At 37.2% G+C, this 135496-nt stretch overlaps 14 protein-coding genes, 3 long non-coding RNA genes and 3 pseudogenes across 20 annotated transcripts; 10 read left to right on the top strand and 10 right to left on the bottom strand.

Annotated features, from left to right (window-relative positions):
• The first annotated feature begins 6490 nt into the window (after positions 1 to 6490).
• On the top strand, positions 6491 to 11533 carry LOC126599851 (probable aldehyde dehydrogenase). Its single transcript, XM_050266302.1, has 16 exons — positions 6491 to 6710; positions 7395 to 7474; positions 7756 to 7859; positions 8133 to 8200; positions 8394 to 8451; positions 8584 to 8697; positions 8908 to 8991; positions 9105 to 9209; positions 9364 to 9477; positions 9635 to 9766; positions 9864 to 9953; positions 10083 to 10172; positions 10255 to 10464; positions 10586 to 10696; positions 10803 to 10882; positions 10967 to 11533. Exons 1-16 carry the CDS (start codon positions 6625 to 6627, stop codon positions 11103 to 11105), a joined length of 1665 nt encoding a protein of 554 aa, XP_050122259.1. The 5' UTR covers positions 6491 to 6624; the 3' UTR covers positions 11106 to 11533.
• A 1869-nt stretch (positions 11534 to 13402) lies between these two features.
• LOC126599852 (uncharacterized) lies at positions 13403 to 14871 on the top strand. The gene has a single exon (XM_050266303.1). It carries the CDS (start codon positions 13586 to 13588, stop codon positions 14750 to 14752), a length of 1167 nt encoding a protein of 388 aa, XP_050122260.1. The 5' UTR covers positions 13403 to 13585; the 3' UTR covers positions 14753 to 14871.
• On the bottom strand, positions 14766 to 26253 carry LOC126599864 (nuclear ribonuclease Z-like; annotated as a pseudogene).
• A 454-nt stretch (positions 26254 to 26707) lies between these two features.
• Positions 26708 to 27439, bottom strand: LOC126599152 (probable E3 ubiquitin-protein ligase RHY1A). Its single transcript, XM_050265491.1, has one exon. The coding sequence runs from the start codon at positions 27437 to 27439 to the stop codon at positions 26708 to 26710; it is 732 nt and encodes a 243-aa protein (XP_050121448.1).
• A 4080-nt stretch (positions 27440 to 31519) lies between these two features.
• On the top strand, positions 31520 to 38303 carry LOC126599773 (uncharacterized). The gene is made up of 13 exons (XM_050266216.1): positions 31520 to 32760; positions 32891 to 33068; positions 33353 to 33465; positions 33580 to 33681; positions 34326 to 34395; positions 34944 to 34999; positions 35730 to 35780; positions 35906 to 36010; positions 36407 to 36451; positions 36932 to 37037; positions 37124 to 37329; positions 37546 to 37632; positions 37899 to 38303. Exons 1-13 carry the CDS (start codon positions 31750 to 31752, stop codon positions 38073 to 38075), a joined length of 2307 nt encoding a protein of 768 aa, XP_050122173.1. The 5' UTR covers positions 31520 to 31749; the 3' UTR covers positions 38076 to 38303.
• Positions 38304 to 38441: 138 nt separating this feature from the next.
• LOC126599777 (isochorismate synthase 2, chloroplastic-like) lies at positions 38442 to 42780 on the top strand (annotated as a pseudogene).
• Positions 42781 to 43389: 609 nt separating this feature from the next.
• LOC126599774 (pectate lyase-like) lies at positions 43390 to 54471 on the bottom strand. The gene is made up of 4 exons (XM_050266217.1): positions 53964 to 54471; positions 44028 to 44682; positions 43688 to 43930; positions 43390 to 43608 (listed from the first exon to the last, which is right to left on the bottom strand). The coding sequence occupies exons 1-4, from the start codon at positions 54164 to 54166 to the stop codon at positions 43390 to 43392; spliced, it is 1320 nt and encodes a 439-aa protein (XP_050122174.1). The 5' UTR covers positions 54167 to 54471.
• LOC126599776 (inactive protein RESTRICTED TEV MOVEMENT 2-like) lies at positions 49037 to 50516 on the top strand. Its single transcript, XM_050266218.1, has 2 exons — positions 49037 to 49415; positions 49801 to 50516. Exons 1-2 carry the CDS (start codon positions 49274 to 49276, stop codon positions 50346 to 50348), a joined length of 690 nt encoding a protein of 229 aa, XP_050122175.1. The 5' UTR covers positions 49037 to 49273; the 3' UTR covers positions 50349 to 50516.
• Positions 54472 to 57344: 2873 nt separating the features above from the next.
• Positions 57345 to 58894, top strand: LOC126599775 (inactive protein RESTRICTED TEV MOVEMENT 2-like; annotated as a pseudogene).
• A 1904-nt stretch (positions 58895 to 60798) lies between these two features.
• On the bottom strand, positions 60799 to 62051 carry LOC126600336 (uncharacterized). The gene is made up of 2 exons (XR_007615425.1): positions 61677 to 62051; positions 60799 to 60996 (listed from the first exon to the last, which is right to left on the bottom strand). It is a non-coding gene; the product is annotated as an uncharacterized LOC126600336 (long non-coding RNA).
• A 4669-nt stretch (positions 62052 to 66720) lies between these two features.
• LOC126600964 (mitochondrial outer membrane protein porin of 36 kDa-like) lies at positions 66721 to 68147 on the top strand. Of its 2 annotated transcripts, XM_050267657.1 has the most exons (5): positions 66721 to 66869; positions 66966 to 67052; positions 67143 to 67204; positions 67352 to 67581; positions 67720 to 68147. In XM_050267657.1, the coding sequence occupies exons 1-5, from the start codon at positions 66821 to 66823 to the stop codon at positions 68021 to 68023; spliced, it is 732 nt and encodes a 243-aa protein (XP_050123614.1). In that variant the 5' UTR covers positions 66721 to 66820; the 3' UTR covers positions 68024 to 68147. The 2 variants fall into 2 exon arrangements, with proteins under 2 accessions (XP_050123614.1, XP_050123613.1); XM_050267656.1 differs by having other exon boundaries at positions 66806 to 67052.
• Positions 68111 to 72713, bottom strand: LOC126600963 (hypersensitive-induced response protein 1). 2 transcript variants are annotated; one of them, XM_050267654.1, is made up of 6 exons: positions 71567 to 72713; positions 69532 to 69739; positions 69213 to 69333; positions 69001 to 69092; positions 68821 to 68917; positions 68111 to 68710 (listed from the first exon to the last, which is right to left on the bottom strand). In XM_050267654.1, the coding sequence occupies exons 1-6, from the start codon at positions 71590 to 71592 to the stop codon at positions 68355 to 68357; spliced, it is 900 nt and encodes a 299-aa protein (XP_050123611.1). In that variant the 5' UTR covers positions 71593 to 72713; the 3' UTR covers positions 68111 to 68354. The 2 variants fall into 2 exon arrangements, with proteins under 2 accessions (XP_050123611.1, XP_050123612.1); XM_050267655.1 differs by having other exon boundaries at positions 69532 to 69733.
• An 887-nt stretch (positions 72714 to 73600) lies between these two features.
• LOC126600802 (uncharacterized) lies at positions 73601 to 74636 on the top strand. Its single transcript, XM_050267458.1, has 2 exons — positions 73601 to 73925; positions 74082 to 74636. The coding sequence occupies exons 1-2, from the start codon at positions 73764 to 73766 to the stop codon at positions 74523 to 74525; spliced, it is 606 nt and encodes a 201-aa protein (XP_050123415.1). The 5' UTR covers positions 73601 to 73763; the 3' UTR covers positions 74526 to 74636.
• A 3891-nt stretch (positions 74637 to 78527) lies between these two features.
• On the bottom strand, positions 78528 to 81358 carry LOC126598664 (protein NRT1/ PTR FAMILY 4.6-like). The gene is made up of 5 exons (XM_050265024.1): positions 81285 to 81358; positions 81097 to 81202; positions 80747 to 80964; positions 79936 to 80376; positions 78528 to 79752 (listed from the first exon to the last, which is right to left on the bottom strand). Exons 1-5 carry the CDS (start codon positions 81285 to 81287, stop codon positions 78763 to 78765), a joined length of 1758 nt encoding a protein of 585 aa, XP_050120981.1. The 5' UTR covers positions 81288 to 81358; the 3' UTR covers positions 78528 to 78762.
• Positions 81359 to 89207: 7849 nt separating this feature from the next.
• On the top strand, positions 89208 to 91333 carry LOC126599787 (homeobox-leucine zipper protein HAT5-like). The gene is made up of 3 exons (XM_050266231.1): positions 89208 to 89711; positions 90152 to 90546; positions 90633 to 91333. The coding sequence occupies exons 1-3, from the start codon at positions 89576 to 89578 to the stop codon at positions 91074 to 91076; spliced, it is 975 nt and encodes a 324-aa protein (XP_050122188.1). The 5' UTR covers positions 89208 to 89575; the 3' UTR covers positions 91077 to 91333.
• A 6991-nt stretch (positions 91334 to 98324) lies between these two features.
• On the bottom strand, positions 98325 to 101542 carry LOC126598856 (uncharacterized). 2 transcript variants are annotated; one of them, XM_050265218.1, is made up of 5 exons: positions 101133 to 101542; positions 100906 to 101039; positions 99047 to 99194; positions 98841 to 98947; positions 98325 to 98714 (listed from the first exon to the last, which is right to left on the bottom strand). In XM_050265218.1, exons 1-5 carry the CDS (start codon positions 101386 to 101388, stop codon positions 98673 to 98675), a joined length of 687 nt encoding a protein of 228 aa, XP_050121175.1. In that variant the 5' UTR covers positions 101389 to 101542; the 3' UTR covers positions 98325 to 98672. The 2 variants fall into 2 exon arrangements, with proteins under 2 accessions (XP_050121175.1, XP_050121176.1); XM_050265219.1 differs by having other exon boundaries at positions 100906 to 101027.
• A 4476-nt stretch (positions 101543 to 106018) lies between these two features.
• Positions 106019 to 110459, bottom strand: LOC126598609 (LRR receptor-like serine/threonine-protein kinase FEI 2). Its single transcript, XM_050264974.1, has 13 exons — positions 110144 to 110459; positions 109659 to 109794; positions 109485 to 109556; positions 109324 to 109395; positions 109113 to 109184; positions 108873 to 108944; positions 108711 to 108782; positions 108161 to 108270; positions 107831 to 108004; positions 107414 to 107746; positions 107041 to 107295; positions 106585 to 106718; positions 106019 to 106471 (listed from the first exon to the last, which is right to left on the bottom strand). The coding sequence occupies exons 1-13, from the start codon at positions 110229 to 110231 to the stop codon at positions 106247 to 106249; spliced, it is 1815 nt and encodes a 604-aa protein (XP_050120931.1). The 5' UTR covers positions 110232 to 110459; the 3' UTR covers positions 106019 to 106246.
• A 6925-nt stretch (positions 110460 to 117384) lies between these two features.
• On the top strand, positions 117385 to 119451 carry LOC126598765 (uncharacterized). Its single transcript, XR_007614960.1, has 3 exons — positions 117385 to 118029; positions 118107 to 118201; positions 118329 to 119451. It is a non-coding gene; the product is annotated as an uncharacterized LOC126598765 (long non-coding RNA).
• Positions 119452 to 121473: 2022 nt separating this feature from the next.
• LOC126598764 (ent-kaurenoic acid oxidase-like) lies at positions 121474 to 125063 on the bottom strand. Its single transcript, XM_050265121.1, has 9 exons — positions 124703 to 125063; positions 123528 to 123852; positions 123189 to 123338; positions 122824 to 123075; positions 122627 to 122710; positions 122325 to 122403; positions 122136 to 122242; positions 121937 to 122055; positions 121474 to 121831 (listed from the first exon to the last, which is right to left on the bottom strand). Exons 1-9 carry the CDS (start codon positions 124945 to 124947, stop codon positions 121741 to 121743), a joined length of 1452 nt encoding a protein of 483 aa, XP_050121078.1. The 5' UTR covers positions 124948 to 125063; the 3' UTR covers positions 121474 to 121740.
• A 6144-nt stretch (positions 125064 to 131207) lies between these two features.
• Positions 131208 to 133276, bottom strand: LOC126598744 (uncharacterized). Its single transcript, XR_007614953.1, has 3 exons — positions 133084 to 133276; positions 132831 to 132973; positions 131208 to 131257 (listed from the first exon to the last, which is right to left on the bottom strand). It is a non-coding gene; the product is annotated as an uncharacterized LOC126598744 (long non-coding RNA).
• Between the last annotated feature and the right edge of the window lie 2220 nt (positions 133277 to 135496).

Genomic DNA, 135496 nt, shown 5'->3' with positions numbered 1-135496 from the left:
GTTTTCGATTACTGGTTCTCTTTCCAGCATATCAACTGTTTGTGTAATTGTCTCAATGAAGAATTTTGTGTTAATTCGTGTATTACGGCCGATTGCCAAGAGTGTCTTAGTTCAAGATTCTTTTCTAGTTCGGGTACAGATTCAAGGTTCGCAGAATTGTCAGGTTCGAAGAATTGTCGGGTTCGTTCATATCTTGCAGTCCATGTGTTTGATGGAGTATCGCAGTCAAAGTTTTTTGCTTCACGATTATTTGCTCTGGGTTTGTTGATTTTTTGTGCGAAAGAAAACAAGGCCGATGCCATCTTTCTGCACTCTTGATTTGGGATATAAGGCCAAAGCCATTATCTCTGTGTAAGTTGTTTGTTTCCTCCACAAGGCCGATAGCCGGAGTGAAAAGTTTTGTCTCAGATATTGTGTGTTACTCCTTAAAGGCCGATAGCCGGAGTAAAGTTGTTGAAACGTCTTGTTTGTTGTTCTTGTGTGCACCTCCATTAAGGCCGATTGCCGGAGTGCATTTCTTGTTGACATATTGTTAAGTAATTCAGGGTTGATAACATTTGAAGCAGAGAAGATACTCATTTGAAGCAGAGAACTTGCTGATGTCTGACAAAAGTACTTTGAATACTGCTTTCAGCTTTTGGACGATTGGCGTACCTAAACATGGGACATTGGGTTATTTTTACTTGGCTCCATTGATTGGTTTGCTTCAATCTCAAACTGGGAAGTCCCATTTGAGATTGAGGGGGGATGTTGAATATATCATTCTAAAATAGTTAGTTAGACAGTTGAGAATGTGGCTATATAAACTGTAGTCTCATAGTTGTAAAGAGATTAATTCAGTATCAATACAATCAATTGTTTCTCTCTCTAAACTCTCTCTCTCTCTCAAACTCTCTGTTCATCCATTTCTCTTAATCTTCCTTCTTGATTTTCCTTTCAATTCCCAAACACTACAATGTAGTTAACATTATTAACTTAATGCAAATTATCATTCAATTAATTGGTAAAGATTATAGATCGAGGAAGCCCTGATCAGTTTATTAATTACCCAGAGATCAGAGTCGACAGCCTAGGCAGAGATTATATGGTAAGATTATAGCAGTACTGTTCATGCTAATTATGTTACTAATTAATCATGTAGATTATTAATGCCTTAAAACTAAGTTAACATGCTTTATGAGTTTTTAATCAAGGTAGATTTTACTCGTTTAATTTTCGGATAAATAAAGACCCTAATTAAGTCAACGAATTATTTAGATGACTGAGATATGCCTACATGAACCAACCAACCAAATAACTAAATAACAATGCATGCTTATATATGTATATGGATCTTACATATATGTTGTTTATCAGAGTCAATTGTTCGAAAGCTTCCCACTAGATATTGTTTTAATTGAAGTGGAATCTAGCAAGAAAAAGAAATATAGAAGCAGGTGGTGTAAGCTCTCAAATGTCAATGGGTGGTATATACAACGCAAAACCCACCGATCCCAATATTTTAAGAACTATTTCTTTCTGCATGGATAAAAAATAAAGGTTTCAAGCAATAATGTTCAAAAGGTTGATCGACACTAGAGTTTTCACAATTAAAGAACTTCTCGTCAAACATCCGACTTGAAGAATAAAGATGTCTCGCTGACAAAATTTTCTCTTCAAGATAGATCATGCACGCCACATATTTTGACGGAAGTGCAACGTTCCTTAGGTACCGTTTGGTACGCAGATGAGACAGAATGGGACGGAACGGGATGAAATGAAATAGAAGTTTCATGCTATGTTTGGTGTACGCTCAGTCTAGAATGGAACAAAGGATTAAATGACAATCGTACTCACCCACTCCGACGAGTTCGACCTTACCTGAGCCACCGCCGACGAGTTCAACGTCATCCCTCACATCTTCCACCCAATCCTCGCCGTCTCATCCCTTGAGGGACGGCGTCGGCCACGTCCTGCAAGTGGGTGGTCTTGAGGTTTTTGAGGCATAGGGCGACGGTCTCGTCGTGGGACTAGCAGGGAAGAAGGAGGCGGCGGGAGGAAGGTGGGGTTTGGTTCGGATGGGTTTACCGGGATTGGGTTAGCCTGGGTTTGTGTTGGAGGAGGAGGAGGAGGGTACAGGAGAGAGGGAGGGTAGATAGTGAAATTAATGAAAAAGATGAGGGGTGTTATTGTTTAAAAAGTTATAATTTGGTGTTCCATGGGCTGGAACAAGTCGTTCCAGGGGGAGGGTGGCACAGAAAATTGACTAAAATCCATTATACAGGTCAACGCATCCCAAGCAAATTGGCACACCAAACGTGGGGGGAGTGTGTCCCGTCCCATTTCGTTCGGTCCCATTCCATGTACCAAACAGTACCTTAACTTTCAAACGTGAGATTTATGTTCTCAACACTTTTGCTTTTGTGTGAAGTTATTTAAGATTAATATGTGGATATTACACATAAGGCGACGTGAGTCGGTGAGCTCAACACGTTAGCTAGGTAACGTTATGATATTATGAAAAAAAATGTTCTATTATAAAATTATTAACAAAATACGAGAAGTGGTTTAACTCTTTAGAAGTACATACGAAGTCCCTTCATTCCCTGATATGAACAATTATTGTAAAATTAATCAGCTGATGAGCATATTCAAGTTTACATTACTATGGTATGTCTAGAAGTCATCACCAAAGAAAAGGAGAAAAAAAAAGCTAAGATCGTCAGTAGAGGTGACTGCCGACCATTGACCATGGCTTGAACCTTGATCCGATGGCTCTCAAGGAACCTTCTATGGAACATATATTTCCACTTCAAAATCAGTCCAAAATGTTAAAGCCAACATAGGTTCAAAAATACATTCCACCATCCAATCGTTTTTCTTCTTAATAGAGAAAAAATATTGTGTTATATAAGAACTACGTAATATAACTAATACACCAACTAGAGTATGAATGAACATGTATCTATCGTACATTATTAACTCATATTCTAATATAATATAGCTATATCACTTTAATCGTATTTCAATCTCACATATTTGCTACTTGCAAAGGAATATCAAATGTCCAAAAAAATTAGATAAGAATAAAAAAAAAACTAAACATAAGGAATCGTGGGCCTAATTTTTTTTTTGGTCAAAAGGTAACATTTTATTACCAACACATCATACGTACAAGACCAGATGCTCAAAAACACACGAAGCACAAAACAACATGAGAACCTCCAAAACAACAATAAAAGAAAAGCTCAACCCAAAAATTAAGCCCAACACAGCAAAACACACTAGCAAACCCTAAACACCTAGATCATCTTCCGTTGCCGAAGCACTTGCAGTACTTGCCACCGACCACGAACAAGTTCTGTTGTAAACGCCAAAGATAAGAACTAGCCAAGCCCCTGAAATAAAAAAAAAAAAGAACCAAATTTCATCGTCCTCTAACAAACAACCCACGGCTCGCAATCGCAGCCACCAAGAGAAGGAAAGAAAAGTACTCCCGTCAGGTAGATTCGTGGAATATATTGATTGTTAAAGGTCAAGCATTGACTGATGGTCTCGAAGCTACTATCGCAGGCTTTCAATATATAAAAGTTGATTGAGGATGATTCCAAATTGCTCATAGATGGTCTCCATCCCTTGGTCTCTTTGAACTTTGGCTTTGAATATTCAAAAGCAGGCGTGTTGCCTTTATTTCTAAGGAAAATTAATGAGGATAATTTGAAAATTTTGAATTTTAAGGACAAAATAAAGGAAAATTAATGAGAATAATTTGAAAATTTAGTGTAAAAATATGTTTTTTTCATTAAAGTGAACAATATCGGGAGTTTTTGTCTGATCAACATTTATAATTTGATTCTCTTCCTATCGAGGCTTGTTTAGACACACATGTAAAGTATATATATATTTTTTAATTTTTAGTCGTTAGGTCAAATAAATTGAAGAAAATTAAATGACGAAAATTAATAAAGAGTGTGCAAAAAATAAAAATGAATGTATGAATAAGACCATCTTTGTGTCCTTCACATGCTAATCCTTCCCCACGGAATTGAATCCACTTTGAACCTGATGCCCAGAGCCTAGGGATTAAAGAATCTGAGTCTTTGATTTGTGTAGTTTGTGTGAAGTAGGTCAGTAGAATGAATTAATGAGAATCGTCTAATTCAATTTGTGTGGCCCATATTCTTTTATTCCTAAGCTCTAGACTATTGAGAATATTGATATTCATTCATTGTAATAATGATGAGTTGCATGAGGGTATTTATATTTACCCTTCACTAAAGTAAAAGAGGTAAAAGTAAAATCTATACAATAGTAACTTTCCTAGTAACAACCTAACTAACATTTTTTTTAGTACATCAATATTTTTACACTAAGGGGGGAGTTTGGTTGAGCCACACAATGTGCAGCCTAATTTAGTATCGAATTCGTCATTCACAAGATTTAAACCTAAAACCTCTCACAACCTAACTAGGGGTGGGCACTTGAACCCGAAAACCGAAACCGAAACATGAACCAAATCGAACCGCACCAAACGATTTGGTTTTGCGGTTTCAAAACGATTTCCGTTTGAAATCGAACCAATTGAAGGAAAACCGGTTTGGTTTCAGTTCCGGCTATCTGAAACAGAACCGAAATCAAAACTACATAACTTTATTAAATGTTAAATTATAATTGGTTATTTCATTGAGCCATACATTTAGTATGGACTCAACCACATCATAACATGGCCACATAATCTCTATCTTTTCATTCTTCTAGTATGTACTGCTTAACTTTATTCATCTAAAATCTAACTCTCTCTCCCTCCGCTTTATTCAAGCTCCTAGCCTCTAGAGTTCAGAGTGCTAATATGGTAAAAACTATGATTTATAACTTGTTTTAGTTAAATTTACTTATATATTTGAGAATAATTTTAGGGTTAGGTTTAGGGTTGGGTTTAAATCAAAAGGGGATTTGGTTTTTTGTTGGTTAGTCTTCGATTTTTCTTAGATTATGAACTCATAATTGGGTAAGGAAGTGAGGCTATGAGGCTAACTACAATAAATAATGCTGTATTTGGGCTATCGAAAGACTTGTTTTTATTGTCAAAAGTCAAAAGGGGATTTGATTTTTTGTTGGTTAGTCTTCGATTTTTCTTAGTTCATGAACTCATAATTGGGTAAGGAAGTGAGGCTATGAGGCTGACTACAATAAATAATGCTGCATTTGGGCTATCGAAGGACTTGTTTTTATTGTCAAAAGTCAAAACTTGTTACTTGTTTATTAAATCTGTTGTAGCTTTCAATTCAAACTATTTGTTTGTTCATCTTCAAATATTTATGGTAATCTAGTCAGAAATTAGTTGTGACTCTTATAAGATGGGACACACATGCTTGTGATTAATCTAAGCTCCCGTTGAATGTTCAAATTGCCAAAAGTGTGTCTTAAAGGGGAGGAGGATTTTCTCCCCTCCTAATCTCTCTCCCATTCCCTTTCCTCCTATTTGAACGATCACGGTTAAGCCACGTCAATATCTTATATTGATTTTTTATAAAGATAATAAGACAAAAAGCAATGTGTGAGAGAAGGGGAGGGAAGGGGATGAGAATATGAGGGGAGAGAATCCTACTTCCTTGAAAAGCAAAGAAAAAGTAAAGAAAATAATAAGAAAATTTATCAGATGATAGAGTGTAGAAAAAGCTACACATAATTTATGGTACAAGGCAACACAGCCAGGATATGCAAATATTTCCTTCAACTGTTGTTAATTGTTGTTGTTGCTTACTTTTATTTTATGTTTCAGTCAAGTTTTGAAGAATCCAGCAAACATAGTTGGGTTGCTCACTCTTCTACAGGTGACTCCCCTGAGAAGCCAGAGGATGAGACGATAGAAAGTGTGCTAAAAAGGAAAAGGAAAGATAAAAGTTTGAAACTTGAATGATGCAAAGTAATAATGTATGTTGTATGCATGCCTGATTGTAATTGAAGCATGCTTGATTGAATTTTAATATTGTATGCATGTTTGAACAATGCAGTAATAGAAGACATGCAAAATGAAAAACAAACAGTAAATGTTGCTCATAGAAGATAATGGAAGTGTGTATCAAAGGAAAATGAAATGAAATACAACTAGGTAATCATAATAGTTTTTTCAAACAATGAAACCGTACCAAAACCGTTTAAAACCAAACCTAACCGAACCAAATGGTTTGGTTTCATTTCGGTTTTAGCCTTAAAATCGCATCCAACCAAACGGCAAAAACTTGCGATTTTAGTTTTTGTTTCACTCAAAATCGCACCAAACCGAGCCGCGCCTAACTAACATTTAACTTGTGGTTGTTACCACTACAACTTACTGTTGTAACTTTATCTTCATAGAGACACTAAGGTTCAACGTGGATCCAATTCCCATCCCCATAACCTAGACTTTAAAATTAGGATTTTGTGCCATTGGGATGTGAAAAACTGAAGTGGCAGCCTGGCAGGTGGCAGCAGTAGTTACAGATTACAATCATAAATATAGGAACAGAAAAACCAAAGACTGCGGCGCGAGAGTGAGTCAGTGACAGCTTCAACTCGACCTCTAACTTATCCGTTTACATTTACATTTGCTTTTATAGGGAGGACCCAAAAACTCAAATTTCGTTCACTTCTGCATCCGCCACCATGAACAGGATTCTGGTTTCAAGAGAACTCAGAGCCAGAGCCCCGCAAACTGCCTTGAGCTGGTTCAGTTCACTCAACCTCTCAAGGTGTGATTCTCTGTTTACTGGATGAATTGCTGGGTTTTGGTTCGTGGGTTTTGTTGTAAACGTCAAAAATATATCTGGGTTGGCGTTGCTTTGTAGATTTTATGTGATTTAGGATATTGGGTTTTGTTATTTTGCTGATATCGGCCGTTGGATGCAAAAAAAGTTGCAATCTTTTGCGTTAGATTATCAAATATTTTGATTTGTTTTTGGATGATGAGGAAGTTGATTTGTTTAGGCTGGTTAAACGATGCCGATTAGTTCTGTAGACTCAGATAACTGGAAAAATGATGTCTTTTCAGCATCATCATTCACCAACGGTTTCTTTTGGTCTGCAGTTATGAAATGAGACCAAATTTTAATGGTTGATTTCGTCTTGGTTTCGATTATGATTTGATCGATTTTCCCGTTGCATCTACCTTTGGAAAATGCATTTTGCTTTTAATTCAAGACATACTGTACCTGTAAATTTATGTAATTGTTGATGAAAAGAGAGGAATATCTGTATCTGATGATGTTTCTGCAGTAGCATTTGTTATCATTGAAAAGAAATGCTGGGAGATTGGTTTTAGGCCACCATTATTTCCTGCCGTATAATTGAAGAATTTGACAATTTTTTGTATGTCTTAGTGTAATGGCTTTTCTGGCGATAATCTTAACAGTTTCGGTTTCCCTGTTTTATGGCAGATCTATTCACGGTGTACCCTTTGCAACTGTTGAAGTGGAAGAGATATCGGGATCACAGCCTGCTGAAGTTCTCAACTTGGGTATGTTCTCACATTTTAGCAGTACCTGTCATTTACCAGCGGAAATTGGTTCCCATGAAAAGTGCTCTGCACTCGGAACAGTAATTGGTCTTGGAGTTATAACTGGAGACTAAAAACTTGAACGATTATGACCTGATTCGTTAAGTGTATTTCCTTACATCAACTTTTTTGATAGTATTTTCTATGTTATCTTTTTATACAATGGTGTATGGACCTCTTGTTAAAACTGACCGGGAAAAAAAAAAATCAAGTATTGAAAAAGAAATGTCGTATTTTTTCAGTGCAGGGTAAATGGAAAAACACTGATAGATGGAACACAATTTTGGATCCTTTAAATGGGGAGCCATTCATTAGAGTCTGCGAAGTTGATGAAACAGGAATTCAGGTATGCCTGCAGATTGTATAGTACAAGTATCCTCTTTTGCTTTTTTTGCAAATTTATCATTTCCTTTGTTGAGTGCATGTATGTTGAGCACCTGAGCACCCATCTCGGTTAATACTATAGGCACTTTTCGAAGTGCCTACTTTCTTTCCATCCTGTTCTATTTTGATTTCCCTTTGTAATGCAATGTAGTAATTAACTTAAACCGTTATTTGTTCCATGTCATTGATATGTACAGTAACTAATGTTTTTTGGACTGCTGGATTGCTATTGCAGCCATTTGTGGAGAGCTTGTCCAAGTGCCCGAAACATGGTCTTCACAATCCGTTCAAAGCACCAGAGAGGTTTGTGTTTATTATTATTTCTGTGCCTTCATTTATCTTTAGACATCATCGCTTTCTCTAGATTACTCGCATAGATTCATGTAATGGTAGAGGATAGCAAGATTTTCATTTACTTTTCCCTTTTGAAGAACTCGACAGCGATATTCTAAAAAAGTTGAAACAAAAATTACAACTGATATACCAGTTTTTGCAGGTATCTTATGTTGGGGGACATATCTGCAAAGGCAGGTCACATGCTTTCCTTGCCAAAGGTAACAACTGTACAGCAGAAAGACAATTTTCTTCTTTTGACCTCCTTCTGTTGGATTATGATGATGCAGTTCAACCATTTTACATGATATATTATAGTTTTATGAACAATTTTAATATTGTATGGCTGTCAGGTTTCTGATTTCTTCACAAGATTAATACAAAGGGTTGCTCCAAAGAGTTACCAGCAGGCTTCCGGTGAAGTTTATGTTACTCAAAAATTTCTGGAGAATTTCTCTGCTGATCAGGTACGCACTAGAAACAAACATCAGCACAGTTCACGTTTATGTTTTCAGCGTATACTTGAGAGAGAAAAGGGCCCACATAGTATAGTAGTAGAGTTAACATTTCATTTATTTACTCTCGGTTTAAGCACAGTACAATGCCATTTCTGTGACCAAATTCACATAAAATCCTTTTTCCAGTTTCGTTACTATCTTGTTTAACACATGTGGCAGGTCCGCTTCCTTGCAAGGTCTTTCGGGGTGCCTGGAAATCATCTTGGACAGCAAAGTCATGGTTTCCGTTGGCCTTATGGTCCTGTAAGCATTACCTCTGAACATACTCAGTTTTTGTTTGTAACTCAAAATCTTGAGCTCTCCAAACAAATTTCGTTATGTTCATAATTGGATATAATAAAAGACTCTTTTTGCAGGTTGCAATCATTACTCCCTTTAATTTTCCACTAGAAATTCCTGTACTTCAGTTGATGGGTGCACTTTATATGGGTAACAAACCAGTCCTCAAAGTCGATAGCAAGGTATGCAGGGCTAAATTTCTGGGTATAATGCAATCGTTTAATCTATTTGGAACCCTTTTCAGTTAGCTTTTGGATTCTTTTTTGGTCATGCAGCTCATTGTGATCTCGTCTCGTTGTGGATAATTTAACTGGTGAGGAAACATTTTCTTTGTAGGTATGCATTGTCATGGAGCAAATGATGAGGCTGCTTCATTACTGTGGGCTACCGACAGAGGATGTTGACTTCATAAATTCTGATGGGAAGACAATGAACAAGCTACTATTGGAGGTTCGTTCAATTTGCAGAGTTAAATTGTCTGCTACTGTACATTGATCTATAAAAGACACTGCTCATAGCTTTCATCTGCATATTTGCAGTTCCTAGAGGTTATGTTACTAACTTACATGTCGATTGAAATAACATTTTACTTATTTTGCGTCAACAGGGCAATCCACGAATGACCCTTTTCACAGGTAGCTCAAGAGTGGCAGATAAGTTGGCTGGTGACCTGAAGGGTCGTGTTAAGTTGGAAGATGCAGGATTTGACTGGAAGATCTTAGGGCCTGACGTTCAGGAGGTTTCTTACAGCAATCTTATGTTTTTAGACAATACAACTCTTTCTTTGTAGAGTCACATGCGTTATTGATTTATCTTGTTTCTTTTCTATATGGCAGGAAGACTACGTTGCATGGGTCTGTGATCAGGATGCATATGCGTGCAGTGGTCAGAAATGCTCTGCACAATCGATGCTCTTCATGCATGAGGTAAAGATTCTCCGATTTCAAACCTTCTGAAATCTGTATACATTCGTTCTTGTTGAGAAATTTTGAGTTCAACGAAATTGTCAACATTTTTGTTATCCTTTTTTGTTGATGTTTTATATTCTTATGCAGAACTGGTCTAAGACGTCAATTCTATCCAAAATGAAAGATCTGGCTGAGAGAAGGAACTTAGAAGACTTAACGATTGGCCCTGTCCTTACAGTACGTACACTGCTTGTCCTGTTCGAACTAATTTCAGTCAATTAACAAAATATCTCCTTACACGCGTATGTTGTTGATCCAGTTCACAACTGAAGCAATGCTAGAACACAAGAATAAATTGCTTCAGATACCAGGTTCAAAGCTACTCTTTGGGGGCGAACCTTTGACGGATCATTCCATTCCACCTGTATATGGTGCTATAAAACCTACAGCCGTTTATGTTCCACTTGAAGAAATACTGAAGGAAAAGAATTATGAACTCGTAACAAGAGAAATTTTTGGGCCATTTCAGGTAACAAAGAAAAGACTTGCTACCAAAGTTTTTCTTCTATCCTTTTTATTTTTATTTGTTTCATTAGGTACTTCTTCACAGCTAGAAGGTAACTGACTTATGTTAATATATTTTCACCCAGATTGTCACCGACTATAAGAACGATCAACTCCCACTGGTGTTGGATGCTCTAGAGAGGATGCATGCACATTTAACAGCTGCTGTTGTTTCAAACGATCCACTGTTTCTACAGGCAAGACTTAACCTTTGTCTCTATATCTATTCGATCACAGATTTTTCTTATCCCAAATCAACCGCGCAATTTCCATTTTCCTTATTCCGAAAGTCTATTTTTGCAGGAAGTTATTGGGAACACGGTAAATGGAACTACTTATGCTGGACTGAGAGCAAGAACAACCGGAGCTCCACAGAATCACTGGTGAGTACAAAATCTCTTGTACTTTGAGCACTTCACGAGAAGATATCCGAGCGCTTATATACGTCAAACAATGATCTGTGACAGGTTTGGACCGGCTGGAGACCCGAGAGGAGCTGGCATTGGGACCCCAGAAGCAATAAAGCTGGTGTGGTCTTGCCATAGAGAGATCATCTATGATGTTGGTCCACTGCCAAAGCAATGGCAAACGCCACCTTCTACCTGAGAGCGCCATTAGGACTCGATGAGAAGAACGCGGCGCCTTCAGTTCAGTGTGAACAAGCATGTAGTTGTAGGTTCAGTTGCATCACTGATGAAGGACATAGCAGCTACCGCTGACCCTTTCGACATCTTCTCTAGTTAGAAATAAAACGAAGGGGATTTTCTTCTTTGAGTCCTTCTAGTTAGTTAATTGTCCCCTTGCCTTCTTTCCTTTCTGTGATATATGCCTGATGGGGAAAGAGAGGGAGTGATAATCTATGGTAGTAGAGGAATGATGTGGTAATTTTATTTTGGGGCATTTAGATATGGGCACAAAAAATAAACACGGTTTTAGGTTAAGTCAAGTATTATCTTTTCTTCATTTTTATTTCTTTTGTGCTCATTTTATATATTTTTAAAATATTAGAGATAAATTAATATCTTTTAATTTCATGAATTTTCTAATTTCAATAAATCTACTTAATATCTTTTAACAAAAAACTAATATACAAACACAAATCCAGACATATATACAGCCCTAATTCAAATAAAAAATATATAAATGTATATTATAGGGGCATTTTGATACAGGCGCCTCGTTTTTTAATTTTTTAGACTAAACATACACTCCTTTTGAAAATTTGATCAAACATTTTCCTAAAATTTTGGTTATTAATTTCAGTTCCTATTATCCCTATTATCCCTATATTTATGCATTTATTATCCATCTCTTGGGCATTTCGTTTTTTTTTCTTCCTATTATCCCTATATTTATGCATTTATTATCCATCTCTATGCATTTTTTTATTGTTTTTTTTATAATATTTACTTTTTTTTTGTGTGAATATAGTAGAATATTTATAAAAAAAAATTGTCAAATTTTATTATTTAGAAGACCCAACACATAGTAAAGATTTGTTTGATTATATACCTACGTCTAGTTACCTATAATATGGACACATTTAGTTTTATAGTGGATTTGATTTTTTGTATTTCTTGGTACATTTGGAATGTAAATATACCAAAAGGGTTATCTGATAGAGGCATTTGGTTTTGTGGTACATTTGAGATTTTGTTCATTTGGTCTTTTGGTACAATAGGAATCTAAACGTACCAACAGGATTACCTAACAATTGGCACATTTGGTTTTATGGTACATTTGAAATTTTAGTACATTTGGTTTCTCTGTATATTTGAAATCTAAACGTATCAAAAAGGTTATATAACAATGGGTACATTTGGTTTTATGGTACATTTGAATTTTTGGTACATTTGGTTTCTTGGTACATTTGAAATCTAAACGTACCAAAAGTCGATATTTTTTATGTACCATAAGTTTTAAGTATATTTTTAATATATCTATGCATGAAAAAAATATGTATTGAAGATTTTTTATTGATACAATTTTAATAGAAAGAGTATTGTTTTTTAAATACTGATAATAAGGAAATGAATAATTAGTTAATTAATTTTTTATTTTATTTTATTAAAAAAATGTCATTTAATGCGCAGAAGGGGATTGAGGAAATTAAATTCCTATATAGGCAATTAGTTGCTAAGCTACCTTATGCCTATATATAAATGCATTTAAATTAATGACATGGAAATTAAATAAATAGAAAATTATTGAGGTGGCAATTAATTGAAGCACCTTAATCAAATCTTTAAAAGGGATGAATGTTTAATCTAAAAACTATAGAAAATAAGTAGGGCATTCTAATTTTCCCTATATTATATCTATAAACGAGACATAAAACCTAACTAAAAGGTGCAAAAAACGTAATATACTTATAAGTGAGATATAGTAATCTGTGATACGTTGATTATAAAAAAAATTGTCATATAAGTAGATAAATATATTTAACCTGTAATATAGGTTGATTATAAAAATTAAAAATAATCTATAAATGGGGTTTATAGCAGGAAGAAAAAGAAATAACAAGAAATAAAAAAGAAATAAATCTTATCATTAAAGAGGGAGTAATTCATAATAAATAATTCAAATTTAAGAGTTTGAATTTATTTTAATAAACTGGACAATTTTTAATATTAGCTCAAAAAATTGGACATATATCAAGGTTTATTTCACTCATATAAATGGTGGATGATGATATATAATTGTCATTAATTTAATATCTAATTTTGCCAGACGCTTTTTATGATGGCATAACTTTGTTGTGACATTGAACAATAAAATGTCTTTCCAAATATAATCATCTGTTAAACAAAAACAAAAACAAAAAAAAAACAAAAAAATTAACAAAAAGTTTTGACAAAAAAAAAAGGTAAATGGGCATAAAGGCCCAAAATTGGTATAGATCCATTTTGTTTCAGGCCCAATACCAAAAAACTGGCCCAATATTGGCTAAAACCCTAATCCCTCTTTCGTGCCCGCGAACTAAAACCCTTCCTCCCTCAGCAGTCGGCACCTGTAACTTTTTCCCAATCTCTGTACTTTCCGCCGCCGACGACGCCACACTTGGTAAGCTCTGTGATTCCTCCGCCATGTCGTTGCTCGAAGTCATTGCGAGAGCCTCGGCAAAATCCAAAACCCAATCCGCCCCATCAGACTACCCCATCGTTCTTGACCCGGAACCCATTTTTGAGAATTTGAAACCCAAATTCGACGATCCAAATGCCTCGGCAGCTGCAATCCCAATCGACGGATGGAAGATCTCACAAACGGACTCCGAGCTCATCGATTCGGGCAAGAAGTTCTTCACCAAGCTCCAAAAGAAGCTCAAAAACCAGACCAATTTCACCAAAGTTGAGTTCTTGGGAATCCTAAATCCGTTTCTAGAGAACATTTGGGAGAAAAGGAAAGCTGGGGAATCGATTGGGGTCGATTCGTCGAATGATGGGTATTCCCGGGTTTTGATTGAGAAAGTTGGGAATTTGATTGGCAAGGATGTTGCTGGTTTGGTTTTGGATTCCTGTGTTGTTTTAGAGATTTGGGATTTGGTAGGTGCTTTGATTGCAAATGGGGTTTTCCCCAATTCTTGTTATCAGCATTTGGTTCCGAAACTCGTTTCAAAGAGGAGGTCGGAACTGCTTTGTCTTTGTGTTAAGCATGCTTCTGATCTCGGGTCATCGGAGTTGCTGCTCATCTTGAAGTACTTCCTTGATCCGCCTAAAGACAGTTATACTAGCTCCATGGATGTGAGGAAGGAATGGGAGAGCCGGGCATTGGCCGCGGCTCAGAAGGCCGGAGATCAGAGTCTCACAGACAAGAAATTAAGAGTTGCGAAAGATGCTGCAGTTTTGCTCATGGTAGCGTATGATGGGTTCTCTTCTGCAGAACTCTGCCTGCATTATCCGTTGGCTTCGAAGAACCTCGATGAGGTGATGTTTTCGGCCGCGATTAGTAAGCTGAGTGGGAAGGAGATGAAGAGCTTGCTGCGGTATTTGGGTAAGTGGCTGAAGAAGTATGAGAGGTTTACTCAGGCATCATCAGCGTCGGGCTTGAAGGCTTGTGATTGGGTTCCTAAGCTTGAAGATGTTGCGAAATGTATCGGAATGGTGCTGGACGAGAATTATTCTGCATTGGTGTTGCATCCGGAGTTTCACGAAGAGCTGAGATCGATAAACGAAGCAGTTTCTTCCTTGACCTTGGAAGCAAGGCTTTGCTGTTCTGTGGCCAATGTAGCTGGTAAACTGATGGCTGAAATTTGAGTGCAAAACTAACTTCCATCACCATGTGTCATCTTCTTTCTGAATTGTTTTTGTGACATTGTAATTTTTCTTACAGAAATTGCAGCATCTATAAAGTTCTAAGTTTCGAATGTTCATAATTCTTCTGTTTTATCCTTAAAGAATCAATGAATTTGTGTATGGCTACAGAGATACATGGGATTTATACCAGACGAACACCTGATAAGCAACAAAAACCGAAATAGGGTCGCCTACGTGTTCTTGTACTCATTTCTCGACCTTGCGTGAGCATGTCATACCCACGAGGCCGAAGATCGCCCACATCGAAGATTTCTTGTGGGTCATCGAAGATTTCTTGTGGGTTGTGGCATTTGCTTCTGTCTTCGGCACACAAATTTAGGTTGCCAAAATTGATTTCATGGAAAGACCAAAGAAGCTGACTCGCTTTGCCATCAAATACCTTCTGTAAGTGCGTAAACTCGGCCTGCTAAAGGAGGCGGCGATGCTGATACAGCTTGTTCAATATCCTGGTAAAACACAAGCATGAACATCAATAGCTTAATGACAAATATACAAAGCAGCTATGAACATCAATAGCATGAAAATGATAGATTGACGAAGGCAGGCAGTAACGAATCTAATCACTCTGGAGAGAAACCTCAGATAGATGTATGTGTCCGTAGTCTCTGGCATGCTCCACTTTAACCGAGTCATCTAAGAATGTGCTCTGCATGAAAGATAGGAAACAAGTTATAAGAATAACACATTATACACTAACCATTTATAATAGCCTCACACACGCTATGAACTTTAAGCGAGTGATTCACCTCCACAACGAGAATCTTTGCCTTCAGCACATCAATATTACTACCGTCAGTTATGAAGTCCGACATGGTATCTCCTGTAAAAGCAACTTGAGGTTCTGTAAAAGTGTTTGTAATCTGCAAATAAGATAACCCCAAAAGGAGAAATGCAATCAAGAGAGGAAAAACGATAAGTAATAGTCAATGAAGTTAAAAGGCAATCACGTAGCTTAAAGGAGAAACTAAATAGAAAAAGCGATCTAGGATTTTAAAGACACACCTCAACACCTGATGATTTTAAGGTTTTAATTTCATTCCCAGAAAGGCCAATGTACTCCTGCTTAAGTTTTTGTTTTACGGAATATACTACATAGCCCTGTCATATATCATGCAAAGCGAGTTAGTACCTCGATAAATCTCAACAAAAGCTATCGCTCAAAGTCTTGATAGAATTCCGAAAGAGAGAATACTACAAATATACAAATAAATGCGATACCTGACTTGGTATTCCATGGTAAGTCCTAAAGGCTTTTACGTTGAGATCCCTTCTCATAGAGAATTCTTCTCCTGCAAACATACAGTACATAAGACAACATTGAATCTGCAAGTAGAAAGCACGAGAAGAAAAATTGTCATCTGATGGATGAATTTGATTAGCAATCAATGATTACCAACATCCAAGCCAATAAGGTTATGCTTCAGCTCCGATTGGTCCATTTTTCTGTGCACTTCAAAAAGTTGTTCCACGAGTTCTTTTATACACTTTGGAACAATGATCGTCGGGGGCTTCATACTGTATAATCCACGGGTTGCAACATACATGGGCAGTCCTCCCTATCATATGGATATAAAATCATGAGTAGAAGTGCAGCAACACTGACCATGGACAGACAGTATCATATCAATCAACAAAAATGGTCCATCCAAAAACGACCCTAAGGAAAATCAAATGATGCAAACATAAACCTTTTTTTAGTCCTTTTTCCCTCTTTTCTTGCGTTTCTGGGATGTGGGAGGTTCTAAGCGTAGTTCAAGATATTTGGAACTCCGCCTGAATTTCTATTTGTTTCCATACCCACCCCCTCAACGCAAAACCAAAATATCCCTTCTTCAACCAATTAACAACACAATGCCCTGTAACCATCAAATATCTTCGGCTTTCTGCTAACGAATTTTCCAATACATGCTACAACAACAACAACAACAAAGCCTTTTCCCACTAAGTGGGGTCGGCTATATGAATCCTAGAACGCCATTGCGCTCGGTTTTGTGTCATGTCCTCCGTTAGATCCAAGTACTCTAAGTCTTTTCTTAGAGTCTCTTCCAAAGTTGTCCTAGGTCTTCCTCTACCCCTTCGGCCCTGAACCTCTGTCCCGTAGTCACATCTTCGAACCGGAGCGTCAGTCGGCCTTCTTTGCACATGTTCAAAATCACCGGAGCCGATTTTCTCTCATCTTTCCTACAATTTCGGCTACTCCTACTTTACCTCGGATATCCTCATTCCCAATCTTATCCTTTCTTGTGTGCCCACACATCCCACGAAGCATCCTCATCTCCGCTACACCCATTTTGTGTACGTGTTGATGCTTCACCACCCAACATTCTGTGCCATACAACATCGCTAGCCTTATTGCCGTCCTATAAAATTTTCCCTTGAGCTTCAGTGGCCTACGACGGTCATACAACACGCCGGATGCATTCTTTCCATCCAGCTCGTATTCTATGGTTGAGATCTCCATCTAATTCTCCGTTCTCTTGCAAGATAGATCCTAGGTAGCGAAAACGATCGCTTTTTGTGATCTTCGCTAGATTGCTCCGGTCATTAGTGTGGATAAGTATATAAATGGATAGAGATAGGAAAGCAAACACAAGATGTACGTGGTTCACCCAGATTGGCTACGTCCACGGAATAGAAGAGTTCTCATTAATTGTGAAGGGTTTACACAAGTACATAGGTTCAAGCTCTCATTTAGTGATTACAAGTGAATGATTTAGTACAAATGACATTAGGAAATATTGTGGGAGAATGATCTCGTAATCACGAAACTTCTAAGTATCGGAGTGTGGTGTCGTCTTGACTTGCCTTATCTGTCTCATAGGTAGATGTGGCATCTTCTCTGGAAGTACTCTTCCTCCATCCAGGGGTGGTATCTTTAACTGGTGGAGATGCACAAGGTAATGTATCAATTTCACTTGAAGCTTACTTGTAGTTTCAGGCTTGGTCAAGCGCGATACAAACCATGTAGTAGGAGTCCCCCAAGTCGCCGAGCTAGGGGGTCTGCTGAAAGAGGTGACAGACAAGGTAAGCAATCAGAGCTCCGACTGATTGTTCACCTTCTCCCCATCTTGCAGCAGCATGAAGGATAAAGAGAAGAAAAATGAGAAGAGATGATATGAGATACTTTTGCTTTTGAAGAAGTAACTTTCCACAGGCTTATTCTTGAACTGAGCTGGAGGGTTTTCTGGTTTCCTCCAGAGTATAAGGCCGACTGAAGAATTTGAGGGTCAAAACAAGTCCATCAAATCTAGAGTACGTTCCACCCTGCTGATATGGGATACTTTTGCTTTTGACAGAGTAATGAATGTATCGGCACGTGTGCTGTTACGCTTGTCTCCACATGCTTCCTTGTATCCTTCGCACTTGCCCTATCTGTTCCTCAAGCAGATGCGGAATCTTCCCTGGAAACATAAGATGTTGAAGATGAGTACTCGAGAGCAATGCCAGGTAAGTAATCAGGTAAGGGGTTCCAGGCAGTCAGTTCCTGGCTGGAAGCTTGATTCCAAGTGCTGACTGATTGTTCTCTTTCTCCTTGTCTTGCAGGTAAAAACAAGGCCAAAAGAAAAGGCAGGGAAAAAGCATGATATGGGATACTCTTGCTTTTAACCCTGATGATATGAGATATTCTTGCTCTAGTATAGCTTGTTTGCAGAGGTATTATCGGGGGGAAAGAAAGCTGAATATTTCGAAAGGCTTCGTTGGGAGTGCCCTCTCAGATATGATGAAGGGTTGAGCATTTTTGCAGGTCTGCCTGTCCGTTGGGGATGGAGGTCGACATATATAGGAGTCTCCCTAACAACAAGTAGTAATGCTATTCCTTTACCCTGCTTGGTCATAGCACGGTAGTGGGAGCTGCCAGTTTCACATGTTTTAACTCTGTCAGAGCACTTTGAAAAAGTGGTCTGTGGTATCTGGCTCTCGAGATTCGGAGAACGATGCCTCTTCGATTTTTGAGAAAGCAATCATGCTGGGGGTATGACTCTCGAGATTCGGAGAGCAGTGTCTCTTCGATTTTTGAGGAAGTAATCATGTTGGGAGTCTGGCTCTCGAGATTCGGAGGGTGGTGCCTCTTCGATTTTGGAGCAAGCAATCTTGTTGGGAGTGTTGTCTCGAATGTGAGTAAAGGTTGGGCATGTTTGCTAGTCTACCTTGCCACGAAGCACAAAGGTTGACACACAGGGACTTTCCAATTATCCAGCAATGGTACTGTTCCTTTACCCTCTCTTCGATTTTGAGAAAGTAGTCATGTTGGGAGTCTGGCTCTCGAGATTCGGAGGACGGTGCCTCTTCGATTTTGGAGCAAGCAATCTTATTGGGAGTGTTTTCTCGAATGTGAGTAAAGGTTGGGCATGTTTGCTAGTCTACCTTGCCACGAAGCACAGAGGTTGACACACAGGGACTTTCCAATTATCCAGCAGTGGTACTGTTCCTTTACAGTTGTGGGTAATAATATGGTAGCTAGACCTTCAAAATTTATGTGTCTAAACTTTTGTTAGTGCTGTTTCTTTGCTATTCTTTTACCTTTCTTGGTCAGAGCGATGTAGTGGGAGCTGCAAGCTTCACGTGCTCAACTTTGGCAGAGAACTTTGGCAAAGTTATTTGTGGTACCCATGAGCTATTGTTGCGTGTGGGAAGTGGGTGATTGAACAGTAAGATTCATGTGCTTTCTACTTCACCAGAAGTCTTCGACAGAATGCCCATAATTTCTGCAAAGCTGAGTGTGCGTGTGACAGGTGTTGACAAGGCTAGAAAAGTAGGTGCCTCTTCGATTTCTGAGATCGGCCCTCGTGGTCTCTGAGCAGCCCAGCTTTTGAGAAAGCGAGCGCCTCTTCGATTGATTCGGAGAACGATGCCTCATCGATTTTTGAGAAAGCAATCATGCTGGGGGTCTGGCTCTCAAGATTCGGGGAGTAGTGTCTCTTCGATTTTTGAGAAAGTAATCATGTTGGGAGTCTGGCTCTCGAGATTCGGAGGGCGGTGCCTCTTCGATTTTGGAGCAAGCAATCTTGTTGGGAGTGTTTTCTCGAATGTGAGTAAAGGTTGGGCATGTTTGCTAGTCTACCTTGCCACGAAGCACAGAGGTTGACACACAGGGACTTTCCAATTATCCAGCAATGGTACTGTTCCTTTACCCTCTCTTCGATTTTTAAGAAAGTAGTCATGTTGGGAGTCTGGCTCTCGAGATTCGGAGGACGGTGCCTCTTCGATTTTGGAGCAAGCAATCTTATTGGGAGTGTTTTCTCGAATGTGAGTAAAGGTTGGGCATGTTTGCTAGTCTACCTTGCCACGAAGCACAGAGGTTGACACACAGGGACTTTCCAATTATCCAGCAGTGGTACTGTTCCTTTACCCTTGTGGGTAATAATATGGTAGCTAGACCTTCAAAATTTATGGGTCTAAACTTTGTTAGTGCTGTTTCTTTGCTATTCTTTTACCCTTCTTGGTCAGAGCGATGTAGTGGGAGCTGCAAGCTTCACGTGCTCAACTTTGGCAGAGAACTTTGGCAAAGTTATCTGTGGTACCCATGAGCTATTGTTGCGTGTGGGAAGTGGGTGATTGAACAGTAAGATTCATGTGTTTTCTACTTCCCCAGAAGTCTTTGACAGAATGCCCATAATTTCCGCAAAACTGAGTGTGCGTGTGACAGGTGCTGACAAGGCTGGAAAAGGCTGGAAAAGTAGGTGCCTCTTCGATTTCTGATATCGGCCCTCGTGGTCTCTGGGGAGCCCAGCTTTTGAGAAAGCGAGCGCCTCTTCGATTTTTGAGATCGGCCTTCGTGGTCTTTGAGCAGCCCAACTTTTGAGAAAGCAAACGCCTCTTCGATTTCTGAGATCAACCCTCGTGATCTCTAAGCAGCCCAGCTTTTGAGAAAGCAAACGCTTCTTCGATTTCTGAGCAGGCGCCTCTTCGATTTCTGAGCAGGCGCCTCTTCGATTTCTGAAGCTTCGTCGAGTGCAAATTTTTATAGGGGCTGGCATTAAGTTCCAAAGCACACTTGAATCTCCACCAGTAGAAGCTTCATTCTTGCACTTCTAAGATCTTGATTTGTCCGACCTCTTCTCTCTTCAACACCTTTGAAAATGTCTGGCCCCTCCGACCGTCGTTTTGACTTGAACCTTGTTGAAGAGGCAGCCCCGCCTTCTCCAGACAACATATGGCGCCCATCCTTCGTCTCCCCTACTGGTCCTCTTACCGTTGGGGATTCCGTGATGAAGAATGATATGACCGCTACGGTGGTGGCCAGGAACCTTTTCACTCCCAAAGATAACAGACTACTTTCCAAACGGTCTGATGAGTTAGCTGTTAAGGATTCGCTGGCTCTCAGTGTTCAGTGTGCAGGTTCTGTGTCTAATATGGCCCAACGCCTATTTGCTCGAACCCGCCAAGTTGAATCATTGGAGGCTGAAGTGATGAGTCTCAAACAGGAGATTAGAGGGCTCAAGCATGAGAATAAACAGTTGCACCGGCTCGCACATGACTATGCTACAAACATGAAGAGGAAGCTTGACCAGATGAAGGAAACTGATGGTCAGGTTTTACTTGATCATCAGAGATTTGTGGGTTTGTTCCAAAGGCATTTATTGCCTTCGTCTTCTGGGGCTGTACCGCGTAATGAAGCTCCAAATGATCAACCTCTGATGCCTCCTCCTTCTAGGGTTCTGTCCAGTACTGAGGCTCCAAATGATCCCCCTCCGGTGCCTTCTCTTTCTGGGGCTCTACCGACTGCTGAGACTTCTCCTAAGCAACCTTTGTGAAGGCTCCCTCTTGTGTGCTTATTTTGACTCATGTATATGTACATATTTGTAGCTTATCGGGGATATCAATAAATAAGTTTTCCTTCATTTCAACGTATTGTGTTAAATACACCAAAGCCTTCTTCGCTAAGTTCTTTGAATTTTCTTTTGTTAAAGCTTGTATGTTGAAGCTTTCTGAGTGGAGCATGTAGGTTGGGGTAGTGTTCTCTTAATTTCCCGAATGAGGAAAACTTCTCGGTTGGAGACTTGGAAAATCCAAGTCACTGAGTGGGATCGGCTATATGAATCTTAGAACGCCATTGTGCTCGATCATGTGTCATGTCCTTCGTTAGATCCAAGTACTCTAAGTCTTTTCTTAGAGTCTCTTCCAAAGTTTTCCTAGGTCTTCCTCTACCCCTTCGGCCCTGAACCTCTGTCCCATAGTCGCATCTTCTAATCGGAACGTCAGTAGGCCTTCTTTGCACATGTCCAAACCACCGTAACCGATTTTCTCTCATCTTTCCTTCAATTTCGGCTACTCCTACTTTACCCCGGATATCCTCATTCCTAATCTTATCCTTTCTCGTGTGCCCACACATCCAACGAAGCATCCTCATCTCCGCTACACCCATTTTGTGTACGTGTTGATGTTTCACCGCCCAACATTCTGTGCCATACAGCATCGCCGGCCTTATTGCCGTCCTATAAAATTTTCCCTTGAGCTTCAGTGGCATACGGCGGTCACACAACACGCCGGATGCACTCTTCCACTTCATCCATCCAGCTTGTATTCTATGGTTGAGATCTCCATCTAATTCTCCGTTCTTTTGCAAGATAGATCCTAGGTAACGAAAACGGTCGCTCTTTGGTATTTCTTGATCTCCGATCCTCACCCCTAACTCGTTTTGGCCTCCATTTGCACTGAACTTGCACTCCATATATTCTGTCTTTGATCGGCTTAGGCGAAGACCTTTAGATTCCAACACTTCTCTCCAAAGGTTAAGCTTTGCATTTACCCCTTCCTGAGTTTCATCTATCAACACTATATCGTCTGCGAAAAGCATACACCAAGGAATATCATCTTGAATATGTCGTGTTAACTCATCCATTACCAACGCAAAAAGGTAAGGACTTAAGGATGAGCCTTGATGTAATCCTACAGTTATGGGAAAGCTTTCGGTTTGTCCTTCATGAGTTCTTACGGCAGTCTTTGCTCCTTCATACATATCCTTTATAGCTTGGATATATGCTACTCGTACTCCTTTCTTCTCTAAAATCCTCCAAAGAATGTCTCTTGGGACCCTATCATACGCTTTTTCCAAATCTATAAAGACCATGTGTAAATCCTTTTTCCCATCTCTATATCTTTCCATCAATCTTCGTAAGAGATAGATTGCCTCCATGGTTGAGCGCCCTGGCATGAACCCGAATTGGTTGTCCGAAACCCGTGTCTCTTGCCTCAATCTATGCTCAATGACTCTCTCCCAGAGCTTCATTGTATGACTCATTAGCTTAATACCCCTATAGTTCATGCAATTTTGTACGTCGCCCTTATTCTTGTAGATAGGCACCAAAGTGCTCATTCGCCACTCATTTGGCATCTTCTTCGTTTTCAAAATCCTATTGAAAAGGTCAGTGAGCCATGTTATACCTGTCTCTCCCAAAAGTTTCCACACTTCGATTGGTATATCGTCTGGGCCTATTGCTTTTTTATGCTTCATCTTCTTCAAAGCTACAACCACTTCTTCCTTCCGGATTCGACGATAAAAAGAGTAGTTTCTACACTCTTCTGAGTTACTCAACTCCCCTAAAGAAGCACTCATTTCATGTCCTTCATTGAAAAGATTATGAAAATAACCTCTCCATCTGTCTTTAACCGCGTTCTCTGTAGCAAGAACCTTTCCATCCTCATCCTTGATGCACCTCACTTGGTTTAGGTCCCTTGTCTTCTTTTCCCTTGCTCTAGATAGTTTATAGATATCCAACTCTCCTTCTTTGGTATCTAGTCGTTTATACATATCGTCGTAAGCCGCTAACTTAGCTTCTCTGACAGCTTTCTTCGCCTCTTGCTTCGCTTTTCTATACCTTTCACCATTTTCATCAGTCCTCTCCTTGTATAAGGCTTTACAACATTCCTTCTTAGCCTTCACCTTTGTTTGTACCTCCTCATTCCACCACCAAGATTCCTTTTGGTGTGGGGCAAAGCCCTTGGACTCTCCTAATACCTCTTTTGCTACTTTTCGGATACAACTAGCCATGGAATCCCACATTTGGCTAGCTTCCCCCTCTCTATCCCACACACATTGGGTGATTACCTTCTCTTTGAAAATGGCTTGTTTTTCTTCTTTTAGATTCCACCATCTAGTCCTTGGGCACTTCCAAGTCTTGTTCTTTTGTCTTACTCTTTTGATATGTACATCCATCACCAACAAGCGATGTTGATTAGCCACGCTCTCTCCTGGTATAACTTTGCAATCCTTACAAGTTATACGATCCCCTTTCCTCATTAGAAGAAAATCTATTTGTGTTTTTGACGACCCACTCTTGTAGGTGATCACATGTTCTTCTCTCTTCTTAAAGAAGGTGTTGGCTAAGAAGAGATCATATGCCATTGCAAAATCCAAGATAGCTTCCCCATCCTCGTTTCTCTCCCAAAAACCATGGCCACCATGAAAACCTCCATAGTTGCCTGTCTCCCTGCCCACGTGTCCATTTAAATCTCCTCCTATAAATAACTTCTCCGTCTGAGCAATTCCTTGCACCAAGTCTCCAAGATCTTCCCAAAATTTCTCCTTCGAACTCGTATCCAACCCTACTTGAGGTGCGTACGCACTAATCACATTGATAAGTTCTTGTCCTATTACAATCTTGATTGCCATGATTCTATCTCCTACCCTCTTGACATCTACAACATCTTGTACCAAGGTCTTGTCCACGATGATGCCAACACCGTTTCTCGTTCTATTTGTGCCCGAATACCAAAGTTTAAACCCTGAGTTTTCTAGATCCTTTGCCTTACTACCAACCCACTTCGTTTCTTGTAGGCACATAATATTTATCCTTCTCCTCACCATAACTTCCACTACTTCCATAGATTTTCCCGTTAAGGTTCCTATATTCCACGTTCCTAAACGCATTTTGCTCTCTTGAACTCTACCCTTCTGTCCTAGCTTCTTCACCCTCCCCCGTCTAATAGGATCAAAGTACTTCTTTTGTGTGTCCCGGGTAAAGTTGATAGGAGCATATGCTCCCAAACAACTTTGAGTGGAGTCGTTCGAAAAGAAGTTTCTATGGCCCCCTTGCTCATTTAACACTGCATCCGGGTGCCGATGGAGATACAGCGACCCTTGCTCACTTATCACTGTGCTCAGGCCACACAGCGCGCCACTTACGGGTGACGCCCTAGCTTTAGCGCGATTTTGTTCTGGATTCATTTTCATAAGGATTCGACGTGATCATGGAGTGCCGGCTGTCGACTACCTGACGCCCTCCCCCTCCTCCTTTATCCGGGCTTGGGACCGGCCATGTAAGACATAGGCGGAGTTTTCCAATACATGCTAATTCTTTAAAAATTTCCATTATATTTTATCAAGTATTTAAGATAGTTTAAGCTTTGAAAATTCCATTAAACTCCTCAAATTCGAAAACAACCACGCTGTATATTCACTTGGCAGCATTACCAATCTCTCATTTACCAAATACTTGCTCAATACAATATATAACACCAAATCGACAAAGAAGCGCAAAATCATGTCACTTTTATCATACTTCAATGGCTAAAGGGAGTTAATTTTAGATAGAAAAGCTAAAATCTTTCACCATCACAAGTACCTATAAAAAATTCCCAACACCAGCAAGTCAATGGAAAACCAAATTCATCATCCATCAAGTAAAAAAATAAAACAAAAACAGGTAATTAGCAAAACCCAAATTGCAAATTATTAAAACAAGTGCATACAATGTGATCCATGTGGGCATGGGAGATGAAAGGAATTCCTGGGAGATAGCACGCTGCGGGCAGCGACCAATATCAAAGGAAAGGTTGAGAGTTGGGAAGATTATGCAGGTTTCATGGCCGCCAATGGACAAACCTTCAATTGGGTACCCTTCAATGGTCAATCCCCTGGCTTTTTTGGGAGCTAAGTCGGGTTCTGAATTGGGTTTCGGGTCTTTGCTTCTACTTCCGGTCATTGATAAGAAGAAGAAGGATCAGAAGATGGGGGATTTTTAGAAGGTGAGGAGAGGAACGAAGTTGTCAGAACTCCGACGGGGTCCGTGAATTTACAACTGAAAGGAGAGAACTTGATCCGTCTCTGTTTCTGCTGCTACAAAATTAGTCCACCCCTTTGATTCTTCCACCGAATTTATTGTTTCCATTGCGAAGACCCCCTCCTGACTCCCTCAACCTGGCAGCTCATGTTTGGGGTGAAAAGTTTGGGATTTCATTTTTGTTTTGTGGGTTTTCTCCACTCTAGATGGTTCAACATGAATTTGATTTTAACTTATTCCAACTCCTTCTTAATTTAATTCTTCGTGAGATTATGGATCAGTATACGAACCATCATATGACTACAAATTTTTCATGTGTTTGTGGCCATGAACATCAGCCATGATCGGTGTGTGCGGGGGTATATGTATGTTGCGTTTACCGTTTGTGACAGAGTGTACTAATGATGATTGTACGATTGTGCTTGTGATAACCATGTAGGAGTTTTACTCCAAATCAATTTCTTGTCACTAGAGTAATGTACTCAATTGACACTTTTTATAATTTATTCGTGTTAATTAATGAAATCCTAATTGTATATTGTGAAAGCAAAAACCCTCCTTAATCTGACTATTTGGTTTGTTTAATTCGATATTTGGATTGAAGAGTACCTATTCTTGTTATCCAATCTTAATTCGATATTTTAGGGTTTTAGGGTTATGCACTTGTGTCCCTTGTGCCGATCCGCTAAACTCAATAATTTCCTTCTTAATTTATTGGATACAAAATCATTTTCAAAAAGTAAATAGAAGTTAAAACGACATAAGATTCTTTAATTGCAAAAGCAAAGTGTATACTATTGGTTTTCTATATATAACGATATATTATACTAAATTAATTACGAACTTCTATTCATGATATACGAACTTCAGAGCATTCATTTACAAGTGAAGTTTAAGCATGAGGCATTGGGTATCGGCACAAGGGACACAAGTGACTAGTCTTCAACCACTGACCAATACAATCTTCATGATAAAAGTGTAAGCAAGGCAAGCGAGTAACTTGAACACCATCCTCAAAGTCCTCCATGCAGATAACACACGATGTTTGCTGCTGCTCTCTCGTACCTTCTTCACCAAATATCACTTTCTCCAAATTCTCAACGGACGATTCGTCTGCAGGAATAGGTCTGGCCTCGTACGTTTGCATCGATGACATTGCAACCCTATCGGCCAGCGACGTAATGGGATCACTACCAACAGAGGGCATCGGCAAATTCATATCAATTATGCCCACAACAATAGGCAGCATGGTGGTGTTGTTAGCATTGCCCAAGTTCGAACGCGATAATCCAGCAAGTTTGTGGAATACTTCTTCAGTAATTGCTGGATGTTCGTGTTCAGGAACGAGCATGCTGGAAAGCACGTTACCCACGAGCGCTCTAGTAGAATCAGACAATAGCGTAGTACGATCGACATTAATGGTTTCTTGCGTTACAAGGGTTAGTTGCATAACTATTACTGAAGCAAGATCAATACCATCTTCATTAATCAAAGATCCTGCGAGTGCGAGTAACTTGTAAAATTTAAAGTTGATCGGAAGCACATCTGGTGGAAGCTGGGGTTGGTTAATGTAGGGGTTTCTTCTTTGGCGGACTAGGGTTTCAAAGTGTCTGTATATCGACATGCTTCTAAGTAAGAATTAATAGTAATGTTGGACAATAAAATGGGAAAATATAGAGGGGTTGTGTGAGCTATATGGATGACAAAGTATGTATATATATATATATATATATATATATATATATATATATCCCACGTAGTCCTAAATCGACTGGGACAAGGATTATTTTTATTTTTTTCACAGTCGAAATGGTACAAGGACTAGGAATTGTTAGAAATTCGAGTAAAATGGACGCACCTTGTATAATTAGATTAAAACATCTTAACTATAACCTAATTTCCCTTTTTTTTTTTTGTTAAGATCAGGCATATCTTCTGGCTTTTTGTTTTTAAATTTGTTAATTTTATCACAAGCGTCATATGAATTATTAATTAATTAATTCAAAATCCTCAAAGTTTGCATTATTGGAATATTAATGATCCTTTCATTGTGTTTTTGTTACACATTCCTTGTGCTATGCAACATCCTATCTATATATGAGGTTTGGGATTAGGATGAGTATTATCTTGACATGCCATTTGCTTAGCTCTACAACCCAAATATGGAAAAGTAAATAAATAAAAGAGGATTAATTACATTGCATTTTTATTAACTAACGCGTACCATAATCTACAACCCAAATATGGAAAAAGTAAATAAATAGAAAAAGAAACTTTTGGAGAAAATACCTAAAAATAAAAAAGGAAACTTGCTACTCAAGTCTCAAGCATCTAAATTTCCTTCTCCAACTAGTACTAACATTACTCGCTTTAGGCTCAGTAGCACCGTCCCTTAGACCTTACAAATAATGTTGCAAGTTCCTTCATTTTTTCACTAACCTAAAACCATGTCAACCAGTATTAGACACTATCGTAGCCATGTCAGGCAGACAACTCAGCCCATCATCAACTTATCCCGGTTTCCAGACAACGCGCTTTCGATCAAGTTCAATTTTTTTAAGAGCGAAATCCATTGGAATATTGCTGCTGGTCAAGATGACGATGATGATCTTTACAACTCTCTTCAAGAACAATATATTCAACTCGAAACCGAAGAACTGCTAGTTTTGGTCCACCGGAGCGAAATATTATCTGATGATGAATGTCACAGAACAAGTTATAAAACCCTCTTGATTGTGGCTCTTTCAAGCATGGATGTCCCAGAGAGTGAGCACCCCTCGATTATTTGGAAGATTTTTAGGGTGGTTAAATCAGCGGTCTGTAGGGTTCCTATTCTTGTGGACATATGATGTGACTTGTAATGTTAGTGACGATAACAGTGACATGGTTGATGAGGCTACAAGGGAATCCATGGATGGGCGATTGAGAATTTGGAGAAAGTGAGAATCTCTAATGATTTGGATGCTATGAGACACAAGTCATGCGTGATTTGTCTGGAGGGCTTTGGTCATGACTCTGAAGCAGCTGGTGTTGATGATCATCAAGTTCTTCGCTTGCCATGCTCCCACGTTTATCATGGAGATTGTATTGTTCAGTGGCTAGAGACAAGTCACTTGTGTCCTTTGTGTCGATATGCAATGCCTCGTAAGCATTGATTAATTTGTAACTGGATTTGTATATTATTATTCACTATTTGAGTGGATTCTGGACAAAACCCTAATTAGACTGAGCAAAATTAAGCCTGCAGTCTGCATTTTTAGTTATCTACGCAGTCCCTCTTACTTTGCATCATGTAAATTGTGTTCAAAATTGGCCATATATACAATACCTCTGCCCCTTTTTAGCTGGGGTTCAAACATGTTGACCGAGAGTTACTACTATCGTACTACTACAACAATCCTCCTCCTCAAACCGCCATCGACATCTTCCAATTCCCATACGCGACGTCGCTCCAACCATACTGCGGCTCCTTACGGTAATCGAGAGCCGTTGGATTAACATTAACGCGCAAAAACAACATGAAGATCATGATGTAGCAAAGGACGTTAGTTCATGGACGGCCAAACCTAGTATCTGCGGCTTCTCCTAGCTGCAACTTGATTACCTGCAGGCCTTGTTAACTGTGTGCTATTTGCATAGAGGATTTCACTTTTCAACCCGGAGATTAAGGTTTAGGGTTTAGGAGATAGAACTAGCTAATGGTGGGATGTGTGATCGGAACATGAAGTGGTACACCACATGTCATTATACAAATTGTAGGATATGTGTGTTAAAAAGTTAATAACTTAAAAAATAAAATTTCTTACCGTTTATATAAATACACGTGGTGTACCACTCGTGTTCCGATCACACATCCCACCATTAGCTAGTTCTATCTCCTAAACCCTAAACCTTAATCTCCGGTTTGAAAAGTGAAATCCTCTATGCAAATAGCACACGGTTAACAAGGCCTGCAGGCAATCAAGTTGCAGCTAGGAGAAGCCGCATATACTAGGTTTGGCCGTCCATGAACTAACGTCCTTTGCTACATCCAAGATTCTAAAAAATGCTAGGCGCTAGTCGGGCGATAGGTTGGGGCCTAATGCTTAGACGGCTATACGGGTACCTATGCAAACTAGGCAGATTTAAGTAAATTTATTATATTTTGTGTAAGTAAGTGTCTGTTTATAATTTATATATATATATATATATATAAGCTACAAAATAGAATGACATATATATTATGAAGTATTGAAACATAATGAAAATATGGGGAACAAACATATAATGTGCACTTTTGAAGATTAGAGTTGGCTTCATACTTGCCCTCTAACCGACTTCAGGCCTACCAAAACCCGATGAATATTGATGAATACCTTGGGTGCTGCCCCTTGCATACATTAACATGTCTGTAGTATGCATTTTCAAATTACTTCAGACCTACCAAGACTCGATGTAATGACGATATGCATGCTATTTCTAGTATAAAAAAAATTTGCGCGATGCTATTCTTACTGACTCCCCTAATATTATTTCCTGGATCCGCCACTGATAATGTGTGTTCATTTAAGTATTCAACAAGTCTCTTACAATTTAGTGAAAAAAAAATAATATGCAAAATGAAATTTACCTATTTTCTGTCTATATGACTTGCAACCTAGACGGGTTTGGGTGGGCGCTTCAGTAGGTCTAGGCGCATTTTCTTAATTTTTGAACGCCTAGACATTAATCGGGATGATGGCCAACCGCCTAGCGTTTAGGTGGGAATTTTTAGAACAGTGGCTACGTCATGATCTTCATGTTGTTTTTGCGCGTTAATGTTAATCCAACGGTTCTCGATTGCCGTAAGGAGCCGCAGTATGGTTGGAGCGACGTCGCGCATGGGAATTGGAAGATGTCCTTGTGTTGATACAAACTCCGACAAAATTTGTTTACCAAAAAAAAAAAAAAACAATAAAAACTCCCACAAAATTTTGGGCCTTCGCTGATTAACCATTAGGGTCGACGTTTGTTCACAAAACTTTGGGCATATAATTAAAAGAAAACTAATGAGAATAGTTTGAAAATTTTGAGTTTTAATGATAAGGATAAAATAAATAGTAAAGTGAATAGTACCAGGATTGACTTTTTAGTGTAAAAATGTGATTTTTCGTTAAAGTGAACAGTACCGGGTGCTTTTCGTTAAAATTCCCTATAATTAACAACCCCCATTTAATTTAGAATCCATTTGGTTCGTGAATTATAATTAGAGTCGACTAACATAAACTTTGAAGATCACTAAGGACTTATTTAATTTGTCTCTTATTATACTAAATGATAAATTTTGATTATCATAAATATTTTAAGCCAAACGACAAAATTTACGGTTAAAAATTAAAAGAAGCCGGACAAATTCTCTTCAGATCTCGCAGAATTTAGATTCTCTTTAGATCTCACAATATGAAGCCTGACAAATTAGAAATCCGAATCATTTAAAAGAAGGAGAGAAATATCTAGACTCTTAAATTATGTGAGATGGGGTAATAAAATTGACTAATAAAAATAATAAAATTTGAAATAAGTGATCCGAATTTCTCGATCCAGATCCAGTTCCAAATTGTGACATGCGGATAGGATCTCTATATTCTACAAACGCGAGGGTTTCATGGGGAACGGCTTCTCAGTTCTCACGTGCTGTTTCCATTAGAAAACGTCGCACGTGTTCGAGACAAAAACGGCGGTTGTACCGGAATTCTTTTTACCGCTTTACCTCTCCCTCTAACAAGCAGCTGCAAGTCCGAACCAATTTTTCAGCTTTATGTTTCTTCTGGAATATTCAGGCGATGCTTCTTCTCCTCTCTTCTCCGTTGACTGATTCGAGCCCTGACATCCCCAAATTCGCATAATCAAAACCCTAATTTTCAATTCTTTTCAGCTGGGCCACAGTTTCCGACGATCCTCAAATCAGAGCTCGTCATGGACCCTCAGCACCAACAATGGCGGCCTAGGCCTCCAATCCCAGGTACCCTCTGCCCTATTTGCTCATTTTCTCACTTCCCCTTTTGCCCTCCGCATCCGAACTTCAATCAAAACCCGATCTTCCCTAACTGTTCGGGTCACCCTTTCCAAAGACCCGGTTTTGACTCGTATATGGGTACTCAGAGCCCGTTCGTGGGTAATCCGAATGGGTTTGAAAATCCCAGGCCTTGGCAGAGAATCCCTAATTTTGACGTAGACCGATATGGGAAATTTCCGTACAGAAACGGTTTGACGCCGCCGCCGCAAGGTCCGCCACCGTATGAATATGGTGGCAATGCGTACGTTAGTGAAGGTGATAGGAACTTCAAAAGGCAGAGGGTCGATGGTTTGGGTTTAAAGACCGAGTTTAACCCGAACAATGCGAGCTTTTCATCAGATAATGAGCGGAGATTGAAGCTGATTCATGATCACGGTGGGGCGGGTTCAGTTTCGGATTGTAATACCATCCCGAATGGCGAAACAAATAAGTATGCAGATCAAAGTAAAGATTCTAGGCCTGTGAATGAATCACAACATTCCCATGTGAATGTACCATACTATGATCATACCAATCAGCTACCACAACCCTATGGAATGCAGCGGCATGCTGTGAGACAGCCACTTGGGCAGCAACATATGCCTGGAGTTGCTCCACATGGCACTCCAATTACGAATGAAAACGGAGGCTACTTTTCGCCCCCTGCTAGTGGTAGATTTGTTTCTGAAAATGCAGGTCATATGCGGGCTTCTCGGTCATTCAGTGGGCAGCCTTCTCTTCCCACCACTTCACCACCTCCTCTTCCAATGGATCCGCCATCAAAATCGCCGCCTTCATTGTTTCCGGTTTCCTATGGTTCCTCACCAATGATGTCTTCAGCCTATCCACCATATCCTGAATCCCACTCTCCGGCGCAGCCTTATTTTCATAGTAAGCCATTTTCACATGCTTCTACTGGCTATATTATGGAGGTATAGTTGCTTCCTTGTATGCTTTTATGGTTTATCTTGCATTGTTGTTGGGTTGCAATTTTCTATTAGGCTTCTAGCCTTCTAATGAAAACTTTTTTTTTTTTTTAATTTTCCTTTTGTAATTCCGAAGCAATCTCATGCTGCTCATCAAATATCATCAAAGCAGTACATAGGAGAGGGGTATCCATTTCCACGAAAGCAGTCATATTTGGATAAGCCAAAAGTTATTGATGCTACACACTTATTTAAGCAGCCACATAGAGTCACTCGTCCAGATCATTTTGTGATAATCCTAAGAGGGCTTCCAGGTACCAAATTTTGTATTTGTAATATGTGCAGGTGGTGTTTATTCATTTTTCATAAGTGCACATTGCTTTTCTTAAGTCCCTAAAATGTTAACTTTAATCATAGTGGTCTGCCAGTCTAATAGAGAAGCAAATAATATTTAGATTAGTGCTTGATCAATTTTCAAACTTATCCCTTCAAAATTGAGCTGAAAACTACAGAACCCCACCCATCCCACTTACTTTCATAGTTTTTTTTTTTCACCTTCGACCATATTCTGGAAATCTGTTAATGTATTTGATATCAGGTAGTGGAAAGAGCTACTTAGCAAAGATGTTGCGCGACCTAGAGGTTGAAATTGGTGGTAATGCTCCACGAATCCATTCCATGGATGATTATTTTATGACAGAAGTAGAAAAGGTTTTTTTTTTTCTTGTCTCTTCTTTTGCCTCCTATTATTTTCTCAGGGTTGTCTTTAGTGTTCTTTGGGCACTTGAGAGAATTTTAACTGAAGTGTTATGTTTCATACTAAAGGTTGAGGAAAGTGATGTTTCAAAATCTTCAAGTTCAGCTAGAGGCAAGAAGCGAGTGGTGAAGAAGGTGATGGAGTATTGTTATGAACCTGAAATGGAGGAGGTAAAACAGTTCAAAATATTCAAAACTTATAGAAATTTGGTTTGATTTGAATGTCTTTCATGTTGAAATTCTTGGCCTTTTTAAGTTTTACGATTATGTTACTTGATTAAAATTTACAAGGTTTGGGAGGTGGTTGTGTAAATTCTGTTGCGTCAGGCAAAATTAGCCCTGGGACTTTGTCTTGGTCACTGCTGAATAAAAAGGCTGCTATAGAATTTGATTGCATCAACCTTTCCTGCTTTGACATCTAGAATAAAAATAGTCAGCTTGTTTTTTGTAGTTTAGGCAATACTTTTCAAGTGATCAAACAGAAAAAAAAATATTTGCAGTTTCATTTGTTAATCCAGTAAACTACCACTTCAATTTTTGATACGTTTAATCTTTCTGTGTGCAAACAGTCAATTTTAGCATTTAGTTGTCTTAAATCCTTGTGGAACTTCTTTAGTTTGGGGACCTGGGGTTGGGCATTGGGTGGTAGATGTCGGTTATTTATTTACCTCTTGTATTATTTTCTTCTTAATTTTTTTTCTTTTGGAGCCAATTATGATTTTGACATGCCTAGGGATAGAATGATTTAAGAATTCTATATTCCATTCATATAAAAATGGTATCAAACCCTTGATGCTGTCATGTCTTCTCCACAGGCTTATAGGTCGAGTATGCTGAAGGCATTTAAGAAGACCCTTGAGGAGGGTGTTTTCACCTTCATAATTGGTATGCCTTCCCTTCTTATTTTGCTGACCAAGGACAGAAAACATCAAACTTTATATCTCTACTTTGCCCCTTTTCTTCTTTGCTATGTAGCTATTTATAAAGGCTTGGAAATTTCTGAGATTTCCAGATGGAATTACTTGCGAATTTTGTGTAAAATATGGTGACAGTTTTTTGGTCAAATGATGCTTAGGCAGTGTGTACTTTGATTTCAGTAGCTCACACTGGCTGGTGGTAAGCGATCAGCTCTGAGACATGTGTCTCCTCTAAAACATGGGTGCATAAGTGACCTTCCTGAAGTGTTGTTTAGATAGGAATCAGGATTTCAAAATTGTTTTTCGTTATCTTAAAAATTTTCTAGTCCTGAGGCATTAAAATGATAAGATTACCATACTGGCTTGCCAGGACATTTAGTAAGCAAAATAATCTAGTATCATTGTAGAACAAGAGATGATGCAGTGCCAATGCACTGCCTTCATTTTAACTAACTACAGATGCAGTTTTGTACGGAAATTGACCCTTTTGTTGGTGGTATGTGTGCTTCGTCTTAGTGGATGACCGCAATCTGCGGGTAGCTGATTTTGCTCAGTTTTGGGCAATTGCAAAGGTATAAACTCATTTCTCTCTTTCTCACAACCTCTGCCATGTGTTCTGTAAGTGTCAACTATTTTTGTCACTCAGCATTTTCATGAGAAACCCAGTAGTGGCTTCATCTTTCATAGACCTTATCCAATGTAGATTAGAGAGCTAGCGAGAAGTTTGCTAGTGTGCCAATATCCTAGATTAGTAATTCTGTGATGCTGTAGTATGTGATTTTATGTTTTAGTTTTACATTTTTTTAAGTAGGTGGATGAGATGAGGTATTTTGATGCCCTGTCTAAACAAGCGCCAGTTCTCCAACCTGTATTGTTTTGGGCTTTATAACCTATTTGAATTGTGCCAACTACGGAGACTGTGTTTAGTCATGGGGCTAATTACATGTGGCTGTAGTTTGGACTTCCAGAGTTGGGTTTCTTATGGCCTTACCTACTTACTAGGTTGTAAGGTGGGGATTTAGGTATACTCACTTTGGTTTTCATTTATTTGGTCTTGTTGTCAAGGTTAGCGGTGCTTTTTTTTTTTTCAATGGCACCATGCACGAAATTTCGTGTAATTTTCCATCTGGAAGCAATTTTCCTCTTGTACTACTAATATTTGCACGATTGGTTATTTTTCTTATATTCAATGGGGGCTGAGTTATGGCCCAAAAAATCATAATAATGGTGGTTGATCATATAATAGTGACTTCTGGATTGTCTATTTTCTGGTTCACTCATTGTTCTTTGTTTTCTTTTCAGAGTTCGGGGTATGAAGTTTATATACTAGAAGCTCCATATAAGGATCCTGTGGTGAGTATCGTATGTGTGTGTTTTATGATAATTCTCTTTCTTGAAAGCACCGTTAACATTAGACATAAAGTTGGAAGGTTTTATTTTATTTTATTTTTTTTCATATATATTTTTGTTAATTTCAGGGTTGCGGAGCTAGGAATGTGCACGGCTTTACCCAAGATGACATACAGAAGATGGCTGGACAATGGGAGGAAGCTCCAACCCTATACTTGCAATTGGACACCAAGGTTTGTTGTCATTTAAATTTAGCTCTCACTTTAGGTTAGGATGGAGGAGTTCAAAGCAAACATCAGTTGTAGGTGTAAAATGTTGAACATGGAGGTCGAGTTAATGCTTTTTCATTGATCAGTTGTAGGATGACCAGTAGTTTTTGGCTAGAAAGTTAGGATGGGCATTAACTTGTGAAAGTAAAAGAAACTGTTTTCTTTTGGGCCCATGAGAGCTATACACCTTCACCTCCTTCCCTTTTGGGGTCCGAAACTGCTTGAGGATTCAAAGCCAGGAATTAATAAGGGGAGGTACCACTACAAGGGCCAGTGAAAGTAACACAAACCTGGAATTATGTTATCACTTATATTTGCTTATGGGCTTTTGTTTGACATTGTGTATTGCTGGCTTGACAGTCATTATTCCATGGAGATGGCTTGAAGGAAAGTGACATTCAAGAAGTAAGTTAAATCACATTTGACTCTTTTGATTTTCTTTTATTTTGAACAAGAAGAGTTCTCTGGCATCAGATATGCCTGTATTCCTAAGGCGAAAAGAAATGTGTATATATACGTGTACCAAACATATTACCACATAGTATTGACCATGTTGACCATTCTGTGGAGTCAACATGATCAACAGTGTTGTGGTTGTCCTGTGTTCACGTTGTGTGGTTGGAACACCCTGTGGATATATATCAACTTGATTGCTTACTCATTAGAGAACTTAGAATTGTACCACCAATCATTGATTAAACTCTAATGGCTGGTTACTAAATCCCAATAGACTTCTTTTGGTAGATAAATGTCAGTTGATTTTAATCCAATGGATAGTTAGTTGAGTTACTGTGCTCGCTGATGACTAGGAGATCATTACTGCATATTTTGGATCCAGATCTATTTTCATTTTGGTTTGATATGAAGCCATATGATATCTACCAGGTGGACATGGATACAGAAGATGCATATAATGATGGTTCACCGGGATTGGAAGAAAGAAAGCCTGAAAAGATCATAGCACCCCCTGCTGAAGATGATGCTCATATTGGTATTTTTGGCTTATAATTCTTTCGTATTAGTAATTATGTGAGGGGTGATTTGAGTTAATCAGGTTTAGTAAATCTTAATCTTTAGGCTCTTCGCACGGTGGGAAGAGCTTGGACGCTGAAGAAGACCATCCAACTGCGGAAGTGAAAGAACTAGGTAGGAGTAAATGGTCAGAAATATTATATGATGATGATAGTGAAAAAGCTGAAGGTGTGAAGGGTAAGTTTAATACTCTTTCTGGACTGATTAACGCTTATCGCAAGGAAGCAAAATCCGTGTGCTGGAGTGACCAGGTATGTATTTTCTGGTCCTATCACTCAACTGATGTATATGCTTAGTTGATATATGTGTGTGTGTGTGTATTTTAAATCATGACTTGTCGTTTTATAGTTACTTTCAGTGCAAGAATTGATTGTTAACTTACCTTTAGAAGAAAGATATTGCTGTTATAGTGGTGTTTATGTATACATATTTCTTAGTCGTTGCAACCTTGCTCTTCCTTCCTCCAGGTTGGCTATACTGGGTTTTCAATAGCAGCAGCAAAGAAGGCGAATGTCGTGTCTTTGGTCATTGGACCAGGTTCTGGATACAACTTGGTTAGTGTTACTTCGCTATCATAAAACCACTACATTATGCCTTTCATGATATAAATTATAAAGTTGGACATAGTAATTAGATGTAGCTTCGTCGTTGTTATAGTACCTTCTTTTCTGCCGGGCTAGTTGTTGAGATACAAGGTTCACCCTTCGTTTAGAGTACGGTTCTTGTGGTATTCGTGCATGCACCATCTATGTGTTGTATCTATTCCTTCATAGGGCCAGCAAAATGGTCTCATTAGCTTTTTAACTACCGACACCTGCAGAAGTCCAACCCGTTACCCGAAGAAGAGAACTCTACTACCCATGGTAGGCTTAGCAGTGGTGAATCAAAGAAGCAGAAGGCATTCCAAGAGCAACTTCGTGCAGAGCGCGACTCTTTCAAAGCAGTTTTTGACAGGAGGCGGCAGCGGATTGGTGGACTTGGTTTGGGGGAAGAGTAGGTCTTACGAGTTAGGATTCTTCCCCTCAAAGTGTTGTTGGAATATCATTTTTTGTTAATAGATGAATTTATTTGTGTTGTTTGTTGTATATTGGCACTTGAATGAGGTGGATTAAAATTCCCTATGATTGTGTAGTATTAGGGCTTGTTTAGAATCGCTTTTAAAATTGTTAAAAGCGCTTTTGCGAAAAATGTTTTTGGAACCCAAGAACATTTGCATTTTTACTAAGGATTAGTCCCAAAAATGTTTTCAGTTGTTTTAAAAGCATTTTTAAACGAGTCTTTATTAGGTTAGACAGAATGTTGTGTAATTCCGTGAAAAATTTATACAATTATTATCCACGCCCCATCGCACCCTCTATGGTGTGAATAATTGAGGTTGATTGGATATAAATGAATCAGAAGTATTATTATATATATTTCTTAATTACAAAGATCCTATTGTTTTGAGGGAATATACACAAATGAAATTGATTGCAAACTTCTAATCAAAATTGTAATATGATGAACATTAAAGCGTAAATAATTATTCAAATGTGAGTTAGGTCAGTTGGTCGGAAGCATTGTGTTTGTCTTTTGCACAAAGTTTGAATTTTCCTCCTTGTCAAAACATTGTGATTTCTAATTTGCTTATAATTTTGTAAGCCGATTCTATTGGTGTATATTTTCCGTCTTTATTTGTCGTAATATAAAAAAGAGGCGAACTTTTTCTATTCCTAAGACTGGATCAGAAACACGCTCTCACGTGTGACGTTTCCCACCATGTCTCTCTATAAAAGCGTTGGAGGAGAGCACCATCACCTATTGGCAGCTGAGACGAAACCTCCCTCTCCTCCTTCCTCTCATGGCCACTGCTGCAGCCGCTGCCGCTGCTCGGCCATGTTTAATGGATCCCGAAGCAGCTGCCAAATGCAGCATCACAGTTTCGAGCAGGCAAGCCATTCATTTCTCTCACCATGTAAACCTACTTCATCCCTTTTTTTTTTCCATCACATTCATACATGCGTCCTGATGCTGCGGGATGATATTGTGGTGTTATCTTAAGTCAATGACGCACTGCCATGCGAAAAATTTAGGCACCGTTGAAACGCGGTCGTTTCTGGCGGTTCCAACACCTTCATTGGCTCTGGACCGGCTCAGCTCCGCCATTTCAGAACTGAATTCAAACCCGCCTCCGTTTTCCTCCGGAATTATACGTCTCCAGGTAAGCCATGTTAAAAATGCTCAATGCCATTCAAACTCAATTCTTACTTGCTCCTGTTCTGTGAGATCTTCTCTCATCTGTTATTGCCTAGTAGGTCAAAAAAGGTTTGTTTTCAGAGCAATGGGCTTGTGCCACGTGGTTGGGTGGCATTGGACAGCATGGGCTTTTACATCCCTGTTTCCTTATCCTGCACTGCGTAGCACACGACGAAATTAAAAAGAAATTTTCTCATAACATCCGGTGATAACGTACATGTAACTGGAACGCTAAGATGACAGTATCTAAAGACTATCACGTGCCACCATGTGCTTTACCTTTCTTATCTGATATCGCGTAATAGGCTTGGGATACTGGCACCTTAATTAGACTCCTAGTTGCATGTAAATCTCTAATCATTAAAAGTCCATTTATGTTAATTACTACTAACTTATGTACTAGTTTGCACAAAGGCTAGGGAGTGCTAATACAAAGTAGCATTGTGCTTGAAGGTGCCAATCCAGCAGCAAATTGAAGCAATCGACTGGCTTTACGCCCAAGACCAATTCCTTCCACGCTGCTTCTTTTCCGGTAGAGGCCAAACCAGCAACTCTTGTAATCTTTACATTGATAGCACCAATGGGAATGACCAGCAAAAATCGAAGAACAATTTGGTCAGCGTTGCCGGCGTGGGGTCTGCAGTTTTCTTTCAGGATCTGCATCCCTTCTCGTACAGGCATTGGAAGTCCTTAAAGAGGTAAAACAACAAAACATATTGCAACAAGTTCAATGTCATTTCCATTTATATACATATTTATAGTTACACTTTCAACTGTAGCTGTAGCGAAATCCATACGTACAACATATTGGTAACATATCGATAACATATCAATGGTTATATCCGTATTGTTAATATATACAACATATCAATAGTTGATATCTGAAGGTATCAACTACAGTTACAGTTGACCGTGATCCCCCTTATTGAGGCTGATTTTGTAAGAACTACGCTTTTTTTCTTTCGAAATCCGTTAGATAAACTCAAGTCTAGTCTAATTGTCTCGTCTTGTGACTGAAGGTTCCTCTCTACAGAATGTCCGCTTATTCGCGCTTATGGGGCAATCCGTTTCGATGCAAGAGCCTACATATCCTCCGAATGGGAGGCATTTTGTTACTTTTATTTTATGGTTCCTCAGGTAGAATGATTATTTGCTTTCGTGCAGTTGTTTCGAGCCATAAATCGTGTTTGAATTCTCGTAAGTATTTATACCATCTGCTGCTAGATACTGAATGACAGGTTGAGTTTGATGAGCTTGAAGAAGGTTGAATGCTAGCAACAACCATTGCTTGGGACAGCGCTCTTTCGTGGACTTTGGGAGATGCAGTTGATGCACTTAAAGCTACATTGCACCAGGTTCAGATATTTGGATTGAGTTAAATCTGCTTCGTTTAGTATTTATCGAAGGTATTCATGTTTCATGTGGTATAAATTCTGGTGATTATGCAGATATCTTCGGTTGTTTTAAAGCTTCAAAGACATGTTCCTTCGACACTAATGTTAAGGAACAATAACATCCCGTGCAAGACGTATTGGGATCTTGCTGTTAATAGAACTTTGCAGAAAATAAGAAGCGACTCAGCACTTATTAAGGTACTGGACGCAGATGGTAGTATTGCATAGCTGCAGGAAAGAAGCAAAGGTGTGTCTCAATGCTGTTAATAGAGCTTTTCGGTTTGTCAAGCTTGTTTTCAGTATTGAGACGCACCTTTGCTTCACATTTCTCTCTCCCTCCCTCATTAACGAATCATCTTGTGTTGGGGAATTCAGGTGGTACTCGCGCGTAGCAGCAGAGTAATAACAGCTACCAATATCGATCCCATAGCATGGTTGGCGTGCTTACAGGTAATTTTTCATCTTCAAGCTATTATCCGGTCAATTTTTCTCCATATAATTCAGTTAACAAAGTTATTATTATTACATCTGAGCTACACTTCTTCAGGTTGAAGGTGAAAATGCTTATCTGTTTTGTCTTCAGCCGCCTAATGCACCGGCATTTATTGGAAACACGGTAATTGTCTCGAAAAGTATAAATTTCATTCACTACAACATCTATTATCTTCTATGATCATTGTGAAAGTTGTTTGAGTTTTTATTTTGATGGTCCTTGTAAATAGCCAGAGCAACTGTTTCACAGAAAATGGCTTGGCATTACCAGCGAGGCTCTGGCTGGAACCCGAGCCAGAGGTGAATCGATGCCTGAAGATCTTCAAATAGAACTTGAATTACTTTCCAGGTTTAACTCGACCCTTCGTAATCATTTTGTGATGTTATACTTCATTCCGCTGCTACAAATAGTCTTGCAAGCATCCAACCTCAGCGTCTAAGCGAGCATGGAATCCATGGGAATTTCTCTTACACCCATAATTTTAATTTCAACTAGTAAAAGCCAACAACATTCGTTTTGCAGTCCAAAAGACCACCTTGAGTTTACCATTGTACAAGAAAGCATACAAAGAAAATTAGAGGCAAGTTTACTATTGGGTATTTCTATGTCTAAAATTTTGTTGTTGATCTTGTTTAGTGGGGAATAAATCAGTGAAAATGTTGAAATCTATCAACTGAAAATAAGAATCGCGGTACTTACTTTCTTGTTTTGCAGAACGTATGTGACAGTGTCCAAGTTGAACCAAAGAAAGCAATCCGTAAATTCCCTCGAGTCCAACATTTATATGCCAAATTGGCTAGCAGGTTAAGAAGTGAAGATTATGAGGTAACTACATTGAATTGTTCTACTTATGTTCTGCAACTCACTAGCTTTATTTCTGAAGGATATGTTCAATTTCATCCTGTAGTCCTTGTCGAATTGAAGTTTCCAGGCTATCCGGCTTCTTTTCAGTTTGACATATTGTCTTCTCTTCACCCAAGTCCAGCAGTTTGTGGATTTCCAACAGAGGAGGCACGGGTTTTAATTGCGGAAACAGGTTCATCTTACTACTACTTTGTTTTTGCTGTCTATGCGCTCATAATCCTTTGGCTCTATACACTTGATTCATCTAGCTGTTTTGGTCCAAATAGAACATTTTCCTGAAGACAGATTCTTTCTATTCACAAAATGCTTTCAGAAGTATTCGACCGAGGGATGTATGCTGGGCCGGTTGGTTGGTTTGGTGGAGGAGAGAGTGAGTTTGCCGTTGGCATTAGGTCAGCATTAGTCAAAAAGGTAAACCAAGTGTATTCTTTTGCTTCTACTCTTTTACATAGGCATGTCTTCACTAGCACGTCGAGCTCGTAGCACTGACCCTTCTGGATTCTACGGTCTCGGCGCAATGATCTATGCTGGAACCGGGGTTGTGGAAGGAAGTAATGCATCGTTAGAATGGGATGAACTCGAACTCAAGATTTCTCAGGTTTGTGTGCATTCAAATTTGCATCGCTGTGTATCAATAAGCATTGAGCATGAGACTATATGCTTCAATAAACTTTTACATGTTTTGATCAATGCTGCAGTTCACCAAGTTGCTTAAACTTGAAGTGCCTCTAGAGATTAAAAGCTGATATACCGCAAGGGCTGTCAACCGAAAAGGTCAGTGCAGTTCCGAAGTTTTTAGTTGGGATTCTTTGATGGCGATATTTTTCTTATTTGATGCTTCTTTGGATGATTTCCCCAATGACAAGCGTAAAACAGATTTGATTAGTAAACATAAAGTTGAAAATCAAATAACCTTTGGAGTCGGGTCTTCTTTTCGCACTATTATGGATACAAAAGTAATGGAAAATTCGGACAATTGTCAACTGTTCCTATCGGAAATAGGATTTCACCACAAATGAGACGGTAAATTGCAGAATATATCACTGTACCTCGATTAGAAAGAACAGATTAAATCAACTGCAATCAGAAATTTATCCATTGCAAAATTTACATTTCTGTGTATACACCTCATAGTTACCTTCACAAATCTATCATATATTTTTCTCTTCCACCCCCAGCCCTCGCAAGAACACGATAAAAGGACAGTGTTTTCTCTATTTACTCTTCACTGTCTACCGCTACAAAAACATCTGGGTTTTCAACAGGGTTCAGTTTGAGATTCATACATTTATATGCATATTTGTTATGTTTGTTCAACATATACTCTAGCATGCCTTCCCTTTAATGCATTTTAGAGGACCTGCAAAGCGCGTGAGCCTAGTCACGAATGTCCCAGGCTTTGCCTTGATCATATCCGCCTTTGGGAGATTCCTGATTGGGCTTCCGGATTCAACAAAGAATGCTCCATTCATCATAAGATCGTTCTCTGATCTCCAATTCCATGATTTCCACTCATTCTCGGCTCCACTTGTCCTCTTCGTCACCTAGATAACAATAAGATTAGGATTGACAATTTGTTTTCAGGGAACAAGTAGTGCTATTTGTTCATAGTAGTATATGTACCTCTTTACTGGCATTATTGGACGGGGCAATGAACCGGTTGCCCTGGCTAATTATGGTAGGATGTTGGCTTCCACCAATAGCGTACATAATCCAATGCGTGTAGTCATTGTTTACAACATGGAAAAACCCCCATCGGCACCTTGGCATACGCTGAATTAACCCCTGACCGAAATGGTTGAAAGCCAGAGTTATCTGCATCACTTCATCCTGAGAGTTGCTATCACTTGAACCAAATAACATCACCTACATCATGAATCAAAACGACACATATTAGTTCGTAAAAAGCATTTTTTTTCACAAAGGGTTGGTCTCGATTTGTATGTAATAGATGGATTTTTACATCATTATGATTGGTGAAGTGACAGTTGGATATGGTGATGGCTGTAGACCCCTGGATGGCATCAACGAGTCCATCTGCGCAATTTGACCCGGAGACATGGTCTATCCAAACATTTGAGGCTCCATACATTGATATACCGTCACCATCACTGCGTGTGCGTTGTCCATAGTGATTCACCGAGTCCCTAATCATGCCACCATTTCCTGGCTTGGTATCATGAATGTGGAGATTATGGATGATCACATTATTCACAAACTGTAGTGTAATTTGTGCACCATCCTCAATGTGCACATTTGCACCTCGTGCGTCAATTGTCTTGTCACTCGTCACCATAAGCTCTTCTCTTAGCTTTATTCTCATGTCTCGAGCGAATATGATCCAAAGTGGCCCAGTTTGTATCACAGCGTGGCGTAGTGTCCCTGGTTTTGGGTTCACCATGTCATTGTCAGAGTTATCAGTCACCACATAGATTTTTCCAGCCTTGCCTCCTGTTGTCTTGTGCCCAAATCCTTTGGCGCAATCAGCGAGCTTCTTGCGATTTGTTTCCCAGTTTGGGTCACATCTCCAGCAACGATCAATAGGGTTTGTAGCCAGGCATGGACCCTTGTACTTCTGTTTCAAGTTCCTTCTCGTTTTATTCGCGGCATCAAACGTGCTGCTTCCATTGAATAAAAGCTTTGTAAATGAACAATTTCAAAACCGAAAAATCAAAGTTCTTTACAAATTAAAGTACACGATGAAACATTCAACATTGGTGGTGGTTAAAAATGTTGGTTGCTTGTGTGACAAGGAACTTACTCGTGGACTTCCTTGTTGAAACTTTCAGTGACTTGTGCAGGATTTTTATTGTAGGCTTCGTTGGCGGCTTGCTTCGCTTCTTTTGCTCGACCTTGCCAGTGCGCGTCGAAATCCGCAATGTTGGCCCTCACCGTTGCCGGAATTGTGATTGTAATAATAAAAATACATAAAATAAACACATTTAGCGTGTAATTAGCTTCCATTGCTCAGTTATTCACCTTTATTTCCTCACCTTATCATTTGTTCAATTTTGTTTTAGAGAATCTTTTTTTTTTCCTATATTACGGGTGTGAAACCAGACCTACCAGACTGCTAGGGTTCGAAGTAACGGCTTTAATTTTCAGGGCAGGGTAGGGCAAGTTTCCATGGCTAATTAGTTTTCTTGGAAGTGAATTAATTTAAAGTTTCAGAATTGCAGTGGGAGATGGGTTATATATGCAGAGCTAGATTAACTAAATGAAGCGAAGAAATGCGAATGAGAAGTGGGGAGGGAAGAGAGGGGAGCCCCTCTCCCCTTTCAACGGTCGAAATTCCTATCTGCCTTCTAATTTCTTATGCTTATTGGATGAGCTTCGGTTATTTTCTTTTCTTTTTCTTTCCCTTCTAATTTTATACAATTTCTCTTGACCACTCCTCGAGAGTGATACTAATAGCCAACATCCAAAAAAGAAAAATGGTAGAAAAGGATAAAACCTTCATAAACGTTGTCGATTCCATTTCTTTTAATTATCAGATTAACTTGTATATTGTCTATAATGCTATGAAAAAATGTGGAAGAAATGATTCGATTGAACACTTGAATGTGGTAGCTATATTTTTTATTTATTTATGGAAAACAATAATTTTAATGAAAACCAGAATTTGATACTTAATATACATTTGTGGAAGAAAGAAAGAGAAAGGTATGCTTAATTAATTATTTTTAGAGTAAACTTGATATAAGTCTAATAGTGAATCATTTTTGGGTTTAGTACACTTTGTTGTATTAAGTTCACCCGCTGATTATCCGCATTAGCTTATTTTTATTATCTTTTTATTAGATTGTGATATATATCCCTTTTATTTATAGATTATTTTTTATTTAATTTTGAGATTAATATAATAAATAAATTTTGTTTCTCCTTATTTCTGCTCTTTATATGTATCTCAAATTTTCTTCTACCTCATCACAAGTTAATTGTGTTAACTAATCAATATTGTAAGTACTATATATATATATATGTATCATATATGATGACATATAAATTTTGTTTAACTATTTTTAATTGAAAGTGATTAGATATTCACATTTAAATATTTGAATTAAAATTTTGAGTATTCTTAAAAAAAATTAAAATTTTGAGTAAAGATGCATAAATCAAGAAATTTAATTAAAATTGAAAATTAGAATTGGACTAAATTTAATAACAACTCAAAGTTTTGGACCTGGATCAAAGTACTATTTTTTAAGAGAATTTTCATGAAAATGCCTTGGACTAAGTTTATCTTAATAAAAAACTATGCTATAACTTTATTTAATGAAAAAGACTTAATTTTTAGTGAAAAGCTCTTAAATTATAATAAAAAGGACAAAAAACTTAAATCTTAATGAAAAAGACATAATTTTAATATTAAAAAAAAAACTGACGCACTGACCTATGCGCCCCTCTCACACAAACGGTTTATAAAACTTACTACACTGTTTATGAAATTTAATGGTACTATATTATTTATGAAAATTAACGGTACTACATTGTTTATGAAACTTAATGGTACGTCAATGTTTATGAAACTTAACGATACTATTCTATTTATGAAACTTAACGATAGATGCTTGTCCTAGATTTTCAAGTTCTTTCACCATAATGCAATAAAAAGATTTAAAAAAAAAACATAATAGAGATCAACGTCCACGCTGTTAAACTCAAGCATGGCTAATAGCTCAATACCATTACTAGAAAAATTGGTGATGAGTCCAACGATGTTGTCAATGATGTTGCCCCAACCCTACCCCCAACCATCCTAACCCACACCTGATCGACTCCCTTCTAACCATACCACCCCATATCTGGTTTTGAATTGAACGAAACCTACTTTAATTTGAAATTTTAATTTTAGAGTAATAAAATATGCTTGGATTATATCAAAGGGTTATGCAACAGTAGGATTGGTTGGGTGCTCCTTGCACACGCCCTTAGTTAGGTTTTTTTTTCTTCTTTTTTTTTTCTTTCTCTTGTCTTTATCATTAAAAAAGTTAGATGATGGTTTTTTATTAAAATTCAAAAATTTGACACCCTTTTTATTAATTTTCTTTTATTTTTTATTTTTTATATTTTATAATTCTAAGTGATACATCTAATCCTCAAACTTGTGTATCAAAGTAAAACACATATTATAACCAAGGAAGAAAATATCGATAATATCGGCAAAATATCGCCGATATTATCGTTTTTTTAGAGATCCGAAATTTTTTTAACTATCCAAATGATTTTCGTCAAAATATCGCAATATTATCGATAATATCACGATATTTTCAATATTTTTGATAATATCGCGACATAATACTAAAATATACTTAAATATGTTGAGAAAACTCAACACATACTTCACTTGATCATAGCCCAAAGGCCGAACAAGCTTGGATTTTCTCAGCAGGGGGATGTGGATTTTATAGGAAAATTTGCTTGCTCACTGCCCTCACATGGGCGATGTGGGACTCCCCAATGGGAGAGAAAATCAGAATTTTCGGTCGAAAATTTACACCCACTTTAAACAGCCATAACTTTGTCAAAACTCAACTAAATCAAGCAAGAAAAAAACGAAAGTTGTAGCCCTCGAAGAGACGAAGAGAATGGTACCTCACACGACGTCTGAATCGTCGTGGTTTGGCCGGAAAATTCCTCGAAAGTCACTGAGGTCGCCGGAAATTGGGTAAGATTCAAATGAGTATAACTTTTTCAATACTCAACGAAATTGAGTGAAACAAAAAGGAAAGTTGTAATACTCGACGAGACGAAGAGATTGATACCTTGAAAGCCGGCCAAATCGCCGTGGTTTGGCCGGAAATTGTCTCGAAAGCCACTGAGGTCGCCGGAAACTGGGTAAGATTCAAATGAGTATAACTTTTTCAATAAGCAACGAAATTGAGTGAAACAAAAAGGAAAGTTGTAGCCCTCGAAGAGACGAAGAGAATGGTACCTCAAAAAACGTCTGACTCGTTGTGGTTTGGCCGGAAATTGCCTCTAAAGCCACTGAGGTCGCCGGAAACTGGGTAAGATTCAAATGAGTATAACTTTTTCAATACTCAACGAAATTGAGTGAAACAAAAAGGAAAGTTGTACTACTCGACGAGACGAAGAGATTGATACCTTGCACGCTGGCCAAAATTCAATTCTTTTACTTTATATAAACTTGAAAAAACATAATCGGCATCCAAATTAAAGTTTAGTCTTATTCAATGTATTGATTTTCAATCGTTAATTGATATACTATAATTTGGAACTTCAACGCCTAGACGCATGCTTATGTGTAAGAAATTTAAAGTGTCAAATTCGGCACATTATTCTTCATCATTTTATTCACTTCCCTTTTTTTTTTTTTAATATCCTAAATAAAACCTCCAAATATTGTACTAATTAATTATATATAAATGATTATGGTGTGTTTAAACTTCTTTCATTAATTACTACATATTTTCTATACTCACAATGTTTGCCAGCTCGCTATATAATCAACTTAAATCAGTTAAATCCATCATGCAATGCATTTCCTTCCAATTTTTTGTGATAAACTAATAGATAATTGACTAAATAAACATCCTACAAAGTTTCATTAAAAATTTCCAAGTTTTTCTTACAATTTCCGTGGTTTCCTTGTAATTTTTATCGATATCGATATTATCCCGATATTTCCATCGATATTTCCGTGTTTTCGGACTACCGATATTTCCGATATTACCGATATTTTCTTCCTTGATTATAACCAACTTAACTAGCGAGCCTAGGACCATGCCTGAAGCCTACAGGTACGATTAACTTTGGTTTAATAAAAATGAAAATTTATTTTTCCAGATTAGATACGTGTAGACAGATCTGAAAATTCTTAGATCTATCTAATATTCAAATTATAGACCACCGCCGCAAAGACAGAAAGAGATCTGGGTGGGAGTTTGGACGCAAGGAAAGCAAGGAACAAGCTACCTCCCGAAACTTGACATGCCGTCCAACCCAAAACACGCATCATCGATCCATGCAGAAATATTAAGTTTGGAATAACCAAGATCGAATGTCTGCCTCCATCTTCATTTCCCACAAGGAAAAACTCTAACTCGTATTCTTCCTCTATATAATCATTGTGCTATTTCCATATCTATATACAAAGCATTACACTGATCATTTTAATTAAGACACAAAGCAAGCTCTTAATTAAGTTGTTGTTATAAGTGCAGTTTGTATTAGTTGATCGTTGATATGGCAAATATCAGAGGATCAATGAGCGCTTTGGAAGAGAGATTACGGCCATCGACACCCACACGCATGCGCGAAAAGATTGTTCCTTCATCAGACTGGACGGAGGACTCCAATTGTCATTACCTTCTCGTTGATCTTCCAGGTACTGCAATATTACAGCATCTAATAGTTTTCTTAATGTTGTAATCCCGATCAAATGCGCACTCTAGTAGTAGTTATTAGGTTTTAATTTGTTCGCACTTTCGACATCATCATCACTTTATGGTTTTGTCAAGTTCTAGGTGTTGGCAACACAACTCGATTCGGATGTCTAGGTGGACATTCCAGATCGAGGTGTGTCAGTAATTGGTATCAGAGCATTTCATTTCGTTAAGAACAAATGCATGTGTTCATGCTCTAATAATTGTATTCGAAGTGCATAAAATAGCCACTACTAACAAGTAGTCACGTTAGTCACATAATTATAGGAAATAACAAATATGCATTCGCATAAATTTATGGTGCTTAATTATATCACCTTGTCTTAGATTTTAAAAAGGAGGAGGTGAGGGTTGAGGTGAATATCTCAACCGGCCATATAACAATCAGCGGAAAAAGGCAAGTGAACGAAAGGATATCCCAGTATTTTGAGCAGATTATCACCCTTCCGCAACACTCAGATGTCGATAAGATCACCGGAAAATTTGACGGTGAGATTCTATATGTCACCGTACCAAAGGTGGCAGCAGCGGTTGAAGAACAGAAGAAAGAACCAGAAATAGAGAATGAAAATGTCCAAGGCAGCATCGCTGCTGCCACGGAACCTCCTCAAGTAGGGAAGAATGAAACTGTGGAAGGCTTAAGACCCAAAGATGAAGGAGTGCACTCAAAGAAAGCCGATGGCACAAAGTATGGAGAGATTAAAAAATTATTAGGAAATGAACACATATTTTTTTCTCCAGAAAATATAAAGAAATGGGAGGAGAAAGGTGGGAATATCGTAAGGAATGCAATGGAGATGTTGAGCAAAAACAAAGGGCTAGTTGTAACTGCTGTGGTTGCATTTTCATTAGGGATGCTAGTTAATCGTAGGTGAATAAGCTGGAGAATGAGATGATTAAGGCTAATTATAATTCTTAATTAAGTTGCTTATACTTTCTCTATATCTCTTGTTTATAATCATAGCGAATGGTCGCTGATATTAAATGTACAGAGTAAGAACTTCAACGATTAAGATGTAAATTGGTTTTACTATGTTCTTTTACTCTTGAGCTTTACTAACATATTTTGTTCGGAATTCAAGGGTGTGTTTGTTTGCACTCACTATCATTCATTAAACTGGACTAGACTAAGTGGGAGTCTAGTCTTGTGTTTGATACAAATTGGGACAAGTTTTAATGACACTCGCCCCGACTAAACAGGACTAAGTAGTTCGCTAGGGGGTCTTAACGAGACCCCCCGAAATCGACCGGACTGCTAAGCCCAACTCCTCCTGCTTCGTTCCTCCTCGCTTCGCCCTCCCATCAACTTGTTACTCACAAGATGTGGAACCCAGGTCCCATATACAAACTCTGCCCTGCTTCGCCCCTATCATCTACCATTTTCAAACCCAAATCCCACAAAATTGGAAACAAAAGGCAAAAATTTCTGCAATATTTCCATTTTCAAAACTAGATCCAAATCCAAAATTCAGAACAAAAAAGCGAAAAAAAAAAACAAAATCACTGTGCGTCTGAAACGCTCAGCAACTCTGCTCACACTCCACCTAGTCCAGACTCCCTGATCGCAGACCTTTGCTATTGACGCTGGAGAAGCAGACCCATGAATACCTAGATGACCCAGACTCTGAATGGGTTCTGATTTGCCAATTGGGTCCCAGAAAAATTAGGAAGAAAAGAGAGAGATGAGCATAGAGAAATAGGAAGAAAAAGATGGAGATGAAGAGAGAGAGAGGGGCGAAGAAGAAAGAGGAAGAAACAGAGGGAGAGGGACGGAGCAAACTTGGAAAGAAATGGGGAGATTAGCGGAAAAGAATCAGGAATGGGGATAGGTGGTTTCTAGAATGAAAAAAAAAGATAGTTATAGTAATAAAATATTACTAAATATGTATTAAATAATATAAAATATTAATAAAATAGGAATTAAAAATATATTTGTTATTATCCAGCTTTTTAGTCCAACACTGCACCAAACACTTCACTAATTTAGTCTAGCTTAGTCTAATCTAAGCCAGTCCAACTTAGTCCCTAAAGCTAATCCAGTCCGAGTTAGTCCGGTGCAACAAACGCACCCCAAAAGTTTTGATTTCGCACCTGTTAAATGTAACCGGGCGTTTAATATAAGGGGCAATGGTCAATGCCCTTTGTCGTGAAACTTTTATGAGCGTGACGGTCATACTTTCCATAATGTTAATCCGCTTCTTCGATCGGTTTTAAGTTGGATGCAAAATATCCTTGTGGATCTAAGTAGGCAGACAGGAAAGGAATGCAGCAGGATCCGATTCGTTGAGCAGGCAGCAAAAGTCACAAAGATGGAGTATGATTCTCTCTTCTTCTATTCTTATCCGTTTTCCTCCCCTCCTTTCACACTTTGTTTTTTGCCTTTTTGTTCGTATAAAAATATCAATATAAAATATTGACGTGATTTAATCATAACCGTTCAAGTAGAAAGTGAGGGAATGAGAAAGAGATTAGAATGGAAGATAATCCTCTTTCCACAAAGATGAGCACATCACCTTGATGCGTGATTGAGAAGCTTCTTTGAGATTCGTGCCCAAAAGTTCTTGTCACTCATATTATTCTAGGGATATATTTGTTCACCACTTTCAATTGATAATAATGTTTACCACTCTATTTATTATTGTTAGATAAGTCTAAATTCTAGTAGATAGCCACAAATCTCAATATTCAACCGCATCCAATAAAGATAAATAGTGTGGTGAGCATTACTACTACTTGAAAATGGTGAACAAAAATACAATCTATTATCACCCTAAATGCCTAAAAATCATATCTAAAACTTGGTTACAATCTTTTAACCAAGAGTAAAATTGGCTGGATATTAAAGAAACAACAAGACATATATTAATTTTAATCACAGAAGTTTTATTTTCTTTTATTAAAGAGCGTTTGTTTTTAACATTTGAGGAAATTAAATGAGCAAAGTTTTCAAGTCAATACATTCTAATGGAGCTTGTTTGGGTCCTTATCATGTTTACTTGTATGCAAATTACAATTTGACACATGTACAAAACTTATTAAATTTATACAAAAAATTCATGTCAAACTGTGATTTGTTTGCAACTAGAAATAACTATTATTGTATAAAATAGTAAAGTATTTTTCTATATTTCAATTTCAGTAAACTAAAATTTCAGGAACCATGTTCGCTGCTGAAAGAACAACATTTGTTATTGAAATGCAATCACAAATGGACAAGTGTCCAATTATATTTTTCAATTTTAATTATTTAGACACGTGACTATTTGCAATTGACCTTTTTAGTAGCACTTGTTGCTCTTCTTCGAACAACGAAGCATGGTTTTTGAAATTTTATTTGGAAGTAAGCACTTTTCAAAATGTTCCTGCTTTTCCACTAGAAGGATACTTTGGCTTTGGAATTGGAATCATGTGCCTTATCCACACTACTACTACCATGCATGGCATATATCCACCAATGACCATGAGACCACACACCCACCCAGGTTGATATGCTCAATTCGATACAACTGTTAATATTGAATTCATTACACTGTTATGTAGTATTATTAATTTATATCATTGTCGTTTATTGTTATGCTAGAAACATCGGTTTTATGTTTTCCTTTTTTCCATGTGGTGATCCCAAATTCGTTTGGACTGAATGTATTTTTAATTGGTATGCAAGGCTCGTCTTAAACAAAAGCATGCATAAAAAAAAATACATTATAAAAATAGGGGAAAAAACAAAGAAAATAAAGAGGGGGATGTAGAGTGAGAATGGAATCTAATCTCTCCCCCACCCCAACCCAACCAAAAAAACATTCGCTTCTCTCCATTACCATTTACCTCTTAACAATGGCACATTCAAGATTCGAATTTTGAGTGGTCTCAAGGTTAAAGGTCTAAAATTTTTAGATAAAAATAAAGTGCAAAGAGGGCAAAAAAAATTTCCGTTTATTTATTGAGGCATTTCATCAAATACTTGATGAGTGATATTTAAAGAATTGTCTAGTGTTTTCCACGCAACATGTCAAGATACTAGCATGTATTACATCAATCACTTGATAGGTACATAAAAATTCGTATAAAACGTTCGGAGAGTCTTTAAAAGATCTTTACATCTGTATCTTCTGAACTACGAATAGTCCTGAGACCACCTAAATCCTAGTGTGCATTTGCCTCTGCCCCTCAACCAAATCTACTAACAAGGCCTGCAACGGATATCCGGCTTTCACAAGCGAATACGGTCGACCCGGATGAGCTTGATGAGGAATTCGACACTGTACCAAGCTAGGGTTTGTAGCCAGGCATGGACCCTTGTACTTCTGTTTCAAGTTACTTCTCGTTTTATTCGCGGCATCAAACGTGCTGCTTCCATTGAATAAAAGCTTTGTAAATGAACAATTTCAAAACCGAAAAATCAAAGTTCTTTACAAATTAAAGTACACGATGAAACATTCAACATTGGTGGTGGTTAAAAATGTTGGTTGCTTGTGTGACAAGGAACTTACTCGTGGACTTCCTTGTTGAAACTTTCAGTGACTTGTGCAGGATTTTTATTGTAGGCTTCGTTGGCGGCTTGCTTCGCTTCTTTTGCTCGACCTTGCCAGTGCGCGTCGAAATCCGCAATGTTGGCCCTCACCGTTGCCGGAATTGTGATTGTAATAATAAAAATACATAAAATAAACACATTTAGCTTGTAATTAGCTTCCATTGCTCAGTTATTCACCTTTATTTCCTCACCTTATCATTTGTTCAATTTTGTTTTAGAGAATCTTTTTTTTTTCCTATATTACGGGTGTGAAACCAGACCTACCAGACTGCTAGGGTTCGAAGTAACGGCTTTAATTTTCAGGGCAGGGTAGGGCAAGTTTCCATGGCTAATTAGTTTTCTTGGAAGTGAATTAATTTAAAGTTTCAGAATTGCAGTGGGAGATGGGTTATATATGCAGAGCTAGATTAACTAAATGAAGCGAAGAAATGCGAATGAGAAGTGGGGAGGGAAGAGAGGGGAGCCCCTCTCCCCTTTCAACGGTCGAAATTCCTATCTGCCTTCTAATTTCTTATGCTTATTGGATGAGCTTCGGTTATTTTCTTTTCTTTTTCTTTCCCTTCTAATTTTATACAATTTCTCTTGACCACTCCTCGAGAGTGATACTAATAGCCAACATCCAAAAAAGAAAAATGGTAGAAAAGGATAAAACCTTCATAAACGTTGTCGATTCCATTTCTTTTAATTATCAGATTAACTTGTATATTGTCTATAATGCTACGAAAAAATGTGGAGGAAATGATTCGATTGAACACTTGAATGTGGTAGCTATATTTTTTTTTTTTATGGAAAACAATAATTTTAATGAAAACCAGAATTTGATACTTAATATACATTTGTGGAAGTAAGAAAGAGAAAGGTATGCTTAATTGATTATTTTTAGAGTAAACTTGATATAAGTCTAATAGTGAATCATTTTTGGGTTTAGTAAACTTTGTTGTATTACGTCCACCCACTGATTATCCTCATTAGCTTATTTTTATTATCTTTTTATTAGATTGTGATATATATCCCTTTATTCATAGATTATTTTTATTTAATTTTGAGATTAATATAATAAATAAATTTTGTTTCTCCTTATTCCTGCTCTTTATATGTATCTCAATTTTTCTTCTACCTCATCACAAGTTAATTGTGTTAACTAATCAATATTGTAAGTACTATATATATATATTTATATATGATGACATATAAATTTTGTTTAACTATTTTTAATTGAAAGTGATTAGATTTTCACATTTAAATATTTAAATTAAAATTTTGAGTATTCTTAAAAAAAATTAAAATTTTGAGTAAAGATGCATAAATCAAGAAATTTAATTAAAATTGAAAATTAGAATTGGACTAAATTTAATAACAACTCAAAGTTTTGGACCTGGATCAAAGTACTATTTTTTTAAGAGAATTTTCATGAAAATGGTTTGGACTAAATTTATCTTAATAAAAAAACTATGCTATAACTTTATTTAATGAAAAAGACTTACTTTTTAGTGAAAAACTCTTAAATTATAATAAAAAGGACAAAAAAAACTTAAATCTTAATGAAAAAGACATAATTTTAATATTAAAAAAAAATTGACCCGCGGACCTGCCTGCCCTCCTCACACAAACGGTTAATGAAACTTACTACATTGTTTATGAAACTTAATGGTACTACATTGTTTATGAAACTTAACAGTACTACACTGTTTATGAAACTTAACGGTACGCCACTCTTTATGAAACTTAACGATAGTACACTATTTATGAAACTTAACGGTAGATGCACATCCTAGATTTTCAAGTTCTTTCACCATAATGCAAAAAAAAGATTAAAAAAAAACATAATAGAGATCAACGTCCACACTGTTAAAGTCAGGCATGGCTAATAGCTCAATACCATTACTAGAAAAATGGATGATGAGTCCAACGATGTTGTCAATGATGTTGCCCCACCCCTACCCCCAACCATCCTAACCCACGTCTGATCAACTCCCTCCCAACCATACCACCCCAGATTTGGTTTTGAATTGAACGGGACCTACTTTAATTTGAAATTTTAATTTTAGAGTAATAAAACATGCTTGGATTATGTCAAAGGGTTATGCAATAGTAGGATTGGTTGGGTGCTCTTTGCACGCGCCTATAGTTAGGTTTTTTTTTTCCTTTCTTTCTCTTGTCCTTATGTTTAGGCCCAAAATAATAGTTTGGGCCGAGTAGAGAATCATTCTCGGCCCGGAAGGCCTTGCGGCATGGATCGTTCAGTACGTGGGCCCCCAAACCTAGGTCGGCTAGGTCAGGACGTAGGATAAGTCGTTTCCTGATGCAATAAGGAGTCTCGGCAGGATTAATAACCAGAGAGCGAATCCGGCTCAATAAAGGACTAGGTTCACAGTCATAATGAAAGTAGGATTGGTCGAGTCAGTGTTTGATTGGGAGAAGAAGTCCTAGTCCGAATGGGGTTTTAACTCGACCATGGGGGGAGCCGTTGCTATAAATAGAAGAGGTTGTGCATCATTCGAGGTCCCCTGCAATTCAATACAAAACTGCCCTGCGCAAACTCTTTCAACAACTTGAGATTTTTTCCTTCTTTTTTCGCTGACACATCTTCCTTTGGCATCAACAGCACTGTGGAAGCAACCGGTGATATCTTAAGTCAGCATAGATAGCTCTGTCATCGTAGAATCAGTCGCTCTCGCAGTATCTTCCGTTGGCATCAACAGCATACTCTGACGAATAACATCACGGTGACTGAATCCGACAACGACGACTTGTGAACTTCGTAAGAATAGCAACCTTGTCTTCAGGTTCGAGAACCCAAGAGGCCGAGACGCGTTCCTTCCTCGGTCGCAGTCGCAAGACGTAGAAGTCAGCCGCGCACTCGACGCAACATCAACAAATTTTACTCATCGGCCGAGCTCGGCCGACGAGTTGGCACGCCCCGCATTCACCAAAGGACGTAGTTAGCTTATAGATTACTCGGCCTGCGCGCCACGTAGGCTTGGTAGTTTTTAGGGTCAACACCTTATCATTAAATAAAGTTATATATAATGGTTTTTGGTTAAAACTCAGAATTTTGAAGCCCTTTTCATTAATTTTATTTTTTTAATTTTTTTTTGTTTTATAATTCTAAGTGATACATCTAATCCTCAAACTTGAATATCAAAGTAAAACGCATATTATAACCAACTTAACTAGCGAGCCTAGGACCATGCCTGAAGCCTGCAGGTACGGTTAACTTTGGTTTAATAAAAATGAAAATTTATTTTTCCAGATTAGATACGTGTAGACAGATCTAAAAATTCTTAGGTCTATCTAATATTCAAAATATAGACCACCGCCGCAAAGACAGAAAGAGATCTGGGTGGGAGTTTGGACGCAACGAAAGCAAGGAACAAGCTACCTCCCGAAACTTGACATGCCGTCCAACCCAAAACACGCATCATCGATCCATGCAGAAATATTAAGTTTGGAATAACCAAGATCGAATGTCTGCCTCCATGTTCATTTCCCACAAGGAAAAACTCTAACTCGTATTCTTCCTATATATAATCATTGTGCTATTTCCATATCTATATACAAAGCATTACACTGATCATTTTAATTAAGACACAAAGCAAGCTCTTAATTAAGTTGTTGTTATAAGTGCAGTTTGTATTAGTTGATCGTTGATATGGCAAATATCAGAGGATCAATGAGCGCTTTGGAAGAGAGATTACGGCCATCGACACCCACACGCATGCGCGAAAAGATTGTTCCTTCATCAGACTGGACGGAGGACTCCAATTGTCATTACCTTCTCGTTGATCTTCCAGGTACTGCAATATTACAGCATCTAATAGTTTTCTTAATGTTGTAAACCTGCTCAAATGCGCACTCTAGTAGTAGTTATTAGGTTTTAATTTGTTCGCACTTTCGACATCATCATTACTTTATGGTTTTGTCAAGTTCTAGGTGTCGGCAACACAACTTGATTCGGATGTCTAGGTGGACATTCCAGATCGAGGTGTGTCAGTAATTGGTATCAGAGCATTTCATTTCGCTAAGAACAAATGCATGTGTTCATGCTCTAATAATTGTATTCGAAGTGCATAAAATAGCCACTACTAACAAGTAGTCACGTTAGTCACATAATTATAGGAAATAACAGATATGCATTCACATAAATTTATGGTGCTTAATTATATCACCTTGTCTTAGATTTTAAAAAGGAGGAGGTGAGGGTTGAGGTGAATATCTCAGCCGGCCATATAACAATCGGAGGAGAAAGGCAAGTGAACGAAAGGATATCCCAGTATTTTGAGCAGATTTTCACCCTTCCGCAACACTCAGATGTCAATAAGATCATCGGAAAATTTGACGGTGAGATTCTATATGTCACCGTACCAAAGGTGGCAGCAGCGGTTGAAGAACAGAAGAAAGAACCTGAAATAGAGAATGAAAATGTCCTAGGCAGCACCGCTGCTGCCACGGAACCTCCTCAAGTAGAGAAGAATGAAACTGTGGAAGGCTTAAGAGTTAAGACCCAAAGATGAAGGAGAGCACTCACAGAAAGTCGATGGCACAAAGTATGGAGAGATTAAAAAATTATTAGGAAATGAACACATATTTTTTTCTCCAGAAAATATAAGGAAATGGGAGGACAAAGGTGGGAATATCGTAAGGAATGCAATGGAGATGTTGAGCAAAAACAAAGGGATAGTTGTAACTGCTGTGGTTGCATTTTCATTAGGGATGCTAGTTAATCGTAAGTTCTAATAAGCTGGAGAATGAGATGATTAAGGCTAATTATAATTGTTAATTAAGTTGCTTATACTTTCTCTATATCTCTTGTTTATAATCATAGCGAATGGTCGCTGATATTAAATGTACAGAGTAAGAACTTCAACGAATAAGATGTAAATTGGTTTACTATCTTCTTTTACTTTTGAGCTTTACGATCATATTTGTTCGGAATCCAAAAGTTTTGATTTCGCACCTGCTAAATGTAACCGGGCGTTTAATATAAGGGGCGGTGGTCAATGCCCTTTGTCGTGAAACTTTTATGAGCGTGACGGTCATACTTTCCGTAATGTTAATCCGCTTCTTCGATCGGTTTTATAGTTGGATGCAAAATATCCTTGTGGATCCAAGTAGGCAGACAGGCAAGGAATGCGGAGGCAGATTGTCTGCTCTCCCACTTCCCGTGCCCTCCTATTTGTGTGGTCACGGTTAAATCACGTTAACATTTTATATTATTTTTTTATAGAGATAATAAGACAAAAATGAATAGTAATATAAAAATGTTGACGTGACTTAACCGTGACTACACAAACAGAAGGGCACAGGAAGTGGGAGGGGATTAGATTCATTGAGCAGGCAGCAAAAGTCTCAAAGATGGAATATGATTCTCTCCTCTTATTCTCATCCCTTTTCCTCCCCTCCTTTCACACTTTGTTTTTTGTCTTTTTGTCCGTATAATCAATATAAGATATTGACATGACTTAATCATAACCGTTTAAGTAGAAAATGAGAGAATGAAATAGATATTAGGAGGGAAGAGAATCCTCTTTCCACAAAGATAAGCACATCACCTTGATGCGGGATTGAGAAGCTTCTTTGAGATGCGTGCCCAAAAGTTCTTGTCACTCGTATTATTCCAGGGATATTTTTGTTCACCAATTTCAATTGATAATAGGGGTGTGATATCCACACACCTCTTTTTACTTCTCACACACATTTCTAATTTTCGGCCATTGGATCAGATGAAATGAAGAAGATCAACGGACATAAATTAACAAGGGGTATGTGAGAAGTAAAAAGGGGTGTGTGGATAGCAGACCCCTTGATAATAATGCATACCACTCTATTTATTATTATTAGATAAGTTTAAATTTTAATGGACAAATCTCAATATTCAAACGCATCCAACAAAGATAAATAATATGGTGAGCATTATTACTACTTAAAAATGGTGAACAAAAATACAATCTATTATCACCCTAAATACCTAAAAATCATATCTAAAATTGGTTACAATCTTTTAACCAAGAGTAAAATTGGTTGGATATTAAAGAGACAATAAGACATATATAAATTTTAATCACGGAAGTTTTATTTTCTTTTTATTAAAGAGCGTTTTGTTTAACATTTGAGGAAATTAAATGAGCAAAGTTCTCAAGTCAATACATTCTAATGGAGCTTGTTTGGGTCCTTATCATGTTTACTTGTATGCAAATTACAATTTGACACATGTACAAAACTTATTAAATTTATACAAAAAATTCATGTCAAACTGTAATTTGTTTGCAACTAGAAATAACTAGTATTGTATAAAATAGTAAAGTAATTTTCTATATTTCAATTTCAGTAAACTAAAATTTCAGGAACCATGTTCGCTGCTGAAAGAGCAACATTTGTTATTGAAATGCAATCACAAATGGACAAGTGTCCAATTATATTTTTCAATTTTAATTATTTAGACACGTGACTATTTGCAATTAACTTTTAGTAGCACTTGCCAGGACCGGCCCAGGCCCAGTGCCACAGGGGCAACTGTCCAGGCCCCAAATTGAAGGTGGCACAAAAAAAAACCCAAATAACTAAGTGTGTGTGTATATATATATATATATATATATATATATATATATATATATAAGTCCAAAGCCCAAATAAGGGCTGGAGGGCAAGAGCCCAAGAAAGTTTTAAAAAAGGGCACAGGTTTTGTGACACGCCCCGATCCCGATGTCCTAGGGACAAATGGATGGTCATGTGCTGGCCGACACCCGAAGGGTGACGAAAGCCATTTATTGAGTGCAAATGCTGACAACAAGGGATAGATAAGACTTATAAATATAAGAGAATAAAGAATATGTATTTAAGGAACGTGTTCAGAGCACACATCTAATCTAGAACATTAAAAGAATTAATATAAAAATTGAATGAACACAGAAGTGGGTCCTACACCGAGAGGACTCGAAGATACCGATGCGGAAGTGCCTGGATGCCGGGATTGTATGCCTCGATCCTAAATCCTGAAGGGGGCGCAAAACAAACATGAGTGGACCAATTTGATATAAATATAACAAAACAGTTATCAATGTACTAACCCCCAAGTTTTATGAAAACACATATATAATGATAAACATAGGTTTTCCGAAACCTAGCATGATGTGCAGTGTCTCAAATCATAACTTGTATATATAATAATCACTAGTGAATTGTCCGATAACCCCCAGGCCCCATGCCGGCTCCCCATCTCTGAGTAGACAGTCAGAGGAAAATACACTTCAGGCCCCATGCCGGCTCCCCGTCTCTGTGCTAAATAGCCAGAGGAAACACACTCCAGGCCCTATGCCAACACCAAACCGTCGCCCAGGACGGACCGAAATTTATCCCTACGTCCCGTAGCGGAAAGGACCACTAGGTAAGTACGAAACCATTGAACATATATATATTGAAAAACAACTTCATAGTATAAAGTCATCTATCATCTATACTATAAAGAGGTGTTCGAAACATGTTCTAAATATCATATCGTCATCCATCAGATATTCTATAAGAACATGGATTATAGGAAAAATAGTAATAATTTAAAGTAGCCTCAATAAGCATGTTATCTCACAAAACGTTTCATAAAACGTAATCATCAAATCATGCTTTTCATGTATGCATTTCTACTATAAAACATGCATTTTAGAAGGGGTCCACTCACAGTACTTAGCCGCCGAAGAGCCATGCAAACTAACGAACAAGAAAACGTCACCAATATTGCCCCTAAGCACATAAAGGGTCCAATTAATAAAACTATATAATAGCGATTGAATTTGGGAAAACGGACGTTGGAAACGGATCCAGAACGTCGAATTACCCTAAGAAGGGTTTGAATTAAATAAAATAGGGAATTTGGAATTGGATGGGTTTAGGGTTTTAAAGGATTTGGGTTATAAAGGGTTTAGGGTGAAAATGGGTGGTTTGGGCCTAAGCCCAAACACACACACGCACCACACAAACACACATGCACGGCATGCACATGCATGCAAGCATGCATATACACACACGTACGCATGCACTTAAACACACACACACACACACAAACCACAAAGGCCTTAAGGCCTCACACAAGGACCGGGCTTTAAGCCCTTTCACTCAATAAATGGCTTTCGTCACCCTTCGGGTGTCGGCCAGCACGTGATCATCTCTTTGTCCCTAGGACATCGGGATCGGGGCGTGTCATTTTGGGACCACTCGGTCCGTGTGTTGGGATTTGGGGACTCGGTCCAAGTTTTGGGAATTACAGCCAAAAAAAAAAAATCAGACATTAGACTATTAGAGGGACCACTTGGTTCCCATTTTACAACCCTTTCCCAATTACAGCCAATTACAGCCAATTACAACCCTTTCCCATTTTACAACCCTTTCCAATTACAGCCAATTACAACCCTTTCCCGTTTTACAACCCATTTTACAACCCTTTCCCACTCGGTCCCCATTACAGCCAAAAGATCAACAGCAAGCTGTTGCACGCAGGCAGACAGCAATCACAGAACATTGGGCATTGGCTGCTCAAGTGCAAGAGCATTCACTCACCACCAACCCCTTTGAGTTTTGAGGTAAATTAATTTTTAAAATTTGAATTATCAATTCATAATCTAATATAAAATTTTGCAAGTGATATAGAATTATATGATAATTGATGTATAGAATTGTTGTTGATGAATTGAATTCTTGACTAATTTAATTATTTCATTTCATTTCAAACCCAATTTTTAGGTTCAATTTTTATAATATGTTAAACTTTGTGTTAATGTTTTTATAATATATAATATGTGTTGGAATGATAATTTTGATAGAATATTTTTGTTATATCATGTGTAGGTAATTTTTGCAAACAAATTATCGAAGCCATGTCTTTTAGGAAACAACTCTCTGGTAATATGAAAAGGAAAAAAAAAGGTAAAGGATAACGAAATTGCCGAAAGTTTAAGAGGATCTGTTAATAAATTTTTCTCTACAAATAATGAGTCAGTTAAAAATTTGAGAGAAAATGATGTTGGTGAAGAGTCACAAAATGTTGTTGGGGAGTCTCATGATCATGAAAATGGTAGTGATTTAGAAGAAAATGTTGGTGATGAGTCTCAAGACCATGAAAATGGTGGTGATGTGGATTTAAATGTTGATGATGATTATATTGGTTGTATATGATTGTATTTTTGATTGTCGGGGTTTAGGTACTATGTCCCCCCGTTGTATATTTTCTCAAGTAATATAATTTGGGCGTGAGGGCCTAACCCCCTAGCTTCGACTGGGTTCTAGCCCTTGTTAAATTTTTTTTTTTAACATATGTTTCCGTATTAAAAAGGGCACATTTTGAGCTTTTGCACTGGGCACCCAAAAACTCAGGACCGGCCCTGGCACTTGCTGCTCTTCTTTGAATAACGAAGCATGGTTTCTGAAATTTTATTTGGAAGTAAACACTTTTCAAAATGTTCCTGCTTTTCCACTAAAAGGATACTTTGGCTTTGGAATTGGAATCATGTGCCTTATCCACACTACTACTACCATGCATGGCATATATCCACCAATGACCATGAGACCACACACCCACTCAGGTTGATATGCTCAATTCGATACAACTGTTAATATTGAATTCGTTACACTATTACGTAGTGTTATTAATTTATATCATTGTCGTTTATTGTTATGCTAGAAACATCGGTTTTATGTTTTCCTTTTTTCCATTGTGGTGATCCCAAATTCGTTTGGACTGAATGTATTTTTAATTGGTATGCAAGGCTCGTCTTAAACAAAAGCATGCATAAAAAAAAATACATTATAAAAATAGGGGGAAAAACAGAGAAAATAAAGAGGGGGATGTAAAGTGAGAATGGAATCTAATCTCTCCCCCACCCCAAACCTACCAAAAAACATTCGCTTCTCTCCATTACCATTTACCTCTTAACAATGGCACATTCAAGATTTGAATTTTGAGTGGTCTCAGGGTTAAAGGTCTAAAATTTTTAGATAAAAACAGAGTGCAAAGAGGGCAAAAAAAATTTCTGTTTATTTATTAAGGCATTTCGTCAAATACTTGATGAGTGATATTTATAGAAATGTCGAGTGTTTTCAACGCAACATGTCAAGATACTAGCATGTATTACATCAATCACTTGATAGATACAGAAAAATTTGTATAAAACATTCGGAGAGTCCTTAAAAGACATTTACATTTGTATCTTCTGAACTACGAATAGTCGTGAGACCACCCAAATCCTAGTGTGCATTTGCCTCTGCTCCTCAACCAAATCTACTAACAAGGCCTGCAACGGATATCCGGCTTTCACAAGCGAATACGGTCGACCCGGATGAGCTTGATGAGGGATTCGACAGTGTACCAAGCTAGGGTCCGATACGACCCGGATGCTGGCAGCCCGGGTCCAGACCGTTTGGGTGATTTTGCAACCCAAGGAGAAAGGGCCCAAGCATTGGTGAGTTGGAGGGACCCAAGGCCACACAGTTGTTCATTGGAGTGTGCCTGGCAATCATTGTGGTTTTATCTGCAGTGCCACCAGAAATGGTTGCCGTGGCCTTGGGATTTTACTACTTCCGCCACCCCATGTTCCGGGAGCCTATGCAGCCGGCGAGCCTGAACTTCTTCCGGCGGTTGTCGAGCTTGTCCGACCGGTTAATGTAGTGGAAGGGAGGAAGCGAACTATATATATAAGAGCATTTTTTTAGGTGCCACATTATTGAGGGTGTGACAAATTACAAAGCCAAACAACTGTGCTAAGTTGAAAAGAGTGGTCTATTTTAAAATTAATATCTTAAAATTTGATCTACACGTGAAGATGCTCGTGTATAATTTGAAAGATGAGTATTAAAATTATTGGTCTATTTTTATTTTCATGTAAGTATTTGAGTGGCAGTAATATTTCTCGTTAAAATGATTGTTTGCTAGCCAGTGATAATTAGGAGGACGATTTTGTTGCGTTGAAATTAATAAACTGCATGAGAGGGCGAGAGTTGGAGGATAGATTCTTAGGCTTGCTCTTCCTCCTCTCAATCATCTTCAAAATTCACCACATTTTCGATTTTGATCGGAGGAAGCTCCCGGTTTGCAACATTTGTTGTGTTTAATATGGGAAAGACGACTTTGTTAGAAAAACATGACAGCTCTAAAAAGGAAAAAGGCAACGGTGAGAAGGATGAGAATGAGAAGACGGAAAAACACGAGGATGGAGAAGATGAAACATAATAGAAAAAGAATGAAGACAAGAAGACCAAGGAACGTGAAGGTTAGGAGGAGGATAGAGATGGTGATCCTGAAAAGGAGGAGAAGAAAACGAAGTCTCAAAGGTAAAACCTAGCTAGCTAGCTGGCATTGGTGGCAAAGAAACAAGGAAATTGCCTAGTGCCCGTTCTATTGAGACTTTTTTGCAATAAGACTTGGAGATGCTTCAAATTTGTAAGGAAGTTTAGTGTTTTATATAGAGCAGTGGTAGCTACAATTTTTTTTATATTCTACACATCCTTCTTAATTTCTGATCGCCGAACATAAAGAATTAAAAATAATCAATAAAACATATATTAATAGGGATGTGTGCGAAATATTATAAAGGGTGTGCGGATAGTACCACCATTTATATATGTGAAACATTGTACACCTAATTTTTGTTTTTGTAAACTTCCATGTAACTAGAAATTTATATTTAACAATTTGCACTATTTTTAAAGTTGTCACTTATTCAGTTTTAATATAGGGAACTTGATTTAGTTATGATATAAAAAATTGTTATTGACACTTCATAGCGTCATTAAACAAATTTATTTATTTGTTTATTACAGAATACTACATAATGATTCCACTTAAATGTCAATTGTTGGATGCGCACGAACCTGAACCAAACTGGTCACGAGCTAATGTGATTTAACCCAAATGGTCCGGTGGGTTAGCTAAATTTCACTGCATTTCTCAAGCTGGTTTAGAGAGCTACTCTTCTAAAGTACTCATTTTGAGGATATGCGAAGTATTTTTTTAGATAAGCCATCATATTAATACTATTAAGCTACTAGCTTAAATAATTTTTGTTACACAGAAACAAAAAATAAGTAAAAAAATAAATAAGAAAAGAAAAGAATGTTTCATGTCATGTCGAATTTCTTTCATTTGCAAAACAGTCTCCTCATCGAATATCTAAACCCTGCAAACTCAATTGCATAAAATCCTAATAACTTTACACATCTAATTTCTTCCAATCTTTTATAATAATATTCAAACCCAATTAGTTACAAAGCACGAAACAAATTGAGATTGTGTGGTTTCGAGAATTGGGATCCCATTCTTCTTGAACGTGTGAACCCTTTTTCATATGAAATTTTGAGATTTTTTTTTTAATTTAATCACCTTGCAAAATTCTTCTCTTTCAGTGTAACAAAGATTATTGAAATTAATAGCTTAATCTACCATAAAATTAATCTGATGACTTGTATGAAAAAGGTCCTCATAGGTCATCAAAATGAGAACCTTAGAAGAGCGGTTCTATATAGGTATTATCAAAGTTTATAATTGAAGTGGTCCTCGTACACACGAAGTCTTATTATCTAATTTGTAATGACCTGAGTTTCAACTATTTCCCCGCTCTTCCTTTCCGTTTTGAAGTCAACATCTTTGAAGCGTCATCATTTGGATAACGACCTTTCATAGCAAACGATCCACCACAGAGAATTTCCACTCTTGTCACAACATAGTACTTTTATGTATTACTTTCTCACCAGCAAGGAAACTTCCTCACTAAATCCCCATGCAAAGCACCCCACATTATATAATTTTACTCTGCACACCCAGTTCAGTAACAAGCAATGAGTAACACTTCGGGTGTGCGCTACAACATTGGCAAGGATGCCAGAGGTTCAATTTACTCTGCACACCCAGTTCTTCCTTCTTCTCTTTGCCTCCTCTTTCCCTTTCTATCAATCCTAAACATTTTCTTGTATTTTTTATCAGATCTTCTCTACAAGGACTATGTTCATGAACTGCCAATTCGGTTTGAATCCAAAGACTTCAACTGGATCAGTGACATCTCGTGCAAAGGTTAGTCTGACTGATCTCTGTGATTTGCTTCTTCTGTCAAAGTATGAAACTGCGTTGAAACTCATTTTTTCGCGACGGTTTGATGTGCAGTTAATTTGATTGCTCCTGGACTCAGCACCCTTTTCAGTTTTAACGTGCCGGATTATGGCCAGGTAAAAATTTCCCATCATTTTCTGTCAGGATTGTTATTAGCACTCTAAAGTAGTCATCCTGCGATTCTCCGTGCTTTTCCATTTGAACTATTTTTCACCTTGATGTTGCTCTAGAATCTAGATCAATAGTCTTTAATGTTGTGACAGATGGAACTGCAATACGAAAATGGTGTTGCCGAGATTGCTGGAGGAATCGGGTTGAAAAGAAATCCGCTGAAAATGTGTGAACCGGTTGCACTCTTTTCTGCAGTGATAGGAGGCAGTTCTGTGTGCTCCATTGGAACCGACCTTGCCTTCGACATATCTGCGGGAGCATTAGCAAAATTCAGTGCCGGTTTCAGCTTGAACAGTGACTTTGTTTCTGCTTCCTTATCCTTGTGAGCAATCCTGTGAGAGCTTGGAGAAGAGAGAATGTTTACAAATTATATACACACACACACACATATACACACACGCGCACACACAAACACACATGCACACACAAAAGCAGCATATGTAACTTTTTGAATATGCAGGGACAAGCTTGACACTGTAAAAGCTTCATGCTTCACCATGGTCAACCCCCTGAGCAACACAGCCCTTGGAGCAGAGTTGAAGCACCGGTTTTCAACCAACGATAGTGCCCTTGCTGTTGGTGCCCAGCACGCGTTTTTTCCATCTACACTGGCGAAGGCTCGAGTTAGCACACACGGGAATGTTGGCGTTCTTATACGGCAAGGGTTTTGGCAGAAATTGTTCCTGTCTATGTCCGGAGAAGTGGATTTTATGGGCGTACAGAGAAGTCCAAGATTTGGACTCTCTCTTTCTGTTAGGCTGTGAAATAATCTAATTTGTAAGCAAAGTCAAATGATCAGATTGCGAAAAAGAGTAAAATTGCGATATGTTTCTATGAAGAAATTCATGCACTAAACAAATAAAAACGCTTTTAGAGTCGTCTGTAAAAGGTGAAACTGTACATGATTCAAGTTAATACACGAAGAATACTCTTATTGTATAAGATCATTATACGCTCACCAGAAATTGTAAATGCTCACATATAATATTAAACAATTAAACCACAAAAAGAAAACTAAAAACAAATAAAGCACGCCGCAATGACCCAAAAGAAGTTCCTGCAGATGAGCAACAAAAAGCTTGTAGAAGAACCCTACTACTGGTGAGAACCCTGAAGAAGTCCATCACGAATCTGAGAAGCAACATCGCGTACAGCACCAGGTCCATGGGGAATAAACACGGCAGAGGATTTAGAGGCAGCGCCAATTTCCTTCATGGTGTCAAAATACTGCGTGACAAGGACCATGTCCATGACATCCTTTGAGGTTGTCCCTGGAACATTGACGGAAAACCCCAGCACACTATCTCTCAAACCATCTACAATTGCTTGACGCTGGCGAGCTATACCCAGCCCAGAGAGATACTTTGACTCAGCCTCACCCTCAGCTCGTTTAATTTGCAAAATCTTCTCAGCCTCTGCCTTTTCATTAGCTGCCACCCTCATTCTTGCAGCTAAAAAATAGAGAAAATACAGTAAAACAATTGAAACCGAACATATCACATATGTAGAACAATAAAATACGTTAAAGGAACTGCATAATCATCGAGAATAAGACTCATACCAGCATTGATTTCATTCATTGCCCGTTTCACATGCTCATCTGGTTCTATGTCAACAATGAGCGTTTGTACAATCTCATAACCATAAGCAGACATAGCCTGCAGCACGAAAAGCAACTTGGTTAAAATCAAGTTGTATTTAGAGACCACAGTATTCTATGACTTTTGCTTTGCCACATTACTTTTTCGAGCTCATTTTCCACCGCTTTTGCAATTTCATTCTTTTGCTCAAAAGCAGCATCCAGATTCAGCTTTGGAACACTAGCTCTAATCACTGCGGAAATGGAAAAGGAAAATTCAGTTAGCTATAAATACTTCTGATTAAAAAAACTAATATACGTGTATCCAAAAGTTGCATATATCTGATTTATTAAGAGGGATATTTAGTTTATACCATCAAAGACATAGGCCTGGATTTGAGACCTTGTGTTGCTGAGTTTGTAGAAAGCATCATCTGCTTTGTTTGCTAGAGCACGATATTGAATAGATGCAACGACGTTAACAAATACGTTGTCCTGAAAAGTATATTACAAAATATTTCAAGTTTCACATATAAAGAACTTGAAATAAAAAAACATGCAATGAGACAGCAAATTCAGTTTCTTGTCCGAAAAAACTTTGGAGAATGAAAGTGTCCAATATTCAACTAGAAGAAATGCAATGAGCACAAATGCTACGGATTAAGTCATCTCCACTAATGAAAGTTGACACACCTTTGTCTTGGTCTCACAGCGCACGTCCAATTGCTGCAAACGAAGAGAGAGATGGCCAGCAAGCTGATGCCCAAGAAACCAAGGCAGGTAATGACATCCTGGCTCAAGAACTTCCACAAACTTTCCAAATCTCTCCCTTATAGCTACTGTGGATTGATCAACTTGTACACAACAGAATAAATTACCCATGTTCTCTTCACTACTGTACCTCCAAGAAAGATATACGCAAGTCAGGAATTTGCTGGAAACAAACAATTTATAGGAAAGGAAAAAGGATTATACAGTAACAATCATGATTTCAGATTTTCAACAGCGTTAGAAATCTTCGTATAAGAAGAACAAAAATCATGAAAAATTACTAGATATTGGTAATATAGTTGCCTGGTCGAAGTTAATAAAATTTCAACACAAGAATACTGTTCAATCAAATAGCGGGTATAAAGAAGAAAAAAAAAAGTATCAAGCTTCCTGCGTAATTAATCTAAGATTCGGATAGATATAAATTAATATAAAGTTGTTGTAACGATTTCCTCAAACAAATTTACTTTCAGAAGAATCAAGCAACATTATAAAAAAGTAAAACGAGAGGAAGTCAATCAATATAAATTAAAGATATCCAATCCCACTTTACAGAAAATTCTTTCTAGCTGATTATTCAAGGCTTTTGAGTTTTTTATACTTCACAATACCTAATTAAACAAGTAGCAGAAGTATACAAGAAACTACATAGATCACAAGTTCAAGACCAATAATCCATATCAAGAACCCACTAACTTCAAAGTCATCAAAGACAATAATACTAGTGTTTCTCTCTCTACGTGATTAGGCATGAGCTAGAGAGATTTAAAACTCATAAGTCAAGCAAAAGAGACAACAGAACTGAGGCATGATTGAAACATGGACATAATTCAAGTTGATCTTTCATAACACCATCCTAGATTCCAAGTAGGTTGTATAAAAAAGATGTTTTAGATGCAAAACACATTTTAAAATACCGAGAACAAGAACACAGACACCCCCAAAACTATTTGTTCACCTTGAGAGAGAGAGAGAGAGAGAGAAAGGAGAGACTACTAACAGAGGAGAACAACAAGAGAGGAAGGGAAGAAGGAAGAAAGATAGGAATGAGATGACCCAAACAAGGTAAGAATGTAAGATATATATAGACTCTGACAGTATAGACTTCTAAATCTCAAGTTTCAGGTTATACCACTCTGGCACAAATACAATGAAAACTTACAAAATCAATGAATTAGATACCGATAATTCGCCACTAGGTATATAACGAAGAACACTTAATACTATGAGCTGTAACAACAACTTCACACAATTAAATCCCAAACAAAATAAAAATTAACATTTAAAAATTGCAAATTCCTACATAAAACAAACTAGTTTACTGCAGAACAAGCCTCAGAAACATCGTAAAAGGTGTTTAAATAGCAAACATTGGCAGCAGTACATAGTATTCATCAAGATACAACCAAGAGATAACTTAGTATACAAAATCAAAGAACAAGAACAGACGCACATGTATCAAATGAATACATTCCACTCCCCCATCATTCATTGTCAGTGTCACAGCTAAGATCTAACACTCTTTGACCTTATTAACCACGAAAACGACATATGGACTGCATTTGTTTCTCCATCTTTTTTTTTTTATAATTAATGCAATATTTTAAACTACATGAGAGATATTCAAACTCGGGTACACACTGTCACGACCAACTAGCCTAACCCACATTGCACATTTCACATTTGTTTCATAGGCTTCACATATATACAGAAAAATTGAAACTTTCACCTTATATCAATTATTACTATTCCGTTGATTACATTTCCAAAACCCATGTTGCAATTCAATAACAAAACAGTAATGTTATTCTTACCATGTTTTTATACCACATTTATATACCACCTTATGTGGACAGCTACATCATTTAAATTAATCAGCATTTAATTTAAATTAAAAACCATTTAATAAATCAATAATTAAAAAAAAAACTAGAATTAAATAGTGATTGTGGCATACAAGGAGTCTTCTCCTTCCTTCCCCATTCAGTCCTGCTTTTTCTCTTGTTTCTTCTTCTACGCCAATTCTTTCACGCCATATTTTTTCACTCCAGTTTTTTTCATGTTAGTGTGGACTACCACAATCTCAACTAATTCTCATATGCCAAAGGTTCATCGACGCTCCCCTATTTGGATTATTGGTAAGCATTTACCATTATTTTTCAATGAATTTATATTTTTTCAGTCTGTTTATTCCTCTTCTTTCTCTCAATCTCCATTGGACTATTTACCTAAACCTTTGTTCGTAGAAAAATGACACTGGGGGTTGAAGATTTAACACTCTGAGTCATTAAGGACTCTTATCTTGTTCCTACCTATAATCAAATTAAAGGAATCTCAGACCATCTCCAAATGAGATATTCAAATTTTGAACATAAATTTTAAATTTTAACAGCTTATGTGGCACTTTGACATCTTTTAAAGTTTTGTTCTCCAACCGAGATGTCAAATTAAATTATTATTTTATTATTTTATAAAATAAATTATTAAACTAATTAAAATTTAATAAATAACATTTAAAGTTTAATCAGTAATTTGTTCACCTTCCTTGATTGAAAAAAAGAAAAAAGTAGGAAAATTGCATCGGTCAACTCAACATTAATTATAATAAATGATAAAACTAATTAAAATTTAATAAAATACATTTAATAATTAATAAAAAAACATTTGAAGCTGCAGTCAAATTTGACAGCAACCTCTTTTGCTGCCAATTCATATCATCGCCACATAGGATTTGACACTTCAGTTGGAGAATATTAGTGTGGTTTTTTTTTACTGTTATAGCTGATATGTAGATTTTGGCATCTCCTTTGAAGATGCTCTCAAGTATGTGTCGTCAGGAAACCTTCATCCCTCATCACAACACCACTAAAGTCAACTCTGATCAAGACCTGAAGAAGAATTTATCTTGCTACACAATGGGGATTGAGAGAAAGAAGAAGAAATAAAGGTCGTACCCAGTGCACAAGGCTCCCGCTTTACGCAGGGTCTGGGAGAGGTGAATGTCGGCTAGCCTTACCCCCATTTATGGAGAGGCTGCTCCCAAGTCTCGAACCCGAGACCTACCGATCATGGGGGAAGGCACTTGCCATCGCACCAAGTGCGACCTCTAACTTAATCCTTTGTCAAAAAAAAAAAATTATATATATATAGCCTAAGCTTAGGGGTATATTCAATTAAAATTTTGAATGATTTTAATTCTTTTAATGAATTTAAGTGTATTCAATCAGAATTTTAAGTAATTCTCTAAAATTCAATATGTATTCAATCAATATTTTAAAATAGTTTATTAAAATCCTTTGAAATTCAGATGTATTCAATTATAATTTTAAATAAGTTTATAACATTTCAAGTGTATTCATTTAGAATTTGATTTTAAAGAATTTGAAAAAAGTTGAGGAATTGGAGAGATTTCGTAGTGTATTTTAAGCATCCACAAATCTCATATATTCCAATGAGATTTCTAAGAAATTGAATCAAAATTTTAAATAAAATCTTTATAAAGCAATTAAACTCCACAAAATTTCATGAATTTATAAATCTATAAATCTCTCAAATCCTCAATTGAATACACTTATCTATCTGAACAATCTATAAATCTCTCAAATCCTCAATTGAATACACTTATCTATCTGAACTTATGTGGCATGTAGATGTAGTAATTAGTAAAATGATTGTAGTTGTCTTATTTAATCAAATGCAAGTTACGAATTTAGAGGTTAATATTTAGTAATTTAGTTTGAAGGTTTTTTATTTGATTATTTATTAAAGTAATTTATTCTCCATAAGGGGTAAACATATTAGATCATGTAACCCGTTAATTATAACGGATCGAGTTTGAGTTTGAAGTTAAAAACTCATTAACAAATTTGATATAAAAATAACATAAATACAACAAACACGATCTATTTATCATCCTAATTTTCCCATCTTTTTTGGAAATAATTTCTTGTAATTAATTGGGACATGGAATTTGGAAAGATAAAGCTATCACATTTCGTCAATTTGATTGGCAGGTACACAGTGACGTTAGATTACCAGATACAAACCTTCCCCTTCTTACTTCCCCTCTCTCTTTCTCTGTCATCCCACGTGTCAGTCCAGCACACACAGACAATCAAACACACAGGGAGCCAGAGCTTCGATACACATCATCAATGGCGGTCACTGCTGCAGCATCTTCAGCTACCTGTAATCTCAACCACACCAGAAACTTCCTCTCCTCCAAACCCCACTTCAATTCCATCTCTGGCGCTCCCCGCACCTTCCCCGCCAAATCTCGATCATCAACAATCGTTTCCATGGCGCCCCAAAAGAAGGTAATTACGTCCACTCTTGCTCTGTAATACGAATTTCTGTTTGGCTGCCAAGAAAGTATTTTTATTTAAAATTACGAATACCATTTTGTTTTTTGGTTAATTTACAAAACCCTTTTGTTTGTTTGCTGAGAAAATGTGAATTTCGTAAATTTCCAGGTGAACAAGCTCGACAGCGGCTGGGAGAAGAAGTGGTACGGAGCGGGAATCTTCTACGAAGGGGCGGAGGAAGTGGAAGTCGACGTCTTCAAGAAGCTGGAGAAGCGGAAGGTCCTCAGCAACGTCGAGAAGGCGGGGCTTTTGTCCAAGGCGGAGGAGCTCGGGGTCACCCTGTCGTCGATTGAAAAATTGGGGCTGTTTTCCAAGGCGGAGGAGCTCGGGCTGCTCAGCCTGCTCGAGAAGGTGGCTGGATTCTCCCCCGCTGCGTTGGCCTCGGCGGCTCTGCCCATTTTGGTGGCAGCTGTGGTGGCAGTCGTGGTTATACCGGATGACTCGGCAGCGCTGGTGGCAGCGCAGGCTGTGGTGGCTGGTGTGCTTGGGGCCGGCGCTGCTGGTTTGTTAGTTGGGTCAGTTGTGTTGGATGGTTTGCAAGAAGCTGATTAAGTTTTTCACTTGTTTTTGTTTTTCAAATTTTCTCCTTTTGGTAGGATAAAATTGAGAATTATGTACGTGATATACTAAATTAGAGAAATGGATTGATAACTGTTCTGAAATTGTTCGTTTCGCGTCGAGGTAAATACAAATGAATCAGTGCTTGTGTTGTTTTTGTATGAAATGAATGTAAGTTTTGGTGAAATTCTTACTGAAAGCTTGATATTTATGGTGGATGCTTGTTGCACTGAGAATGTGGAGAATTGAACAATGCAGCAGCAGCCTAGCACTATCCTGAATTGCTGCAGCGGAGAGCATTGAGGACGCGAACAAAGGCGGTTTGTTTTGCTTATGCAGGTTCAGGCTTTGCAAATTTAAATTGTTTTGGCCTAATAGTTGCAGTTGGACTCGCGGCAGGAAAACCAGTAGCAGCTATAGTCCGATGAGTGAGACTGAAGGCATAATAGTAGTTGAAGAATGCATATGTTTGCAGTCTGCACAATTTGCCCGTCTCTGCTGCTGGTGTGGACTTGTTGCTGCTCGTTGAAATGCAGGTAACTGGTGTTTATTTCTCCAACCAATTCATTGAAAACTCAGCGTATTTTTGCGAAATACTTGCTCACCCTCAGAGTGAAGGAATCGGAGTGATCGTTCCTGACACTTCCGGATTCTATCTTATTGGTTTATGTTTTGGTGGATATAATTAATTCATTAACAACCACGTCATATGATTTATAAAATTTGGTTTAAAAATTTGGTCTGTTTAGCATTACTTGATCGAAAAATTAGGAGAGATGTAAATCTGTTGCGTCCGAGTAAGAAAATGCTTGGTGCCCAAATAAGCATCTTTTCTATGTCAATCTGTTTAGTCAGTAGTTCTCTTATTTTCTTCTCCAACTCAACCAAATTCGTTGAAAAATAAAATAAATCAGTCCACTTCTTAATTGAAATTGATGAAGAAACCAGGGCAAGTAGAACTCATCTCGGTTGTCTGGTCTCACAATCCTCTAATCACACTCGAGCTCATCTGCAACCTAAGGGCCAATGGCTTAGACAGGAATGCTGGATACGGCGGCATTTTGGCTCCACCAGAACCACCGCAAAACGCTAGCGCAGTGTCGTGACCATCGCAGGGTTCTCTATGATATTGTAGAAGGCCCTGACAACATAGACGCAAAGAAAACGAGGAAGAGGATATTGACATATGCATTTGATTATGACATTTCTACAGAAGAAAGCCGAGCAGCAGCAGGAAAGAGGAGCTGTTGAATTCATGAAAGCCAGAAGACGGCGGAAGCCCTTTGTTTTTATTGGGTTAGAGGAAACAGCTGCGTACTTTGTGTTTAGAATTTCAGTTCTCTTCAACATTTCATCACATAATTAGTGCTAATAACCCAGATTTTAAAAGACGCTAGGAGCTAGTCGGGCAGTGGGCTAGGGCCTAATGCTTAGACGGGTGCCTAGGTGGACTAAGCGGAGTTAAGTAAATTTATTATATTTCGTGTAAATAAATGTCTATTTATACTTAAAATATATATAATTTCATCATAAACTACAAAATAGAATGATATATATATATATATATATATTATGAAATATTTGAACCAGTGGCAGATCTACAGTGGGACCTGGAAGGTCCCAGGACCCCTCGGCGATTCTAAATCTTTGCTAGAAATTTTTTAGGGACCCTCGTACTCAAACATGAGGTCTATACAGTGTGTTCTGTATTTTCTGAGTTTTGCTGATTCTGTTCTTGCCAAGACCAAAAGGAGGAAGAAGATGATTAAATGAGTTTCTCTCTCATCCTTTCATTCCCACATGACCACCCTCAAACTTTCCCATTTAATTATTTTTTAATTGGTCCAATCACGTTTGGACAGCTAACATCAAGCTGATCTTTCCAAAAAAGAAAATGGGTTGTTTGTCCCTAGGTGTATTTTTGCTAATTGGTGTGGCTCCCCTCTTTATGCTTCCAGTGCCTCATTTTGCTTTCTACACCCACATATTTAACACACTTATTTGTCTTAAAATTCAATATAATCTCTAAAAATATTATGTAAATTAATATGAACTTGTAATTATTTGAACTTTTATCTTATACCTTAAATTCACCAAAATACTAAAGGTATATAATAAATTTACTTAAATCCGTCTAGTCTGTCTAAACCAAGCGCGGAGAAGAAAGAAAATAAGACCCTTTTTAACAATTGGTACATGTTTGGATTTTTTTTTTTGTTTTTGTTAAATGTGTAGCTTAGAAATAAAAAATATGAAGAGATTTTTCAAGCCAAAGCCAATAGCATCATCCATTTGTTCATTGAGAAAGATGGTTGAGTAACAGCTTAGTTGTTTACATTGAGAAAAATGTTTTTTCATGTATTGGTAATGAAGCTATCATAAAACATTTTCAGAATATGAAACCCCGTCGTGGACGCTCAAATTAGGATTTTATAGTTTGTAATGTTGTTTTGCGTATGATTTTTTTTAATGAAATGTATTATATTTAACTTTTCAATGTTAATTTTGTCTATAAATTTTTTTACCTTTATTAATGGAACCCCCCCCCCCCCCCCCGAATTTAAAATCCTGAATCCGCCATTGATTTGAACATAATGAAAGCATGGGGACCAAATATATAGTATATGTTTATTTAAGTATGCAACAAGCTTCTTACAATTTATTAAAAAAATAAAATGCAAAATTAAAGTTATATATTGTTTGTCTAATTGAGTCGCAATCTAGGCGGGTGCCTCAACAGGTCTAGGCGCCATTTCTTAATTTTCAAACACCTAGACATTAATCGGGACGATGGCCAGTCACCTAGCGTCTAGACGGCGTTAGGCGGGGATTTTTAGAACAATGCTAATAATAATATGTATCAATGTGACACTAATAATAAGTTGCTTAAATTTTACATTGTTTTGACCAAACATTTATGCCTTTTCAAACTTTAATTAATGCACTAAACCCAAACTTCTGTTGGTGTTCCGTTAAACAAACTCACTGGACTATCACATGAAAGGGTCAAATTCTTCATTTCAATCCAAATTACATCGAATGCAATGAACATCTAGTATAGCTTAGGTTTAACTGAAATTGACGTGGAAAGGAAAGGTCTTCACTTTTAGGGGAAACCCTCAGCTACTTTCAGTACAAGGCGATGATCTTAAATCCAAGTGCAGGTTTATGAGGAGGATGGACAATGAGGGCTGGCACCGTAACGCTAATTTTCAAAAGGTATTTGATGTGATTTTGGAAGTGGCAGTGAATGCGAACATGAAGCCAGAGCAAATGATCAAGAAGTTGTATGTGTTCACCAGTGACCAAGACTTCGATGATGCTTCCGGCCGTAGCTGGACCGATTAGGAGGCTATACAGAGAAATTTTAAGGAGAAAGGGTACGGGGATGTGGTTCCACAGTGTTTTGGGACCTAAGATGCGACGAGAATGTTGGGGTGACCGCTATGAGTGGGAACTCCGAGGACTTTGTCGAGTGCTTCTTGGACATTGACGGGGATGTTGACCGCGAACAGGTCATGAAAGCTGCCATCTCCGGTGAGCGGTATCAAAATCTGGCTGTTGTGGACTGATCTCTACATGATTTATTGCTCTCGTGGCTTGGTAACGGTTGTTGAGTAGTTCTGTTATGGGGTGTGATATTCACACACTTTTTTTACTTCTCACACACCCTTCTAATTTTTAACCGTCGGATCAAATGAATTGAAGAAGATCAGATGATAGAAATTAACAAAGGGTGTGTCAGAAGTAAAAATGGGTGTGTGTATAGCACACCCCTTCTGTTATTTGAGGTTTTTCGATCCACAACCCGTTTGTCTATTAGATTTCCGTTTTTCTGAAGAAAAAGAAAACTTGAATTTCATTTTACGGTATGATTACGGACCCAAAATAAGATTTTGATTTTTTAATCTGAGGATATTATCTTGTTTGATCAAATTAGTTGGTGCTCAAGTAAGCAGCTTCTGTACTATAACATGCCTTACTCGGTCTGTCACATTTGGTAATCAAATTCTCCAACAAATTAGTTGGAAATTTTATTTACTGGAAATCACTCAACAGTGGGACACAAGTTCAATTGATTTGATAAAGAAACCAGCGCAAGTTCACATCTTTTCGATTCTCAAAGCAAGCCGAAACCTTGAGAGATAGTACATTTGCAATATTGAATCATAAATATATTGATACCACTCACACATATACATATATTATATGATAGGTCATGGAACTCTGTTTAATTCTTGAGGATTTGATTTTGATTTTCCTTCGAGTGATCTTCAGACCCCATTGATCTGTATTCGTAGCGGCTCGCCCATAGGAGATAGTACAGAAAGTTGAGTCCACTTAAGACACACATCAACCAGTAGAACCTCTCAAGGTGATAGTGATTCAAGTTGTTGCCAACTAGCCACGGTGTGTGCCTATATTTGCCCGTGATGCCGTTGACTATGGACACGAGCACGGAGCTGAGGTAGTATCCAATGGCGAGTGAGGTCCAAGAGAGTGCCGTGGCCAATGATCTCATGCTCATTGGAGCTTCTGTGAAGAAAAACTCCATCATGCCGGCCAATGTGAAAAGATCCGCAGAGCCGAGAAACAAGTACTGCAAAGCCACCCAAAGGAATGTGATGGGCAGAGGTTCGGTGGAGTCTAATAGACCGTGTTTAGTTGCGACGTTCTTCCGCTTGATTTCCACCAGAGCAGCCACCGCCATGGCAATGATTGAAAACACTAGTCCAGTTCCAATTCTTTGTAAATGAGTGATCCCCATTTCAGTGTTGGTTAATTTTCTCGCAAATGGGAGGATTGCGTGGTTGTAGATGGGGGCAAGGATCATGATGAAGAGGACAGGGAAGACCGGGAGAGAAGCGGGTGGAACCTTAAAGGTTCCGAGATTAGTATTCATTGTGGCAGCTTGTTGCACCGAGAACGTGGAGAGTTGAGCAAGGCAGCAGTTTAACATTACCGTAGACATTAGTATAGGGAGAATTCTTAGCACTATTTTAACCTCTTCAACTTGCTTTACAGTACATTGCAGCATTGGATGGACAGGCCTAGTAGTCACTGCTAAGTTAAGGAACTTGAGGCTTTCGGTTGGAGTTTGACACGTCTGCTCGTCTCCCTCAATAGGCTCATTCATACAAGATGGGGTCACAAGCATATTCGTGACAGTGTTGCTCGGTTTTCTAGCTTTGCAGGCATTCCAAATTGCTGCAGCTAGAACCTGTTGGATAAAACAATGCAGCTTTGTTTAGCAACAATCAGACGATGCAAATTGAAATTGTTTTATCTAAAGACCTGTTTTGCACATGTGGATTAAACCAGTTAGTCAAGTTCCAAAAAAACTATAGTAAATTAGAATATCGCCCTGTCAAAAAGATATAACGATTTTTCTCAGAATTTATACCTTGAAAATGGTTGTAATTGGACTTCCTGAAGGAATTTTAGTCCTGTATTTCGGAGATCCGAGGAGGAAGAGTGGTATGGAGATGAGTATTGTTGCGGTCGAAATCCCTAAACCCCATTGCCAGCCTTTGTTGTCTTCGATCCACACTACGAAAGTAGTAGCAACAAGAGCGCCACAAGAGAGACAGAAAACATAGTAGTTGAAGAATGCAGATCTCTGCTTCCTGCCTTGTTGTGTTGTCTCGTCGAACTGCTCAGCCCCGTGTGGTGGAAGAGAGCCTTTTATTCCTCCAACTCCGAGCGCCACCAGATAGAGGCCTGCAAATAACATCGCTGTTCTTGCGCCATGAGCTTCTTGGCATGGACTTTTGGTGCTCACTGAAACGCAGGGTGGTGGTTTTAGTGATGGTATCTGAGCTTGGATTGTGAGAATCAGTAGGCCCTGCTCCATCAGTCGAAATTAGTAATGAGTCTAGTCTCATCTGTGTATAAAGATATCGTTATACAACAAAACAATACCGATAATGGTCTTTGTATTTAATATGTATTATGCTTAAGTTGAAAAATTAATTTCTTAATGTTGGACAAATAGCATTATACGCGGCTACGTTGATATTTGAATCGTGAGTCCCACATCGCCAACAAGGATTTTCTTACATAACCCTTGCTGCTGATCTGTGACAGCAATTTAAAACGAAATGCTTTCGAGCGCAATTATTGAGGATGGTTTAGTATGAAACTGTTAAAACCCGATTTTATGAAGTGATGGATGGCAGAGGGAGTTAGGATCCGAATGTTTGTTGGAAACTTACCATGAATTCTATAGCAGCACTTATCAAATAGATGCAATAGGTGGTGAAAAAAGCGTCGGCTAGAAAGCCGCCAAGGAGAGCAAGGAGGAAGGCCGTGCCCATGAAATCAGTTACAATGTTGGCAGAAGTGGATGGAGTAAAATGCATGAATTTAGAAAGATATAGCACAAGGTTGCTTGCATTGGCCAGGAAAGCAAGGTTCTCCAGTATCTCCACCACTAAAGTATGCAACACAACAAAGTTAGAAATATTCATGCCACATTCTCCATCCATATATTTAAAATATGCAACTTATCAAAAGTTGACAAAATGTTCTTGCGGATTCAGTGATCTAAGGCTCACTTACTAACCTAAGACGAAGGAAGCAGCAATCATGCCGCCATGACAGCCTCGTTTGGCAGGTCGGTTCCTCCAATCTACGTAGCCTACCCATATGTCCAAATGGCGCGCCTCATCCTACAATCATAGCCGAAACAAAGTCAGTATATAACAGTAAATAAACCGAGGACTAAGTTAAAAAACTTCACTTGAAACTCACCATCTCGTTTTCAAAGCTTCTTGGACTTTTTTCGGAAAGGAAAGGGGAAGGGTTACTGGACTGCGTGGACACGAAAAAACACTAGTACGTTGGCAGTGATAGAAGGGGGCCATATTTATAGACTGGGAAAGTGGTGGTAGAACTATAGGAGAAAGGTCTAGACTTCAGGAAAAGGACTACTCATTCTCCCCAACCTTTTGAACCTTTAAACGATAGAGTTGGCAGCTTCTACCCCTCAAAAATTCGAGAAAAAAAGGGAAAGTGAATGTAAAACGGGAGCCAAATATACTCCCCCAGTCCAAATACTAAAGTAATATTGATCTTCTAATATGTTCTGAATTGACATAAACATTGCTGCTTTGAAGCTGATTCACATAATATGCTCAGTATACAAGTGTAAGAAGCTGATTGTAAAAACGGGAGATAGAGATGATGTGCAAATTAATTGGGAGTCAAGTGTGGAGCTAGGTGATTTGTCTGACCAAAACATGCATCCTGTTCTTGTCAAGATATGTAATGATATATCATATATCACAAGATGGAGTACAAAACTAAATGCAAGTGGGATAGACAAAATAAATGAGGGTCTTAATCTCATGATGTTGTTCTTGAAGGTCTAGAAGATAAAGCCATACTGTAGCTTTTCAGGGCATGCCCTACATCCACGCCATTCAAAATCGCTTACCCTAATGAAGAACAATTGCTTAGTGTATGATCGTCACGCTGATATGTGTAATTATTAATTCACGTGTTATAATATGAGTGAACAACGATGCTAATATTTAATTAACTTGGGATATAGCTCAAATTAGTAGATACATGTGTTAAAAATTATAATGAATGGATTAATACCACCATGTTGTGCATGTACAGAGACCACTGTTCTAAAAATCCCCACCTAGGCGCTAGACGGTTGGTCATTGCTCCGATTAATGCCTAGGCATTTAAAAATTAAGAAAATGCGCCTAGACCGCCTAGGCACCCACCTAGACCTCCCAGACCCGCCTAGACACCTGTCTATGTTGCAACTCACTTAGATAGAAAATAGATAACTTTCCTTTTGCATTTTATTGTTTCCAATAAATTGTAAGAGACTTATTGAACACTTATATAAACACACATTATATGTTTGCTTCTCATATTTTCATCATGTTCAAATACTTCATAATATATATGTCATTCTATTTTCTAGTTTATGATGAAATTATATATATTTTTAAGTATAAACAAACACTTATTTACACGAAATACAATAGATTTACTTAAATCAGCCTAGCTCGCCTAGGCTCTACCTAGCCGTCTAGGCGCTAGGCCCCAGCCCGCTGCCTGACTAATGCCTAGCATCTTTTAAAACCTTGACAGAGACAACTAAAGCTCAATGGGGCATCCCCCCACCACACACATACAAACAAACTCGGAGACAGAATTCTACATACTTCTAAGTTTAAAGAAGAGATATATGTACAACATTACTCACAAATATATACACATATGAAATATAATTAACTGACCTTTAAGTTGTATATTTACTTGTATTTCCCAAGTGAAGATTTTAGCAAACTAAGGAAGATATGTAACATATTTGATAACTTTAGAGTAATACTATAGTAGCAACATATTTCATGAATATATGATGAGTCAAGTAATGTGTTTGAACGACTAACTATACTAACCAAAGTTTAAGAAAAGTATTGACATTCTAGTGTTATTGCTTGTTAAACCGTATTTTATTATTCAAAGTCGACTCATGAAGTAAAAAAAAAAAAAATTGGATCCGTCCTCAGCGTGCCAATCGGTGTGACAGATGAGGCCATTGTGTCTTAAACTAATCTCCAAGGATCAATTCTTTATCTACTCCCAAATCATGGAAAACCTTTTGCTTAATTTCTTAGGTCGAATTTAACAAGGCTATCCAAATTTCCCCATCAAAGTTCATGTGATTTCTTCTGGCATTGAGCTTTCAGAGCTGGACTGAGATGCTTCTCCTTTCGACTAGAGTCGTCTGACTGGTACTATATATTACGTACTGGTGTGGCCATATCATTCTATGTACGTAGTTGCCCGGTAGCTTAGGTTTCCTTTCTGAGCCACCTGTATGCCTGATCATGAAAATATGTGTGGCTATAATTTTTCAGAGACAAATTGGGTGGCTATTAGGGTTTCTCAATTGGGTGTGGTCCTAGCAGTCCACTATTTAATTACTCCCATGCATTGATATTGCCAATACATCTAGGGTTCCCCTTGTCGAACTTGAAAAATGCTTATTAAAATCAATAAAAGTATATGGGGATATCTTATTAAAATGAAAAAAGAAGTTACACTTAGTCGGAGAACACAAACTTTACCTCTAAAAAGTGAAAGATACAAAACAACAACGACAATAACAACAATAAAGCATTTTCTCACTAAATGAGGTTGACTGTATGAATCCTAGAACTCTACTCTGCTCAAATTTGTATTGGAATATGATTATGATAACATGGTTTTCACAATATGTGTAATCATATGTGAAGGCACACCATAACATTGGTGTACTAATATACATATGATTGTAGTGATATAAGTTAATTAATTAATAAAGAAAATAATATAATTAATTAATTAATTCTAAAAGGATATGAACAGTTGTATTTCAACGTGAAAAGTTATAACTTCCCCTGAAGAATATAACTCCTCCAGAAAGGTTACTTCCATCTCTATATACTTGTTAAATCCCTTTCTGTCAGTTTTTATTCAATTCAATATTCACTCTCTGTTAATATCCTTCACACCATATTGTGATCGATAGAGTAAGCGACATCAGTTTCCGATCCTGTGAATTACCCGATTTCAATCAATTTGAGCCAAGTTTTCCGTTAGCTCCAAGTACTCAATCTCTTTTCTTTGAGTCTTTTCCAAGTCTTCATAGGTTTTATTCTACTTATTTTGCCCTAAGCCTCTATCTCATAAACGCATATTCTGACTGGAGCATCTGTCACATAAACGCATCCTCTAAAAAACGAAAGATACAAGAAAAAATTAAAATAAAAACACAGGCTAACAATAAGCATTTCATCTTTATACCCTTTGCTTTTGGTGTAAGGCATAAATATCTTCCTTAAGTGTATATTTCCATATGCCAATTTTCAGTAGATGATGTTAGGAATCTGATTTGAGTTGTTTCACTTTATTTTTCGGTAGGGGTCTGATCAACAAGCTTTTATGAAGCTAATTGTGGGAGTGTTAGGTTTGCTTTTTGAATGAGAGTTACAACACATATTCATCATCTCAACATCACCGCGAAGGGGTATAATCATCTGATTATTATTCTTAATTTTCATAGAATGTAGGTTTTCCCGGGTAGCGTTTCGTCAAGGAGAACATTAGTATGCTAATCTTAATCACCTAAATATGTCAAGATTATTCCTCACCGCCCACCCGCTAATTAAAGGAATATGACTGTTCATATTACTAATCATAATGTACGTAATTAGGCGGTGTAAATGGAATATGACTAATATGAACAGTAAATGGAATTTGACTAATCATATTATCTGTATGTTTTAACTGGGTTTTATATGTTACGGAAGTTGTATTGGTAAAAAATTTTATCCGGCTACATCATCTGTTTCGACTTCTTTGACTACTTGCTATAGTGTGAAAGAGGAAGCGAGAGCATCAACCTGCTGGTGTGGATCAAATCTCTGGTTTCATATGTTATACGCAACAGAAAGTTAGATTTGCTAATCTCCCTTAATATTGCAAGCTCAAACTTAACCTAAGTATTGTAAAGCAGTGGAAAAGAGAGAATGCTTATGAAAATGAGTGGCAAAAAGATTGCTAAAACTAGAAGTATATGTTAAAAGTTTCCTGCATTTATATCCTGCAAATATTCTCGTCTGTCATTACTCTAATAACCTAGTAACTAGAAGCATATACAGCAGAATCCCTGTTTAGAATATTAACACCAGCATCAACAACATGTGACATGGGAACTTCTAGACGACCGAATGGGGACTCCAACAACTCCAATACCATCTAGAAAATTCCTCAAACCATTTCGGCTTGGCGGGACCTAGATGGCCGGTGGATCACCACCGGTCCGCCATTTAACCGGGGATCCAACCGAACTTTTGTGTCAATTCAATGTCCCAAATATTGAACAAATAGAAAGTGCAGTAGCCACAAACATTGGCCATGAAAAGTTTCTGTTTTGTAGTAAACTCTTCTATCTACAGCCACCAAATCTTATAGTGGTTGTTTAAGGAAGTGCCTTGTTTCACCTGAAGTTTCCCTAGCCAATAGAGACTGACCTAAATGCTGGGAACAATGGGAAATGGGTTCGGATAGTGAGGTGAAGAACTACTACAAATAGCAACCATTAAGGCAGTAGACTGTTGTAGTGGTTAAGTTTGCCCTAAAAATAGAAGGGTTGAAAGAAATACTCAAAATGCATATCCTATGTTGGCCAACATGAGAAGGTTGAGAAGAACTGCTGCATATTCCTTATGTTCTCCATTGAACATGTTCTTTGCTTTGATTTTGAAACAATACGAAATTGAAAATTCCTTCAATCCACACAAGTTGGAGGTGCCACTTCCAATCTAGTTTGAACTTTTTTGCATAGTTGGTCAATTAGGCCATTTCCAATGGAGTATGATTCTCTTCGCTCTTTTTTTTTTCCCTCCCCTTCCCTCCTCTCTTATTTAAACTGTCACGGTTAAGCCATTTCAACATCTTATATTAATTTTTCATAAAAAGAGAAAGATAAAATAGAGAATGTGAAATAAAGGAATGAAATCCTAGTCCATTTCCGATAGTTTGGCTAAGTGTAGCACCCTATGCCATTTTTAGCCTACTACATATGAATGTTTTGATGAATACTGCAGTGCTATATTTTTTATATTCAGTGATGCAGGGCTTAATAATATGAATTTTTTGTGGTGGGATTCGTTGCATTTTTCTCTTTCTTCCTATGGTGTGCCTTATTTTCTGATTATTTTGCACGTGATGGGCCACAATAAGATCAACAGAGATATGAGGATAGAGAGAGAAACGGAAGAGAGAAGAGAGATATGATGATATTTGCATCACACCAGATCCGCGCCTCCCAGTTGCTCCGTGGTGAGCCGAGCCAACACCAACAGTGGCTCGGGCCTCCAACCAAACTACATTTAGCTTGGTCACCAGCTCTTGAGCTTGGAATCTTTTTTCAAGATTCCATTTAGCCCACATTAGAGATGGGTTTTTGTCAAAAAATGGACTACAATGAGCCATTAGGCCAACCATAGAAGACGACCTAGCAAACACGGGTTAGACTAGTTAGGCTAAAACAGTGTGTCCGCTCACTTGCATCTAAACTTACATTTTTTATCCTGTATATTAGAGTATTTTATAGGGAACTTTAACGAAAAACTTCAAGCACTATTCATTTTAACGAAAAATCATACTTTTACACTAAAAAATCAATTATGGTACTATTCACTTTACCCTTATCGTTAAAACTCAAAGTTTTCAAACTTTTTTCATTAATTTCCCTTATTTTATAATAAGTTTGAGGTTGTTGAGCCATCAAAAGAAAGGGATTGCTTTAGTGGGTTTGCATTAGAATTGCTCATGTACTTGGAGAAAGCAAAAGAACCAAATCACTTTCCACTTGTTGCAAATCTAAATGAGAACCCAGAATTGGGTTCCAAAAGCAGAACTGGATTAAGATTGGGGATTGGATCTTTTACACAGTGCGTCGTATATGGGCTTAAGCTCATTGTGGAAAGCTCCCAAAACTCAGAACAAATTATGGGCTTACGTACAAAGTGTAAGACAAATTATTGGACTAAAGAATTTAACCCAAGTTTAGAATTTTTTGTTACGGAAATAATTTTCGCACTCTTTCTTCTTCGCATACTTTTGATTTGATTATTTATGCCTCTTAATTCTCATTTCACTTATTCAATTTAAAGTCAATTAATAAGTAAGGATGTATAAGTGATAAAATGGACGTGTGAAATTACTTCCGTTTCTTTACATAAACGATACTAAAAGACGGAAAAATCAGACACAAGATCTTGTAATTGTCTAAGATCGAGACATTCACAAACACGAAGGGGACCTAGCAACTTACTTATTTCGAATGGTACTGAAATTCCAATTCCAAACTATCGTATTACAATTCCTCTTCCTCCTAATTTCATATGTTTACTAACATAAACAAATTACAAAATATATATAACACACATTCCAATCTTTAATCTCATTCTCAGTTCACGTTTTTCATATTCCTAACATCCACGATTCACGAATCCCTCCATTCTAACTACATCACTAGAATTTTGTTTTGGCATATTGGCTAAAGTGGCACCGAGCGAATATAAAATCTGTATGAAGGGACATGGCTGGCCCCACGTCACGTAGACGTGGCCCAATGGTGGCCTGCCATGTTGAATCGTGAGCGCCGTGAGTTGGTTAAAGTGGCACTGAGCGGTCAGAGTCAGAGAGAATCGGCACTGAGTCATCTGTTTCTAACTCGCTCCTTCTGAATTCTCAAAGCGATTGCTTCGACTCGATTCCTTTGTTTCTGTGTTCTCCATCGTTTTCATCTTCCAATTAGAGCACATTTACCATTATGCCCCTCCACATTTACCATTATGCCCTCCACTGCGTGTTCCACGCTCGCATTCTGCCATTTTCTTGTGGAAAATGTTTAGAATATTTTAGCATGTTGTTTGCACGTCTTTCTAAAGAAAATAAAATAAAATTTTGTGCATACGCATCTATTTTCACTTATCACGCACTTCTCTCAAATTTTATTCGTCAAATCGTAAAAATTGAAAAATATCAAAGAAAAAAAATTAACTGAAATATAGCACTGCTATGAACAAGTCTCCCTCCCCTAGCTAGCTCACTATGATTTGGGAGAAAAATGAACAATTTTCTTTTCCAAAGAATATGGTACTTGAAGAATATGGCGCTTGAAAGATACTCTCTTAAAGTGAGATTCTCCAACTGTTACTTTACAATTTAACGTTAATTTTCGTGTAAACATTAGAAATATTATGCAAAAAATATGAGATGACAAAGTATCTATGGAAAGTTTCGCTTTAAAAAAGTCTTTTTAGCATTTCTCTTTTCTAGTAGCACCGTGATTTGCCAGTTATTGCATTAGGATCTAAATGAATACATTCCTTTAATGAGAAAATACAATATTTTCTCGATATTCAAATAAACTTCTTTAATATAGTTCAATAAATATAAAAATGTTTTGCAACCTAAATTTTTCCACAAGAGTGAAGTCATATTGTGAGACATGCAACAATAAAAAAAATTGTGTTCATATTGTGAGCCATATTGATTTACGTCACCAATATTTTGGCACGATACTTATTGATTTTTTAATCCAAAAATCATATCTAATAGGGTGAGTCAATTTCAAGAGTATATGTGTTAAAACTTGTGAAATATGTATACAATCAGGCTCTTTAAATGAAGGAATATTCATTTTTTTTTCAAAAAAAAAAAGGGATTAATTGTGGGACTCACTCTATATCAACTTTTAACTATCTGAACCGTTTATTTTATAAGTCTCGACTCATAGATCATTCTTGAAAAATTCAATTCAATCCAAAATCATTTACCTATTTAATTATCACTATCAAATTTCAATGTTTTTAGAACATATTGTTCGTAAATTTCTTTGAATTTTAATTAAATGCTTCAAATATTTCTGATTTAACTATATTTTGTAAAGATAATCTATAAGATATAACTTAAAAAATAAACAGTTTGGATCGTTGAAGTTCAATATGGTGCGAACGTGCAACTAAAACTCTGGTTATACAATTGATGCTTTATAACGAAGGGCAGGATAGTAATCTACCCCATCTTTGTCCTCTCCTCGAACAGGGACCCCTAATGGCTTTTACTATATTTATCACCATCAGGTTACGCTTCTGAGAAAGAGAGAAGGAAACTCTCTCTCTCTCTCTCTCTCTCTGCCTCCCTCCCTCCCCCTCCCTCTCTGAAACTTCCCAATTTGCATAGCTCTTCTTCTGCTCCACTGTTTCACCATCACCTTCAAATTCAAAGTCCCATAAGTTCTCCTTCTTCTGAGTGATGGGTGTGTGCAGCCGCTGTTCCCACACTTCCCACATCACAGAAATCATCATCACCAGCTTCTTCCGCCACAAAGCGTGATTCTTTCCAACCCAGAGCTTAGGATCATTCTACTTCTCAAACACCAAGCTGTGATGTTCTCTACAGAAACTTAACAAACGCCTAGTATACAAAACTAATTCGTCGGAGTGTTGACTGTAAACATGGCCGGCGGGAGGGTCAACGGCGGCCGAAATTCGTCCGTCCTCAGTGCTTTGCTTCAGAACCAGAGGAGTTCTGAGCCTCTTGATTCTCTGTTCCTTTCTGGGTCATCAAATTCTTCCTCTGCTTCTTTTCTGGGTACTATTTCACTCTCTCTTTGTGTACTCTCTCTGTGATTTTTATTATTAGGGTTGATTTATCACTAATTTTTTAGTGTTTCTGATCTGGGTTTTCTGATTTTTCCTTAAATATATGATCTTTTGGCATATATGAATATGTTAGATATGCAGGTTGCTGCTTAACTTGTGTTTGAATTAAGCAAAGATTGAAATTTGCACATAGTCTAGGCCCCTGTTCATCTTTCTGTTTATAATTATGTTAATGATCTCGGAATTCGGAATCGTAGAATAATTAGCAGCCAAAACAAGCACACTCTTCGTGATCGGTGCCGAGAATGCTCGTCAATTTTAGATAATCCATATGATTTGTAGTGGAAAATTGTGTGGCAAGATGTTGTTCATGTGTGTGGTAGAATTTTGGAAGATGGTATTCTAATTAACAGATAATATCTTGTTCAGGTTCAAGATCGATGTTGAGTTTCGAAGATGTACGCGGAGGAAGTGGATCAAATAGGTCATTGTTCCACCAGTATGAGCACGAAGATAACGGGGAAGATGACTTGGGTGAGTATCTCCATCAACCTGGGAAGAAGAGGCGGCTAACCGCTGATCAAGTCCAGTTTCTCGAAAAAAGCTTTGATGTGGAAAACAAGCTGGAACCAGAGAGGAAAGTCCTGCTTGCAAAGGACCTTGGCTTGCAGCCTCGGCAGGTTGCGATATGGTTCCAGAACCGCCGGGCGAGGTGGAAGACAAAACACCTTGAGAAGGATTATGAGGTGCTGCAAGCCAACTACAATAATCTCAAGGCTAACTGTGAAAGCCTTTCGAAAGAGAATGATAAACTGAAGGCCGAGGTAGCGATTAATATATCTGCCTTAGTTTTTCCGTTTGTAGTATTTTGCTCTCGAATTTGACTTGATATGTTTGAATTGGTCATCAGGTTCTTATCCTCTCAGACAAGCTGCAACTCAAAGAGAAGGAGAGGGAAAATTCAGAACTATCTGATACCAACCAATTATCTCAAGAACTGCCGCAGAAGCCAATTGCTGACTCGGCCTCCGAAGTCGCAGTATCAAAAGTCTCAGCTGTGGCCTCTAAGCAGGAAGATCATAGTTCAGGCAGGAGTGATATATTTGATTCAGACAGCCCACATTACACGGATGGAGTTCACTCTTCACTCTTAGAGCCTGGTGATTCTTCGTATGTTTTCGAACCTGAGCAGTCTGACCTTTCCCAAGATGAAGAAGATAACTTCAGCAAAAGCCTGCTGCCTCCATACATCTTCCCAAAGCTTGAAGATGTTGATTACTCCGATACGCCTGCAAATTCCTGTCATTTCGGATTCCCGATGGAAGATCATGCCTTTTGGTCCTGGTCTTACTGAGTTTCTTCTGCAAAATTCGAATTCCCGGGTTATTATCTTCTTGTTTAAAGTATGGCATGGAAGTGAAAATAAGTCCAAGCAAAATGGCGCACCCCGATCCAGATGTGGTGGTGGGAGCTAGGTTTCAAATGCAAAAGATGGTGGATTTTGCCCCATTTGTAATCTTTTTTTTATTTCATGGGGATCTTAATTAGTGTTTAATGGACCATTTTTGTATGCAATTCATGTAATTAAATAAAATTATCTTGTTAATGTAACTTGACGGAAAAGCCTCTCATTTCATCTTCTTATTTGAAAAATGGGTAAATTACATTTTCATACCTCAGATTTGGAGTTTATTTCAATCTCATACAATATCTTCAAAAAATTTCACTTTCATACCTTATGTACTATTTTATTTTAAAATAATACATCCGTTACATTTTCCATCCATTGATCTGTTAAATGTTGACGTGGCTGCCATATATATGCCACGTGGCTGCCAAATGTCTGTCATGTGGCAAAAAAAAATTAATTTTTTAAATTTTTTTAAAAACCTAAATCTTCTAAATATAAATAATAATTAAAAAAAAAAAGCTGAAATAAAGCACCCTGTCAACCAAAACCCAGAAACACATAACCCCCCAAAATCAGAAACCCAAAAAGAACCCCCACCCGCCCGCGACCCTCCTTGTGCACCCCCCAACCCGTGGCCCTCCCTCCCTCCGCACCAACCTTCGCACCCACCCTCTTCCCTTCTCTACACACCCCCACTCCTTAAATCTGGCGATGGCGAGACGGGATTTGGAGGGTTTTTTTTTTTTTTTTTTTTTTTTTCTGGTTTGCAGGGAAGAAGAAGAAGAAGATGGGGGAGATGGGTTTGGGGGTTGCGGGAAGAAGAGAGGAGAGATGAGGATGAGGGGGATAAGATTTTTTTTTAGGGGGGGGGGAAGCGAGGTGAGGTCGTGCGGGAGGGGGGAGCGAGGTGAGGTCGCCGCGGGGGGGGGGGTCGTGCGGGAGGGGGGAGCGAGGTGAGGTCGCCGCGGGGGGGGAAGGAGGCTGAGGTCGCGCGATGTATTATTTTGAAATAAAATAGTACTTAAGGTATGAAAGTGAAATGTTTTGAAGATGTTGTATGAGGTTGTAATAAACCTCAAAACCTGAGGGCTACTGTGTAATTTACCCTTGAAAAATTCATGAAACAAGTTCTAAACACGAGCCCTTACTAGTTCCTCTTTATGCTTCTATCCCGATGTCGCTTGCCGTTTCTTGCACACCAAGGAACTTTTGAAGTTAAAAATGAGCTGCAGAATGTTTAACCAGAAGAGGGACGTGCAGATGATTGGTCTGTGTGTATGTATATATGTATGTATACCTATTGAAATGTATATAATGTTGCTAGCGATAAAATCTGGTTGCACAGATTTCTTGTGAACCTCAGCGAAGCAAAGCATCCATCTTTCTTTCTTTCATTCATATTGTGGGGGTCAACTTCATGATGGCGAGTCATCCATGTTATTTTCTCTCTTTTTATTCGTCCACTTTTTCTTTTCTTTCCTTTCTTTGGTGGAGGCCAAAAGGCATAGGAGAAAATTTTCTGTTGGGGTGCCCTGCCAAGTCCGTCCATCCAAGACACAAATAAGGAAAAATAAACCCTTCGTCATTGGTGGATCTCCTTGTGCGTGTCTTTGAGGTATCGTGACAGAGCAGCTCGACTGAAGTTTTTTCTTCCACATATAGAACTCAAGAAGTTGCTAACCATAAAGTTCATAATTCTTCATCCTTTCCATATAATCACTAATCAGTCCTCCACTCTTGGTTTCGTTTGGGTTTAGATTCTTGGGAATATGGCTACCAAAACCGGTGATATAAGATCATGACATCGATTAGAAAGGGTCCCATTAAACAAAAAGAGAGACAATTTGGCACACAACCCCATCAAATGATAGTGATGTTCTTGCTTCTATCATGTTGAGAATAATTTTTCTTTTTTACGCTGGAACACATGTAAACATCATGTGTCATTATATAACTGGAAGAAAGTTTTATTTTTAAATTAGTAATTTTTTAATACAAGTATCTCATCATTTGTTTAATGATACGTACCACATCGTATTACGGATACACTTGAAAAATATCTCCATGTTGAGAACTATGATCTTGGCCAAATTGGCAATAAGGTTAAGTGTGTTGGAGGAACTTCTCTTGCGTGATTTCTTTAGCAAATTTGATCATACTTTTCGAGTTAGCAACGAGCACCCTAGTGGTGCTTTTGTTTATTGGGAACTACAGCTTGTGCCACCAAAAATAGGGGTGTGCAATGTCCACCAACTTATCCTTTTTGCTTGGGCAATGAAAGGGATTGGTTGAAAGACCACATGCATTTCAAATCCAGGCAGAAAGTTTTTACAGTTTCTTTAGATACATTAGGGAGGCACATCATTTTCCTTCGTGTTCGATAAATTTCCTATGAGTAATGTGATCATCTTGTGATCAACAAGTTCTAGGCCGAAAAAAGTGAATGTGATACCAATATATTTAGCTCATATATGTATCATATTTTTACAGTAGGTCAGAAAATTTGAGTGATACAAATTTATTGAACTCATGAGTTCAGAATATTAGACTCCTAAGTTCAATATATCAAACTCGAGATGCTACCAATATAATGAACTCACACTAGTGTAGCAGTAATTTTATAGAAATCAAATATCTGATTCTTATAATAGGTATCACGCTCACCTTAACCAGTGTGAAGGGCCTAAGGTCATCAGTAGATGTGTGAATAATTTTATTTTGAAACTTAATAATGCAAAATCTTATGATTTTCAACCTTAGCGCAAAGGAAATTCTCCTTCATTGCCAATTAAGAGAGAAAACTTGTGTAGGATGCTCGAGCCACGTCATATGTTTACAAATCTCACAAATATATGAGATCTCCTCTATTAAAACATGAGATCTCCTATATTTTGATCTCACATTCGAGTTTGTTCAAATCATTGTTCATTTAGAAAACTGTCTTATTCGGGCGGCCATAACTAAATATAAGTTTCCCATATTCAAACCATAGGAATTGGAATTCATTAAGAAATCAAAAGGAAGCCAACTTTTGATGCAATCATATCCTTATAAGCCTAATGTATGTTCTTTAGCTAATATTTAGCCAAGTCGAGAATGCGGTTGCTTCCTCTTCTCAATTCATGACAGAATTAGAAACTTGAAGAAGCAATTTGATAATCATTGCAAAACATCTCTGTCACGCGTCGTTTAACTTCTCTTTCATACTCAAAAGTTTAATAGTAAAATCTGCAACAATCCTGCTCTTCTAAAGTTCTCATTTTGAGGATCTGTGAGGACCAAAATCATATTAATTAGTCACAAAATTATATTAGTATATATATCTCAAGGCTTATAATATTTAACAACTTAATAAACCAAGACAAACTTAAAATTCATGAACGATTAGTAATATCATTTTCTTGTTTTGATTTATTAAGTTGTAATTTTTTTTAACATTTGGCTCTAAACTAACATAATCTTGTGACTAATATGCATTTGGTCTTCAGGTCCTCAAAATAAAGATCGTAGGAGAGCAGGACTCATATCTCTGATATCGAATATGACCATTGAAATTGCTACCAATTCACCATTGGCAATTGGACTCCTTATTTAAAAAATAAATAATGCTATAGAGATTAAATTTTTTAAATCAAATAATGTGGTTGTTGATGATTAGATTATTACATAAGCGTTCATTAACGTGCTTTTTCGTATTAGTGACACATCATTTGATTTACAAATTTGGTTTAAAATTTAGTCTCCCTAACATTACCCTTAAAAAATATATTTGACATAACTCGAGTGATTTAACATAGTACATAAGTCCCTTTAATCCATGATTTAGCAAGAGGTTTCCATAGGCTGATTTCTTTTTCTTTATTTTTTTAATTTGGCAAAATTTCCCTTGGGGTTTTGGAGTGTTCTCATTTTTAATTAAAGCTTGTGTTTGATTGAAAACTAATAAAAAATCAAAAGGATTGTAACTCAAGTCATCTCATTAAATTATATAAAAATGAATATTATGCATGCAAAATTTTATAGGCTACAATTGTAAGAAACGTTTGCTCACCTCACCTACCCCATCTAAAAAGATAATATATTTTTACATATACATATATTTATATATATATATATATATATATATATATATATATTATTTATGTATTTGCAAATTTTAGTTAGAATGAAAGTCCATTTAATCGGCACAAAGAGGGCTTTAAAGTATAATGTGTTCGAGTCAACTAAAGAGCTTCGGTTTGAGACATAAATTCGTAAAATTTGCATGAATTCACAGTGCAAGCTATCTCCTATTATGGAAACATTTTTTAGTGTGCCAAAAATACGTTTTGCCTCAATGACAGCTTTTTCACTTACATGGTAATCATTTCATCAAGAGTCTAACCATACCCACTACAATTAAACAAAACAATTAGTTACGGAACTTGTATAACCAAATTCAAAAATTATACTTCTCTCATATCACATAGATCATATGATTTATATTAGAATATCGATCGCTCCATGGTTAGAACACTGTGTGCAGGATTAAAAGTCATTTCTCATTATCTCCATCTTCGATCCATACACATATATCGGGTAGTCTTTTTCTTTCATTTTTTTTGGTCGATCAGTATTTTTCTTATTAAAGGTACAAGTGTAATACGGTTAGAAATATAATTAATAAGTTTGTTAATATTTGATTAAAATAGTTATAATTTCTCTTATAAAAACAGAGTATAATATTCATTTCGTCAATCAATACAAATCCTTCTCTCCCTCTCCTTTTGATTTTATCTTCAATTCCGAAAAATTTCAATGTAGTCAACATTTCTTTCAACAATGCAACATAAAGCATATTTGTAAGAGAAGATTTTGTCACTTACATTCCCATATCTTACGGCACTAAAAAAAATGAGCCATATATAGCTTGCCAAGTGCCCCTCGTTCTCGAATCACGAGGCGGTTTCGGAGACTTTCCACCGACCATCAAAACCCTGGCTGCTTGGGTTTTGACGTGTCGTGCACACGTGTACAGCTGCGATGCTCGGATCTCGTCCAAAGCATCACGTTAAAAGACAGCGTCTCCCTCAGAATCTTCCAGCTCGTTGGACACCACCCGACGTCGAAGCCTTCCTATACGTGGCGTAATATGCACGGCCCTGATTGGATGATGATCAATTCAAAAGTTAAGTGGGTCCCACCACCTGCAATTTTTAAGAGATGGAGTGGAAGGAAGTATGAAGTGGGCCCGGTGGGGCCCAGGAAGCAGAGGATATGGAGTGGACGCATCTGTCCATGTACGATGGTCTCCCATCAGTTTTATGTCACCGTGTAGGGTTGCTTTCTATGGTCCATTTCTCACGTGCCTATAGGCCCCGGATTAGGATTATCTCATATTTTCTTTCTATTCCATTCTATCATCCCTTCTCACATTTTTTATTTCATATTTCTATAAAAAATTAATATAAGATATTGACGTAACTTAACCGTGATCGTTCAAATAGGAAGAAAGGAAAAAGAAGGGAAAAAAAAAGGAAGAGAATCCTTCTCTATAGGCACCCGCCCTACTTCTTCTTGCACCTTTAAAAAAAAAAATATTTTCACTTACCACTTTCAATTGATGATAATGCTTAACATCATATCTATCATCAATTTTGAATTTAAATTTTGAGATCTGTTTATTAAATAGACACAAATTAAACTCATCCAATAGAGTTTGATCATTATGAGTCAGACTCACTAAAGTTTGCTCAATTTTTTGTTTTTATCGTTAAGGTGGATAATTGAACTAAAAATTTCTTTCTTTATCATTAATCGAATCATTGTTCCAGACTCATAATTCTATTTTATCATCAAAGAATGTCATTTGGATTTAGTAAATTTGTTTGTGGACTAATGAATTAGATTGACTAAGAGAGCTATAAAGCTAGGGTGGCTTTTGATCCTTTTTTGTTCTTTCTCTTACTCAATCTCATACGTACATATAGAAGGTTGGGAAAGTTGTATTCGATCAAAGTTTTAAATCTCTTTCGACAAGTGTATTTTTAAAACTAAGTTGATGTTCAGCTTTACCTTTGCTCTTTAGATTTGACTAAATTGGAAATGAATTGTGTTATATAAGAGTTTGTTTTAATTCTCTTTAGTTTACATCAAAAATATGTTATTTGTACTTAAACATATTGCGTCTACATTTTTTGTAAATATAAAAACAAGATATTTATTTAGACGTGCCGATAAAATTACCCTTTATCTGTTTCATATCCACTAAACTTTTAGGAGTGAGTTTCATTCTTAACAACAACAACAATCAAAAAATAAAAAATAAAATAAAATAAACCTACGTAGGAGGGAGCATTGGAAGTTGTTAGATGATGATAGTTTTCTTGTTAGCCTCCATTTTAACCCCAAAATTCCATGATCATGTTGTGGGCACAACTCTATTGCATGCAAGAAAACACTGATGAAGTTGAGATATTTTTCAGTTTGTCGGGAACATGGTTCTATACATCAAGTGTCATAATACAAGTGATTGTAATTTTTTTTTCAAGTATCCAACCATTTATATTATGATACGCGATGTGTCGGTGTATCGGACTGTGTTTCCAAAATATTGGAAAATCTCTCCATGAAGTTACAATCTTTGATCAATTTGATGAATTGTATGTATTAACCATTGATGTTAAGCCCCAAAATCAATATTTGATATTGGACTAATTAAAGCAAAATAAATTTACTCTCATGGAGTCATGGACCATATGGCAAGTAGATACTTCCTCACATCAATTTAAGAACCTTAGAACCATCAATGCACTACTTTTAGGATTTAGGACCACAATCTTGGTGTAGAGGAGAATAAATTTAGATCACGTTTTACAATAGAACTACAATATAATTGTGGGCAACATACTCCTACAAGTTGAGATATTTTTCAATGTACCAGGAACACAATCCTATACACCAAGTGTCGTAATACAAGTGGTTGTAATTTTTTTTTTCAAGTATCCAACCATTTATATTATGATACACGCTGTATTGGTGTCCCAGACCATGTTTCTAGCACATTGAAAAATCTCTCCATGAAATTACAATCTTTGATCAATTTGATGAATTGTATGTATTAACCATTGATGTTAAGCCCCAAAATCAGTATTTGATATTGGACTAATTAAAGCAAAATAAATTTACTCTCATGGAGTCATGGACCATATGGCAAGTAGATATTTCCTCACATCAATTTAAGAACCTTAGAACCATCAATGCACTACTTTTAGGATTTAGGACCACAATCTTGGTGTAGAGGAGAATAATTTAGATCACGTTTTACAATAGAACTACAATATAATTGTGGGCAACAAACTCCTTTGGACTTAATTTCATGTGTCCCTAAGGAGATTCGGGTGCGCAGTTGAACCCAAGACTTACTGACCTTTAGTTGTATTCGAGTTTTGCTTTTCATTTCTATATGGGTGCATTTCCTTCAATATTGAACTTGAGATGAAGGAATGTACGATGTCTCCAACTATGTGAGTAGCCAAGCATGTGTTTGCTTCCAGATGATCAAAATTTGAAGTTTTCCTTCAAGTATAACACTATTTCTTGCTGCAGAAACATCGAGATAATTAGTGAGATCAGCCATTGCATACTAAAAGTGTTGAAATGTGTTCAGAACAAATAAGCAAACAAGTTTTGCAATTTGCTAGGATTAATTAGTGTAAGAGTGCTTACAATCAAGCAAAGAAGAACGCATCCGGCGGTGCCCGGGAACAAAGCATACCAGAAACTCAAGTTATGGAACTTCGCTCCATCGATGAAGAGTAAAGGCAAGCTTGCAGCTGCAAATTGAACACAGAATAAGTTGTGCACCTGATTTAAGTAGCAGAAAAAAGAGATTAATGAGAATTTTGTGTTGGATAGGAGGTAGCAGGAATTACCAGGTGGATGTGTGGAACGTGTGCAAATCATGAAAGCAACGGATGCAGCTAGGGCAACGCTCCTAGCAAGCCATCCTGGGCCAAACGTGGAAAATGTCAGTACACCAATTGCTGCACGACCTATTTGTGCCATGAACATATTGTACTTCTGCAAAACCACAGGGGAGAATTAGTGTGTTATTTCAATACGCTATATATGCTTTTGATTATCTTAAATTTAATTGGGGAATGACACAAAAATTGAAATTCCCCCTTTTGACGAATAGCAAATTTGTTTAACCATCAAATCTAAGTCAAACAAATCTAACTCTGTTGGTCATTTTTCGGCCAAGATGAATTTAAGTTCGACTCTTTCATATGACTTTGTAATATACGTTTAACCCTTTATTTGACCTAGGTATATAGGTCTTTTCACATACAAAAAGACTAAGCGTAAGGAAGATGGGGTATTTGAATTTTCAACAGAGGATCTCATGTATAAAGATAAACAATCTTAATTACTTGACCTGCAAATTCTTACCAGAGTTGTATAGATTGGCAAACTCATGTACAAAACATCTATGACTCATTGACATTTCCCCCATTAAATATTCAACTTCCTAAATGAACAGGCCAGAACAATTAAAAGTTTGGATCAAAATAAGTCCTAATAAGGAACTTCAAGAAAATCTGGACTTAATTTTGCTATCTTCCATTTTCATCATGTTGGGTCCATACTGTTGGAAATTTAAATAGTTTGAGTAGACATTTCATTGTCCCACATTGGCCATTCCCAAAATTTTTTATCACTTTATAAGGCTTTGTCCTTTTTAGAAAGTGATTGGAGTAATATGCCTGGAGACTAAAATTGGGCTCACCCTTGGGGCTGGGCTTTGGGGTGCATTAATTAATTGGTAATTAATATATAATTAATTATAAAGAATATATAAAGAATATTAATTAATTATCAAAAGATGGTTCTTGGGCTTGGGCTCTAATAATTAAATTATTTAATTAATTATTTTTTAAAATTCGAATTTGAAGTCTGAGAGTTATTTCTGAACACAGAGCAAAGCACCCCTTGAAGAGAAGTCTCCCAACAGTCACACCCTATTCTCATACCTGTTGCAAACAAGCATCCATCTGCTATATATACATCCATCTGCATGGCATTTAGTAGACAGAAAATAATCAACTTCATCTTCTACATTCCTAAACCTTCTTACTGAGAGAACCACACTAAATTCGCCAGAAGTTAAATTTTCCGGTGCTGGAATTTTAACTTGATCGTTGAATCCTGGTGAAGCAGACGTCCGAAAAACTACAAGCACAGAGTAGGGACGAAATTTCTGTTTCAAGGACATTGCGGTACGCAAGCCTCGATCTTTAAGTTGTTTGTTTTTATAATTCGTATTCTAGTTAATATTTTGTTAATTCCTATTGCATTTATTATTTATTAGCATGTATAAATTATCACAGATTGTTGACATACATCCAACACATACAGCTGGAGTTGTGCCAATTGTATACATGTACTCGTGTCTACCATTGACTCACTACTCAAACAAGGCAGTCTAGGCTTGAAGGAGAACAAAGCAACTTATGGCTCATATTCACCAAATAGATTATAAAAGAACAAAGAGCATTCATGGATAATTTTGGGAAAAATTTGTGTGTCACCGGAAATATGTCGTGCACATGTTACTATAACATTTTATAAGTCACGTGATAAGCGTTATAAACTTGAAAATATATCTTTAATGTAATTATATCACTACATAAATCATGTGATGAGTGATACAGAAACATAAATATATCAGCAGTTTATATGCAAGAATCTCTCCTGATTTAAACCTCAGAAAGTAGAACAAGTTTAATACCCGAGCACCAGGAGAGGATGGAGTGGCAAAGAGGACTGCAGAAACTGCCCCTAAAGGTGCAATTGTAATTGACATTCCTTTTTGTGCTAATATCTGATCCATCCTCCCCAATATTGCCATTGCTGCAAAAGCCCCTATTTTTCACCAAATGCTCATCATTAATGCATCTAAACACATGATTAATAGGTATTATTATTTATAATATTAATCTCTATGATTCTAATTACCTGCAGAAGGCCAGGTAATGTCACTGAGAGAAGGAGCAGCCGAGCCCTTCTCAGGCTTCCAGCTGTCCCATAGTGGTGAAGCCAAATTGCTTGAAGCCACAATCCCATAAATTTGATTTCTTCTTTTGATGTTTACTATGCTTCTGCTGTTGACATGTCCTAAACCAAGAAGTGCTTTTGTGGGAGGGGTAGAAGTGCTTTCGGGATGAAGAAGATGGTGATGAAATCTAGAAGTCCTCATCAGCTGCATGCCCATTATTTCTATTGGATGTTTCTTTCTCTTCCAATTGCTCCAGAGATGGATATGAATATGATTTTCTTTAGGAAGATGAAAAGGTCAGAGAGAATATATCTGACCGTTGGGAGTTCGAAAACCAGATATTTCGAATCAAGTGGTCTTTTGGTGAAGTCGAAAGGCCATTTTTGTTGGCATTTGCCACACAACTGACAACTCCATATATACAGACAACATTTCTAAGAAGAAAAATTATATATAACCCTGTAGAAGGGGAGTTGAGGATTCTCATGAATATTGGCACTTGAAAATAAGAAAAATAAAAAGACTTAGCACAAAGATGCACTTCGAGCTTTTAAAAACCTATTGCAGTGTTTCAATTCCTTCATCTTTGATTGTAATTAAGCAAAAAAAGACTTGTAATTCAACTAGTTAAGAATATTTTCTAATGCACTTGAAATCTCGATTTTAATTCTCCTCCCTAACATAGCTTGTACACACAAAAAAAGGTGATTAACCAAAGCACTATGATTAATTACTCATTGGGGCATGATTCCTCTTTCATGTGTTATGAGTTGAATATGCATTATTAGAGCATTTTTAATGTGCTCTCTAGATGAGATTTAGAAGTTTAGAAAAATTCAACTCCAACTATGCTCTCTATGATAGCAAAACCTTAAGAACGTGTGCTCCTAATGACTCAACATTAATGACTATTATTTTTACAATATAGGTTTACTTGGTAGTGTTTTTAAAATGATTAAAAACGATTTTTGGGTTCCAAAAAGACCTTATTAAACACTAGTTATGTGCTTCTAGCAGAAAACACTTCAAATGCTTTCTAAATTCACTTGCATTTTTACTGAGAATTGGTTTGAAAAAAATTTCATTAAAAGCTTTTAGTCATTTTAAAAGCATTTTTAAATGAGCCCTTATTCTGTTGGTTCTTTCTTGTTATGATCCCTTAAACAAGGTTAAAATAGAAATTTTATAAAGAGCTTGGTATTCCTCAGTGAAAGGTCTTAGGTACGACTCACAAAGATAACAAAGGTGTATATTATTTATGTTGAGTTCGATAACTAATTATTGATTGATTCATTGTTTGGCCTAGCACAATACCACTTCCGCTCAAAGTAGAATATCGTTGTATCAAAATAAATAGATAAATAAATAAAGTAAATCTAAGTTACTTTATAATGTTTTTATTTTTAATTAAATTTAATTAAAAATAAAAAAACATGATTGAAAATACTTTTACATTAGAAAGGAAAGAAATTTGTTACAACCACTCAAGGGAAGCCCATTCTTTTCTATGCAAATAAGAAAAAAGAAACCCATTCAACAAAACCAAACACAGATACAAATACAAAGCCCATTTTTTATCCTAACACTCATGCAGATCATAAGAGCACTTCCAATGTTAGAAGGCCCCTTAGGGCAACTGCTTATTAAATCACCTCCAATAAATAGCAACTGTCTTTAATAAACAGTAATTGTCTTTTGCATCTCCATCCCTAAACTGAATAGTCATGACAATAGGCAATAAAATATTATTATTTTTTTATTTTACAAAATAATAAAAAATAATTTTATTTGTAATTTCAGATAAGATTTTTAATCGGTCTTGTTGCACCACGTATCATTAAATAAGAAATTACAAACCAAAGTATTTGAGAAAATATAAAATTGTAGTGTAAGGTGGAAGATAATGATAAGATATTTATAGAAAAATTAAATCAATTTTTTTTTAAATTTTCTGATTTTTTAATTAATTTTTTACATTTATTTATTTTTAACATTATTATTATTATTATTCATTTTAATTTTTTAAATTATTTTTATAATGTGGATGACGTCATCCTTGCATCAACACCCTCAGACGCTCGGGCGTTGATTCCTACCTCCCCTCTCCCATGGGCCTGCCCCTAGCCCAATTGCCCGTATGAACTGGAGTAAGGAAGGCTGGCTATTGAGTTTTTTTGGTCCCCTGTCCACTGGGCTATACCCTCCGGTGGACTTGCACTAATGGGGAATCCAAGAAGTGCATAATCATGCAGAAAATAAAGCCACCATCCACCATCATATCATGTCCAGTCACAAGCTCAGAATCTTCACAAGCAAGAAACAGCTCCGCCTCTGCCACATGCCTCGCCGTCAGCACGACCCCCTTTAAGGACGCAAACTTCTCACACACCTGCCTCACTACCTCCACTTGATTCCCTCGCGCGTTGCAAGTCAACGGCGTGCATGGCTGGCGCGTTCGGCGAGACGCAGTTCACTCTAATCCCATGCACTCCGAGCTGCAGGCTCGCCGAACGAACCAACCCTAGTACCGCGCGCTTCGCCATGCAGTAATCCGTACGAATCTGCATGCCGTGGCTCGCCAGTCGCCACCACACTTGTTGTGCACACAATGCTCCCCCTCACGTGCCTCTACCATGACACACGCTGCATGTTTGACACAGGAGGCCATGCCACGTAAGTTCACGTTGAACATCAAAAGCTGAAAAGTCAAGGTGAAGAACGTGAAGAAATGTAAGGTTCTATTATAAAATCAATTGGCACTATAAAAAGTAACTTAATTACTTATAAGCACACGTAAGTTTTACCCTTCTATCAATGGAGGATCCATTCTCAACATGGTGGTGAGACCAAAAATGAGAGAGAATGGACATAGCATTTTGTGTCGATCTCTACAGACGACACCAAATGTTGATGCACTACATCAATGAAACTTTATAATAATATGAAATAACTATTTAAGCTATTAAAGTCATTTCCACTCTCTCCATTTTTATAACAAAACCCTAAAAGCACAAACATGTTTATTTTTTACGAATGAAACATAAAATCGAGCTTTAGTTCCCTTTTTATTCTTTGGTTTAGGCATTCAAGAAATTATTTGGTAATGCAGCATTTCAAATGTTTCTTCGCTGGTTTAAACTGAAGCAATGCCATTAGACATATATAACCTTTTGGAAGGGATTTGGAATTGGGTTATAATCTTTCATAAAAGGGCGCACGTCGGTTGGCAGTTTTAAACAAACAAATGTGTTCCCTTTACAAATCTGAAAAAAACGAACATGAAAGCCATTTAAACAAATGACCTGACCTTAAGAATAGTCCCTACTGTTTGTGCTTCAGGGCTTTTGGACTCCAACGTTGATTGTTCAAGAAAATTTGAAAGCATACTCGGATGTATAAATTAGACGGCATGTTGGAGATTTTATATAACAATTAATCTATCTTTCTTGTCTCTAAAATTCAGATTATTCTATTGTTTTGAAACTGAGAACAGTGTGATGCTGGATGTCTATGAGAGTGTGAAATGTCGAGGTAGTATTGAAAAATAAGAAAAATAAATGAGATGCGTTAATATACTTTTTAAAAAAAAAAGTAAATATAAAGTGGATTAAATATGTTGAAAAAATAAGTTGAAAGTATGTTGAATGTAGTATAAGGTGTGAATAAAACAAACCGTCAAATTATACAACTTGATGAATAAAAGTATTATAACCCTGTATTGTACCCTCTGCCTTGCAACTTGTTAATATTTAATCATGCACTTACACCAAATAGTATAATCTTATTATACACTTTCCTATCTTCAATTTGATATAGTATGGGTCGAATTTGGTTAAGAAACGATTGAGTTACGAAGCTTTGAAAATTGCCCAAACTTTTGGCCAAGAGCTCCGGGACACTTAACGGAGTTTTTAAATGACCAACATAATGGATGGTGGACAATCTCAGGGACCATTTTGGCTACAAAGCCTTTTTTTTTAATTTTTTACAAATGATATTATCTACACTAATGAGGTGGGTAGCAATAATGTGTTTAAAATTCGCCTTTGGCGAGAATCGAACCTAATACCTCTCACTTACAAGTGAAGAGGAATACCACTAGACCGTAGTACTCAGTGATTGTTTTAAAATCGTCAATTTGTTGTATAAGCATAGTTTAGAATTTTTAAAAGAGATGTCATATTTATGTTAAAATTTTATTTGATGGTTGATATGGCCAATTGATATAGATGTTAGATCTTCTTCGTTTCTAATAGATGTGTCAAATGTTTATTTAAAAGAGCATACACTATAGTATATGAAGATAAGCAAAAATGCTTCCTTATTTTATTAATATATTGGACCCCATAGTTATATTAATTATTAAAAAATAATTAAAAATTGAATTTAGTTTTCATCCTATTAGTTGTCAATGGCCCTCATGCATTAAAAAAACAGTTAAATTGAAGAAATTTGACTCTATCTTTGTTTGTTGTGAAAAAAAAAACACAGTTAAAAAGTAAAGAGTCAAATGACTCAGTTGCCGCATCAAAAATAGTATCGCCCTTTGAAAAATAATGCCTTTTGATCCTAATTGACGTATTTGCATCACCTTTGGAGATATCTTCAATTTAGTTGACTTTTATGAAGACGACTTAATTTGTGATTTAAAAACGATTGGCTCTGCAAGAGACGTGTACCTTAAATAATTAAGAATTTACCCTTGCACGCGAAGTTACGTATTCGAGTCTTCCATTCCAATTATATAAAAGAAAACACAAATGAACGGTTGTGTTTTCCCATGTGTGGTCGTTTGCCTAACATTGGAAATAAAATAGAAAATAAAAGAAAACCATGACATGTAGAATAAAGAAAGGAAAGCTTGCAGCTCTTTGCAAATGTTTGCATGGGAATCTTTTTTCTTCTTTTGGGTTTGTGCCATCCAAGCAGAAATTGGATACCATGGTTTGTCTGATACATATAATTTAATTTACATTCTTTACCCCAGGGAGGGGCAGGGACAACAGCACAAACTCAATAGAACATGAATGAGCATTCTGTAATCCTGCAGTCATTAGGCATTTTAGCCTAATGATCAGTAATGATCTGAATGAGACTCGTAGAAATCGCTCGGGCACGGTGACATGACCTCTGGCTCTAGCAACTGCAATACCTGGTTCATTGATGGCCGGTCATCAGGGTTTGCATCGGTGCACCTTGCCGCGATTTCAAGAATTGCTTCCACAGTTTCAGCATCTGCATCTTTGCACCTTTTGTCTACTACTTCATGCAGCCTGTTTTCTCTCAATTGGGTGTTCATCTGCATATTAATGAAAGAGTTATTCAGATCGATACTGTGGTCTGACAACATTGTCTTACGTGAAAAATATGAATGCATCTGTCATAGTAATTTTAGGAAGGAAAGGAGCTTACCCAACCAACAACATTTAAGCCTCGTTTTACAAACGTAGGATCAGTAGGTCTTTTTCCGGTCACAAGCTCTAGCAATAGAACTCCGAAGCTATACACATCTGTCTTCTGAGTGGCTCTCCCACTTTGCAGATACTCTGCAATAACCAAAAACCAATTGATTAGCATTTCTATAAATTTCATATTTCAATATTACAGCGAGCGATTAGTCAGTCATCTCATATTTTGATCAAGCAGGTTTTAACTTTTAGGGCAGAGATAATTCATTCAGCATTCATTTAGTTGTGTGATAAACATTCACTAAATGGTAAATCATGGTAAGGATGTCCGACATAGGTGACTGTATATCAAAATCTATAACGATTGAACCGTGTGATCACCATAATCTAGCTCTACTATATTTACTTACAGCGGAAACAGGGTTACGAAATGCATACAAGACCATAATATGGGACAAACCTGGAGCCAGATAGCCAAAGGTGCCAGCCACCACTGTCGTAATATGGGCATCCTCATCCACCAAAAGCTTTGCAAGGCCAAAGTCAGAGACATGGGGATCCAAGTTTTCATTTAGAAGAATGTTGCTCGATTTTATGTCACGGTGTACTATCTTCGGAGAGCAGTCATGGTGCAGGTATGCTATGCCTCGAGCAGAACCCAGGGCAATTTTCAAACGAGCATTCCAGTTCAAAGGCCGCTCTTCCACCCAATGCTCTAAAGGAGATAAAGACATTACGGAAAAAAAAAAGCAAATGAAATAATCATTCGATTCAAGCTAGTCTATCCCCAAAAAAGCATTCATTTCTAGCACATTCTGAGAGGTGACACTTACCATGCAAGAAATCATCTAAACTGCCCATAGCTAGATAATCATATATGAGAAGCTTTGAAACAGGGAGCCTGCAGTAGCCTCGCAGGTTAACTAGGTTTATGTGCTTAATGCTACCCAAGATCTCTAACTCCCTCTCAAAAACTTGATCACATCCTTCCCGACTTCTATCAATTCTTTTAACAGCAAAAGTACCACAATCATTCATAACCATTCTGTATACAGTGCCAAATCCTCCTGATCCTACAACATCCTCTTCATCGAGCGACTCTAGCTTTTCAATGATTTCACTTGAAGGGTAGGGCATATCACCATGGAAAGTAATGAGTTTTGTACCTGTCAAATGTTCAAATTTTTGTTAGCAACCATAATAAAGTTTGAGTTTATAACTGTATGAAGTCCAGAAAACATCGAGCTTACTTGATTCTTGATTTACTTGCTTTTTAACTTCAGTGTATTTTTTAGCCACTCTTTCCTTTTTCGAAAGAAACCGAACCCAAAGGAAGGTAAGGAGAGTGAAAAACGCAAAGCCCAAGGCAGACATTGCACCAATAAGCACTCCTTTGATGTAATGAGAAGATCGTCTAGAGGGCACTGGAATATCCACAGTGAATTCAATAAATTAGCATAAGCACATTGCTACTTTTTATATAAGAATTTGGTTAGATGTGATTTACAAAATTCCAGAACTGCATTTTAGAAAACTTGTCGTTCGACTAGAAAGCTGATGAAAAGGGATCGAGAACTTGCCTGCTGCTTCATCACTTACAGCATTCTTTGGTAGCACTGCAGGAAATCCCAATGAGGTCCGACAGGGCTTGTGCACTTGTTGGCCACAAAGATCTAGATTGCCAACAAACCTATATGAATGTTCAAGGAAATTTCAGAACAAGATGACAAATGCTTCAGACAGGAAGAAGAGAGAAGGTATTGAAGGTCCTATCTGTACTGCATATAGTGCACAATTGGTGCTATATAATTACTGAAAAGTTAGTGGAAACATCTTTATTCGTGAATTAATTTATCGACCAGTTCAAAACCTTTACAGACAAATCAGTCAAAATGGGCAATTGGCTCACATAAGTATAATGCATGCCTAAATCTTAGTTCAAAAAGCACAATTACACTAGGCTATGAGTGTTTGTTTAGCTTAAGCCGCACAAACATACATACATACACGTATAATTAAAGACTCAGTCTCTAGGGATTTAACAGTGAGTGTGTGTGTGTGTGTGTGTTCGATTCGATTAGGCCATTTTCACTCAACATGAAAGTGTCGAGAGAGACAGTGAGTACTTACGAATCGTTCCCAAAAGTGCTTAGAATTCCAATGTCTGGGATTTCACCGCTTAAGAAGTTGGTGGACAAGTTCCTATGACATACATAGGCAATAATGCTATTCAGACACCAATCCAATTAAAAAACTACGTAGAATACCATTTGGTACTTTGTTATAGCTTACAAAAAGTGTAATTTTGAGAGGCGGCCGATAGATGAAGGTATAGCACCTCTTAATAAATTGCTTGATAAATCCCTACAATTTCATTGTAAAGTTCATCAACACAGGAGTGTAAAGTATTTAAATCAGTCAGTTGCAATTACTATGGTGATAATTCAAATTCCAATTTCCCAATACAAGCTATTGATAATTAAGCACGCAAGACTCCGTAAACAGAAAAGATAAGAACAAAGAAATTCTTACAGTATGGTGAGAGAAGAAAGGTTTCCGATATCTGATGGAATACCTCCTTGAAGGTAGTTAGCCCTCAAGTACCTAACAGATTGAAGATAAAGTATGCAATGCTCAATGCTAGAGTCAATATAAATAGAAGGCAAAGTGACACCTGAAATATATTTCACAACTCAAAGAAGAAACAGAAAAGAGAGCAAAGCCGTTTCGGTTTTCGACTTACAGAGCCCTAAGCTCAGCACAATTGGTAATTTCATTAGGAATGTTTCCATGTAAGCTGTTTTGGTGAAGTGCCCTGGTTTACATTGAAAAAGCACAATCAGAAGAAAATCAAAATTGGAGGACTTCTCAGCTGAGTTTTTACTAATTCAGTATTGGACTCACAGTCTCTGTAATCTACTGAGTTTACCAATGCTGGGAGATATAGTCCCTCCCAGTTGCATGTAAGGCAAGTTACTGCAAAAACCCAATTCAAAATATATGAAAAGCACTTTGAAAACAAGCAGATTAAATCAAAAGCAGTTTGAGTAAATTGAAAAGTAGGGTTTGAAGACTTACATAGAGCTGACTCTAAGGTCCTGAGGATGGCAAGTAATGCCAGTCCAATTACAGGGTGATTCATCAGAATCCTGCCAGTCACTGAGAATGTTTCTGCTGTCATTCAAAGTGCTTTTGATTTCCAACAATGCCAAACCTGAAGCAAAATAATTACCAAAAAACACAAGAAACAAGATTAATAATTTCATATATAAACCCCAAATATAATACTTGAGGAAATGCAGAAAGAATGTAAATTATCAGTAAAGATTTGATTTTTATATGTTTGCCATTAATGACCAAAGAAAATCAGAACTTCCGGCTCAACAAAATGCAACTAATTGACTAGTAAAGTAAATGTCCATCATAAATAAAGAAAAGATGAAAATTTTAACACAATGCCTCCATTTTTCATCGACGAAATGTCCAAAAACTAGAGACATTAGAACAGAAAAAAAAAATTAAAAAAAAACCAATAAAACAGAGAAGTGGAGGGTTTTGCTTACCATCTTGGCTGATAAGAGCAAGAGAGCAATGGGAGGAGAAGATTGCAACTGAAATCATTGAGAAAATCCAAACCAAACCCTTCTGCATCTTCTTGTTTCTGAGCTCAGCCACTTCACTCACTGTGCTCAAAGTTTCAAGCTTTGGGAAGCAGAGAGAGACAGAGAGAGAGTAAGGGGAGATAAACTATGATGAAGCAAGCTGTGGTGCTTGGTGGGGTACTACCATTACCAATACACTAATAATAATTTTGAAGCACGGAGAGCGAGAGAGCGAGAGAGAGGGAGAGAGAGAGATTGCTTTTTCCTATTAGAGCAGAGTGAAGGGCAGACTTTCGAAAATGAGTAATGAAAGTTGTGCAGAAAGAGGCCGTTGTCCACGAATTCAAAAAATTGATCATAAGAGTTCACAACCCTAGTTGAGAGTGAATTTCACGTGAAAAAAAAAAAGATATTGCATATATTTTTTATATTGTTAATTAATTTTTTTTATAAATTATTAATTAATTTTATGATAGAACTTTATTTTTATCATAATGTCAAAGTAGGTTACTTGTATATTTGTCACTAAAATTTTGGTGTTCTTTTACTTCGGTCATTGAATTATTTTCTCATCTTATTTCTAGACTTTTTAGATTGATATAATTAGTCATTTATTGTGCACACTACTAGAACTTTTTAAATTGATAGAATTGGTCATTTGTTGTGCACACGACTAGGCAAGTGCAGTGACGGATGCCTCGGATTTTGGGTGAAATTGCACAACTTTTAGACATTTTTGTTTGAGCATTCTTTAAAATGGGGACCGACAACAAAAGTGAAAATTATAATTTATACCTAAATAGTCGAATTGGATTTGGCGGTTTATTAATTTGTTTTGCCAATGAGTGCCAACCCCACAAGTGACCTACTTATGCTAATTTTGTAATAGACGTTATTGATAGTCATCATTAGACATACTTGAAAAGTTTAAGACAATTTTAAGATGAAACAAAAAATAATAATTGAGGATCAAAGTGAGAACCGTGAAACATTTTTGGGACACATTTATAACTAACTCAAAAGATAAATAAGGAAGGCTTTGATAATTCAACTTCATTGTATATAGGATTAAGTACCTAATACTCTTAATTTTTTAGTGTCATTTCAAATTGGTCTCAACCTTTTTAAACATTTCAACAAATATCAAATTGGTCTCATATCCGTTAAGCCCCAATTAATTTTTCGTTAAATGTACAATTGGCAATAATGAGTCCCACTCCAAACTCACTAATTGATTCAACTTCCAATTCTTCTTTGTAGCCAGTGAAGATGGTAGCGGTCGTATCATGACAGTCAATACCATTTCAGCAACCTCCATGACCTTCTATTGATTTGGAGACAAAGTAAGCCCTAGTTAATTTAACATAAATTAATTGGGACTTAATGGATGTAACATTTTTAATAAGTTGAGTACTTATTTAGAATGTTTAAAAATGTTGAGACCAATTTAAAATGACATTAAAAGATTGAAGAGTTTTCAATACTTAATCCTTATATATAAGAACGAAGCCAATATTGTCCTTAATCAACAATTACCATTCATGGTTAGAATAAAAACAACTCCAAATTATAATCAATCTTGTTTTATGAGTTCATAGCATTAACCCCATTTATCATAAAAGGGATACCATGAAGTTGAAAAGAACAAACCAAAAGTTCCAACCATCTTATCAGATTCTAGAAGAAAAAATCACGAAACTGCATCCAAGTATCATTTGGGGCCGAGACAGTTCCTAAACTAATTGATTACAATAACTAATAGAGAGTTCAATTTTCTTTTGTTTAATTAATTTTTTTTTTTTGCGTTCAAAGGAACCTAGTTAGGCATGGTCGTGGGAAATAAGGGAGGACAACAAACTATGAAGCCTTATCAATGGAATTTGTTGAGAAAATGGATTGATAAATTTTGTTAACGGTGTTATCAACTCCATCAACTGATGTTGCATCTGGATTGATCAATTTCCATCTGAAAAATTCAAGTACATAAAGTTCAGCTCATTCGAAAATACATATCGATATATTTAATAAGGATGTAACAAGATTGCTCCTTACTTGTATCCTATTGACAATTACACCACATGCATGCATGTACAATAAAAAAGCATTAATGACCATATATATCCATGGAATATGATGGTGTGCCTATAAGAAACTGTCCGTGCCTAATAACTCAACGGATACATGTAGTCCAAGAAACAAGAAGACGTGTCCGTAAGAAACTATTTATGCCTAATAACTCAACGGACACATAGTCCTTTTAAAAGCTCTCAATTGATTTTTGTGGTGAAATTAGTTAAGATAATTAAGGACCTGACCAACATGGTGAAAGACAATTCCATGAATGTTGAATGGTATCTAGGAGATGTCCAGTTCCAAACTTACAAATAGTTTCTTAATATACAGATTATTTATGATCTTTTTTGTTTTATGTGTACCAAATTTAGATCACTCTATCCTAAATTACCACTAGTTAATAGTGCTTCGAACTCGATTTTAGATCAAATTCACCACTAGTTTGAGGAAGCAATATCCAAAGCTCATTCCACCACCACAAGAGCAACCCCAATAGTGGCAAGCCTCCCCAAACCAAGGCCACCCCCACTCCCATAGAGATATCCACGTATGTCCCTTGACCCTGTCTAGCTACAGAATATGTGAATCAATCCCCCCGGCTCTTATCCTCGCTTAAGGCCAGTGCCATACTCGACTATATAGTTGTGGTTGATTCCGAGTTGATTTTTCGTCTGACCAGGCTGAGCAAATAGACAAAGGAATACCAAACCCACTGAAAATGCTTTCATGTCGCGTCCTATTATATGATTTGATTCCCTAATGAGATAATGAGCACTAACCTGCAGGTATTGTCCTTATTATTACTTTTGTCGGAAAGAGATCTTCTTCGGATCTCTTCCACCTAATCCATCAAATTCGGGAATTCGGGTTATTGAAATTTGATCAAACAACTACAAACGAGGACTCACTTTCAAAGTTATAATAACGTTAACCATTGGATCAAATTTCAATGGTCTGGATCCCCCAACATGGTGGATTATGAGGAAAGGATCCCGAGAGGATCCCTTTCCACTTTTGTCCCTATAGGATGTGATGGATTGCAACTTTAAAACAAAATTCATGACAATCTATTCTGTTTAATGCTCATTTTCAAAAGATTGGATATTGACTCCTTAAGATTGAAGTGGAATACCTTCTCAATTTACTTCGAGACCGATTCACAAAATCTCATGTTTATGATCATAACCGTTTATACTGTAAATCAATATGTACGTAAAGATCATTTCTACAAAATTCAATTAATAAGATAATTTAGTCAATCAATTGTCGCAATAGATAACGGTTCATAATGTTATTACTAAATATGTCCATCTATTTTTATATAGTTGAAGACAAAATGATTTTATATTTGAATGATTTTTTGCAGAAATAATTTTTAAAGAGTGGTTTATAATATTACTTGCATCCTATGAACCACCCAGGCTTATATTAATGAATAACACCAGATGGCTGTATCTACCCAATTATATTGATAGAGACAGAAGAAAAAGAGTACCAAATCATTATAGTGGAAATAAACGTTGGAGCATAAGAACGAGAAAAGACATACATTAATACATGATTCACAACCAACAAGACACTAGAAATAATTATTCTACTTCCTTTTCTTTGGGTTTTTTTTTTTCCATTTTTGAAATTAAAAGCAGGCCTACGACTTGGGAAAATAGAACGGTGAGATGTCAAACAATATATATGGATGAGGCTATGAGAAAATGGATTTCTAAATTTTGTTGAACGTGACGCCAATCTTATCGACTGGTGATGGATGTGAAAGATAAATCATCTCAGCATTTGGATTGACCAATTTCCATCTAAAAAATTTCAATCACAATAAAATTCAAGAATTATGTCTATAGTGTGTTGACATTTAATAGCATAAAAAATATATACTAAAGCTTCAAATTGAGTTTCCTTACTTGTATCCTATAGACAAATGATGTAAAAATACTGCAAGTTGTATCTTGACAAGCAAGTTTCCTGCACATATTCTCGATCCACCACCAAAAACTTGGTATGTTCAGAGCTTAGCTGATTCCTGAAGGAGTGAAACTACACCCATTAATTACTTAGTAATTTATCTTCAATTAATTCATCGTGTTAGAATATTGACTTACATTCCATCTATCTGGGTTGAAGCACATGGGATCATCAAAATTCTCTGAATTTGTGTGGAGATATCGAACCCAAACAATCACTCTCCAATCCTTGGGTATTTTATAACCTACACCAATCAATTTGGTTAGAAACACACAAAAAATTATGTGTGCCGATGGTAATTAAAAACATAATTTACATTTTGTTACCTTTATACTCAACTTCCTTAGTAGCCAATCGGAAAACAAATGCTGCAACGTTGGCCAGTCTTATTGTTTCTTCCACCACCTGTATATCATTATATGAAGTGCAATAGCTTTGGCTTGAGATTAATTCTTTGTTACAAGGAGTATCGCGGGAGATGCATAACGATACTAATAATGAATGACTTTTCTCTTTTATACAAACGTTATTAGAAGGGGGAATCAGAACATCAGATGCAGCACTACAGTAAATTAAGCTATAAGCTCTTTGCATCAATATATAATAAATGGTAAATCCCTCAATGCATACAGATAAAGTACCTTGTTTGTGTATTTCATTTTTGAAACATCTTCATATGTGATAAACTCCCCGGTCTTGTTCTTGTGTATAGCCATATTCTCTTCCTGCAATTACATATCACGAAAACCGCGTCAAGATGAAACATAATTAAATGAATGTTTCTTTTTTCGAGTCAAATTATGAGAGATGGTGAGTGTTAACATATCAATGATTCTGCCATTGATGAAGGCGAGAAACACAGATATCACAGAACCTTATGATCGAAGAGATGAGAGAGAGAGAGAGAGAGAGAGAGAGAGAGAGAGAGAGAGAGAGAGAGAGAGATTATCTTTGTATTTGTTCAGAATTGAATGAATACAGTAGCCTTACAATCTTCTTATCTAGACCCTTAGTCCTTAAGCTAGCTGACAGTTACTAACTAACTAACCATTTATCTGAGGTGGCATAACAGAATTGCTGAGATGGCATCTGATGCACTATCTCCAACAGTGATATGCTATGATCATACGCGAAGCTTTTGGAGGACGTCAGGGTATTTTTCGAGATAATATAAAGTCCGCATTATTGATAGAGAAGTGGATGCATATCCAGCGATACCAAGGCTGACAATGTTGTCTAGAACCTCTTGGTCACTTAATTTATTGCCTTCATCGTCTTTAATCTGCATAAGCCCATCCATTAGATCATTTGTCACCCCTTCCTTTAGGTTTTTTTTCTTCTTTAGCTCCACCCTGAAAATGTCCTCAAGCTTTTTCCTACACTGCAAATTGAAACTATTCTAAAAATCTCTGTCTAGGGCCGCTTAGGCCCCGCCTAGGCTCTAGACGGTTGGTCACCGTCCCGATTAATGCCTAGGCGTTTGAAAATTAAGAAAGGGCACCTAGACCAGCTGAGGCGCCTGCCTTGCCCACCCAGACCGCCTAGGCACCTGCCTAGGTTGCGACTCAATTAAACAGAAAATAGATAACTTTCAATTTGCATTTAATTTATTTCAATAAATTGTAAGAGACTTGTTGAATACTTATATGAGCACACACTATATGCTTGTTCCCTATGTTTTCATTATGTTCTAATACTTCATAATACATATGTTATTATTTTTTGTAGTTTATGATGAAATTATATATATATATTAAGTATAAACAAACACTTATTTACATGAAATATAATGAATTTACTTAAATCCGCCTAACGTCTTTTAGAACCTTGGCAAATTCACATTCATATATTTGGCATTTATTTACAATATGGTCTGAATATATATTGGAAAATCAGTAGAAAAGTAGAAGCATGATCTATCATGCTTCTTAAAAAAACGTTTTTTTTAAAGCATGTACGTGAACACTACTCATGAAATTTTCAAAGGGCAAGTACACCCTCGCATATGTTACAAAATTACAACATTTTCCCTTACATTTATTATATTACATTCAACATCATATGCTTTTAGTCATTTCACGTAGTCATAGCAGTTTTAGATAAAAATTTACCATACACTCAAACACTACTTTTTTTTTTTGTTAAAATCACTTTTACAAAAAAATTGACTAAACACTCAACAACTTTATTTTATAGCCATTTATTCTCACAGCACAACAATAATAATTTTTTTCTTTCTAAAAAGCATGATAATACCAAATTAGCCCTTAATTTAGCTTGTGTCCTTATGTGCCAAAGTGGAAGTTGCACTTACACCCGTCTTAGTTAATTGATAATGGGTTAATTACACCAATACCTCTTAAGGTTTATTGAGTTTTCACAAAACTCCCTCACGTTTGAGACATTATACTGACACCCCTTCAGGTTTAAATTCACTTTCACATAGCTCATTCAGTCAAAGTTTTGTTAATAAATTGACAATTTAAACCTTATAACTAATTACTTAAATAATAACAAAATATTTCTAATTATATAGAAAAGAAAAAAATTAAAAAAAAAGTGAACTAGCAATTTAGTCCCTGAATTATCACTTGAGTAAAAATTAGGTCTCTAAACTATTTTTTTTTTTTCCAAAAACTCAGTCATTGAATTATAAAAATCTACCAATTACATCCCTAATATTAGATTTGAAGCTACTGTATTCAATTTTCCATCAATTTAAGTAATGTTACTTACATGTGGTACATGTGATGCCCGTCCCTAATTTTCCATGTAATTTCTCATCGAGTGTGTAAATTGACATTTATGCCCTTATTGGCAAAGTGACGTGGACGTGGTTATTCAGCTTTTAATTATTTTTCTCATTATCGTAATTAAATAGTACTAGTTGTTACGATCACGTGAGCACGATTTAGACCCAAATTGGAGTGGTAACGAAAAAGTTACGTTACATTAAAGTATGTAAATAGCGAGTAGGTTTGTGCACGTGTGTAAATTATCCAGTGTTGGAAACACTGTTTTTGATAAGGGGACAGATTCTGTGTAATCTAAAATGTGTACCAAACCTTATCATTTTCTTCTTTTAAAAACCTATCCGTGACTTGTTTCACCCACCAATCAAATCTCATCCTCACTTATCTCCACCAATAAGACATATCTCTATCTCTTTCTCAACCAATCAGAAAACCTTTCTCTTTCTCTCTCATCTTCTCCATTTCTCTCTCTTCACCTGTCACTCTTTATTCTCCGCAACTACAAGGACCTTCATCAAACACTCACATATTAAACTTAATAAACCACACCATCGTGTTCCTCTCGAACCCACAAACCCAACCGTACAAACTGATTCTCAAATGGGTAAGTTTTAACTTGTCAACTCGGAAGCTCTGACTCGGACGAGTTTGCTCCGACGTGATTCCGGCTGAGTTACAAGTTTTTGAAGGTTGTGCAAGCACCTACTCAACTCCCCGAGGCCATTAGCCTAGGTTTGAAGAAGAACTAACGTCGAAATACACGTTTTCGAGGAGTAGAAAAATAGGCTGAACCTTTCGAGGCTTTTTCAGCCCATTCTCATCCACTTTTTTTGGACTTCTGAAAAGTACAATCTTGTTCTTCTCCTCAATAGCTTCATTTCCATATGAAGATCGTTGAAAATGGTGAAGAAATAAGCAAGTTATGAGGTTTTGAATTTTTTTCCCAGAAACCGGCGAACCAGACGGCGACGGCGAACGGCGAGACTCACCAGAGAAGATGAAGAATATTCTGTCAAAGTTGACGGAATATTCTAACGGCGTCAGGTAACGCCGTTAAGTTCTGTTAACTGTTTAACGGAATATTCTGTCAAGTCTGAAGGAATACTTCTGGTTTCTGTCAGTCTCTGCCAGGTGCGTGCCTGTGTGTGTGGTCATGGGCTAGGCGGCTCGTGAGGGCGCGTCCGGCCTCCGGCTGGCAAGTGGTTGAAGCATACGGGTCCGTGAAGTCGAGTATAATGTTTTTGTATATTCAAACCTTCCATTTGAGCAAACTATGAGGGGTTTTTCCTAGCTTTTAGTGTATGTGTTAATTAACTAATTATTATTAGTTGTTTCACATATAGGGGAGACTTACCCTAACATACGAGGACAAGCGAGGCTAGGGGGCTACGATCCATCAACGTATTAGTGAGTGGGCATTTGTTTTCGTATATATATAAACTTTATAGTTTCCATATATGCTTTTGAATTGATTTATGCATATATATATATATATAAACTTTATAGTTTCCATAAATGCTTTTGAATTGATTTATGCATATCATGCCATGATTAAATAACGTTATAAGAAATGTTGTACTATGGTGAAATACTAAAATAATCCTACGGGATGCGCAAGTAAGTTTATTGTCATATAAGTTTATTATGTTGACTAGAATTATTGAATTGTTATGGCATGCTTATATTTATGTAGTCTGCTCATCATTGCTGCACCCCAGCATTAATGCTCGCCCTAGGCCATGGCTAGTCTTTCTCGTGTACGTTCACCTCCGCACCACACGCTCGCCTTGGATCCAAGTATGTGCTAATCATGTCGTACAAGTTGCATTAGGCAACTCCGACTCGTAGATGATCGCGATTAGCGCCAGTCTTCACGTGATTATAGCATTAGAGAGTATATTATGAATACACATAGTCATGTCGTACAGGTCGCATTTGGCGACTCCGACTCTTGTGCTAGCATAGATTGATGAGCATTAGTTCATTCGTACAAGTCGCATTAGGCGACTCCGACTTGTGTGCTAGTATAGATTGATTGAACCCTTGATTTTACTTATATTACTATTGAGATATTGTGATGTGGCATACTTCTGGATTTACTGTTGATTTGCATTTGATTTCATACTTTTATGTAGTATGATTTTTATGGAAATTATACATGTTTTATGGCGAGGGGTTAGTATATTCAGAAAATAAATGGTTTTTATAAACTTTTGTTTTTGCCCACTCACCCTTTTGTTTTTTCGCCCCTCTAGGTCCTAGATAGTTGAATTACTTTGTGGCGTATGAGGATTAACCAGCGATTCTGACATATCCCTGTTTAAGTGTAGGAACTTATCCCGTTGTGTATTAAATACTTAACTAGTTTCAACTACACTATTTGTCATCTATATTCTGAACATTTGTATTTTATGAGTTATACCCACTACTGCGCACTCACTTTATTAGTTTAAATGAGCTCTAGTTTCGGTTTTAAATTATTCACATTTTTACATCACTTACACTTTTGGTTACGTCACCTTCAGGCGACGACCATCATGCCTCGACTCCGGTCGGGGTGTGTCATACACATTGGATTGTAAATTGGTAATTTTTCATAAACAAATAGTATATGGAGTTAAATTTGGATGATAAATTAGACATTAAATATGCAATCTATATGAAATGTCAAGGGCTTATTGGCGAAATAAAAGATAGTATTACACTCTAAAGTGTGTCAAGTGGCTTAAGATGACGACAAATTGGATAAAATAACTTTGAATATAATAGTATGGATGAAATTAGCAATTTTTAATGAAGTTTGGAACTTATTTTACCAAAAAAATAATTTAAGAACCTAATTTTCACTGAGGTAATAATTCTTGGACTAAATTGAGACTTCAACTTTTAAAAAATAAGTTAAGTTCAAAATTGCAAAACCATCGCACCGTGAATTCCCCTACCTTCGACTCCACTGCAAGTCTGCAACCCCAGCCCACCCTCGTTTGTGTGTTTTTCTAAACCACAATCGAAATTCAATAACAAATTCAAAATTTGAAAAAAATGAAGAACAAACCACCGCTCGCTGGTAAAGCAGATATAACTGGACAAGAAGACGTCGACAATCCGGCGGATAGAGCCGGTCTCGCATTGTGGGTTTAATTAGATTTGTGGTTGGCCACTGTGCATCGCGTATCTGTTGCGAGTCAGATCGATTCATTTCAGACATCGCATTCGTCTCGTGGATTCTCGATTTACTGTGTTCAAATGTGTTCAATATGCACCGCCAAGTCCAATCTGTTCAAATTAAGCCAACAACAGCTAAATCTCAACCCCTTCCCCATTTTCAGCTGCAACACTTTAACATCTTTGAATTTGACTCCATCTTCCATTTACTTCTCATCTCTCTTTCAACGGGATCTCTTCTATCTTTCTCTCTGAATCAGTTCAAAATTTTTGTTAGATTCAATGGCGAAGCCAAAAATTATATGGTGGGTGGGCTAAGCTCAAATCATTCTCTAAAGTGGGGGTGATGCTCACCTCTCCATTGATTACCGTTTAATTAGTTTGGTTTAATTGATTCATGACACGAATTTTGAATTTAAATTAATTTTGAATGGCAATCAACGGGGGATGAGGATCACCTCCTCTTTAGGGGGTGAGTGAAAATGCACTCTACCAGTCTTAGCTAATTGATAATCTATATGTGTCGTATTAGCTTTTTTGTTATAATTAATTCTTTTCTGATCTCTACATTTATATTAGAGAATGTTGAAGAGATCCTCTTAAAATAGGGACTCTCTATATTAGACTCTTCCCCATCTCATATTTTTTTGCATAATATTTTTAATATTAGCACAAGAATCCCATTTTAAGAGAGTCTCCTTAACATTTCTTTTTATATTATAAACATTTGGTCGGTTTGAAAAGATTAAACAAACAAATAATAAAGTTAATTTTGTTTAGCAGGATAATATTTTGCTCCCCTGTAAGCATCTGTATATGCTCTTGGACTTTTGTAATGTTTGTTTTTTTTAATGAAATGTTGATGAGCTTGCGTCGGTGTCCTCAAGCAAATTCACTATTCATCGAGTAACCTCTATCTTTATGTAAACCAGCCTTGAAGACAAAAGGTAAAGATAAACCATCATATACGTCTCTTGAGCATCTTCAATCATGTATTTAATTTTCAAATCAAATTTTAACTAAAACTTTTCTTTTAGGAGCTCTTTTCTCCCTTCCCAGATTTAGGAACCCTCTGAATATTTGTTATCTTAAGAGCAGAATAGGAACTATGATTGGAGATAAAAAAATTTAATTTCTTTCTAAATTTTAGCTAGAAGCTCATTTAGGAAGACTGTTTTATGCGCTTAAGATCGTTTTTACCATACTTTATTTTGTTTTGCGTGTCACTTACGACACTTCAACCTTAACCCTAGTTCATTTATACACACCCTATCGTAGATATAACTCCTCTTTCCACGCAACAAACCTATATGAACACCAGGCTGGATATACTCAATTATATTGATAGAGAGAGGGAAAAAAAGAGTTCCAAATCATTGTAGAGGAAATAAACGTTGGAGCATAAGAATTAGAAAACACATACATTACATGATTCACAACCAAAAAGATACATAGAAATAATCCTAGTTCCGTTTCTTTAGTTTTTTTTTTCTTCCATTTTTGAAGTTCAAAGCAGGCCTACGACTTGGGAAAATAGAACGGTGAGATGTCAAGCCATGCATATGGATCAGGCTATGAGAAAATGGATTTCTAAATTTTGCTGAACATGATATCAACCTTATCAACTGGTAATGGATGTGAAAGATAAATCATTTCAGCATCTGGATTGACCAATTTCCACCTAAAAAATTTCAATCACCATAAAATTCAGGACTGATGTCTATACTGTGTTAAAGATTCAATAGCGTATAAGATATAAAGCAAGCTACAAATTAAGTTTTCTTACTTGTATCCTACAGACAAATGATGTAAAAATACTGCAAGTTGTGTCTTGACAAGCAAGTTTCCTGCACATATTCTCGATCCACCACCAAAAACTTGGTATGTTCCTGGCTTAGCTGGTTCCTGAAGGAGTGAAATAACACCCATTAATTAATTAGTAAATTATCTCCAATTAATTTATCGTGTTAGAAATATTGACTTACATTCCATCTATCTGGGTTGAAGCACATGGGATCATCAAAATTCTCTGAATTTGTGTGGAGATATCGAACCCAAACAATCACTCTCCAATCCTTGGGTATTTTATAACCTACACCAACCAATTTGGTTATAAACACACAAAAGGTTATGTGTGCCGATGGTAATTAAAAACATAATTTACATTTTTTTACCCTTATACTCAACTTCCTTAGTAGCCAATCGGAAAACAAATGCTGCAATGTTGGCCAATCTTATTGTTTCTTCCACCACCTGTATATCATTATATGAAAATTTGGGCTTGAGATTAATTCTTTTTTACAAGGAGTGAGAGATGCATAACGATACTATAATGAATGACTTTTCTCTTTTTTACAAACGTTAGTAGGAGTGGGAATCAGAACGTTGGGCGCAGTACTACAGTAAATTAAGCTGTAAGCTCATTTCATCAATATATAACAAATGGTAAATCCCAAAATGCATACAGATGAAGTACCTTGTTTGTGTATTTCATTTTTAAAACATCTTCATACGTGATAAACTCCCCAGTCTTGTTCTCATGTATAGCCATATTCTCTTCCTATGATCACAGATCACGAGAACCGCGTTAAGATGAAACATAATTAAAGAACATGAAAATGTTTCTTTTTTTGAGTAAAATTATGAGAATATGGTGATATGCTATGATCATACGCAAAGCTTTTGGAGGACGTCAGGGTATTTTGCGAGATAATATAAAGTCCACATTGTTGATAGTGAAGTAGATGCATATCCAGCGACAACAAGGCTGACAATGTTATCTAGAACCTCTTGGTCACTTAATTTATTGCCTTCATCGTCTTTAATCTGCATAAGCCCATCCATTAGATCATTTGTCAACCCTTCCTTTAGAGTTTTTTTCTTCTCTAGCTCCACCCTGAAAATGTCCTCAAGCTTTTTCCTACACTGCAAATTCACATTCATATATTTAGCATGCATGCACGTTATTTACAATATGGTCTGAATATATATTGAAAAATTAGTGGAGTTGTTATACCAAAACCCATTAAGATTCAAACCTGAAGGGCATGGCGGTAAGCCGATCCGGGAATGTTCAGTGGATGAGCCCTAATTCCAGTGACTAATCCAGTAAACAAGTTATCAATGGTATCAAGGAGAGGCCCCGGCTCCAAACTTACGAATAGTTTCCCAATATTTTCAAATGTGACCTGTAAACATAATGAAACATGAAAAATTGTTGAAGATATTAAAAAGTCTTGCACCGAGAATCTGATAGAATAAAATATAATTCATATTGAGAGTGATTACACTTTTAATTGCACTGAGATATTTTCTGATAAAATATTACACCTGCATGACTAGCACTTATTGCTTTATTGTTTTGATAGTTAAATTACCTTCCTGGCTTCATCATATCCTTTGACTCTACCCTTCAGAGCCCATGACTCCAACGCGGCCACCATACGGGGTTGGACAAGCTGGCTTATGCGACGGAGAGCGTCGGGACGGTTAATTACGCTTACAACATAGCTTCTAACTTTTGTATGAGACTTTCCATGAACTGCCACTATAGAACTAGCACCTACAATATCAACATTGGGCCAGTCTAGGATGAAGGTTTCATCTGATTGGAACACAAATTTGTTGATTCCCGGGAAGCATGCTATGATGGTCGGTGATCCAAAGAGGTGAGTTCTATACATTCCGACTCCATCGCCGTACCTGAACTAGTTTCTTTTGTCAAAACTACTATATATGCTCCGGCTTTCGAGATATCACATACTTTGAAGTTTGTAGTTGTTAGATTCATACCCAAATAGATAATGATCAAAATCTTACGACAAAATATCCAAAAGTACAAGAGCATAAAATAGTTTTTAATTTATTCTCAAACATTTAATCCTATCAAACATTTAATCCTAACTAGTTAGTATACATATAAAGAATGGAAATAAATCATTTGTCAATACTCATCAATATATATTGTACTTAATACTCCCATGTTAATGTTACCAGTTTTTTCTTTTGTTTTCCAAATGTTAATGTTACTGTAAGGATATGAACATGAGTATTCGGTGAACTAGCATTAGCTATTTGGTCCGATTAGTATAAGAAAGCCTTATAGGAAGATGAATGTGAGTTCTTGTTGATAGAGGAATCTGTCATGGAGAAGAACTGACATAGACTAGGAAACATGAGTTGTTTCCTAAGCGGATTGTAATAGGAAATCCTCATTGGATTAGGAGAGGTATATGTATATATATATGCTGTAATCTCTGCTCTCATAGACACACGCTCAGTCAAGAACTAAGCCCTATTCTTAGTTAGAGCATTAAGAGTTCTACAAGAGAGGAGAAGAGGTGCAGCATACAGAATTTGGACAGCTGTTGCAATGGCATTTTCCAATGGAGGTTCATCAGGTTAGTGTGAATACAATAGTTCATATGTAAACGGTTTTATGCTTTCTTGATTGTGTTTACTGTGGCTTAAATCTTGATCTTTGCTATTTGATTCTAACAGTTACTAGTTAGCATACATGCATATTTAGAACAAAAAAGAAATGGAATCGTACTTGGCCCGCTTAACATTGATAAAGTCGTCAGGACGGCGAACAATTTTGAAGTACCAATGGAAGGTGAAGATTTCACCCAAGAATGGAAGTCCCATGTGGCCGGGCGGCAATTTAGCGCCGGTAGGCGAATGTCGTAGTTTGAGAGGAAGCACATACCAAAGCTCATTCCACCACCACAATAGCAACCCCAACAATGGAAAACTTCCCAAAACCAAGGTCACCCACTCTCCCATAGAAATACTCATGCTGTGTCCCAACAAATATGATAATTAAGCCAAAGCCAAAGTCCCTCTGGGCTTTATAGTCGAGTTGGGGTAGATTCCGAGTTGATTACTCGTATCACCAGGATTAGCATGCTGACAATTTCATATACCCACATACAATGAGAAAATATCTCATACAACCATTATTTAGTCCTAGTGTGGTGTTACTGTCTAGTAAGTGTGTGTCACGTATATAAAAATGCACTATTTATCCAGTAGACAATTAGTACGTGATAAATTAACTATATGAGATAGAAGAAATTGTAGAAAGTCTTTTAACTTTAACTCAATCGGAGTATTGGTCCCTCAACTAAAAATTCATAATCATTGGTTTCTTAACTCATAAAAACGTGCAACTATGGTCTTTTTCATCAACTACGTTAGAACTTCTGTCAAAATAAGTTACGTGCTACGCATGTAAGGCTGAATCAAGGGGCAAATATGGAAAATAAAATGCGAAAAATTGTAGCAATGATCCCTCAACTTTAACCCAATTTGAGAAATGGTCCCTCAACTTTAACGCAATTTGAGCAATTGTCCCTCAACTTTAACCCAATTGTAGTAATGGTCATTCCGACATGACTCATTATGACAGAATTCTGACAAAGTTGATGAAAATGACCATATATAGCTGCACGTTTTCATGAGTTAAAAGACCAATGGTCATTAATTTTTAGTTAAGGGGACCACTGCTCTAATTAGGTTAAAATTGAGGAACTATTGCTACAATTTTCTCAATAATATGTATTCAATTACATCCTTCAAAAGTTATTGTTAATACTCTCCTCTCCAATGAGACTACACAATTAAAGCTTGTGCCAAAATATTGGGCTAAATTTATATTCAAGGAAATAATTTTCACACACTTTTTTCTTCTTTTATATACCTTTATTAATTTCTAATCTTCGAATTAAAGAAATCTAAGGAGTGGTGAAATTACTCCTCATCCTTTAGTTGGTCACCTTATGTGTTAAATAGGAAGGATCACTTACACTCGTCTTGAGTACAATTTTGCTCATCTCTTAAAGTGGGGTGATATTCACTGCATTGATTGTCATTTGATTAGTTTGATTTAATTGATTTAAGACATAATTTTAAAATTTAAATTAATTTAACGATAATCGATGAGGTGTAAGCATCATCCACATTTTAAGAGGTGAGCAAAAATACACTTCACCCGTCCGGGCTAATTGATAATCTGGAACGTGTCTTATTAGCTTTTTTCTTTTGTTATGATTGATACTAATATTAATTGATAATCTGGAGCGTGTCTTATTAGCCATTTTTTCCTTGTTATAATTGATTCTTAATGATCTACACATTTATATATATAAGCACAGTCCCTTTAACAAGAAGGAACTTCAATTTTTTTTTTTAAATGGGGACACCCCTTTGACTATTGGATTGGCTTTAATGAAATTGTGTGGTTGAGGTTAAATCACAAGCCACACAATTTCATTAAAACCAAATCTAACTGTCAAGAGGATGTCTCTATTTTTTTTTTGAAAATTGGGAATCCCTCTTGTTAAAGGATTCCTATATAAGCATTCGGTTGGTCGGTATCAAAAGGTTAAACATAAAAAAATATAGTTACTTTTGTTTTGTAGGAAGCAATATTATGCTCCCATGTAAGCATCCGTATATGCTCTTGGGCTTTGTAATGGTTTTTCTTTAAAATGAAATGTTGCTTTGACAAAAAATTTGAGCACGCGCCGGTGTCCTCAAGCAAATTCATTATTCATCAAATATCCTATATCTTTCTGTAAACCAGCTTTGAATACAAAAGGTAAAGATAAACCTAGCTAAATGAGCTAACTACGTCATTCGATTATGTGCGGGGCGCGCCAACTCGTCGGCCGAGCTCAGTCGAGGAGTAAAATGTGTTGATGTCGCTTTGGGCGCACAACTGACTTCTTGATATTGTGATTGCGGCTAAGGAAGGAACACGTATCGGCCTTCGGGTTCTAGAGCCTGAAGACAAGCCTGCTAGTTCTGCGAAGTTCAATATCAAATTCGGCTTTCAATGTGCCGAATGTAGTAACCTGTAACACCTCACTTCGCTGAGAAGGCTAATGAGATGACCTTTGCCAATAAGGATTTGAAAATCCTTCTCGACCGAGACTTGGATAGATAACCAGTCAGCCTCGACGCAGTGCTGTTTATCCAAACTAAAGGTGCTCCGCGGTTGGCTGATTCTACAGCAACTGTGTTGTTTATCCAAACTAAAGATGTCATTGATTGCCTTCACAGTTTTGTTTATCCAAACTGAAAATGTGTCGGTGAAAAGAAAATAAAAATCTCGTTGAGAGGTTTTGCGTAGAGCGAGAGTTTGCGCATGACAGTTTGTGTGTTGAGTTGGAGAGGTTTTACGATGCAAAGTGCCTCTGTATTTATAATGCTGCTCTCCCTGATTGCCAAGCCGTAAATCTCTGAGTCTTTTGATGTGTCGCGGCTACTAGAAAATAATCTCTTAGTCTTCTGATGTATCACAACTACCAAACTAAAGCAATGCCTGAGTCTCCTTACGCCACAAATCTTTAATATTTAAATACATCACATCTGACCAAACATGCCTACTCCTTATCCTATGATCATGTGATCAATGGTCAAGAAATTACCATGTCACTATCTTCTGATAATTAGCTTTTCCATCATGTCCATAGGCTGAAGCCTACTCCTTTTTTATCTAGATATAACCATCCTAATCACATCACATCATCATCTTTCACCTTTATCCTATGCATGGATTAATTGCATGAAATTAATCCGGTATTAGCTGTACTACCAGATACCAAATATCCTATCATCATTCAAATTGGGATTTAGATAAATATCATGTTTAAATGATTTAATATATTACTAAGAGATAATATCATGATTAAAATCACAATATCATTTCTTAATAATAATTAAAAACCATTTCAACCACTTTATCTTTCAACGGTCTAAAATCCTGCTCATTCAACGGCCTTGATTGTGCAGGCTGATAGCGTAAATTTATGCGTGGCACTCAACAGTTAGACATGTTACTCGGCTACTGACTCCATTCAAGAGAAAAAGAAAGCGGAACCGAGAAACATGGCTTTGTTAAAACCAAGGTCATAAAAGAAATCACATCTTGGCCTATTAAATGATGTTGTCGGCCATGACTAAGAAATTCCAAACAAATGCCAATCTTTGAATGCCATACTTTTTGGCCGAGATTTCAATTTGACAGGATTTGTCCTATTGTAAACATTGCCTCATCGAATTATACTATGGTCGAGCTTGACCAACAATCCTCAGTCGTTAAGATCAAGTCATTTCTGATCCAACCAAATCCTTTTTGGCCCTCGGCCTAAGCACTACGTCCTCTAACACGAGCTCATGCTACAAATGCCATGACTGCTTAGCAAAATCTCTGCTAGTCGAGAAAAACATATGGTTGAGAAAAACTACCAGGAAGAACGTTGCATGCATGTGTCTAAGGGCCTGCAACATTGGCAACCGAACCCACTTGTCCTAATCACTGTCAAGGTGTGCATGGCATCGATTAAATGGAGAAAGTGTACTTATACGTAACATTTCATTCGGCCAACTCCAAAACCAATCTCGCCACGAAGGCCTACCACCTAGCACAGGTGACCTTCTGCGAACATCTTTTCTCGGCACGGCTAAAGAACAATTTTCCAAGCCGAGCACACCATCTTTTGGACTGCCGCACCATCTTGTTGCTCCTCTTATTTTCTTATGCATCGGCCTAAAGGGCCGAATGGTTAAGAAAATCATTTATTCATGCTTTTTTTTTTTAGCAAAAGAAAACAAAAGTGGCCAAACTATAAAGTGAAGGAGGCCAACAATGTTTTATTTCTTGCCGAGATCTTTCAATACTAATATTGCTAATCAGGTTTTGCACCAAGCCGAATAAAAAATGACCTCCAAATATTTTTGACTTGGTGAAATATTTTTCATCGGCCACCGAATGTGTTGAACAATTATTATGCCCCAATGCATAATTACTTCATTAATTTCGGCTTTTAACTCAAATAATTTAGCCAAACGGGATTTCTCCATATCGGCTGTATCACAAATAATCATATCAACTAGTGTAGTTTCTGCGTCTAAAACCATGTGTCCAACAACCATATCAATTGATGTGGTTTTATGGTTTGAAGCTGTGTATCGGTCTTGTTCGTCATTGGAACACTCCTCTAACGAATAATTTTCTGAGTCGAATTTTGGCTCAAAAACTTGAACTCTTTCTTCTAGGCCTACTACCACACTTTCAGTCTCGATCGAGACAACAGGTGGCCTAGGTGTTTCTTCAGTCAAATGAACAATTTTTTTAGGCCGAAGCGGATAATTGCCCCCCGGCCTTTAGACTTAACCATTTTTCAAATGGAATTGATCTGTAGTAAGAAACGTAAGGAAATCGTTCTTCATCTAGCCAGGCATTAAATCGAGCACTGTCTTCGTTTACCCATTGCTCTTGTAGGGTAACATGAGCTTTTATTCTCAACATGTAGGCGAATGATTTTTGCCTGGCTCTCACACCACGAAGAACTTTTATCGCTTCTCATGATCTTTATCCTCCTCAAGGCGTTTCTATCCTCTTCAAGATGTTTTGTACTATCTTCAATATTTCCTTTCAATTGAGCAAGAAGCTCGTGCAATCGGCTAAATGAAACCGGATTGGAATCTTGATATATCATATGAACTTCATAGTTTTAGCACTAGGTCCCACTGGGAGTGCCAAAATGTTGACCCTAAAAACTACCAAGCCTTCGTGGCGCGCAGGCCGAGTAACTAATGAGCTAACTACGTCATTCGGCTATGTGCGGGGCATGCCAACTCGTTGACCGAGCTTGGTCGGGGAGTAAAATGTGTTGATGTCGCGTTGGGCGCGCTGCTGACTTCTTGATCTTGCGACTACGGCCGAGGAAGAAACATGTCTCGGTCTTCGGGTTCTAGAGCCTGAAGACAAGAATGCTAGTTCTACGAAGTTCAATATCAAATTTGGCTTTCAATGTGTCAAATGTAGTAACTTATAACACCTCACTTTGCCGAGAAGGCTAATGAGATGACCTTTGCCAATAAGGATTCGAAAATCCTTCTCGATCGAGACTTGCCAGTCGGCCTCGATGCAGTGCTGTTTATCCAAACTGAAGATGTCACCAGTTGCCTTCACATTGCTGTTTGTCCAAACTGAAAATGTTTCGGTGAAAAGAAAATAAAAATCTCAAGGTTGTTGAGAGGTTTTGCGTAGAGCGAGAGTTTACGCATGGCAGTTTGTGTGTTGAGTTGGAGAGGTTTTACGATGCACAGTGCCTCTGTATTTATAATGTTGCTCTTGTTGATGGCCAAGCCGTAAATCTCTGAGTCTCTTGATGTGTCACAGCTACTAGAAAATAATCTCTTAGTCTTCTGATGTATCACGACTACCAAACTGAAGCAATCCATAAGTCTCTTTACACCACAAATCTTTAATATTTAAATACACCACATCTGACCAAACACGCATACTCCTTATCCTATCATCATGTGATCAATGGTCAAGAAATTACCATGTAACTATCTTTTGATAATTAGCTTTTCCATCATGTCCATAGGCTGAAGCCTACTCTTTTTTTTTTATCTAGATATAACCATCCTAATCACATCACATCACCATCTTTCACCTTTATCCTATGCATGGATTAATTGCATGAAATTAATCCAGTATTAGCTGCACTGCCAAATACCAAATATCCCATCATCATTCAAATTGGGATTTAGATAAATATCAAGTTTAAATGATTTAATATATTACTAAGAGATAATATCGTGATTAAAATCACAATATCATTTCTTAATAATAATTAAAAACCATTTCAACCACTTTATCTTTCAACGGTCTAAAATCCTGCTCATTCAACGACCTTGATTGCATGAGCTGATTGCGTAAATTTGAGTCTAAACAGCTCCGTAAAAAAATATTCAGTATGTCAATAGCTAAACTAGAGGCATTTCTGTAGTTATATTGACACGCCCCGACCCTGATATTCCCCGAATACCAGGATAGACATGTGCTGGTCGACACCCGAGGGTGACGAAAGCCATTAATTGATACAAAAGTTAAGAATAGAATTAGAAATTAAAAATACAATGAATTAAAAATTTAGGAATGTGTTCAGAGTATACAATTAAACCTAATCACTGAAAAGAATTAAGATGAAATTGAATGAATAAAGAAGTGGGTCCTACATCGAGAGGATTCAAAGATGCTGCTGCGGAAGTGTCTTGACGACGGGATTAGGTGCCTTGATCCTAAGTCCTGAATGGGGGCGTAAAACAAAGGTGAGTGGACCAAGTTATATATACATACATAATACGAAAACAATTGTGAACATATTAACCCCCAAGTTTATATATAATAAAAACTACTAACATAATAAGTGATGGATTTAATAAAAATCCTAGCATGCCAAAATATCTCAAAAGTCATATCGCGGAATAACGTCGTAGAAATCAAAACAGTAAACGTCTAATAGATCGTCTCGTAAGTGCAATGTGCTGCTAGAAAGATCACTGAATAAATATAACTCCCGGCCCAATACCTGCTCCATGTCCCTCAGCCCGTAGCTAGGGATTATTTCTCTCGGCCTAAATGCCAATACCAGATCCTCGCCCCAGGCGGCATAGTGTCCTCTAGGTACGCACAAATAGTTACGCATCTCATAAATAACCACTTCATTGTATAAAGTCATCCATCGTCTATACTATAAAGAGGGGTTTCTAAAACATGTTCTAGCATCCTATCGTCATTCATCAGATAGTCTACCAGTTCATGGTTTTTATAGAAAATACGATATATTAAAATATAGCTCAATATAGACTAACAATTAATTCCTCACCAAAAACACGAGACGAAAAATCAATAAATTCAGTAAACAGGTTTAACATAAATCGAATCATAAATTCGTAGGCATGCTAATTATAAAATCATGAAATTTTAGAAGGGGTCCGCTCAGAGTACTTAGTCGCCAAAAACTGTGCCACTAGCGAAGACGGAAGTGTCACAATAATTGCCCCTAAGCACATAAAGGTTACATTTAGTCAAGCTCTACTTAAATGATTGAATTTGAAAAAAAACGGACATTGGAAATGGGTTCATAACGTCGAATTACCTTAAGAAGGGTCCCAGACGAAAACTCGAAAAGTCAACCCTAAAGTTAACGTTGACCGAGGGTCAACGGTCAAATTAGGTCTAACGGGTTTTAGGCTTGAAATCCGAATTAGGGTTTAGGTTTAGGTTTAAATAAGGTTAGGATCTATTGGGTTTTGGTTTTGGATAGGCCTAGGAATAAAAAGGGTGGTTTGGGCTTAATCCCAAATCCACACACAACACACACACATGCGTGCACAGCACACATGTACACATGCATAGCACACATGCACACTTACACACACACACACAACATACCACACACATGCACAACACATGCACACACACATAACACGCACACACGTGCATACATATACACATACGCACATACACAATCATACATACACACACACAGAATATACATACACACACACACGGACACACCACACAACACACACAACCCATACACACCCACAAGGCACGGCCCGCAGGCCTAGTTACCAAAAACCGGGCTTTAAGCCCCAAATAAAAGGAAAATGCCCTAAGGCTTGATTTTGAAAAGGTTTAGGGGTTAAACAAAAACGGGCTTAAGGCCCATAGCCTTTGAGAACGGCCTAAAGGCCTGGTGCTCACCGGAGAAGGACACCGGAGCTTCTACAGCTCCGGCCAACTACAAACATACACCCTAAGCTCCGATTTATGCATCAAATTAAAGAGAAAAGAGAGGGGAGCGAGGTTATACCCTTGGTTTACCGTGGAACGGCCGGTGGTGTTCGAAATTCGGGTTTGGGTGCCCGTGGGTTCGCTAGGTTTTCCTGTGCTCCGTCAAGCCTCGCACGTCGAGAGAGAAAGGGACGACGAGATGATGATGATGTCCTCGAGCAGCTGTAGGTGTGTGTAATCACGGTGCAAGAGAAAGAGGGAGGGATGAGAAGGTTTTCAAGTGACAGAGGGATAGAGAGTACAGAGATAGAGAGAGAAGTCCCGAGGCTTACCTATCGTCGAAGCAACGAGGAACTCGTCGGAGGTCCTTTTCTCTGCTTCACCAATCTCGCTGCGACGGAAGAGAGACCAGAGTAATGCTTGATGATAATGATGTTCTCGAGTAGAGTAGTTGCAGGTATGGGTGCTCTCGGGTGTGGGTCGAAAGGTGAGAGATCGGGGAGTGAGGAAGAGAAGATTTCGAGAGAGAGAAGGGGGAGAACATAGGGAAGGGGCAGAGAAGAGAGAGACCGAGGGACAAAATAAAAGGGGTGGGCCCCTTGGCTCACCAATTTAGGTCCAAACAATTATTTTAAAATAAATGGAGTTGGGGTGTTTCATATATCAAACATTATATGCGTCTCTAGAGCATCTTCAATCATGTATTTAATTTCATCAAATCAAATTTTAATTAAAAATTATAGGAGCTTTTTTCTCCCTTTCCAGATTTAGGAGCTCGCTGAAGCTTAGTTATCTTAAAAGCAGAAGAGGAATTGTGATTGGAGATAAGTTTTTTCAATTTCTTTCTATTTTAGCTAGAAGCTCATTTAGTAAATCTATTATATGCTCTTAAGATTGTTTCCAACCATCTTTTATTTGTTTTACGTGTCGTTTACGTAGTACCCACTACAAAACAAATACATTTTCCTATACAACGATATTGGTTTTGGTTATGTTAAAAAAAAAATAAAAATAAAAAACGATATTGATTTTAGAGTAGAACTTCAAATTTCCTTCATCACTTATTGTTTTGATAATTAATTTACCTTCATGGCTTCATCATATGCTTTGACTCTACCCTTCTGAGTTTTGAGCCCACGACTCAAGTGCAGCCACCATGAGTAACAACATAGCTTCTAACTCTGGTATGAGACTTTCCGTGAACTGCCACTATAGAACTGGCACCTACAATATCAACAATGGGCTAGTCTAGGATGAAGGTTTCATCTGCTATTCTGCTTGGAACATAAACTTGTTGATCCCTGGAAAACATGTTTATGATGGTTGGTGCTCCGAATAGGTGAGTGCTATACATTCTTACTCTACCGTACCTAATCCAATCTCATCTGTCAATACTAATAGCATTCAGTACTACTATGTTAATGTTATAGTTAGTACGAGTCTCTTCTTAGTAGGTGTCTTGTTTTATTGTAGAAAAACGAAGCGATAGGACTCACACATAAACCTTGTGTTTACCGCATAAGACCTCGTACATAGCAGCAAAAAATGGAGAAACGTTGAAAAGAAGTGCTAAATATGAATATATAGTCCGTACGATGATCATATCCATATTCCGTATTTAATTGCTACCGTCAAAGAAATCCCTACTAAGAAGCTCCCTAGCTAGTTAGTATACTGTAGACATATATGGAAGAAAAAGAATGGAAATAAATCATGGGTTTATTTTTAGCTACATCATCTTGAACTGATCTCATTTTGCCTCCTATAACTAAAAGTCATCACTTTACTCCCTGAAACTTATAGGTCGTCTACCTGAAACTTGTGGACTCTCTCTTCTTCCTGAAACTTACAAGTCGTCTCCTAAAACATATGTGAGATCCAACACCCAATAAGACTATGCCACATGTGCAATAAATTTGATTATAAATCTCCATCATGCGTCGACATTCAACAATCAGAGAATATTATGTTTAAAAGAAAATGAAGAGATAAACAAAATAAAAAAAAAGAAATTGATTAGCTTGGCCCGCCCAAATCAAACTGACATAACAAATTAACATATCTAAGCCAATGTGGAGCGAATTTTGAGTTTTGTAGAAACAACTTTCAAGTTTCAGTGGGCAAACTGGGATCAAAATCGAGTCTCAAGGGGCAAAGTGAAGTGAATTTTGAGTTTTAGGGAGTAAAGTAATGACTTTTAAGTTACAAGGAGCAAAGTGAGATTAACATCAAGTTCCATAGTAGATAACTAAAAATAAGCCTAAATCATTTGTCAATACTCATAAGATTTTATTTGTATTCTATTTTATTTTATTTGGAAGAAAAAAAAAGGCGATGTTGATGTTACTCATTAGTATACATAAATATAGAACCAAGAAAATGAAAATATATAGTACTTAACCAAATTATCATTGATAAAGTCGTCTGGACGACAAACAATTTTGAAACACCAAAAGAAGGTGAGTACCTCACCCCAAAATGAAAGTCCCATCATATCTGGGTGTGCCATCGATTTGGGGGAGGTCCAAGAGAAGGGGGTTGGCATATGTTAAGGGAAGAATTTTGGGGAAAATTCAAGGGTGGAAACAATCTACTCTGTCACAAGCGGGTAAAGAGGTGTTGATTAAGGCTGTGGCACAGGCAATCCCTGCTTACCTGATGAACCTCTTTAAATTTCTTGCAGTCATATGTAAAGAAATGGATGCTCTTATTGTCAACTTTTGGTGGGGTCAAAAGGGGGATGAA

The sequence above is a fragment of the Malus sylvestris genome, chromosome 14 (assembly GCF_916048215.2).
Source record: "Malus sylvestris chromosome 14, drMalSylv7.2, whole genome shotgun sequence".
Classification (NCBI taxonomy): domain Eukaryota; kingdom Viridiplantae; phylum Streptophyta; class Magnoliopsida; order Rosales; family Rosaceae; genus Malus; species Malus sylvestris.
This window is presented reverse-complemented; position numbering and strand designations above follow the sequence as displayed.

Bases quoted from the DNA above. Each gene is read 5' to 3' on its own strand.
- LOC126599851 (XM_050266302.1), top strand. From the start codon at position 6,625: ATGAACAGGATTCTGGTTTCAAGAGAACTCAGAGCCAGAGCCCCGCAA. The intron at 8,452-8,583 runs GTAACAACTGTA...TATGGCTGTCAG, and splicing joins ACATGCTTTCCTTGCCAAAG to GTTTCTGATTTCTTCACAAG. The intron at 9,478-9,634 runs GTTCGTTCAATT...TTGCGTCAACAG, and splicing joins TGAACAAGCTACTATTGGAG to GGCAATCCACGAATGACCCT.
- LOC126599852 (XM_050266303.1), top strand. From the start codon at position 13,586: ATGTCGTTGCTCGAAGTCATTGCGAGAGCCTCGGCAAAATCCAAAACC.
- LOC126599152 (XM_050265491.1), bottom strand. From the start codon at position 27,439: ATGTCGATATACAGACACTTTGAAACCCTAGTCCGCCAAAGAAGAAAC.
- LOC126599773 (XM_050266216.1), top strand. From the start codon at position 31,750: ATGGACCCTCAGCACCAACAATGGCGGCCTAGGCCTCCAATCCCAGGT. The intron at 36,011-36,406 runs GTTTGTTGTCAT...CTGGCTTGACAG, and splicing joins ACTTGCAATTGGACACCAAG to TCATTATTCCATGGAGATGG. The intron at 37,633-37,898 runs GTTAGTGTTACT...CGACACCTGCAG, and splicing joins CAGGTTCTGGATACAACTTG to AAGTCCAACCCGTTACCCGA.
- LOC126599776 (XM_050266218.1), top strand. From the start codon at position 49,274: ATGGCAAATATCAGAGGATCAATGAGCGCTTTGGAAGAGAGATTACGG. The intron at 49,416-49,800 runs GTACTGCAATAT...ACCTTGTCTTAG, and splicing joins CCTTCTCGTTGATCTTCCAG to ATTTTAAAAAGGAGGAGGTG.
- LOC126599774 (XM_050266217.1), bottom strand. From the start codon at position 54,166: ATGGAAGCTAATTACAAGCTAAATGTGTTTATTTTATGTATTTTTATT. The intron at 43,931-44,027 runs GTAAAAATCCAT...TTCATGATGTAG, and splicing joins ACTTCACCAATCATAATGAT to GTGATGTTATTTGGTTCAAG. The intron at 43,609-43,687 runs GTACATATACTA...ATTGTTATCTAG, and splicing joins CCAATAATGCCAGTAAAGAG to GTGACGAAGAGGACAAGTGG.
- LOC126600964 (XM_050267656.1), top strand. From the start codon at position 66,821: ATGAGTAACACTTCGGGTGTGCGCTACAACATTGGCAAGGATGCCAGA. The intron at 67,053-67,142 runs GTTAGTCTGACT...TTTGATGTGCAG, and splicing joins CAGTGACATCTCGTGCAAAG to TTAATTTGATTGCTCCTGGA. The intron at 67,205-67,351 runs GTAAAAATTTCC...ATGTTGTGACAG, and splicing joins ACGTGCCGGATTATGGCCAG to ATGGAACTGCAATACGAAAA.
- LOC126600963 (XM_050267654.1), bottom strand. From the start codon at position 71,592: ATGGGGAAGGAAGGAGAAGACTCCTT. The intron at 69,093-69,212 runs GTATAAACTAAA...CCATTTCCGCAG, and splicing joins CCAGGCCTATGTCTTTGATG to TGATTAGAGCTAGTGTTCCA. The intron at 68,918-69,000 runs GTAATGTGGCAA...TTCGTGCTGCAG, and splicing joins TGGAAAATGAGCTCGAAAAA to GCTATGTCTGCTTATGGTTA.
- LOC126600802 (XM_050267458.1), top strand. From the start codon at position 73,764: ATGGCGGTCACTGCTGCAGCATCTTCAGCTACCTGTAATCTCAACCAC. The intron at 73,926-74,081 runs GTAATTACGTCC...GTAAATTTCCAG, and splicing joins CCATGGCGCCCCAAAAGAAG to GTGAACAAGCTCGACAGCGG.
- LOC126598664 (XM_050265024.1), bottom strand. The intron at 80,377-80,746 runs GTAAGTTTCCAA...CTGATGGAGCAG, and splicing joins GTGCTGCTATAGAATTCATG to GGCCTACTGATTCTCACAAT. The intron at 79,753-79,935 runs GTATAAATTCTG...TTTATCCAACAG, and splicing joins CAATTACAACCATTTTCAAG to GTTCTAGCTGCAGCAATTTG.
- LOC126599787 (XM_050266231.1), top strand. From the start codon at position 89,576: ATGGCCGGCGGGAGGGTCAACGGCGGCCGAAATTCGTCCGTCCTCAGT. The intron at 89,712-90,151 runs GTACTATTTCAC...TATCTTGTTCAG, and splicing joins TTCCTCTGCTTCTTTTCTGG to GTTCAAGATCGATGTTGAGT. The intron at 90,547-90,632 runs GTAGCGATTAAT...ATTGGTCATCAG, and splicing joins ATGATAAACTGAAGGCCGAG to GTTCTTATCCTCTCAGACAA.
- LOC126598856 (XM_050265218.1), bottom strand. From the start codon at position 101,388: ATGGGCATGCAGCTGATGAGGACTTCTAGATTTCATCACCATCTTCTT. The intron at 98,948-99,046 runs GTAATTCCTGCT...TTCAATTTGCAG, and splicing joins ACGTTCCACACATCCACCTG to CTGCAAGCTTGCCTTTACTC. The intron at 98,715-98,840 runs GTAAGCACTCTT...ATGTTTCTGCAG, and splicing joins GCGTTCTTCTTTGCTTGATT to CAAGAAATAGTGTTATACTT.
- LOC126598609 (XM_050264974.1), bottom strand. From the start codon at position 110,231: ATGCAGAAGGGTTTGGTTTGGATTTTCTCAATGATTTCAGTTGCAATC. The intron at 109,557-109,658 runs GTAAGTCTTCAA...GGGTTTTTGCAG, and splicing joins GACCTTAGAGTCAGCTCTAT to TAACTTGCCTTACATGCAAC. The intron at 109,185-109,323 runs GTAAGTCGAAAA...TCAATCTGTTAG, and splicing joins TGTGCTGAGCTTAGGGCTCT to GTACTTGAGGGCTAACTACC.
- LOC126598764 (XM_050265121.1), bottom strand. From the start codon at position 124,947: ATGAGTATTTCTATGGGAGAGTGGGTGACCTTGGTTTTGGGAAGTTTT. The intron at 123,853-124,702 runs GTACGATTCCAT...AAACTAGTTCAG, and splicing joins ATCAATGTTAAGCGGGCCAA to GTACGGCGATGGAGTCGGAA. The intron at 122,711-122,823 runs GTATGATCATAG...CTGTGATCATAG, and splicing joins ACGTCCTCCAAAAGCTTTGC to GAAGAGAATATGGCTATACA.